This window comes from Clytia hemisphaerica, unplaced genomic scaffold, assembly GCF_902728285.1.
Source record: "Clytia hemisphaerica strain Z4C2 unplaced genomic scaffold, Clytia hemisphaerica genome assembly, whole genome shotgun sequence".
Lineage (NCBI taxonomy): Eukaryota > Metazoa > Cnidaria > Hydrozoa > Leptothecata > Clytiidae > Clytia > Clytia hemisphaerica.
The window spans coordinates 408,302-523,437 of NW_027103770.1; the positions used below are offsets into that span (position 1 = coordinate 408,302).

At 34.9% G+C, this 115,136-nt stretch overlaps 5 protein-coding genes across 5 annotated transcripts; 2 read left to right on the top strand and 3 right to left on the bottom strand.

Moving 5' to 3' along the window:
* Window positions 1-8,033: 8,033 nt before the first annotated feature.
* On the bottom strand, window positions 8,034-9,798 carry LOC136805989 (uncharacterized). The gene is made up of 2 exons (XM_067062572.1): window positions 9,328-9,798; window positions 8,034-8,621 (listed from the first exon to the last, which is right to left on the bottom strand). The coding sequence occupies exons 1-2, from the start codon at window positions 9,796-9,798 to the stop codon at window positions 8,034-8,036; spliced, it is 1,059 nt and encodes a 352-aa protein (XP_066918673.1).
* A 16,355-nt stretch (window positions 9,799-26,153) lies between these two features.
* On the top strand, window positions 26,154-29,426 carry LOC136805857 (uncharacterized). Its single transcript, XM_067062415.1, has 4 exons — window positions 26,154-26,594; window positions 27,873-28,134; window positions 28,434-28,630; window positions 28,835-29,426. Exons 1-4 carry the CDS (start codon window positions 26,316-26,318, stop codon window positions 29,183-29,185), a joined length of 1,089 nt encoding a protein of 362 aa, XP_066918516.1. The 5' UTR covers window positions 26,154-26,315; the 3' UTR covers window positions 29,186-29,426.
* Window positions 29,427-40,897: 11,471 nt separating this feature from the next.
* LOC136805862 (transmembrane protease serine 9-like) lies at window positions 40,898-60,472 on the bottom strand. The gene is made up of 17 exons (XM_067062420.1): window positions 60,132-60,472; window positions 59,170-59,411; window positions 58,919-59,017; window positions 58,271-58,448; window positions 58,010-58,090; window positions 57,288-57,554; window positions 56,239-56,480; window positions 53,101-53,199; window positions 52,167-52,344; window positions 51,710-51,808; window positions 47,620-47,886; window positions 46,707-46,948; window positions 46,142-46,240; window positions 43,868-44,045; window positions 43,483-43,698; window positions 42,459-42,689; window positions 40,898-41,366 (listed from the first exon to the last, which is right to left on the bottom strand). Exons 1-17 carry the CDS (start codon window positions 60,457-60,459, stop codon window positions 41,119-41,121), a joined length of 3,294 nt encoding a protein of 1,097 aa, XP_066918521.1. The 5' UTR covers window positions 60,460-60,472; the 3' UTR covers window positions 40,898-41,118.
* A 9,031-nt stretch (window positions 60,473-69,503) lies between these two features.
* LOC136805858 (papilin-like) lies at window positions 69,504-81,961 on the top strand. The gene is made up of 13 exons (XM_067062416.1): window positions 69,504-69,667; window positions 71,449-71,514; window positions 72,435-72,488; window positions 73,136-73,327; window positions 75,616-75,777; window positions 75,949-75,981; window positions 76,264-76,380; window positions 76,835-76,972; window positions 77,613-77,714; window positions 78,492-78,614; window positions 79,327-79,476; window positions 80,026-80,112; window positions 80,796-81,961. Exons 1-13 carry the CDS (start codon window positions 69,613-69,615, stop codon window positions 80,924-80,926), a joined length of 1,410 nt encoding a protein of 469 aa, XP_066918517.1. The 5' UTR covers window positions 69,504-69,612; the 3' UTR covers window positions 80,927-81,961.
* A 4,993-nt stretch (window positions 81,962-86,954) lies between these two features.
* Window positions 86,955-91,663, bottom strand: LOC136805859 (somatomedin-B and thrombospondin type-1 domain-containing protein-like). The gene is given in 5 exon segments (XM_067062417.1): window positions 86,955-87,169; window positions 87,172-87,262; window positions 87,602-87,731; window positions 88,169-88,354; window positions 91,352-91,663. Coding segments are annotated over 5 exon segments (849 nt in total). The 5' UTR covers window positions 91,608-91,663; the 3' UTR covers window positions 86,955-86,983.
* Window positions 91,664-115,136: the final 23,473 nt, after the last annotated feature.

The window sequence follows — 115,136 nt, forward strand, 5'->3', positions numbered from 1 at the left end:
TTTCAGAGTTCGCAAGATCATTATCTAGACGACGTTGAAGTTCCAAAATTTTTTCTGGCGTAATGCTGTATTTCGGTCTGGATGGAGCTTTCGTTCCTTTTCTTTTTCGAAACAAACGGAAGAAACATTTACATATAACAAGTTTATGGTCTGAGTAGCAATCAGCATCAAGATACGTTTTGGTGATTGAGATGTGAGGTCTTGTTTGAGGATCGGCGAGGACGTGATCAATCTGATGCCAATGTTTTGACCGTAAATGTTGCCAGGAGGTTTTAAATTTATTCGAAAGTTGGAAAACAGAACCCATAACAGTGAATGAGTTTTGGGTGCAAAAATCGAGTAGCATAAGTCCGTTTGAGTTCATTTTTCCGATACCATGCTTCCCGAGGATGTTTGGCCAAAGTTGCCAATCTGATCCCACTCTTGCGTTGAAGTCACCGAGAACAAGATAAAGGTCGTCTCTGTCAGAACGTAAAACATCCGTGAGAGATTGGTAAAAGAGTTCTTTCTCTTCCTGTGTGCGTTGCATAGTTGGGGCGTATACACTGACAAGTTTAAGATATTTTCCAGAATGGAGACGTATTCTTAACACCATCAATCTATCGCTTATCGGTACTGTGGCCATTTCGAAGGAAGATAATTTGTTAGAAATAGCAAATCCAACACCGGCTTCCTTCTTAGTGCCTCCGCTCCAGTATATTGTATAATCCCTTTCGACTAGGTTTCCTTGTCCTTCTCGTCTAACTTCGCTCAGTGCACATATATCAATGTTAGCTTTAGCGAGTTCTTGTGTTATGATTGCAGTTGCTCGTTCGGGTCTGATTGAATCAGTAGTGTCGTTTGTCGTGCGTACATTCCACGCACCAAGTGTGAGGTTGAAAGGATTTCGTGTATTCATCGGTTTTCTCGGATGCAGTAGTGGTATCTCTCTCTATACAAAGTTCTAATCATATATAAACTGTAAGGCTGTCCCAATGTATGTCGAAGCTGCTTGGGACAAGAGCAACTTTCCTTGGCAGAAAACTCCATGGACACGGCGGCAAAGCAAGCTAGGACAGCCGAATGAAGGTAGTCTGTTGCAATAGATGCCAGATATAGGACCGAGTTGATTCTGATATCCGCCAGGGTACCAACGAGGATGCCGAGTTGACAAGCCACATTGCTGTTGCCAATGAAGATGACGAGTTGTCAGAACATCATTGCCAGTTGGTGTCGTGACCCTGACAAGGGGAGCGTGGGTGGAGTATCGCTTGCTCAAGGCGAACACCCAGGCTAGTGGAGGGAAGGAGGCGCCACACTTCTCCATTCTAGAGCGAGACCCTAGGTCTGGCCCTAGCCACTGCCCCTACATCACAATCAAATATCAGAATACTTTGAGCACTACTTTGATGAACAACAATGTGGTTTCAGGAAAGGATATTCCACTCAAACCTCTCTTCTCCCAATGGAAGAGCTCTGGAAGCTAGCCAATGACAAAAAAGATGTTTTTGGGGCACTGCTCATCGACCTTTCTAAGGCCTTTGACTGCATGTGCCACAAATTACTTGTAGCAAAGATCAGTGCATACGGGTTCGATAAGTAAGTGGTAAACTAAGCTCTGTAGCAGAAAAAATCTTCACATGGCTTTCGATTAATCAAATGGTTGGTAATGCTGACAAATGTCAGCTAATAGTTAACATCATTGACGACTCGCTCTATCTAAATATTAGAGAAGAAACTGTTTTCAATACCAAAACGTCAAAGATTCTTGGAGTAACCTTCGATAATCTTTTGACGTTTGAATCGCATATAGAAAATCTTTGCAAGAAAGCTAGTTTGAAAATAACCGCCTTAGCCAGAATGAGCACATATCTCACTTTAGAAAAAAAGAAACGCTTGATGAATGCTTTCATTAAATGCCACTTCAATTACTGTCCTCTCATATGGATGTTTCATAGCAGAGCTCTAGAGGATAAAATAAACAATCTACATAAAAGATGCTTGAGAATCGTTTACTCAGACTACAACTCATCATTCGATGATCTGTTGAAACTTGACAACGGTTCCACCTTCCATCAACGAGCAATTCAATCCTTATCCACAGAGCTATTTAAATCAAAACTCAATGAATCAGAAAGTAAAATATTTCTCAAAAACCAATGTAAGATCAAAACGAGAAAAAGGAATTCCTTTCGTAGTAGAGTAGTTGAAAGTGAAATGAATGGAAAATCGTCTTTAGCTTTCCTGGGACCTAAAATCTGGGCTACCCTTCCCGATGACTTTAAAAAACTTAAAAACCTAGATGAATTTAAAAAAGAAATCAAGCAATGGAGGCCCACTACTTGTCCTTGCCGAAACTGTCGCACTTTTATCCATGGCGTTGGTTTCATTGATTGAATTTAAATTAATTTGTAAATAATAGTTGATCTTGAGTATCAACCTTCTAGATAGATTTGTAATTAATAGTTGATATTGATTAGCCTCGAGCTAAGTACACATTGTACTACTTTGCATCAACTTTAAAGAAAAGAAACATAAACATAAACATAACAACGAGAAGAGTGTTTAAATGGTTTAACAAAATTGGTTTTACAAACTCATACTCGACTGCGATCACCAAAAACAAAAAGCTAGCTGAAAATCACGATGAAGAAGTAAAAAGATGGAAGGAGAAGATAAAAAAGAACGAAGAGAATAAGCCTGAGTACCTTGTATGTTCTGTATGAATTTGTCAGATCGACCTATTTTGATGAGAATTATTTTCCAAATTTTGAATTCTTCCCTTTGATGTTGCAAAATCTATACTGTAGAAATTATTTTTATGAAAAAAGGGAGGCTATCTTTCTAAAAAAAATTTAAATTTCAGCTGATCAGTGACAATTATGATCTTGAACTCCGGACTTGACACCAAGGGATCAATAATCTTAACGAAACCCTCCACTGGATGAACAGTATTGCAGCTAAACACCCTGTTCTTCAATCTCAAGGAAAGTGTTTTATTTCGGTAGAGCTGTTTTGCAAATCTTTAACCCAAAATGACCAAAATAGATAACCAAATGTTTGGTGTAACCTACATGGGAAACAGTTATACTTGGCCATATTTTTTTATCAGGCTCAAATTTATGCTTTTTCACATGCTTAACAATCCGAAAAATTAAAAAACTGATCTATATTCTTTTCATTGTATTCTAGACAATCAACCTAAAGAATATTATGAAAACTTTTCAATCCTTTAAACCGTTCAAGACCAAGTGGACATACTAGACGATTTTAAATTTTTGGTCACTCTTTCTATCGTGAAATTCATGCCGAAGCTTTACAGTTTTCAAAAGTACATTCCTAAAAATATGCCTCATCCATTCACAGAAGAGATGTCAAAAAAATCAGAAGTGGTATGATGGCATTAAATTTGATTAATTTCTCTCATTTTGATATCATACATTTGTCACAGTTCTCTTGGTGACATTTGGAGATCAAAGCTTTTCAAAAGTTGAACTAATTAGATTCTTTAAAGTTTGAATGGATAGGATATTAATTTTCATTTCATTTTTTTAACCAGGTTCCGTTAGGGTTGATTTTTGAAAATGAAAATGAATCGTCAGGAATGAACACTATACTTGATCATCTCCAAAAGGAATATGTTCCTACTTACGTAAAAGAAGACGGAGAAACTGAGGTATATACTGTGGGAGTTACAATATTATACATACAATGACTTTGTTTGATGATATAAATATTTTTTTTGTCAGATGAAAATGCAATTACTAAAAAAAATCAGAACATAAAGTGTAAATAATAAAACAATATGCAGAATATTCATATCGTTCAGGTACTTGAAAAAATTCGTTTTGCCGGTTCACAAAAAACTGAGGTTCGAGCTGACGCAATCATCCGGACAATATCTGACGGCGATACGAAATATGATAGACTAGAAGGCCTACACCCTATGTTTGCTGACTGGCACTTGAAAAGAACATTTAGCGAGGTAAGGAAAAATCTCTTTGCGGGGGTCTATCTTAAAAGTCATGTCACTTTGGATTTTTATTGACCTCAAAAAGGGAAAACAAAAACGCACAATCGATTAACCCTATTGGCCCCAAGCTTTTTTGACTTTGGTATTCCCAGGTGGGTAGAATCTACCACCCTCGATTATTTTTTATCTAGAAGAGCTATGGTCATGAAATTTGGTACAGATGTTCTCCATCATGAAACAAATTTCCAGGAAGAAAAAAAAATTGATGACGTCATTCAAAAACCGATGACGTCATCACAAAATTTCCACCTGTTGGAAAAAAGCCCAAATATATGGTTTACTAAATTGTCTATTACAATCGAACCAATAAAGATATTTAGATTCTGTTTAAAGATTCAGAAAGGTAAAAGGTTGTTCTTTAACATAATTGCCGGTTTTTAAGTTTGTATGAAGACTTTTTCTTAAAATCTATGCTGAAGATGAGTAAAATTTTCCAAAATTTGATGATGACGTCATCATTTTCAAATTTTTTTTTCTCAATTTTTCAAATTCATATTGTCAATGCCTATCACGTGTAAAAATTTGAAAATGATTGAATTAATAGTTCAGAAGTTATCAGCACTTTAAAATTTTGAGTTTTAAGCGGTTTTAGCTGGGTTTTATGTCATGTTTCAGAATAAAGTCATAAAACCTGATCTGAACAACCTATGACCCTAAAATTTTGCACAAGTACTCTTAATAAGATTTTGTTAAAAGTCAGAAAGTTTCAAGTCGTTTGAAAAATTTTCCTCAGAGATATTCACAAAAGAACTCCAGCGTGGTAGATTCTACCCCCCCCCTGGGACTAATAGGGAGGTGATAATTTTTCAGTTTTTTCTTCATATCATCAGGTTAAAGAAAGTTTGTTCAACCACTCAAACTCAGGGAGTAAGTTTGGAACATGTCGCTGGGCAATGAATGTCTTAAGGAGTACAAATGCCAAGAACCCCATGATGCTTTCAATGCTTACTCTGAGTATAATGACAAAGAGCTTAACGGACAAATTTTGGCTATTGCAATGACATACTTTGGGATGGAAAATGTTGATGGTAAGAGAAACAGGATGTTTGCCTTGAGATATCGTAAAACATATACAATCCGCACAGGAACTAAACTTACTCATGATCTTTAAAAACTCTAATTTATGCTTTTATCTTTAATTTTTATTTCTTTTTCAGACGATCCAGTACCTACTGACCTCGAAGATACAAAAGATGCAAGGATTGAGTGGTTAAAATCTGCATTAGACTCTATTATCGCAGTAAGGATCTACTATTCTCAAAATATAAACAAGCATTATACAGTGTTGTGTCCAGAAAAAAGCAAACAAACATTTGTCTAAAATATAAAATCTTCAAGATTTGTGTTCCCATTCAAGACGTATATTGATTTATCTTATAAATACACAAAAAAAATCAAATGAAATGATTAGTTCAAAAACATAAGAGAAAAGATTTCGAGGATTTTATTTCAAATGAAATTGTGGCCACTTTTTTTCCGGACACACTGTAAATTAAGTAGATAAAAAAAGACTAAATTAAATTAAATTCTCAATAATAATACTTTATCTCTAACTCACTATGCAACTGAAATAATATTCAAAATACTTTAAATGAAATGACAAAATGAAGTCAGGCATTAACAAGCTCTTTATGCTTTATTTTTAGGTATGTTATACAATACAAGAACGAAGTCCAAAGGGTGCGACAAAGTTTCGAAAAAGTCAATCAAAAAGTCCAACCTGAGCTTTATCATTGTGTGAAAGTTGAGTTAGGAGAGTGCAATCATAAACCATTCCAGAAGAAAGGTGTTAGAAACAATCATGAAAAGAAGAAACATGTCTATGACAGGTAAAATATTTTTGAATAAAGTTTCTAAATCCTCGAGAATATACTTGATCATGCACATGTTAAATGAGATCTTTTCAAACAATAAAGTAATCAAAACTATGAAAACAAAATATAAAAATTTCTCTTCTAATTAAGTGATATTTTGACGAAAGATAACAAAAATGATAAAAATAAGTACTTTAACATGCCTCTTTAATTTCAAAATAAATAACTAGAAACTGGTAAGACAAATATAAATGTTGTCTAATTCTTAGAGAATCAGCAGAAAGCAATATTGAAGACAAAAACAAAGAGGACGAAGGAGAGGATAACGACCCAAACGATTATTTATTTGATTATCAGAAAGCTTTGTTCACGATGAATCTATACATCAGAAACATCAATGATGCTATAAGAGAAGGGGATGGGGAAAGACTCATGAGAACTTACAAGTTTGTATTGATTTATTTCAAGGCGACTAATCACCATCAATACTACTACTCGTTAATCAAACTTTTCCATCAAATCAAACTGCTACCAGACATGGCCTTCAAGCTTATCTGGTGTAGATTCATCAACACAGCAGGTTACATTGGAAGAAACATAAGTTTAGACCTACATCTTGAGCATGGTTAATGGTTTCTTGAAAGTACTCATGAAAGGCTTGAGAAGCAATGTCAATGAGAAAAACGCTAAACAAAAGGCTCATTCTCTTAATAATTTGATGAAAATTGTCAACAACACAGAAGCAGTCCATTCTATTAAGACCACCAAAGGACACAGAAGAGAACCTAAAACTGCTGCTGATGAAAAATGCTGAAGTGTTTGTGTTAAAGGAGAAAAGGCACCACGACTCCTACCCAAAATGTATTTTGAAAAAGCTTGATATTACAGGATTTGTCAATTGGATGAAAACAAAAGAAATAGAATTTAAAGATACATACTGTAAATAATTATGAGTTGCTGAAGTACAGGGTGTCCATAAAAAAATAGGACAGAATTTGATATATAGAGAAAAATTGGCAATAAAGGGGGGGGGGTTGTACTTTTACGGTGTGACGGGATTGGCCCTTTTTTAGTACGGTATTACGGGATTTGACGAAAAAAAAGACGGCAAAATTTTAAAATCAGACGGTGACGGTATTTGGCCTTATTTATTGTCATTTTACCGGTATTTGAACCTGTACAAACCGGTGTGACGGTGTTGCTTTTTTTTTCAATTTTCGGGATTCAGGGACTCAGCAAAAAATTTTGACGGGAAAACGGTATTTCGAACCCCTACAAACCAATTAAATTGCCTTTTCATGATGAAAAATTTATAACTTAGCTTGTTAGAACTGTTCCGCAAATTATGAGGATTTTTCTTTATATGAAATCCTGTGCTAATGTTTTAAATGCACCCTCTATGAGTTTATATTAAATTATTTAAAGTAAACAAAAAAATATATAATGTATAAAAATGTACAAAAAAATTTAAAAAAGTACAAAAATGTATATTATATTATTTAGTCATAGTCACTATTACTATCATCCAAACTTTCCCCTTCTGAGCTTGCAGAAAAGTCTGAATATTCATCAAACATAATTGGCCCACGACTAGAATTCAACAATTCAGTGTGCCCATCATCAAATTTCAAGTCTGAAAATACTTTCTCATCATCATCAACATCAATAAAAACTTCTTTGACAATAACAGCAATTTCTCGAGCACATTTGAAATTAATCACGTGTAAATTTTTAAGAATGTAATCTACTGAATCAATATATTCAAGATTTTCAACAACTTTAGAGATGATTTGCTCATTCAAACCAGTAACTAATTCAGGTGGAGTCAGAAGTGGTAGAAAAGAACACTGACTTTCGTGAGACTCAATAAGAAGATTTCGAATAAGCTTTTTATCATCTGGGGTCACGTTTCGAACAGGAAATTTTGGTTCAGAGGACTCGCAATCCATAACATCTGGTACTTTGAGACCTTCACAACATGGTTCTCCACATTAACAATTAGTGGCACAAAAAGTGCAACACAAATGACTTGGCTGTTTTGGGCTTACTTGTTCATTATTGTCATTAAACGGTGTGAAAAGTACTGTTCGTAGACAACTTTCATTTGCTTTTAAGGAGTACTTTCTCATTGACCTACTGATAGTTGTACCTCCTTGGGGAAAATTGTACAGGATAGCGTGTGAGATTGAAGTTTTTCCTCTCCCAGCTCAACCAATCTGTTGACAGTAGTCGACCAAATGGTAAGCCAAACCAAAGTGAACAATATATTTGACGTTTTTCATATTAATGCCACATCCCAAGCTGCTTGTAGCCACAACAACACGCATCGGACAATCCAATGTTGTCAAGGTTGTCATTACTACTTCCTTCTTTTTGGGCTTTGTGTTTGAATGGAAGATACCAATTAATTCCTTTGGGTCAATTTCGGAATTCCTTTTTGACAAGAATCTCTTCAGTTCATTGTACACCAAGCCAGCAGTATCAACTGAACGACAAAAGACAACGATTTTTGGAGTGTCGAACCCTTTCACAGATAAAAGATTGACAATCCATTGAAGACACTCAATGTTTTCTTGTTTTGGTACCTTTTTAACTCCAAGGAAAATATTGTCTCTGTTGCTGCACGTTGAAATAATCTTTACAGACTTGGACAAATTACAGCTACTCTTCACAAGGCTCTGAAGGTCTAAATCAATTGTGGCACTGAGAGCTAATACAGGAACATTTTGACGACAAGCAGATTTCTGCTGAACGTTTCTCGAAAAGGTTTTGAATTTTTGGACGACGATTGGCCCCTGTAAAATAGAAATTGTTAAGTTAATTTTATTCATTGTTACTTGAGTTTGCAAAAAAAATCCATGAAAGATTTTTGAGCTTTTTCAATTTTTTTTACATGCTCAAAAAATGAAAAAATAAATAAAGACTGATAAAAACATGTTTTTCTACCCTTTAGACTATTCAGGAAATGAAAAGAAATACAAAAAAAGAACTTATGAAAGCTTTCGTTTCATATTTCAAAATATTTTATCTCCTTCCTATTATAATACTGTGGCCTCGCAGGATGTCACATATGTAACACAGGAAGAAATATGGAAATCACATGCTTGGTAAAACTGATTTCTGTGCATGTGATTCTGAAAAAAGAATGCGTGTGAAAATGCAATTCACAAGCTATCTTTTCTCGTCTTAAATGGAGTGTCTGACTAGATCTAAAATCACAAATAGGATTGTTTGTCTTTCTTAGAGAGAGAGAGGTTTAATACACTGAAAGTAACTCACTTCTATTCTATTTAACAAGTGAGAAAAGATGGATTGTGAATTACATTTTCACACGCATGTGATTTTTTGCAGAATCCTGTGTAATATGTTGATCAACAAATAGAACTAGACTAGAGCTGGAGCTAAAAAGAATAAGAATCTCTAATCTAGTCTGAACAACTGAAGAAGGGTAGGAAAATATTTTATCAAATGATGCCAAATTTTGACCTTTGACCATGTCACTTTATGAACTTCTTCTACCACAATACAAACTAAATTGTCCAACATGAAAGTTGAGCCCAAAACTTCTCGCCATTTGTCTGAGATCCACGATTCTGGTGTTCCAAAAAGAAGATTGAATTTACCAGAGCCAGATTTTATCTCCTTCATCATTGTAATATCGAGAGTAGAAGATTTGAGTCCAAGATACTTCAATTTGTTTGCTTCCTCTACCTGATTCTGCATCAGAGCGGCAAGGGGTGAAATGACAACAACAACAGGCTGAGATTGGGAAGACTCCATCATTGAAAACAACTTGGGTAGGCATTGATAGATCATAGATTTCCCAAATGCAGTCGGTAAAATACATAACGTGTCTTTGCCAGTGTATATATTTTTGATTGCTTCAATCTGTTTTGGTTTCAGCTTTATGTTAGTTTCTGCAAAAATCTCATCCAAGCAAGATTCGACAGTACGTGTATTTGAAGCCGCCATTTTGTAAAATTAACTGATGTTTTCAACTTTCACGAAAGTTTCCGAATTTTCATCACGTGAAATAATCTAACCAATCAGAAGAGGTCAAAATCTCGCCGAGTTCTGCGTTCAAAAAATGAACGCGCGCTTTCGGGTACCTAATAGCCGTCCCCCCCCCGCTAATTAATTTTTCGAAAATTTTCCACCCAGGACATTCTTATTCCAACCCCCCCCCCCCCCGCTTATTAATTTTTGGGAAAATGTTTTTGAAAGTTCCCTTTTTTGTCTTAATTCTGCTGTATTAGCCTCCTTTTCAAACATTTTCCACCCAGGACATTTTTATTCCAACCCCCCGGCTTATTAAATTTTGAGATTTTTTCCAATCCCCCTGCTTATTCCAACCCCCCTGGCTATTAGGTACCCGAGAGTAGATCTTCAAGAGATATTTTTCTAGACATTTCTAGCCAATTTTGGACTTAGTTTTCCAGATTTTCTAGCCTTTCTAGAGACATTTTCAGGCACATTTGTTTATTTCTAGACGTTTCTTGAAATTTTCTAGTCCTCCACTTTGTCATATTTCTTTTTATTTTTCAACTTTTATGAAACTAAATTTTGCTTTCAATTTTTAGTTGAAACACACGTTATCAACACAAACTCAAATCGGCTCCATTATAAGTCCCGCCACACTTTTGGCCTAAATTCTTTCATTTTCCTAGGGGTTTTCAAGGATTTCTGCTTAGTAAAATTTGCATTTCGCTCGCAGATCTAATTTTCGCGTTAGACACCCAAAATGCGAAAATTAGTTCCGCGAAAATTAGTTCCGTTATTGTATACATTGGCTTAAACAGATTATTTAGAGCAAAGTTTTCCTTTGACAGCTGAAAGTATTTTCAAAAATTGATAAAAGGGTTAATAACAAGATCCGATGGCAGCTGAAGAAACATTGTAAACTTCGCAAGCAGGGGAGGGGCAATTTCACCTCGAAATGTTATTGAAATCTGGAAAAGTAATTTTCAGTTATTTATTGGAAAAAATCGATCTACTATCTTATTATCTTATGGATACATTTAAGAATTTTGCTACCTTCTGAAAATCCTCCATTTGAAATGTATGAACGTATTTATTATAAAAGTTTTAACACATTTCCCTTAGAATGTACTATCGCGAAAGTCAACGCGGACGATGCTGTTGTCAAGGACAAACTTCAAAAGATATTAAAAGATGCTCCAGATCGCGAGGGTGGCACACGCCGGGCGAAAAAAAAAGAGAATAAAAAATAAATCAACGAACTAAAAGCTGGAATGGCTAGAAGCGATTCTTCTATGTATGGTTTACACAGTGTAATTTCGCGAGAAATCGGTGTTTAAAACTTCACTTTGTTTTGCCTGAGAAAAACTAAAGATTCACTTTTAGCCCTTCGGGCTTTTACTTCGTCGGCATATTTTAGCCTTAGATTTTTAGTACATAACGTATTACATCGAATAAATCGTCTTTAAAGCCACCCTTGAATAAACGCCTCCCTTAAAATCCAAAAAAATCAATAAACGCCTCGGGCCTTTATTCGAAGTAATACGGTACCTAAACTTATATTTTACAAAAGTTTTAATTGTTGAAAGATTAATTTTCGCGGGAACTTATTTTCCCGGGACAATTTTTTTCGCGAAATAATTTAATTTTCGTGGGACTTATTTTCGCGAAGACGGGAATTCTAAATTTTCACGAGGATTAAATTTCGCAATTTTCGCGAGAAGTAGGCTTTTTCGAAAATTCAAAACTAAAAATCGAACAGTAGACCAATAAAAAACTTCAAACAATTATGATTTTCTCAAAAAATAGAAACTGTAGAGCTCTTTTAAAACACAAATAATGGAGAATAAAGTTTATTTAAATTAAGTCTTGTTTCAAAAGATGTCGTAGGGAAGAAAAAATTCTCAGTGAGAAAATAACGAAGCAATAATTTTGAACAACATAATGTTTATTATATTTGTAAAGAAAACAAGTCATAAATTTTATTAGTCCTCGTTATCATCTGGTTGAGAATCTTCTTTGTCCTTTTCTGTATCGTTGAATAGATCGAAACAATTCCCATCACTATCAACCCACTTCTCGTCCTCGTCCTCATCCTCACTGTCTTTATCACCAGCGTCACCAGATTCATGCATATACATATTTTGAGGGAGAAGACATAACTTGGACCCCCCAAAATAGACCCTAATATGGACCCCATTATGGACCACAATATGGACCCCCCTCAAAAATTGCGAATTGCATCACGGCACCACGCGGTCGAATTGTATCATGGTTACCACATATTTAATTTCATAGACCGGCTATTTATTTGTATTTCTTGAAATAAAATCATTTCATGATCATTTATTATAAAATAACTTTGAAATTATGTTTTAGAACATAAGGTCACACGTGTCATAGACACAGGGCACAGGTCATACAAATTACAGACCAGAAAAATTGTAACGCGCTCGCATCATATAATTTATAACATGAATATAGTATATATGCAATGGAAATGTTGCATACAAAATATGATATTTAGAAGATTTCAATGACAAAATCATCAATCCCAAATATTGACAAAAAATGACACTTAAGTTATGTAAATAAGGACATTATCAAAAAATATGAGGTGTATACACCAATTTCAACAAGTTGTTTTTTCATGCTCAATAGGATGCGGGCGGTGCAAATGGATATAGGTTGTGATGCAATGAATACATTAAATGCTCCAAGAGAGCTGTTTTAGAGATATGAAAATAGTACTTATTTCATTATTTTTATTTTTATGTTCACAGGGCATTATATAACTTCAAAAGTTTTGAAAGAACGTGTTACTTCCACGAGAAGGACGATACCTTTCATTAATCATTTTCTTGACAAAGTGACACTTTCGACAAAAATATTGACAGGGCACTTAAGTGGGATACGTGCAAGCTTTATTACACCCAATATTTTAATTGTACCGAATGAGATGCTTTTGATATAAATAGATAAATATTTTCAAGAGGCAAACACTGGGAAGCGCAGTTTTAGAGATACAATTCTTATGTTGACAAAATGACTTATTTTTACAAAATAATGATCAGATGGTCAAATATAAAGCTTCTTTAATTAACCAAAATGCTTTCCCGCCATTTTTGAGGGGGTCCATAATGGGGTCCATATTGGGGTCCACATAGAGGGTCCATATTGGGGTCCACATAGGGGGTCCAAGTTATGTCTTCTCCCATATTTTGATGTTCTTTGTCGAGTGGTGATGTTTCGTTTTCAATGACCATTGCGGAAGAGCTTAATGGATCAATATCATCGAAAGGGTCCAATGAAGGCAGACCAGTAATACCTTCCTTGACAGCTCCTGAAATTCCAGTAATTTTCCAAACTTTCATATTAACTTTTTCCTTCTGCAGATGTCATGTGATTGAAAAGCATGAAGAGGCTTCAAAGTGCTTCTTTAGATCAATATCGATTAATTCGAGAGCTTTCCCTACATCCATTTGACGCTGTACCTTATCAGTATACCAAACGGTAAATTTATCTTTCATGAAGCGTTTTGCGTAATCATTGGGACCACCTTGAACATCCAAAGGCTGGAATAAATTTTGCTTGCTGGTACCTTTTGTAAAATGGTGTGATTCTTTTTCAAAATTTCCTTTACTGGGTCTGTCATTTGACCCTTAAAGACGTCCATGTGTTTTAATGTATATATTCTTTAAAGTCGAAAAATGTGTACAAATCTGTACTAGCTTGAAAGCTAATAGAGTTCGACTGCCTATTTTACAAAATGAATCATTCATCATCATCTGTCAATGCCCAATCGCTGACGATTTCTTCTGCAGAGCATTTTGGTTTGTAATTTGAAGATATTTTTGTTTGGTTTTGTAATTTTTTAACGAGGCGTAGTTTTGTTCTTGGGCTTCCTCTTACGCGCCAGTTGAATCCTTTATTGTTATTGTTCTTGTTGAGTTTCTTTGCTTGTTCGTGCATCTCCTTGATCTTTTTCCGTTCGTTGATTGTGAAATCTTCCGTTATACTTACCTGAAAGAAACAAGTTTCTTTTAGCATGTGTAAATTCTTCATGATAAGATCTTTGTAATATTGACTTTGCAGGGTGACTTTCAGAGGACGGCCGTTCTTAGTTTTTCTGTCTCCTAATCTGTGGTGAGTAACATTGATTTCTGGAACATTGATGTCATCTAGGAGTTCTCGGAACCGAAATTTGTGGAAATTTGTCATATTTTTTCCCATTTTCTTCTTCTTCCTTATCTGGGCCTGAATATTCGAGAAACCCGTGAACGATCATATTCAGTTTTCTAGATTCTATGTCTCCCTTTTCACTTTCTTCCTTCCGTTTTTGTTCTTCGGCAGATTTTAAGTCTTCTTTTTGTTTCTTGGTAATCTCGGCGTATGTTTTCTTTGATGTTTCCGTCATTATTTCTGCGGTGTGCTTTATTTCCTCCTTTATCATGCTTCTTGTCTTTTCATCCATCTCTTGTAGTTTCCCTGCCAGAAAAGTTTTTAAGTCATTTTTGATGGAATCACGGGTTTTGGTGTTGGTGTTGACCTCATTGTTCAGTTTTTGTATGACGTCGTCTTTCTTTTTAAGTTCATTTTGCATCATATGTTGGGTGTTTTTTCCCACTTTATTTCTTAGGTTTTTCGTTATTCGTACGCAGTTTGAACATAAGTAATGATCGTTGTAGGATGTCACGAATATTTGTAGTTGATACAGGGGTAACTGTGTGCACTCATAATGAACTGATCTTTTACATTTTTTGCATGTTAAGCGATCCAGGTCTTCGTCTTCAGTACATCTTGACGGCGTGCAAGCTTGAGGTGGTGAGGCTGCTTCGAATAAGGCTGATCTTTATCCATTTTGATGTTATTTTCCTGAATTTTGATGTTTTTATTTGTTTTCAGCCATTTTTTCGAAGAGCGTTGCAAAAGCGTCTGATCTTGACGTCAAATAAAAACCAGGATGAGCAGGGCAGGATGATCAACAGGAAGATTTAATGATTTGCGATTTGGGATTCGGGAAATCACTAATAACACATTATCTGGATGTTTGTTTTAACTAACTGGTGAAATTGAAATTTCACCATCAAGAAAATGCTATTCCCGATTTTTCAAAATAAAGATCAGTTTGTGTTTCTGCTGAAAACATCATTCACGAATTAAATCCTGATTTATAGAAAGCTGGTAAAATAATTAAATGTATTCGATCATTCTGTGAGCATTGGTTCGATAGCTCTCATTCGTTCTGACATGTACTTGCGCTACTTTGAGAATCCCGGCACTTTTGTCACAATAGTGGAGCTGCACTAGAGAGCCAACTTAACCCTATTCGGCCTAGGGGGGGGCTCTTTCTGTTCGGAGGTCAAACTATTGGTAATAGTTCCTGAAATAATAGAGCTTTTACCGTGAAATTTTCTGTAAATTCCTAACTTTTATTTAGCTTCAAAATAAAAATAAATTTGACACCTAAATATTTTCACACCTTGAGCATGATGACATTTCTGACAGTAAGGTGTCACAAAAATTGACACTTTTCTAATACAAATTTATTTTTGATGTCAAATATATCATTTAAACCGTAATTTATTGAATATTTAGGATAAAATAAGCATTTTAAACTCAGACAACTTTTTTCTAAAGCTTTTGTTAGAATACAATAGCTATTTATAAGAACAAAGGAAATTTTCGGTTTTTGCTCACTTTGGGCATGATGAGTGACGTCATCAAAAAGATTTTTTGTCAGAAGTTACCTTACGTGACAAAGATCTTGTGTGCCAAATTTCATCCAAAAATACCCACTAGATCAAAAGTTAAGGGGTGGTACAGGAAAAGCCCCCCCCCCCTAGTTCTGAACCGCCCCTAAAAGCCTAGGTTGAATAGGGTTAATGACCTCAAACCCGTCTCACCGATCCACTGAGCCCTTGCGACGCAAGTCCATTGCGAACGAATGAGGCCGCCCTAGCGGGACGCCTCACCTTTAGTGTTGTGTTACACACTGATCGAATACACCCTTATAATGGTTTGCTTTACATACGACTCGAACACTTTTGAGTGAAAAATCTCTAATTTGTGATAGTTTAAAATTTTTGAAAAGTTCTGATGTAATTAATTGTTTAAAGGATACACTCAAATTAAAGAGTTCGGAAAATCGAATTTCCCAATCTGGGAAATTTTATTTCCTTAATTCGAGAAATCACATTTCCCGATCCAGAGAAAGAATAGATTAAAGCAAGCAAGGTCAGAATTCGTGATATTTCCTTTCCCTAACTAAATTACCATAAACTACTAAACTTGTGAATTTATGTTTTCGCATAGGTTTCCATTTCTGATGTAATCTATTTTTCACGATGTGATTTCTAATTTTTCCTAGTTTCTTTATGAATTAGATTACCAAACTTGTATTTTCGGATAGGTTTCTTTTTCATTTAGAAAGAATTTTAGCGGTTGGTGTTATTTTGTTTCCCTACCTTGGTCACAATTTTTACCTATTCTAAAAATTTTAAGTTTATGATTTAGGTTTTGCCATAGAGGATTTTATTGATCCCGAATATGCCAAACAGATTTGGGAAATTATTTCCAGTATGGTAAAAACAAATACCCAATGCTCCAAAGAATCCCAAGTTAACATTCCCTAATCCTAAAAGAAATGGATTGAAATTCCCAATCTGTTTTTTAATTTTCACTAGTTTGGGATTTAAAGATTTTTTCCTGTGATAATCCCCGCGAAAATTACCCCTTAAGGTACAAAGAGTAAACTTAAAGAATTGAAATATTTTTATTCCAAAAAGAATATACGACTGTATGAGTTGTGTCTTCTTACCCTAAGATATCTCTGCACCATATCATCAATTTCACCAAACATTTTTGGGCGTCCTTTCGGTTGGGATACAATTACTTGCATTTGTTGTCTAGATTCAATTTCAGCAGCTTTTGCTTCTTTGTTATACTTTGACTTGAAACTTCTGATGGTACTTTCATTGATTCCAGGATATTTTAGTTTCAAGTGACGAACTGCTCTTGTTGTCCCATTTTCTTCTGTATATTCTGCGATGAGAAAACGTTGTTGAGGAGTGTAGACTGTATAACGTCCTCTTTTATTGCTTGTTGATTTAGATACTTCATTTTCAATAGCTTCAGTATCTAAAGACCCAATAGTTTCCATGGTCTATTTGTTTACAAAATTGAATAAAGAATGTCAAAAGTTTTTTCGAAAAAAAAAGGATAAACAAACGTTCGATTTGAAAACGTACGAAAGATGTTTACTCTTCCGCATTCTTTCGAATTCAAATTTAGCCACCCAAAAGATTCGAATGTTTGATTACTTTTGCGTCCGCATTCTTTCGAATGTTTGATTCGCCTTTTGTATCAGCCAAACATCCCTTTTGCGTCTGCGAACATCGAAAGCAAAGCGAAATATGACAAACCACAGCAAAACTTTCTTTCTGTGGATATGTCTTTAGACAAGTTTGGGAGCAATATCTCGAGGAAATTTTGTTATGCTATCACGAAATTGGAAATGATTTTGATTAGCATCAAAACATGCACTGGTGATGATGTTACAGTGGGCCATCTTCCGAGGGAAATATCTCGACCAACCAAATTCTTGATCGATCGAGGAGCAGTTGTTAAATCGAAGATAACAAATTCCTACTACAGGAGGTCTCCTTTTTTGCAAGGCGGATTAGAGATTCAATGCATTGTTTCGGTTACGTTACCTGGTACTTTCAAACACCATTTATTACTTGAACAATATAGAGAACTGGTTGAAAAACTTTATTGCCAACCCAAAGACGAGGTGATTATTAAAGTCTATTCACGATAAGTGTGCACTCTTTTTTCTTTTACCTATAACTTTTGAAGGAATTCTTCAATCTTTATAAATTTAGTATCATTGGAAAGATATTAGTGAGTGGAACAATTTGAAATAAAAAAATCTTTAAGAAAATACTAAAAGTGAAGATGAAAATGAAGGAGAAAAAAAAGGAAGATCTTGTAGAAAAGTGCTATAACTTTCATTTTCACTGGAGAAATTCTTTGATCTTAGCAGATCATCACTGTGAAGAAATTTCATTAAAATATTTATTAAATATACAGTTATGATACAAAGTTAATAAGTGACTGACCCCAAGAAACAGCAAAAAACTGGCAGAAAACAGCGTTTTTAGACGTCAATCAGCTTATAACCTTGATATCTTACTGAATGATTATTTTTGAGAATTTTTTTCACAGTGATGACGTTCGATGATCAAGAATTCCCCTCAGTGAAAATGATAGTTATAGCACTTTTCTACAAGATCTTCAGTTTTTTCTTCTTCATTTTCGTCTTCATTTTTAGAATTTTCTTAAATATTTTTTTATTTCAAATTGTTTCACTCACAAATATCTTTCCAATGATACCAAATTTATAAGGATTGAAGAATTCCTTCAAAAGTTATAGGTAAAAGAAAAAAGAGTGCACACTTATCGTGAATAGACTTTAGTAATTTTTTGACTCCTCTCTCCTTGGATCCTTTGTCAGTATTTATGCAACGCGTGTCAAAGAAAACGCAACAAACAAAAAAAGAGGAAAAGTGAAAGCACTACAGAAAATTCCAGAAAGAAGAACGATATACGTAATTTTTTCAAAAAACAATCAGGAGCAGCCAGAAAATCAGCAAAGACGTCAAAAGAAACACAAATCAACAAATCAGACTGTATAATTTTGAACTGACTTTTAGATGTACCTAGACAATTGTAAATTTTCTTATTCACAAATTCTTGCTTTTGTCTAAAGATATAACAAGCATTGTTGATGAAAACTTTCTGTCGTACCGATTGATATGTCTTTAATAGGTATATTTTTTTTTGAAAACTAAGGGAAATTGTGTCTAAAAAAATTTTTTGCGAGGATAGATTTTGGTTTTCTGACGACTTCTAATAGCTTTTCTTTGGCACCTGTCGTTATTTTGGTTTAAAGTAGACGCACTTGCGCGGTTTTTAGTCTAAATTGAACTACTTTGAATTGAACCTACCGATGAAGACCTATTTGTGTGCTCGCTCTTTGATGAGTTGAAAAAGGATTCTAAAGTAAATTCACAGAAGGACTGCTTTGTATACTCTAGCAGTAGGTTAGGAAGCGCCTTTCTGAAGTAAATATGGTTCGCATAATAGATTTTGGTTTTCTAACGACTTCTAATAGTTTTCTTTTGGTACTTTCGTTTTTTGGTTTTAAAGTAGACACTTGTGCCATTTTTAGTCTAAACTTAATTACTTTGAATTGAATTTACCCTCGAAGACCTATTTGTGTGTTCGCTCTTTGATGAGTTGAAAAAGGATTCTAAAGTAATTTCACCGAAGAACTGCTTTGTACATTCCAGTAGTAGGGTAAAAAGAGCCTTTCTAAAGTAAATTTGGTTCGCTAAATAGATTTTGGTTTTCTGACGACTTCTAATAGCTTTCCTTTGGCACCTTTTGCTTTTATTTGTTTTCAAGTAGACACTTGTGCCATTTTTGGTCTTTACTGGACGACTTTGAATTAAACTTACCGTCGAAGACCTTATTTGTGTGCTCGCTCTTGACCATGAGTTGGAAAAGGATTATAAAGTAAATTCACAGTAGGACTACTTTCTATACTCCAGTAGTAGGGTAGAAAGAGCTTTTCTGAAGTAAACTTGGTTCACATAAATGTCTTTCGTCTTTCTGACGACTTGTAACAGCTTTCCTTTGGCACCTGATACGACTTAAAATACCTCTTTCCAGGCTTCTCGTAATGCCTTTTGTTTTTTGGTTTTAAAGTAGACACTTGTGCGAATTTTAGTCTTTACTTAACAATTTGAATTGAGTTTACTGCCGAACACTTTTTGTATGCTCGCTCTTTATGAGTTGAAAATGAAGGTCCAATGAAGGCAGACCAGTAATACCTTCCTTGACAGCTCCTGAAATTCCAGCAATTTCCCAACCTTTCATATTAACCTTTTTCCTTCTGCAGATGTCATGTGATTGAAAAGCATGAAGAGGCTTCAAAGTGCTTCTTTAGATCAATTTCGATTAATTCGAGAGCTTTCCCTGCATCCATTTGACGCTGTACCTTATACGTATACCAAACGGTAAATTTATCTTTCATGAAGCGTTTTGCATAATCATTGAGACCACTTTGAACATCCAAAGGCTGGAAGTAATAAGTCAGATTTGCTGGTAAAATGATGTGATTCTTTTTCAAAATTTCCTTTCCTGTCATTTGACCCTTAAAGACGTCCATGATGAGCAGGGCAGGATGATCAACAGGAAGATTTAATTATTTGCGATTTGGGATTCGGGAAATCACTAATAACACATTATCTGGATGTTTGTTTTAACTAACTGGTGAAATTGAAATTTCCCCATCAAGAAAATGCTATTCCCGAATTTTCAACATAAAGATCAGTTTGTGTTTCTGCTGAAAACATAATTCACGAATTAAATCCTGATTTATAGAAAGCTGGTAAAATAATTAAATGTATTCGATCATTCTGTGAGCATTGGTTCGATAGCTCTCATTCGTTCTGACATGTACTTGCGCTACTTTGAGAATCCCGGCACTTTTGTCACAATAGTGGAGCTGTACTAGAGAGCCAACTTAATGACCTCAAACCCGTCTCACCGATCCACTGAGCCCTTGCGACGCAAGTCCATTGCGAACGAATGAGGCCGCCCTAGCGGGACGCCTTACCTTTAGCGTTGTGTTACACACTGATCGAATACACCCTTTTAATGGTTTGCTTTACATACGACTCGAACACTTTTGAGTGAAAAATCTCTAATTTGTGACAGTTTAAAATTTTTGAAAAGTTCTGATGTAATTAATTGTTTAAAGGATACACTCAAATTAAAGAGTTCGGGAAATCGAATTTCCCAATCTGGGAAATTTTATTTCCTTAATTCGAGAAATCACATTTCCCGATCCAGAGAAAGAATAGAATAACGCAAGCAAGGTCACAATTCGTGATATTTCCTTGCCCTAATTAAATTACCATAAACTACTAAACTTGTGAATTTGTGTTTTCGCATAGGTTTCCATTTCTGATGTAATCTATTTTTCACGATGTGATTTCTAATTTTTCCTAGTTTCTTTATGAATTAGATTACCAAACTTGTATTTTCGGATAGGTTTATTTTTCATTTAGAAAGAATTTTAGCGGTTGGTGTTATTTTGTTTCCCTACCTTGGTCACAATTTTTACCTATTTTAAAATTTTTAAGTTTATGATTTAGGTTTTGCCATAGAGGATTTTATTGATCCCTAATATGCCAAACAGATTTAGGAAATTATTTCCAGTATGGTAAAAACAAATACCCAATGCTCATAAGACTCCAAAGTTATCATTCCCTAATCCTAAAAGAAATGGGTTGAAATTCCCAATCTGTTTTTCAATTTTCACCAGTTTGGGATTTAAAGATTTTTTCCTGTGATAATCCCCGCGAAAATTACCCCTTAAGGTACAGAGAGTAAACTTAAAGAATTGAAATATTTTTATTCCAAAAAGAATATGCGACTGTATGAGTTGTGTCTACTTACCCTAAGATATCTCTGCACCATCTCATCAATTTCACCAAACATTTTTGGGCGTCCTCTCGGTTGCATTTGTTGTCTAGATTCAATTTCAGCAGCTTTTGCTTCTTTGTTATACTTTGGGTTGAAACTTCTGATGGTACTTTCATTGATTCCAGGATATTTTAAAGTCTATTCACGATAATCTTTAATAATGATAATCGTTTTAAGAATTTTTTTAAAGACTTTTTTATTTCAAATTGTCCCACTCACAAATATCTCTCCAACGATACCAAATTTATAAAGACTTAAGAATTCCTTCAAAAGTTATAGGTAAAAGAAAAAAGAGTGCACACTTATCGTGAACAGACTTTAGTTTCAAGTGACGAACTGCTCTTGTTGTCCCATTTTCTTCTGTATATTCTGCGATGAGAAAACGTTGTTGAGGAGTGTAGACTGTATAACGTCCTCTTTTATTGCTTGTTGGTTTAGAGACTTCATTTTCAATAGCTTCAGTATCTAAAGACCCAATAGGTTCCATGGTCTATTTGTTTACAAAATTTAATAAAGAATGTCAAAAGTCTTTTCGAAAAAAAAGGATAAACAAATGTTCGATTTGAAAACGTACAAAAGGTGTTTACTGGCTCTTTACTCTTCCGCATTCTTTCGAATTCAAATTTAGCCAACCAAAAGATTCGAATGTTTGATTCTTTTTGTGGCCGCATTCTTTCGAATGTTTGATTCGCCTTTTGCATCAGCCAAACATCCCTTTTGCGTCTGCGAACGTCGAAAGCAAAGCGAAATATGACAAACCACAGCAAAATTTCTTTCCGTGGATATCATATCTTTAGACAAGTTTGGGGGCCATATCTCGAAGAAATTTTGTTATGCTATCACGAAATTGGAAATGATTTTGATTATTTTAATGGGATAAACTTTCCCGGGGATTTAACTTCGCGGGTTGCACTATTGGGTGGCAATATTTTCCCGATTTTGTGACTTTTACTGTCAAACATGCATGTTGGTTTGATGCATTCAAATAGTATTTATTTGACATATTTTGAGTATTGTTTAGAAATAATTCGCGGATAAGGCCCTTCCAAATTTCCATTTGGGATGACACCCAAATCCGCGAAATCCGGGAAATTTAATCCCCGCGAAAGTTTATCCCATTAAAGTACTTTAGCATCAAATATGCACTGGTGATGATGTTACAGTGGGCCATCTTCCGAGGGAAATATCTCGACCAACCAAATTCTTGATCAACCGACAATGACAAGGAGGTCTCCTCTTTTGCAAGGCGGATTAGAGATTCAATGCATTGTTTCGGTTACCTTACCTGGTACTGTCAAAAACCATTTACCTTAAGGGAAGAAATTTTCGCAGAATTTAATTTCGCGAATCACAGTTTCAAAATGGCAAATTTTGCGGAATTTAATTTTGCGAATGAGTCGATTTCAAAAGTGTCACGAAATTAAATTCCGCGAAAATTTCTTCCACAAAATTAAATTCCGCGAAAATTTCTTCTTGCGAAAATTTCTTCCCTTAAGGTATTACTTGAACAATCTAGAGAACTGGTTGAAAAACTTTATTGCCAACCCAAAGACGAGGTAATTATTTGAAATTTTTTGACTCCTCTCCCCTTGGATCCTTTGTCAGTATTAATACCTAGCGTTTGTCAAAGAAAACGCAACAAACAAAAAAAGAGGAAAAGTGAAAGCACTACAGAAAGTCGATACACATAATTTTTTCAAAAAACAATCAGGAGCAGCCAGAAAATCAGCAAAGACGTCAAAAAAAACACAAATCAACAAATCAGACTGTATAATTTTGAACTGACTTTTAGATGTACCTAGACAATTGTAAATTTTCTTATTCACAAATTCTTGCTTTTGTCTAAAGATATAACAAGCATTGTTGATGAAAACTTTCTGTCGTACCGATTGATATGTCTTTAATAGGTATAATTTTTTTGAAAACTAAGGGAAATTATGTCTAAAAAAAATTTTGCGAGGATAGATTTTGGTTTTCTGACGACTTCTAATAGCTTTTCTTTGGCACCTGTCGTTATTTTGGTTTAAAGTAGACGCACTTGCGCGGTTTTTAGTCTAAATTGAACTACTTTGAATTGAACCTACCGATGAAGACCTATTTGTGTGCTCGCTCTTTGATGAGTTGAAAAAGGATTCTAAAGTAAATTCACAGAAGGACTGCTTTGTATACTCTAGCAGTAGGTTAGGAAGCGCCTTTCTGAAGTAAATATGGTTCGCATAATAGATTTTGGTTTTCTAACGACTTCTAATAGTTTTCTTTTGGTACTTTCGTTTTTTGGTTTTAAAGTAGACACTTGTGCCATTTTTGGTCTTTACTGAACGACTTTGAATTGAACTTACCGTCAGAGACCTTATTTGTGTGCTCGCTCTTGACCATGAGTTGGAAAAGGATTATAAAGTAAATTCACAGCAGGACTACTTTCTATACTCCAGTAGTAGGGTAGAAAGAGCTTTTCTGAAGTAAATTTGGTTCACATAAATGTCTTTCGTCTTTCTGACAACTTGTAACAGCTTTCCTTTGGCACCTGATACGACTTAAAATACCTCTTTCCAGGCTTCTCGTAATGCCTTTTGTTTTTTGGTTTTAAAGTAGACACTCGTGCGAATTTTAGTCTTTACTTAACAATTTGAATTGAGTTTACTGCCGAACACGTTTTTGTATGCTCGCTCTTTATGAGTTGAAAAAGCAGATATTCTAGTACCTCTGGCGATATAACGTTAGTTCCTAGCGGGGGGAGGTAATATATTTTATGTTTAAGTAATTCTTTGGAATATATGTTCATAGTGTACAGTCTTTGTTTCAATGAAGAAAAAAATCTTTTCTTCATGAATTCTGTTCTTACTAGATCAACATCATCAAGGTTTTTTGCTTGATTTTGGGTTGTTGTTGAGGAATAACATTTGGTGTAAGTTGGATTCGTGACATTGAGCAGTTCTTTGGTATTGTAGGGAGGGACCTTGATCGTTGCCGTTGAGAGGTTATTGAAGTGGCTGATGAGAGGTCAGTAATACTTTTGATAGGTGATGGTGCAGGTGTTTGTTTTGGAAATCATGAAATTGTGGTGTAAGGTGTTATGGTTGTTTGTTCAGGTGTTTTGCTGTTGGTGTTTGATTTACCTTTGACATTATTGACGCAAATACCATACACTTGAAGCTTTGTTTCTTTAGTGTGGAAAGTGGACCGTATTTTCCTGACACAAAGGTAAATACATACCAGGTATTTGATATATCAAGTCTCTCAATACTTAAAAATTAGCAAAAATGGTTTTTCAAAAGAACGGGAAATTGTGAAGGATCCACTAACTTTCTTTACTGTACAAGTAAATATTTTGGGAAGTTTTCAACATAAAGTTTATTAAATAAAACTTATTTCGGCTACTTTTTCTGTGGTATGTGGTCTCAAACTTTTTACACTAAATTTAATGGACAATTTGTATGTTAGAAAACGAAACGAATACCACAACAACATTCTTATAGTGAAACACTTTTTTATAAGCTACTCCAAATTTTGGATCAGATTGCTTTCATCATCCCCCCAGGGGGGACTGTAGGGTTGGCAGATGAGGCGGTATGTACTGATGGGGCCTCCAAAAACCGACCCTTAGAGCGACTGATTTTTGCTGAAAAGGTGACCCTTAGAGAGACCTTGATGAAAACTTTTGTTCGATTTTTGAAAAATTCCCTAGCTTGAGAGATACGTTTTTACGATTTTTTCACTCCAAATGAAAAAATTTAAAAAGGTCGTGAGTTTTCCGACACTTAGAGAGACTAATTTTCTGATTATTGCGACTCTTAGAGAGAATTTGAAAGGTGAAAACTGGCCCTTATTGTCTGCACAAACCCAGCGACCATTTTTGCTTAAGTACCTCCCCCTGGATCATCCCTGATATTTTTCCACGTAATACTTATCTAATCAAGGACTACAGTTTGCCATCGTTTATCTTAAATATTTTCACTTTACAAGATAGTTAAAGAATTAGCAAATTCGAGCCCTCGAGCCTTAGCAATCTGGTCGCTTATAAAAAATGTGTTCTTAAAATTACAAAATTCCGTCTCAAAATTCATGACAGAGAGCATTTTCATTATGTATATAGGCCATTTGAACAACCCCGTCGGTGTCTGTCAATTAGCACTAAATTTAGAAATTTTAAAGACAAAAATAAATCATCAAAGACTTCAAAAGTTACCAGATCTTAATATAAAGTCTTGTTATGTGGTAAGGAGACTGAATTGATATTGTTACACCAATTTTCATGAAACGGTCATGGGATTTTTTATCGTAAGAATATGATGAATACACATATTTTAATTATTCATCAGTTTCTCTAGAACTGGCATTAATCAATTTTATTAGATACACAGGTTTGTTGTCAATTCTTCTCAACAATATTATGTCAAGTTTAAAACACCAAAAACAATTAGTGCTTAAAGAACCGATCAACCTTGTTTACAACTAAAACACACCGGGATGTATCTTTTCATCCTTGCGATACCAATGTAAACAAAAAGTCACGAAAAAAAGTGGAACCATTTTTAATATAACACACATCTTCATTACGTAACCAAAAAAGTCATTTAGGAACTAAAATTCTAAAAGAATAACTAATCTCTCAAAACAAATGAAAAAGACATCATCATACACCAATGAAAATTAAGTTTGCAACAACTTTTATTCCTTTTTGATAGCGTCTGTTGGTCTCAATGTGTGATACTGCATTTTGGAAAGGATGTTTTTATTGGCCAATTCGTTGTGAAAGTGTCCAATTAAACGAATTTGTCGAGTGGTATGGGTAGTCCAGGATTCATGTGTTTTAAGACTACAAAGGGAACTTCAGTACGCAACCTTGCTACATTTTCATAAAATTCTGTTATTTTCTATAAATGCAAAGGGCTTTGGGGATGTGCTAAGATAAGATATATTACAAAGATACACTGTATGGAATAACAAATAAAATGGAGTTTCTTATATGGTTTCTGACCAATATAACTTTGGTGTATTCCCAATGGTTTTCTGGCGAAGAGAAATTACAAGCCACAACAAACACTGATAAAGAGGATGTTTCAAAACCTTTTCAGGCAACTTCGCCTATTCAATGCATTTTGAAATGTCAAAGAAGGTCGAGGGAAGGTTATTTTGTCGAAAATAAAGAGCAATGTTTTTGCTTGAAAAGTGAAGATCAGAAAATATTATCGGATGAGAAAGTCAATGGAATATTTTACAAGCCCGTCACTGTGAGTAATGCAATTTTCGTTATTTTATTTATTTATATTTTATCCCATTCCAGACTTCAAGACTTCACAAAGTTATAATTTTCTATATTTTTGCAAAAAGAGTTTCCAGTTGTCGATACACTATTAGCAAAATAAAAGGTCAGGTGCCCAAGATTGATAATCCGCTTTTTACGGTCTTTGTACAAGATAATAATTTCATATCTCACTCTTGTAATCGAAGGATATACCAACGCCAAAAAATGTTCACCTACAGTAAAAGTCATAATATTTGAGAAAAAAGGGGAATTCTCACGAAATCTTATAGCCACAAACGATTTGGAAGCGGTATAACTTAGATTGGAAGGGTAGAGTTTTAATATTAGACTTAAGACTAGGCTCTCAGGATCCAAAAGTTCAAGAATAAAGAATGATCCAATAGGGCTCAGAATATACTCTGGAAGTCTATTAACCCCTCTCGAATTGAACTAATCGATTAGATTCATCAATTAGCCCAAAAGTGACTTTCTCGCCCGAACTTTAAATTGCTAAAAACGTTATCTGATATATGGCAGGTTGGCGGCCGCCCACGCTAAAGATCTAAAGGGAGTGGGTTAATTTCCCATTGGAGAGGAATAATAGTCCTTCGATGTGCCGCATCCTAAGTCGGGTTCAACATTCCTTGCCCGCAAACCTAGAAATATTTCGGTTGGACCCGCCAATCCCCGAAAACGAGGGCTGGGTTACCAGAACTCCTGCTGCAAAATTTTTGACGTGATCTCGCAAAAATTCCGTAATGTAAACCTTCCAGATGTTGAAAATTTTCCCGACCTTCAGAGCTTTAGCGTATCGGATGAAAATTTCACCATCTGGGTGCCAGATAACTAAAAACGAAGAATTAACCAAAATTTTCAATATAATTTGACCAAGATTGTATACCGCTTAAATCTTAACCCTTAGACGGCAAAAGGCGTATATATACGTCTTGAAAAGGTCATTTTACCGATACACAGTCTTTTGGTCATAACTCCTGACCACTTGAGATTCAGAGAAAAAGAATTCGCTATTTTTTGTAGCTGAGAGAAAAAGCTTTCCAGCGATACCAAAGTTGATACCTAAATCATTTGTCCTGGTCAAGAAATGGCTTTGAAAGAATAAATTTCCAGAAAAAAATGATGAACTTTTTGGCCTTTTTCAAAAAAGTTTTGAAAGGTTAAGTTAGGTTAAGTTCCAAGGTTCCAAGGTTTCGCCATTAAAAAAAAAATGTGTTGTATTGTCTAACTAACTAACTTTCATTTCTAGGTGGAAAAACCGATTGACTCGTGCAAAGCTGAAAGAAAAAGATGCCTTGATTGTCAATCTGATTTTTATGAACTTGATATCGGGGAAGATGAAAAGAAAAATGTCTTCTGCAATTTCGAAAAAGATGAGGGGAATGGAGGTGTTGGTGATGGGTCGTGCATGGCTATCAAGGAACATTGTATAGGCTGTTCATCGGGATTATATTATTTTGAAATTCTCGGTATAGCAACAGAAGTTTTTTGTGAGATGACAGAGGATGGAGGTATGTTTATTAAATTTTCAAGTTGATTTGCAAAGAGAATTTACAGTAAGATTTAAGTAATTCCAGGGTTTCACTCATTCTTTGGCTAGGACTAATAAGTATATAATCGCCCGCCTTTGCTAGCCAGGACCGATTAACTATTTGCGACGTAAAGAGGCCAGTGTGCTAAATTTGGAGCTTTCGTTGATTTCCACGTCAACGTCCTTCTATCAGAATCATCAATAGCTAAAGGGGGACAGAAAAACCTACTTAGGTTCGAAGATGGAAAATCTCAAAAACACGCTTTTTTAAACTAATAGGCGGGTGGATGGCTATTGTGAACATCACCTTCGACGACAATAGCCTGCTGGCCAACGCAATTGCAGTTCTTGAGAAACCATCATTACTCAACCAGCTCAATAACATTCAAAGCGGTCGCTTTTTATTAGCATCCGATGAATTGAAAAAGCTATTCACCAATGGAGGTTACACAGAGCTACGAGTTAAATGCTTTAAAGTATGTGTTGCTTTTCTTACTTGATTTCTTGTTTAGTCTTTCGCAATTCTATTTTTTTTACCAGTGAACAGGATCCTACTAGATAAGTTTGTAAATTGACAAGTTTTCGCACAAAACTCTGGTTACTTGTTTCTCGTGTATGTTTTGAAGTAAGCATAATATTCCATCGATATTTTGTCTAAATTTCGCTTTATCTATATCCAGCCATACCATGGTCGCACACTCCATGCAGCCATAACAGGAACTAAATCGTTGACATATCTAAGAGGAAAAGGAGTGGTTCGAGGTGACGGTGGTCATTGTCAAGGTAGTCATTGTGGTCTATGTGGTGAAGTACGATTCCTGGCTGATGACACCTCAATCATGGGTCAACGAAACTGCTCACAATTAGGCATGGGAATGGAGATAACAACAAGTCTTTATGACCACGCTTTCTTTGTATGGGGTGAGCGACATTGGTCGTTTTTGAACAAACATGAAGATGGTTTTGTGCGATTTGAATGCGACGATTTTAGCGCTGATTTTAATGGTGAATGGATGGTCTATGTCCGTTAGTTATTGCCCAAGAGGTTATACAGTCAACTTCCTCTAATTCGAACCTCTCCTATTCGCGAATCTTTCTAGAATTCAATTTGAATATTTGTACCCTCAGCTAGAGAGCAATATAAAATGCTTTCTGTAATTCAAATATTTCTCAAATTCGAAGAAAATTCTTGGACTCTTGAATCGAATTAAAGAGAGTCAACTGTACATTAATTAATCGTAATCGTGAATCGAGTCATTTACTCGATTCCATATTCATTACGCACGGAGCGAGCGTTAGCGAGCGGAGTGCGACTCTTTTGGCAAACGCATGCGCGTAAGCAAAATTTACAAAATTTCAATGATATGCGGGTGCTAAAAATGGAAATTCACCTTTTTTTTCGTCTAGCCGCCATTCCACCATGTTTAGCCTCTGGAATGTTTCAACTTTGAAAATTTCGTGAAAATTAGCGTTTTTTGAGAAGAAGTCGTTGCAGTGTCAATCTTTCGCAAATTTAAAAACCCACTTTCCCTTGGAAAAAATTGACGTTTTTTGGTTTTTTGGGACCCTTGGGGCATAAGGTACCTGTTGACCGCAAAAATTCCAAAATTTGCGAATTGACCGTTGATAACATAAGGGGTAAAGGGACCCAATGACGTCGCGGGTTTGGGAAAAACTTCAAAATGCGATATCTCGAGTTTGAAGAGGAGTTGGGAGGTCGTTGACCCCTCATTCTATCGGGAATTTTATGGGGAATGAGATGAGAGGGTTTATAAGGCTGGAGTAGGACTTTCAAATTTGGCTGAATTTTGGCCATTTTCAGTTGATGACGTCATCAAAACAGAAAACATGCGATATCTCGAGTTTGAAGAGGAGTTTGGAAATGGCTAACCCCTCTTTGGATCGGGAATCTTATGGGGAATGAGATGGGAGGGTTTATAAGGCTTGAGTATGACTTTCAAATTTGGCTGGATTTTTAGCCATTATCAGTTGATGACGTCATCAAAACAAAAGAAATGCGATAACTCGAGATTGGAAAGGAGTTTGAAAATGGCTATACCCCTCTTTGGATCGGAAAATTTATTGAGAATGCAATGAGAGAGGGGTGTTATGAGGCTTTAGGACGACTTTAAATGAAAATTGGCTAACATTTGGGTAAGCAGTTTCAGAAAATCTAAACAAAACAGCCGAAAAGAACTGAACTCTCGGAATAAATAATGGGAAGACGTAAAAAAACGAACTATTTTTTGATGAGCTCTTACTCCATTCTTTCTAAAAAGTCAGTGAAATTAAAACTGATGAAATATATAGAAATTTTTACAAAACTACTCGACACACACGTGACACGACCCAAAGCAAATAAATTCAGCTTTCGGCACTTTCGTTTGTTTCGTGAAAAACCAAACAGTTCTTTTTATCAATGCATGCATAAAAACTTGAAATTCTTGAATACTTGTCATGAATATTTTCCATAACAAAACGAGGGAAATTCAATGTCTTTGATTAAACCAGGTAATGAGGGATTTTTGTAAAAAGTGTCTTGTGTCTCTCCCAATCCTCCACAAAACTGTGTCTTTGACTTTTCAGCATCAATTCTTCAACAATCAACAGTACAACACTTCTTACTTCGAAAATTCGACACGTTTACAGCTTGACGATAGTTTGAAAGCCTTGAAAGTCGAGAAGTTCGCCCCAATTAGTTTTTGTTGCAAAAATGTTGTTTCAGACCATTCATATAGCTTAAACCAGTATGCATTTTCTCATCTACTATGCATCGAAACAAAAACATCGAAAAGTGTTATCAATCTGATAGAGAAACGCAACAATAAAGAATTTCTTCTCAATCGAAAAAATACAATACATCTTCTTTTTCTGTGTACTGTAATGTATAATAATTTCACATCTCTGAAAAAGCTGCTGCATTTATTTTGAAGCTTCTGGATCGACAAAATTTTTCTTTATTTTGGTGTGCATAATTTCAGCGGGAACTTCAGTCGAATGTTTTTGTTCGAATCTAACATTCGAATCTAACAAGATTTTCGAACAAAAACATTCGAAATTCGAAATTGTAGAGTAGAGACCCGGAAGTCATTTTTCATCTTTTAACTTTGGGATTTTTGCTTCCTTTTGCTTTCCGAGTTATTTTTGATTTTTTGATTAACTCGGGAAATCGTGATTCCATTAACTATCTGAGTTATTTTCCTTTTTTTAACTCGGGAATTTTTGCTTCCTTTAACTTTCTGTAAATAGATTAAATCTATTAAATTTTTACGTTTAATAAAAAGGCTCGCCTCGCTCGTAAAATATCTCTCGTATTGCACTCAAAGTCATGCGATAACTATTACTTATTGAGTCTTCATTGGATTGGTAATCATCGATAGAATCTATCGGATCAACTAGAAATCGATTTCATTTCAATAAAGTTAAAAATTTATGTCAATCCATTTCGGTGACGACATTTAGGGCCAAAATGACGTCCTCGTCACAAGATTCACAGTATTTTGAGTTTTGATCCGTTTTAAGATGTAATTTTTAGATTTATGGAATTTTGGATTTTCGGAATTTCTTTGGGATTTGGGATTTTCGGAAAAAGAGTACGATATTCTTTTGAGCAGCAAATTGATAGCTCTTCTTACATAACCAGTGGGCTTGGGGTGTCTCTACCTGGCGTCTATAGAATCCCTTTCGCTTTGCGAACACGAGACTCGTTCTCCGTGCGTAACCCCTTTTACGATTGATGATATACACCATTGCAATGTCTTCCACGGACACAACAGCTGGTTGGTAGAAAGTGACGCATTGACTGATTTTACGTCTCATACAACCAATCAGCTGTTGGGTATGTGATGTAATGTCAGAAGACATTGCAATGGTGCATATCATGAATAATGGTAACAAGAAGGATTTTGCATAAAAATCTTGATTGTTTTTTATTATAGAAGTAAACAAACGAAATGTATATTCGCTTTAAATGTGCACTAATCTTTTTTTTGCTTTCCATTTTTCATCAAATGCTTCAATCCTAACATATTATCATAGTCTTTAAAAAAACACTGGTCTGGAAGGCTTTTTGTCTCTTTTAATTGTTAAAAGATGGAGCTTGCGTACCAAAATCTACTTATTTTGCAAACTTTTTGATCGTGTGATTAGGAAATAGACCATAGACATATGAATAGACCAATCCCCAGAGGAGATTTTGGTAACGTTATAAAAAAACTTGTCTTTTGTTTCTAAGAAAAAGAAATTGAACAAAAAGCTAAAACAAAACATTGCCAGACTGGGGTTTTTTATAATGACTATGATATCATATACCATTGGAAATATAATTCTTAAAATTGGTTAGAAAAAAAACCCCTGGTCCTTTTTAACTATATTCTATCTATCGACTGCTTGATTTATTGAAAAACTTGTTCATGAACTTTCATGATTTTATTATTTTGTAAATATTTTAAGAAATTTTGCAGCTCAATTTTTATCTTATACCATTACGATAATCGCTAAATTCCGAATCGAATCATAACATGGGCCCCGGTGAGTCATTTTGAGTTGGGGGGGGGGCAATATTTTGGTTGGGCGACGAGGTAATTTTTTAATTTTTACACCCTCAAAACACCTTAAAACTTAAAAGAATAATAGTTTTTATGGCTTAAAATAGTAACTTTTGAAACAGTATGGCATGGTCTGCAAAAAAGTGGGATCCATGCATAAAAAAACTTTATTATTATATCTGATTGCATTATTTGAAAGCACAGTTTTTTTTTGTAAAACAATATATTCCCCTTCTCACTGGGAACCCACTGGGACTCCTTCCCTTTGGAAAATTAAACTCTTAATTTTTGTCCCCAGTGGAAATTATACTCTAATTTTGGTCTCCCACTGACAATAATCTGATAAGCAAATCATCATCGGAAAAATGTTGTGGTATTTTTCATCCCCACTGAATTTTCTGTATCTTAATCCAGGGAATTCAAATCCCCAGCCATAAAAAGAAATTTGAATATCAATCCTCGTCGAACTTTGGTCCGTTATTTTTACCTCCACTGACTGAAAAAATCCTCCCGGGTCTATGAGAAGGGGGTGTTCGAATCATATATGAATTTATACAATTATCTAAATGCATCGTTTGTTTGTAAGTTATAAAAATAAAATGCACAATTTCAAAAGTAAAATGATTTTGTAGAACCCGAATCAAATCATATAAAATTTTACAATTTGTTTGTTTGTAAGCCATAAAGATCAAAATAAAAACACAGTTTATTTGCACACCGTGAGTATACAGTTAAGCCTACTCTGCAAAATATAGCGTGATTCCTAATTTATCCTATTCCTATCCTAATTTCCTATTTCCTATATTGGGCTATTCTGTAATGCCCAGTTTGAATTCGAAATCGTCATACCTGGTCTAACTCGTAGGAATTGGATTGTGCTTTATGGTCAAGCAAGAAAAAAATTCAAAAGTGTGTCTTTCCAGCGAGATTTTAAGCCAAAAAGTCAAGAAATGCAAAGATTTGACAAAAATCCACTTTTTTGTGATTTTGACCGTTTTTTGATCCAGAAAGCTCCAAATTTGGCAGTTATACTTTATTCTTATCAATCAAGAATTATTTTCAACAGGGGGTGATTCACCTTTTTGTATTTTGAATAAAACAGGCAGAAAATTGTTGCTTTTGAATGAAACAGCGCCCCCCTATAAATAAATTTCCCGCGAGAGCTAAAATTGCTAGTTAATAAACAACAAGAAGCCGGAGCGGCGTGAAGGTCCAGATGACGTGGCAATAACCGAATGTCGTTTGTACCGGGTTCCTTAAGTGACGCAAAAAAATTTCCTTCCCATCCTCCACTCTGAGCTTCTATTCTTTGACACTTTTTTTTCTTTTTATTGCTAATTCTTGAAAGTTTTTGATGCATATCCCGAAATTTCGAAACTTTTGCCGCTGATGGGATTCGAACCCACTATATACAAAGCACCTATGATTAGAACCCCGGCGCCCTAACCACTCGGCCATCGAGTCACAACTGCATTAGGGAGTTCAAAGTTGCTTATAAACATGGTATTTACTCCAAACTCTACCCGGCAGCTAAAACCCTAACCAGGGGTTAACCCCCATCCCCAAACCTAGCCCTAACCCTACCTGACCCTACCTGAAACAACCCTTTAATCTAACCGAGAAGTTTGACTCTACTACCAATTCAATCCAAAACATAGGTCAAACATCGCGCGGGTCGGCGGGGCAAAAATTCTACATCGGCGGTTGGTTTAGCCTGGACTTGTTAATTTATTGCGCGCACAGGCCCCGATAAAGACAAAATCTTTTCGATCAGTTGCTTTTTAAAGGTCCATTCTGCTGCGCACTGGACCAAAAACGATATCCTACTCAGAGGACATGTAAAGTTATTATTATATAGATATCACGAAGCTATCAGGGGCCGAGTTTTCAAAGAAAATATCAACCTCTCTAACGACCGAATGTAGACATTTTATGGCGCATGGGACAATCTTATCACTGTAGAAAGAATGAAGATTAAAAATAACCATATACAGGGTGTCCCTAATAAAAGTATCGAGTTTGAACATGCGATTGAGTAGAAAAGTTTGTGTGTGTTATCGCTAAAATATAATAACGTTCTCCATCACATAGGCTCATTACAAAAGGTAGTTACAACGTATAACTGACAAAGAAAAAAGAGGGAGAGCTTAAAATACAATTTTGTGAATACACACTTAAAACTTTCTACTCAATCGCATGTTCAAACTCGATAGTTTTATTAGGGACACCCTGTAAATCTCTAGCACACTGTGGTCGTGTTCAGACATGAAAGTTTAAATTTAAGGCGTAAGTAGTACTAAGTTGATATGGGAATTAAGAAATGCAACGACTTAATTGCTATTTCATCTTTTAGATGGATTACATAAGAGAGGAAAAAGGAATCCCCTTTTGAATGTTTGAGTGAGGCTTCGTTTTTGATAGAGGAGATCGCACGCAGTTTTGTTGCGGAGTATGGGAATCTCCATACTTCGATCCATGATATTCTCATTAAAAGCCCATTAGCTGCCTAAATTGCTAGAGACGCTCCGAGCGTCTCTAAGTCATAAATTTCACGTTCTCCTTTCATAATTCACAAAAGGAGAATGCTTTTCACTTGCGAACTCTTATTTCGTCTATTCAGAAAACTGTCATAATATCGTAAAAACTTTTTTTTTAAACCAGAGGGTGATTCCTTTTTAAACTTTGGTTTAACTTATGAGGAGTCTGCAGCTAAATACAAAAGGATTATAAAAGAAACATGTAGACTTAATTACCTTAAACCTTGGTCTGAACACGACCTGTATCAGTATGCATGTTTACTATTGATTGACGAATTCCCCAGAAATCTCTGAGTGTAATTGAAATGAGTTTCTTCCAAAAGAAATTATGTACATGATTTTTTTAAACCTTTATGACATTTTAAGTTGTGTTTTCAACGACGCGAATAAAAATGTCAACTTAATCCAAGATCTTGGATTGTCGCCCGGGGGGGGGGCACTCAAGGTAAATGACCTACCAGACATTCGGCCCTTAAGGGTAGGTTTTTCATAGTTCAGCTAGTGCACTGTAAGGGTAGGAAATTACAAAACTGCACTGAACTGCACTGTAAGGGTAGGAAATTGTGATAAAAGGCCAATTTTTTGGTAAAATTTGCACGATATAGTCCTTATCGGAGTTTTTGATTTTTCTAAAAAAGCGATGCATTGTGGGATTGTTTCGAGTGTATTACCATTGAGTTTAAAGCCCGAAGGGCTAGAGTTCAATCTCCAACCTTTCTCAGGCAAGAAAAAGTGAAGCCTTAAAAAATGCGCTGCATTTTTGACGACAGATTGAATCTAGCAATTCCTTTGTTTACGATTGATATTTTTTTTCGAAATTTAGCGTTAAATTTTAGTTTCAATCTGTCATTTGTGTAAAAACCAGGCGAGCCGCTCAAGGCCGCGGAACTTTGGTAGGATTTGTTGGCTTCAAATCCTACCAAGGAGATTGACTTCTAGCCCTTCGGGCTTATATTTCATTGTGTATTACAATAGAATTCCCTCGAGGAATTCCTAAGAGATTTCTATTGTAATACACTCGAAACAATCCCACAATGTATCGCTTTTTTAGAAAAATAAACAGCTCCGATAAGGTCTATTGGTCAATATTGGAGGAAAAATTCCACATTTTCTTGGAAAATTGCAAAAATGTTTGCCCTTACGGGGGAGAAAATTTGAAAAAGTGCACTGTAGTATTATTTTTCATGGAAATTCACTGCACTGTAAGGGTCCGATTTTAGAAGCCAAATTTTGGGCCGAATGTATGGTCGTTTTCAGATCGAGTGCCCCCCCTGGGATTGTCGTCATGGTTACTTTTCTCTACGTTGATTGCGCGCTGAAAAGATTATTATTTCGGCATGTGATTTTCACGGTAATACGAAGCTGTACATAATCCATAATTCTAATAGAATTTTATTTAAATCTAAAAGATCCATGCCGGGACAGGCTCTGGTATATTATAGCATAGAGGTATAAAGAAAAACAGGAGTTGAATGTGTCGGTAATTGGTCGTTAAAGTCTTGATTTCTTTTATAAAATGTATCAAAAGAAATTCTAGGCTCGTCCGATGAAATAAGACTTTTTAGTAGAACTCAAGTTTGCTATGAACATTCTAATAATCAGTATTGAAGATTCTAGCCTTTTAATATACGAAAATTAGTTAAAACTTCGTCCACGAGGCAAGGTTATGATCCATTTTGCTATCCGTTCAATTTTGTTTTGAAAAGATATCTTCTCAAGCCAGAAAATGAAAAGTTCTTTATAAGCACACACGATTTCAGACTCAATGTGTAGACATAAAGTCGCTGGAGAATTTTGGAGGAAAGTATCAAGCAATAGAGTTCACCTTAAGGAAAACATTGATCGAAAGATCTTATCATTTGATGAAGGATTGCCAAGTTTACAGGCCTTTTTTTAGTCAAAATATTTTCTTACAATGATGTCAGAAACAATGAATCTCGTCTCATCTAATTTCTAAAGCTTAAATGAGCCAATAGGATTTCACCTATGGATAAAAGAGCTCATTAAAAATGCACGATATATGAGATTATGAGCATGCATACATCGTAGCTTTTTTAATCGTAGGGCGAGCGGATCTTGGTTACAATAGCATACTTCTCCTGTTTCTTTATACCTCCATGATTATAGTATATTTTATAATTTTCAATACCGACTTGTATTTAATTTCTCTAGTATATTTCGTCCCGAAAATGCTTGAACAAAAGAAAAAAATACAAGAGGAAAAAAAAATACGAAGCTGTTTGCTGATATGCAAAACCAATGCAAATTATTAACATTTTCTATGTCAGAGCGTGCAAAAATAAAAGAAACCATGGTAATCATCCAGGATGGTTGAAAACATAGTCCGTATTAAAAGCCCTGGTCTGGAAGCCTTTTGTTTCTTTCCTTTGTTTCTTTCTTGAACTTGCGTTGAGAAATTAGTTTGTTTTGCTCACTTTTTGATCATGTGATTAAATCTTAAACCAATCCCAAGGGTGTGCTTGGTAACGTGATCAAAAACTGAGCAAATCGATTTTCATCTTTTGATAATAACAAAGGAAAAAGCTAACAAAACGTTAAAACAATAAGCTTCCAGACCAGTGTTTTTTATAAGGGCTATGTTGAAATTCGTATCAAAAATGAGAAATGTAGGAAAGATTCCATGAAAGAGTAGAGAAAATATGAACGCATTTAAGTATCTTTCCAACGATACAAACCTTTTCATTATGCGACAAATGATTGAAAAGCTATGTCTAAAAATAAAAACACTAAACATCTTTTTAACACAGACTTAAATTGAGCTTAATATGATGTTATGCCCGGGGTGTACTGGGTTTAAGAGATGAAGGATATGCCCAAGCAGAAAATCGGCACGTGAAACTTAGAGAGAGAAAAAACTGAGGTTTTTAGGACCCTTAGACAGACCCTTATAGCTCACACATGCCTGAAAACCTAAGTACCCTCCTCAGGGCTATGCGATTTTCATCTTCGATCCTTTGAATAGTAATGTCTGTCTCCACAGAATAAATCTCAGAAAAAAAGTTAAAGTCGGAAGTAGGTCTTTTATGCTATTTCAAAAAGTTAGGTGAATATTGTTGTCAATGTTTCTTTTTAATTTTCGTCATTATGAAAGTAAATTCAATTCAAAATTCGAGTCAGTTCTTTGATATTTAATATTTCAAATTATAATATAACACCTATCACCAAACTTGGAAGAACTCTATTTTGCCTTTTGCGACAAAAGAGCTTTTTGTCACCGTCACTTAAACTACAATTGAAAGTTTCAAAAGTTTTCTGCGACGGTTTATGTCTAGATATAGAAACTGTTCATGAATTTTTTTTAATCATCTTTAAGGCTTAAGTTTTCACGTTGGTGCAATGCAACATGCTGCATCCCACCAATCTGAAACGCTTTCACGTGTCTCCACCCCATTTTTCTTTCTACCAATTGTTGCATTGCACCAGCATCCCCAAACCTTTAGTTTCAAACCGATTTGTATATGTTTCTTTCCGTCATGAGATGGGGCTACTAGCAACTTTCTTTCAAATTCTAACACATTTCCTGTTTCAGTTTTCAAATGGTTCTATTTATTTAAAAATGTTTCAAATGGCCCTACACTTTATAATGTGTTGTTTGAATTGATTTGTGTTTCATTATTACATTATTGTGATTTGTAATATAATTAAGGAGTTTTTTAAATTCAGTGTTTTTAATTTGCAATTGTGTGTAAATCCGATCAATCGCGATAGTCGGGTTCGATTTCCTGATCTTTCCAGTTTGATTTCCCGATTTGGTTTGCATTTGAGCACGCACTTACTAGGATGTGCTCTTTTAAATTTATGTTAGATATATTAAGAAAGGCTGACCCATAACAATTACCGGAGTCTGCGGTAGAAGAAGAAGTCTGTTGTATCAAATTTTATCATCTCTGGAAAGGTGAAATATTTAATTAACATGGTTTAAATAGACGTCTATTCTTTCAGTATCTGCAGAAAGTTATTCCCGATTCCGTAATTCCGCCAATTTTTCCTCCAATTTCTGTCAAACCGTTTAAAAATAAACCGAAATTCCGCCACTGAAAATTTCTTTGAGATTCAAGATTTTTGCCAAAGATTCCACGAATTTTGAATAATTTTTGCCAATTCCGAAATTTCGAAAAACTTGTAGCTAAATTCCGTTCATCCGTACTAAAGTTGTATAATTTTCCGTCTCCATCGGAGAACCCAATCTCCGTAATTATGTCTAAATTTTCGCCAAATTCCGCCACTCCGTCCGAAAAAGGGCCGATTCCCCTCCTCCACCAACCATGAAACCCCCCTTAATTAATTACAATATTAAAAGAAAGGTATTAGCTTTCACCGTTTGTTTCAAATCATTTCGAAATGAGCTGTGGGATTTGAACTCCTACGAATTTCTTGTTGAAATGATTACGACGTGTGAGATGCAGAACGCTATTCGGTGTTGACGATATCGACCAAAGTTTACTGGATTTAGCTCTTATATAACCGCGTTGTAATAGACCTTTTTATAAATTACGTCACGAACATCACTTGCCTCGTATTCAAACAAATACCATGATAAATATGTCCCTTGAGATATTAAATGCTGTTTTTATATAAATAGAAAGTAGTTTTAACAAAATCAACTAGGAGTTAATCACCATGAAGATAATTTCAAAACGAAGCAAGTGATGTTCGCGGCGTAATTTATGAAAAGGTCTATTAAAACTCCGTTGAAAAAATTGTGCTCTGAACCCTTAGTGGAAAAGGCAGGTACAAAATGCATAAAACATAATGCATATTGCTTAATGCATAATAGTATTGTGTAATTTACAGAACAATTTCATATTTTCTAAAACCCTCTTTAGAAGAGTTTCTTGTAAACATTCCAATCAGAGGGATTCCCCCAGACATAATACTTACTTTTCGAATCCGAACGAAAGAGAAAATATTCGAATCATAACATCAAAGGGTTTCCCGTCAGCATTAATAAGAAGATGCAACAGATCAGAAAGGTTTCCCCCTTCTTCTTTCTCAAAAAAGCTTAAACATTCGAATGTAAAAAGATTCGAAGTCTATTTTCTTTGATCTAGCTTCCGGATGAAGCTTCTTAATTTATATTGGCTGGATATTGGCTTATCTAACAAAAAGCATTCACATTGTTAATGCTTTGTAAGAGGGTAAACCCGTTGAAATTTATTAGCAATTGTTTGAAAAATATCTGAAAAACCAAAAAAAAGATCTTGCTTTAAAATTTACGTTTTCGAGCTAGAAAAGTAGTATACGGAGGAGATATTTTCGTGTTTTTTCTACATTTTCCACCCTTTATTTTCTGGTAGAAAATGGTATATTTGTTTTGTTGAAAATATTATTTTTCAAATTCTCCTTATTATAGCCTCTAAAATTGACATTTTTCAAATATTATGCATTATGCATTATGCAATATGCATTATGTCTTATGCATTTTGGACCTGCCGGTGTAGAATCGTCATTTTGAAGCTTTGTGCTTTCTCAACCATGTAGTGAATTGAAAACCGACCCAAGGCCTGCATATTCATTATATGCACCACTGGGAGAGTCTTTTTAGCAAATTTTCCACCCTTTCCACCCTCACTTAAACAATAGAAAAACTTACGTATTGGGTGGAACAAAAACAGAAAAGATGCATAATTTTGTGAAGTCGTTGCAGTTGTGCATATCACAAATACCCAGCATTTATTCTCACCTTTAATTCCTCATCCCTGGTAATTAATGATAGCTTTACTTTGCATTTTCTCATATTCATATTATGCCAAAATATAGTTTACAAAATATATATCACTAGTAATATATATCAAAGTAAAAACTACTTAAAAAGGGTGTAAAAAGTGTGCAACGCAACAAAACTCATTCAAATATAATTTAAGACTTATACTCCCTTAAGGGGTAGGACCCAGGGTAAACATAACACGTAATTCCTTGCATCAGGTAATTCCATTGTCCAAATTCCCCTGGAGTCGTCGTTTTCATTTCTTTTCCATCTGTTGTGTAGAAGTGATTTACAATTTTCGCCTTGTAGTATCGGTATAATGGGATAGTACCATCTTTTGGTTCGGGGTAGCAATAACCAACAATTTTTTGAAACTTATATCCATTTTTACCTTCGGCACCTGTAAGTTTGAATAAAATTTATTCAGTACCATTAGAAACTCCAAACTCGATTGTGCTTACAATAGATGACGTCATATTTTTTAACGGAAGCACCCAAAAAAGCCGGTTTTTTACCTCTGTGTTTCTATTTTTAGTAACAGAGAGAGGTCAAATACCGGCTTTTTTAGGGTGTTTCCGCTAGAAAAATGACTTACGCATATCAAGAATTTATAAAAAAATCATTTAATGTCTCAAGAGACATAGTCACCGTGGTAATTATTTGAATACGCGAGGCAAGTGATGTTTGTGACGTTATTCATGAAAAGGTCTATTGAAACAAAATAATATAGTTCGTTAAATCATTCTAACTACCATAATTATATATTTGTATGGTTGATTACATTTAGTTTAGATTTGTAAAGGACGAGCGGGGCGATAAATCCGTAATAGCCCCGCTTTTTGTAATCGCCCTGATGTGTAAACAAAAATTTCTATTGGTTGAAAGAAAAATATCGTACGATATTTTGATTGGTTAACAAAATATCGTACGAAATTTTAAAGCCAATCAAAATAAGAGTGTCAGTCGAATGTTTTTTTATAGTTTCGAATGTTTTTATAAGTTTCGAAAAGAATAGCGATTGAGTGTTCTTCAATTCTTTTTTTGACCATATAATTAACGCGGAATAACATTGTATTCTCAGGTGATTTTGGATTAATAACCCCTCGTTTCATTGTTATTAATCCCAAATCACCCTCTAAACCATGTTATTACTAGTACTAATAACCCTAAATATTTTTTTCCAAAAACTAAAAATTGAGGTGCGAAAACTGATTAAACGAAAGAAAAACAGCGAGTAGCATCCATTTTTAACTTTCTAATACGTGAGCTTTATTTTTCTTCGGAAAATTATTTTGAAAGTATCGCATATTCTTTTGGCTTGTTTTAGGCTAAAGATTTTCTTATTTTCAGTATTTTGTGAGCATTTTTGTCTAATTTCCAGCAAAGAACTTGCATGTTTTAAAATGCGCAAAATCTTGAAATGTTCTTAGAATTTCTGGCTTCGAAACCATAAAGTCTTGTTTACGTTCTTTCTATAAAAAGAAAAATTTACCTGGAGTAGTAACACCAATTTCTTTAGGATCTATAGTGTACATATGGTCCTTGTCAGGTTTATTGTACTGGTAGAGCGGAACACTATCTGCCACTTGATTCTTGGCCAGTTTACATTGAACTCCTTCAAACCTGTAACTTTTTCTCATGAATCCAAGATCCCTGAAGTTTGTTGTGTAGAAGTGATCACGGAATTTACGACTCCAGTATCGAATCAGTTGAACCTCTTCAACTACAAAAGGGAAAATGAAGAATTCAAATTTTTGATTTGAAGTGAAGAATGTAGATCTTAAAAAATCGATGCATTGTGGTAGTGTTTTGGGGGTATTACAATAGAATTCCCTTGAGGAATTCCCAAGAGATTTCTATTGTAATAGCCCACGAAACAATCCCACAATGCATCGCTTTTTTAGAAAAATCAAAAACTCTGATAAGGTCTATTGTCTAAACTCCGGGGGGGGGGGCACTGGGTTTGCGGACTGACGGTATGTGCGGGCCAAAAATTGGCTTTTAAAATTGCACCCTTACAGTGCAGCAAAAATCAGTGAAAATCATACCCTTAGAGTGCATTTTCCCCCAAATTTTCGATCCCTTTCGTGCAAAAAATGGTCAATATTCTAGCATTTTTGGTCAAAATATCTAGATTTTTCAAGAATTTTCTGAAATTTCTACCCTTACAGTGCATCTCTAGTTTTTCCGACCCTTACAGTGCATTTTAAACATATTGGAAAAGGTACCCTTAGGACCCGCACATACCCGTCGGTCCTTTTGCCCAGCTGCCCCCCCCCCCCCGGGTCTAAACTCAATGTATGGAAGAGCACCGACGTTCTATTTTCGTTAACACATTGCCAATAAAATGTAGAATTTTACACAGAAACAGAATACGTACGCCATCTATCAGTTTTGAGTTTTGGGTACCTGATATTTTCCTTGCAAATTACACGGAATCTAACCAAAGAAAAAATAATTTAAAATCTGTGTATTAATTGTATGCATTACTACAATTTCTATATTCTCCTTTTTACCTGCAACTTCTGGTTCTTCAGGTGTAGTGGTAGATTCTGGCGGTTCAGTGGTCACAACTTCTGTTGTTGTGACAACTGGCTTTTTGGTGGTTGTGACAACTGGCTTCTTGGTAGTTGTGACAACCGGCTTTTTGGTGGTTGTGGTGCTTTTTGTAGTGGTGGTGGTGGTGGTGGTGGTGGTGGTGGAGGGCTCTGGGTTGTTTGTTGCTGGATAAACTGTTGGATTGATAAATAGAATAATTTAGTATGTGTTCGAGCTTTGGCTCCAATAGCAACAAAGAAATGGCTCTGAACACATTCATCTCCAACGGTTTTCGCACTTTGACGTGAAAGCTAGTAAAAGATATTTGCCTGTACTGAACAAAGAAATTCTATTTCCACTTACCACCGGCGCTGGCTAAATTAGTTTGAATCCAGTTTCTAAGAGAAGCGACATTTGAATAAACTCCTGGGTAGCTAGGGTTCGCACAACCAATTCCAAAACTGACGACGCCAGCCAAGTAAAATTGATCTCCACCATTCGAATCCTTCAAATCAACCACAAGCGGACCACCGCTATCTCCCTAAAATAAAAATATTTATCTCTGTACATCTTTCTGGCCCGTAAACCCCAGGGATTTAATATTATACATTAGAATTACCAAAACACAACTAGAGTAGCACGATTGTATATCATCACCTTGTCTATCTTGATTTGAAAATAATATCTTCCTTAAATTTTACAGCATTTACAGCAATGATTGACGATAACAGCATTGTATTCTTAAATTATTCTCTATAGAGGGTGTATATCTTCTCCTCGTAGAGTGCTAAATAAAATTTCAGCTTGATATCTTTGAACCACCTGATGACGTTCAAATGTGACGTCATAAATATTTTTTGAAGACAACATATTGTATTTTATTTTCTAACGTTATCTCATTTCACTGAAGATTGGTGCCTGTGCACCATGAAACTCTGAGTTTGAAACAAAGATATTGTGTCAACTCTTTATTATAAATTATTCTCTATATTTTATTATGATTTTGAAGTCAATTCGAACACTGCTTTTTCACATTTTCTGAGGTTTTCTCATTTAACGTTCTCAATAATACTTTGGCTGTAAAGAGGGCTTTACTTTAAAGAACCCGCTTTACAGAGACATCGAGGACACCATTTTTAGATACCTTATCGGGGAAAAAAATGTCGGGGGAAAGTGACGAAAATTTTGAGGGGATGATAGTCTAGCAAGCTAGACGACTAATTCAGACATATTAGAAATAAAGCAAAAAAGTAAATTTTAGTCGTCTAGAAACCTTTGTGCACAAACTCCAAACAAAAAAAAGTGTCAATATCGCAATTAAAATTTTTTCCCGCTCAAAAAAAATTCTTGAAAATAAAATGTGTGTGGATTTGTGTGTTAAAAATGTTTTTTATTTGAGTTGATTTTATTTTGAGAGTTTGTTGTTGCTTAATAAATTGTTTTCTCGCTACGCAAGTTTCTGCGTAGCGAGCACCTCACTAAAAACCGGGATTTTTCATCTCGTTTCTTAGTGAGTTCCACTTTGACGATTTTCGAAAAATAGAAGCCTTTCAAGTGCTTTGACGCAAATTCGATTATTTTGATACTGCAGGAGCTTCGAAAGTTAAAAGTGAGGTCAAAAAATCGAATGTTTAGAGCCCGAAAACCTGGGCTCAAAACATTCGAAAAAGTCGCAAAGTGGAATAGACGTTAATTGCGTAAAAAAACGCGGATGACGTCTAGTATAGGCTAGTTTCTGCGTAGCTAGGCCCGGTATCTATAAGGCTGGAACACCGGATTCTTCCTAGACTGGAGTCGTTTATAATGCGTGTAATACTAATAATATCAATACTAATAATAATAATAATAATAACAGTACGGGATATAGTTTGTATAAACGACTGGAAGAATCCGGTGTTCAAGCCTTACAGATACAGGGGCTAGCTACGCAGAAACTTGCGTAGCAAGAAAACAGTTTATCAAGCAATAACAAACTCTCAAAACAAAATCAACTCAAATGAAAAACTTTCAATACACAAATCCACATACATGTTTTTCTCAATAATTATTTTGAGCGGGAAAAAGATTATAATTGCAAATATTGACACTTTTCTTTTGTTTGGTGTTAGTGCACAAAGGTTCCTAGACGACTAAAATTGTTCCATTCATTACTTTTTGCTTTATTTCTACTATGTATGAATTAGTCGTCTAGCTTGCTAGACTAGATTCTTCCAGTCGTTTATACAAACTAAATCCCGTATCATTATTTGTGTTTATTATTAGTATTACATGCATTATAAACGACTCCAGTCTAAGGGGATGACGAAATATTTCCCCAACATTTTATCACCCGACCAAAACTTGTACCCGATTTTTTTATCCCCAACCAAAATATTTACCCGGAATTTTATACCGCAACCAAAACTGAAATTTAACTTTTTTACAACTTTATTTACTGAAATTAATGCTTTAAACGTCGCGAATTACAAAATCCATTTTCGAGATAGTAAAGGAAACAATTTCTTTTGGAAATTTTTGTCGGGGAAAAGTGTCGAAAATTCTTCTAGGAGACGAATTTTTTCCCCGACGAAAAAGAAACCCGACTAAATAAAACTCCGACATTTTTTTCTCCGATTTATTTCACGAATTATGACTTACTTGACAAGAATCTTTTCCACGAGCAGCAGCACACAACATGGTCCGGTCAATTCCATTGCCATATCTTGAATTACAAACTTGTCTGCTGACAACTTTTACCTGAGAAATTATACAGAAGATATTTTTAGTATTTGAGAACACATTCACACGCTACGATTCCGTTTTGCTCCGGAACGAAATGAAGCCATTTAATTGGTTGCATTGAAGTTTTACGTCACTTCTAACCAATAGAATGGCTTCATTTCGTTCCGGAGCGAAACGGAATTGTTATGCGTGAACGTGGTCTGAGACCTGAAGACATTGTTTGAAGAGTAGATTCGGGATTATCCGATCCCAATCAATAACCGCAAGCTTAGCAAAACTGGGCAAAACTTTAATTTTTTGGGCCCCTAAGTTACATGATGTATTTGACCAAAATTCAAAATTACAAATGCAACTCTGGGATTGAAGAGTGTTTTTCCACTCAAACCTACCCAAATTGAATATATGTAATTATATTGTTTATTTTTTACCACTTATTACTTTCAAAGCAGAAAAATTATCATCAAAAGTTTCCTCTTTTTACCTCAGCTTCTTGAAGGATGTTTGGTTGACTTCCTCCTGAAGCTGTCGTTCCCCAACCAGAAATGACGACTGGTGTTTCTGCAGCTAATTGTTTTGAACTATCCAACACGCAAGCAGGTTTGACAAATTCGTCGAATTCTACTTCTTGGCTTAACTCAACTAAAGCGATATCGTTTGTCATTGTTCTATCATTGTATCCTTGATGATTTATTGCTCTTCTCACCGTTCGAATTTGCCTTGAAGCTGTTCGAAAGATATTTAGAGTTTAACACTTAGATATCTTAAACACTCACTGATGTCCTTTTTGAAACCTTTCAATTTGAATATTTCAATTTTAATTTCTTTATTCTCAGGCATGTACGCACCATTAATACTTAGAAAAAAAGAACCTTGTGCGCGCTTGCGCGGTTTATTTGAATAAGTTGAAATTTTGAATTTCTAAATTTATTTTTTGAATCTCAAAACTTTAGAGTGTCATAAAAGCTTGTAGCTTTTGATTTAGAAGATGGTTTTGGTACCATTTGAAAGCTATTTATATACTCTTTCTCAAAGCATTCGGTTTATGCTTATTTAGTGGTCAGTTATGGCCTCAAGTCTGAGACTCAGTATTTTGGCTTGTTTTGGGCGCATATACGCGTCCCTCGTGGTCTAAGGGTTAAAAATTATACACGTATAATTTTTGAAAAACAATATCATTTTTCTAAGCTTTTTCTCTGACATCATAGATAAAACATGGCTTCCAGACGAAATTGTCAGCGTCCTTTGAAAACTTGTCTAAGTATACAACAAAGATAACTTGTCTTAGAGTATGGTGGTACTGAGGCATAACCCATTGACAAAGAGCTTGAAAGTTATGAGCGCATGTATTTGTAGAGGCGTCCTCGGATTTAAAGTTATACTTTTAGGTCACTTACCTTCAGTAGCCTGACGGAAATTATGTGCTCCAAGTACAATTTGCTGACCAGCTCGAATTTGACAATGTGCAGCAGAGACGGCCCATTTTTTACTGATCAAAGTTGCTCCGCAAAATGGTTTTCCAGAGTTTCTACTACGCATTGCTGCTTGCCATGGAAGATCTCCTTCGTTTGCATCAACTCCACCAACGATACGTTGAATCATATCAAGAAATTTAGTACTTTTAGATTTTCCACACACTTTCAAATCGTTGAACACGTCAGCACCTTACAAAAAAAATATCCATATATTGATGTTAGTCTATCCCCAGCTGACACACAAAGTTGTTTCAACGTTTATTTAACGTTCACAACGTCCATATAACGCTAGATGAACGTTGAAACAACGTTGTGTGCCAGCTGGGATCATTTAATAGTCTCTACCATATATGCTTCATCGAGTTAATTAGCTATAAGCCTTTACTCGTGGTTAACAAGCAAAGAAGTCAATATGTTCAATGCGCCACAACCAGGGCTTCTGGGTTCGAATCCACGCTTTGTATGACGCCAAGCTCCCTCAAGTGTTTTTTTTAGTTCAATTATAACCAAATAGGCTGCTATTGGCCCCATGAAAATAATCGAAAGACTACTTAAAAGGCCTAGCAGTGGCGTAGCCAGGATTTTCAAGGGGTGTCGCAAATTTCAATTTTCAAATGGGCGGTTAGAGGGCGGTTGTTAATTTCGCTAGGGCGGTGTTTAAATATAACGCCCAAATACTTCCAAACAACCGGGGGACGTTATGGGCTGCAGATCCCAATACCTGTGAACCCCAAACACAGGCCACGATGAACGTGGTTAACCGGCAACTCACCATTAGACGAGTTTACCATTTGTTGAATGGGTGGCAGAGCCACGCATTTGATCGAAAATATTCAAAGAGTGAGTGTCTCGTTCGTAATAATAGCTTGTGGTTTCTAAAAGAATGATATTGCCCTTTGGGAAATTCCTTTTGTCCTAGGGAAATTCCCGGACGAAACTAAAATGGTACCGCTATATATTACTCTTTCTCATATGTACTATTAGCCTAGAAATCTAAGCTAGTTTGATTCAGATAAATCTGATGGTTAAGTTGTGACTGAATAACTAGCTTAGGGACAGTAAATTGGTAGCTTATCAACTGACAAAAATTTGAAATCACACCACACCACACACAGAACATAATATCAAAACATTAAACTTTTTTATTTTGTCTTTTTTTCTATCTTCTGATTGGCTCTTATTGTAAGATTAGATAAACAAACTCTCCGTCTTACAGTTTATGCGCTCCTTTTGTAAAATATAAAATGAAATTCTATTGTAAAGTGTGCCGATGGAGAGTGAATGAAAAATTTGTTCATTTTTTTCAAAAAGTTATGTTCGTGTTATATGGAAAAGTCAACAAGAGACAAATTCGTTTCTTGAGTGATAATTTTGTGATTTGACATAAAAGTATTTTGTATGATTTTTACAAAGCTCATCATGAAAATAACCTTCAACAAAATAAATAAAAATAACTTTAGACTAGCAGGCTAAAATACCGTATACAAAACAATGTAATCAATCCCCCCCAAAAAAAACAGTCTTGAAAATTGAGTCTTGATCTCGTATAGCTGTCACTGAAAATAAGCACCGACAATTTTATGCTCTTCGAAAACGAAAGATGTCATTGTCTGTAAAATCGAGCATAAAGTCTCAAATTCATAAAACAACAAGAAACCACAACCAGTCAAAAACCAAGAACTGTCTATCATCTATCCATTACAGTATAATACAATATCATGTCATGCAATCCAATCAGAATACAGAACTACAGCATAGGATCTGTACAAGTACCCTCTCTTATATATTGCCACATACGATAGTCAATGTTCAATCACAAATCTTTACTTTATTATTTGCCATTCTGGAAACAAGCAACTTTTGCTGTCTTTACGACGAATAATAGCATTCTTTTTTCTTCATCAGTTCAATTCTTCCCAAAAACAAGAGAAGCACTATCAGGTCAGGATCAGGTCTTGAAAAGTTTTTCTGATACAGTATTCCAAATATATCTCTCGGCTCTCTCATGGTAATAGTCTCACATCATAATATAATCGAAGAAAGATCTTGCATTCAATGAGTCCCATCCTCTTCTACTCGTTTTCTGATAAAATAATTGTAATTTACGGTCACCGACGAGACCTCTTTTATTTTGCTAACAATTTAACAAAGAGGATAACAATAAATATTAAAGTCGGTAGCCGTGTCATTGTTTTTGTGCAGACGATGAAGGCCAAAGTGAAGAAAAATTTCTTATTTTACGGTCCCGGAGCTGTCTTCATTTCTACCGAGCTCTACTAAGCTAAGGAATCGCAATACTGAATTTTGATTCGGTGCCGTAAATTTATTAAAATCTAAATATCTCCGCCAATTTAAAACATCGCCGCCAATTGAAAACCGCCCATTGAAGGCGACGTGATTTTCTAAAAAAGCTGCACGTCGCGCGTGTCCGTACGAGCGCTAGTTGCCGCGCGTCGTCCTCTTACCAGCACTTTTTATTTCTTGTCTTTCAAAAACTTTTGTTTGTCAAAAAAGGGTGTCGCTGAGTCTTCAGGAGCGACACCCTAGTGACGCCACTGTAGATTGCTGGTAATATAGAAATATATCAACTATGTAAGCGTTTTCATCGCAACCCCATATTAGGCGAAGATTACAATGCAATGGTAAAAACATGGTCACATTCAAAGAAGTCCTTATTTCACTCGTAGTTTTAATACTCGCAAAATGATACAACAGACTATCAACAAAGCTAAAGGTCTACTTAACCGACACAATACATTGATGAACAATATTTGACAATATCGTTTTCGGCCCGCAATGTACGAATTAAATAACAGGTGCTCTATCATAAAAAGGAATTTTCTTTCTGTAAACATTCCTTATATTGTTAAAATTGCAAATCAAACTGACAATATCTTGCGGACATCTTTTCAATATATTGCCGGTGTAACAGAAAATAAGTACCCCTTCTAGGAAATTTGTACTCCTCCAATCTGCGTCAAAATATATTGAGAATTTTAATTATTTCTTTGTTTTTCGAAATTTGAAGTTTGGGCGAGAAAGCCGCTATTTAATGGGCTATTTACTAAATGTAATTGAACATTTCAATTTGAGAGGCGTTTATAGACTTCTGGGATATGTTCTGAGCTTTATTGGACTAACATTTTGGTTCTTAAGTTTAGCGTTAAAAACTCTAAATTAGAGCTTCCAAATAGTTTGTAACTATAAAACTTCGGTGGAATTTCCTTTTTTTCTCGTAACTTGATTGTAAAAAAATACCTTAATTCAAAGCTTTAGGTACTTAGGAAAAAGCACTCATTTTGTTTGAAAGAAATTTTAACCATGTGAAAACATTCGCGAAACACTGTCTAAAAGTCCTACAGTTGGACTATTCACGTAAAATATCGATTCATCTGTTGGATTTTTCTTCAGTATAATTACAGCTTTTTTAGAAAACAAAAATAATTGAAACACAAAATTAGAAGCTTGTTTTAGAGCTAAAGAAATTAATCAAAACTCGGGGTAAAGGGTCTCCGAGGAGCCAAATTTTATTCTCCAAATAGATTTTTACATGACTTAATAAGTTTCTTGAAGAATAAAAAAGGTTTGAGTAATTAAGATTTAAGGTATAACTTGCATACTGAGATTAAATTTCTCAGAAAACTTTTGTATTCAATTTTTTCTCGACCATAGTTCTGAAACTTCGTTAAAATTTAGCTGGTCGACAGTTCAAAATACTAACTTTTATGGAAAATCAACTTCCCCGCATAGTATTTACGGGGAGTACTTTTTTCCTGGAGGGGTGACAATTTCTTAGGAAAAATGTACTCCCGGGAGTACTGTTTTCCGAGAAAATATGTACCTAGAAGTTCTTATTTCCCGGAAATAAGTACTGGGGAGTACTTTTTTCGGGGAGTACTTTTTTCCTGTGACACCTGGACTCAGTATGTTGCCTGAGAATATATTGTGTAGTGTATGTAGCCTTTTAGTTTTTCGCATTTTTCCGACATATGAAATATAATCCATATCTTACCTGGGCCTGGGGCTGGACCTTCAGTTGGACGAGCAGTCGTGATTGGACCTGGGCTTGGTCCAGGACCGACTGTTCCAGGGCCAACTGGTGATGGGTTTACTGTAATAAACATAAAAGAATTAAGGTAGATTTCGTTGTTAAGTTCATTTCAATTTTTAGGTAAAACAAGAAGCCTATGTAGCACAAGACTGAGCGACATAGCAATACCAATAGTTGAATATTTTTCACAATTCCTTCCCACCGTTGCTTTCAAAATGAACTTGAATTAGCAAAGCGTTGTTTCTTTAAAAACGAACGTACAACACTATGGACATTGACATGCTAAGGAAAAGCCCGATGCTTGGTTTATAAAGTTAACTATTCTTGTCAAATAGTTGTCTATTTGACTTCTATCTCGAAAAAATAGTTTGTTATTGTCAAAAAATTGTTCTATTATTTTTCGTTCCTTCTAACTTACCACCAGCGCTGGCTAAATTTGTTTGAATCCAGTTTCTCAAAGAAGCGACATTTGAATAAACTCCTGGGTAGTTAGGGTTCGCACAACCAATTCCAAAACTGACGACACCAGCCAAGTAAAATCGGTCTCCACCGTTCGAATCTTTCAAATCAACCACAAGTGGACCACCACTGTCTCCCTATACAATTTAAGCGTTATCAAAGTAAGTACCATTGTCTTTCTATAAATGACGAATTTCAGTCTTGTATCCTAAAATACTTAACCCTATTCGGACTAGGGGGGGGGGGCTCTTTCTGTTCGGAGGTCAAACTATTGCTAATAGCTCCTGAAATAATAGAGCTTTTGCCGTGAAATTTTCTGTAAATTCCTAACTTTTATTTAGCTTCAAAAAAAAAAAATTGACACCTAAATATTTTCACACCTTGAGCATGATGACATTTCTGACAGTAAGGTGTCACAAAATTGACACTTTGCCTATACAAATTTATTTTCATTGTCAAATATATCGTTTAAACCGTAATTTATTGAATATTTAGGATAAAATAAGCATTTTAAACTCAGGCAACTTTTTTCTAAAGCCTTTGTTAGAATACAATAGCTATTTATAAGAACAAAGGACATTTTCGGTTTTTGCTCACTTTGGGCATGATGAGTGACGTCATCAAAAAATTTTTTTGTCAAAAGTTACCTTACGTCACAAGAATCTTGTGTGCCAAATTTCATCCAAAAAGACCCACTATATCAAAAGTTAAGGGGTGGTACAGGAAAAGCACCCCCCCCCCTAGTTCTGAACCGCCCCTAAAAGCCTAGGTTGAATAGGGTTAATGGGTTCCTTTACACCATGGTCTAATTGATATATATCTTAAAAGTTTCAAGCAAATGAGTAGATCTTAACCCTAATTCTTTGAGAAAGTAAATCGTTATTATGACTTACTTGACAAGAATCTTTTCCACGGGCAGCAGCACACAACATTGTCTGGTCAATTCCATTGCCATATCTCGAATTGCAATCTTGTCTGCTGACAACTTTTACCTGAGAGTAAAGAGAGTAGTAGTGTAAGTAATCAGCCACGGTGCGCAAGGTTGTGGTTTCAATACCTGGCCACGAGTCAGTGGCCGGACATACCAAAGATAGTATAATGGTATTTGATGCTAATCTGCTTAGTGCTCAGCAATTAAAGAGAAGGACCAAGGAAGTATAGCAATCCAAGAAAATAAGTCACAGTCTTTCTTTTCTTTTTGATAGGAACTATAAAGGAGAAGCCTTTGGGCATACTTCGGGCTACCTCCAACTACGGTCGTAAGACTAACTTACCTACTAGAATTAAATTATTCATTTGAATTTTAAGAAATTTCAAAAATTTTATTCATTTAAACATGAGGGCATCCTGCTTTTACATCTTATTCTTTTGTTTAGAAAAAAATAGTGGGAAAGAAATTATGAACTAATTCAAATATCAAAAACGATATCAGTATAGGTTGAATAAAAAAGTGAATTTAAAACTAGAATATCTTGTATGTCGTGTACATCACTTGAGAATTGAATCGAAAAAACACACTGTGTCATATTCCCGGTGGGATTTCCTATCCAACAGAAAGTAAACGACCATAAAGTAGTCACGAGGGAATGATTCGTACACAAGCTTTCATCCCCATTCAGGTGATACCCTAATATTTTGAGATTTCCTACTTAATCTTTTAATATTAAGGTGGTCGTTAACACTTCTGAGATAGGATCATCTTTTTCGGGTCGATTTTTCAATTCTTGGTTTAAATTAAAGTTCGAACCTTGCTAAACAATATCCCGAAGTTTTATTTCATATAAAGAAGAGGAAAGTCGAAAACTTTAGGTCTTTAGACACGTACCTGAGCAGATTTTGTGGTCCGCCCCAAACGCCCACCCCGCCGCCCGTCACGAAAATCGTAATATTAGCCCTTCTGGTTCTTGGAGCGACTCCAAATTTTTACTGTCGCCACAAAGAACATTCCCGGAAAATTTTACACCGGTACTGTTAATAGTTCCGGATTTATGACAATCAAAACAAACCCGCCATCTTGAATCTTGTCAAATTTCAAGTGTGGATTTTTGGTGAAGGGAATGGCTGTTTCATGGCTTATTTTCTTGTAGTAAGTGATGGTTTGATGCTTCCTTTTTATATAAAGAGCTTCTCAAAACTCCAAGGAACATTTTTACTTGATAAACTTTCTAATTTCCTTCCCATTGAGATCAAACTTCAGCGCCACAAAATGTGTGACAGAGGTACGTGTAATGTTTCTTCTGTTTTCTCTCTCTCTTTTTAGTTATTTAATTGATAATTTATTGTTTAAAACGTCCATAACTTCTTCTTGAAGCTATCCATACACATTTAGTTGGATTTTGATAGTGATATACAATCAAGGTCATAATATATTGAGAATTTTGGCTATTTTAACGTTTTTCAAGATTTAAAGTTCTGGCGAGAAAGTCGATTTTTGGCTATCTTTTTAATTTAATCGAATATTTTAATTTGGGAGGGGTTGGCAGACTTCCAGGCTATATTCTGAGTCTTATTGGACTATTTTTGAACTTTTGGATCCTCAGATCCTAAGGTCCTAAGTCTTAAGTCTCATGTTAAAACTCAGAGTTAAAACTCTACCCTTCCAACCTACTTTAGAGCACTTACAAATCGATTGTGGTTCAAAAACTTCCCGGTGGATTTCCCTTTTTTCTCAAATATTATGACCTTGATTGTAGTTGATTTTGGTGTATTTCGGGGTTTTCGCAAAAGTGAAAGTGAAAGTGCTCTTTATTTAGACTTGAGCGCAGCTTGTATTTCAAGTAATAGGGATAAAAATTTGCTTTGTTACAGTGAAATGTGTTCCTTTAAACAATGAAAGGGTTAGGGAATACTTTTCAATCACTTTTCATCAAATTTAAGCTTTTTCGCAAGCAAAAGTAAGGTTTACGCAACTTTTTTGTATGTTTGCGGTAATCTCAGGGTTCTGCGCGACACCATAAATTTGCTGAGACATGCAAAAGAAAATGGCTTTACTTTCTTTCTTAAGGTGAAAATTGGATCAGTGCATCAAGTTCAACTGAAATCTGTCAAAAATCCCATATTGAAAGCTTTTTTTCCTCTTTCTACAGCAAAAAATAGTTTTAAGGCCAGTTTACGCAAAACAGCAAAACCGGGGGTTTTCAATCTTGTGGCGGAAGAATCTCAAGATTGGTTGGTCCGATTTACTTGGAATTTTGTACACAGCTTTCTCTTAGTGCAAGGGGTGTTTTGAGTGAAACAGATTTTTCAAAAAATGTTTTGTTGATTTCAAAATTAAAAAAAATAGTTTTTTGAGTTTTTACCCCCGGTTTTTGATTTCTTTTAAAAAAATTTTCACTCAAAACACAGTAGGTCAATATTGTAACATAACTGCCAAATATCAAAATCTAACTCCATCTGGTTGTTGAGATTCTTCTGCCACAAGATTTTGATATCTATTTTTAGAAATGACGTCATGACCCCCGTCTTTGAAGTTTCTAACATTTTTTTCTATTTTTAGATCAAGATAATAATGAAGTATCATCATACAAAATTTCAACAATATATCATTTATACATTTTGAGATATTTCAATTTGAAACTGATTTTGACATTTTCAAAAAGTTTGTTAACGACCACCTTAAAATCAAATGAAAAACAATAACGAACCCAAATAGCAAATATCCAAATAGACATTTGACTCTTCAATCGTACTACTCCAAGGTCCCGAATAAAAGTCTACCCCCAGTTATCCCTTTTGGAGAAATTTTTGGACCAATCCACCCCCTTCTCGTTCTTTTAAGAACAGCCTTAGTTTATTCATTTTTGAGAATATTATTGGCTATTGAAAGCTGAACTGCTCTAAATATCCTTGAGGTTTAAATCCATAGTTATCTTATTTTGGCAATTATTTTCCCCCTTTTATTCGGTCCGCCGACTATTGGAGACCTTAAAGTATCCACATCAACTAAATTCCTTGTATGTTTACTGAGACAAAACGCTAAAATGAAAATTAATCCTATTTAGCTAAATTTTATCTCCTTAACATCTGTTTACCTCAGCTTCTTGAAGGATGTTTGGTTGACTTCCTCCTGAACGTGTTGTTCCCCAACCAGAAATGACGACTGGTGTCTCTGCAGCTAATTGTTTTGAACTATCCAACACGCAAGCAGGTTTGACAAATTCGTCGAATTCTACTTCTTGACTTAACTCAACTAAAGCGATATCGTTTGTCATTGTTCTATCATTGTATCCTTGATGATTTATTGCTCTTCTCACCGTTCGAATTTGTCTAGAAGCTGGCAAAAAACGAAAAAATTTACAAAACAACGTCCCAGTAAAGTTCATAATCCATCCAAATTTTAGATGCACGCTGAACTGTTAGTTGGAAAGATTTAACATAGCATTCCTGTCTCCCTATTTCAAGGAACGTATACAGGTCCGTAGCACCCGGGGGGAGAGAGGCATTCGACCCCACTCCCCCAAAGATTTTTCCAAAAGTTGGCAGCTTTGAAAATTCTTGTATTAATGGCTTCATTTGAACATAATCCTTTAATTAGTTGCGTTTTCCAGCTACCTTATCAGCCAAAACTTAGTCGGCCTTAATTTTCGTCGGCCTTAATTATTAGTCGGCCCTAATTTTAGTCACCTTGTCAATGAGTCACTAAGGGCCGACTAATAATTAAGTTTTGGCCATTTCTAAATTTTTAGTCAGCCCTAATTTTAGTCACCAAGCCAAAATTTAGTCACTTTAGGGCCGACTAAGTTTTGGCCGATAAGGTATCTAGACAACTTATATTGCGAAATCTTTTCCCTCGGGCCAAACCATGGCTGCCCCCCCTCGGTTTATATTTCTCACTTTGCCCCCTCAAAATGAAAATGTTTCCTACGGGCCTGGTATATACAGTAATCGAGTGAAAAATAAAAATGTTTACCCACCAAATCGGCTAACAGCCGTTTTCTCGGAGACAAGCAATTAAGGTTTTGTGCATAACTTTGCAGAGAAGAACGTTTGGATGATATTACCTTGTTATCCTTTATGCCACAAGGAGATCTGTTTAATTAAACCTGTCTCTTTTTTGTTAAATATAAACAAACCAATATACCTTCAGCACCAAGACGGAAATTATGTGCTCCAAGTACAATTTGCTGACCAGCTCGAATTTGACAATGTGCAGCAGAGATGGCCCATTTTTTACTGATCAAAGTTGCTCCACAAAATGGTTTTCCAGAGTCTGTACGACGCATTGCTGCTTGCCATGGAAGATCTCCTGGGGCAGCATTTACTCCACCAACGATACGACTGATCGAGTCGAGGAATCGAGTGTTTTTAGTTTTTCCACAAACAGAGAAATCGTTGAACGCGTCAGAACCTTAAAGAATTTTAATTAGTTAGCAATTGAAACAGTCTGACACGGAAGCAAAAAAAGTGTTTAAAAAACACTAAAACACTAAGTAAGGATTCGTGATATCTGAAAGTGTAAATTTTAGTGAATTATAGATAAGTTTGACGTTTTAATATGATCTAAATCTACTATGGACTTTATATATTGGACGGAGGATCGAGACAAAAATACCATTACATGCTAAAAAAATATCCAACATCTTTCGTCCATGACTGTTTTCAAGGTATAACTAACTTTGAATTTTAGATCAACGTGGAAATAATGCGTCTTGGTACACGGTAATCTCCAAAAAAATATTATGGCTGAAGACGGAGGTCAGATCATCACATTCCTTACATCCTTTAGAGCAGAGGAGAGTGTGTGCAGAATAGAAGATCTGTTATGAGATTAGGTATGCGGGTGTCCAGCAGTTTAGATTTTACCTGTTGTAGGAGGGACCACGGTTGTTGCAAGGGGAGCAACTGTTCCTGGGTTGGGTCCTGGATTAGTAGTTGCAGGTTGAACTAATATAAGAAATATTTTAACATCTTTAACGATTGTTGATATTCATGACGCCGTAAGTTTTGATGTTATAAAAAATAAAGCTTGTTGAAAATTCTAAATTACTATTTCGAAATCTTTTTGCTTTTGCATTAATATGATGATATGATGTAGATATATTCTCGATTGCATTGTTTACTTACCACCAGCGCTGGCTAAATTGGTTTGAATCCAGTTTCTAAGAGAAGCGACATTTGAATAAACTCCTGGGTAGTTAGGGTTCGCACAACCAATTCCAAAACTGACGACACCAGCCAAAAAAAATCGATCTCCACCGTTCGAATCTTTCAAATCAACTACAAGTGGGCCACCACTGTCTCCCTACAAGAAATCAAGTCATTGTGATTCTCAGTACTCTGGTTGTACTGACTCTTTTACCTAACTTTATATTGGTATTATAATTTGGGTCAAACAAATAACATCAGTAGCTAACATGGTGCTACGAGAAGTATCTAAATTCAGTGTGACCATCGATGTTGGCTAATTGGTGAGAGTATTTTAAGTTTTGACCATATCATGCAATAGAGACAAACTATCCACTTATTGGAGTGTACCCTTTTTCACATATTTTTTTCAGGGATTTTGCTAGAAAACCGCCGGAGAAGAAGATTTTTTCCGCTGACTGAAGGTTACATGGTTTATTCCAATCACAAATAACAGTGTTTATCTAACGTTTTATAATGGACATTAAATGGACGTTTGAATAACGTTGTGTATCAACTGGGTTTTTGCCTCTTAATCACAAATGGTTAAAAAAAATTCTTTATATAGAACTACTTAAAAAACCTTACTTGACAAGAATCTTTTCCACGAGCAGCAGCACATAACATTGTCTGGTCAATTCCATTTCCATATCTCGAATTACAAACTTGATTGCTGACAACTTTAACCTGAACATGTAAAGAGAATAAGACATTAAATTTAGCCTGAAAATTGAATAGATTTCGCAAATTCGGCTATTAAGACAAAGATTATAGGTATAGAGCAAAACATTAAATAGCTAAAGTTCTAAAGTTAGCTAAACACTTTACTAAATTTTCACCTCAGCTTCTTGAAGGATGTTTGGTTGACTTCCTCCTGAAGCTGTCGTTCCCCAACCAGAAATGACAACTGGTGTCTCTGCAGCTAATTGTTTTGAACTATCCAACACGCAAGCAGGTTTGACAAATTCGTTGAATTCTACTTCTTGGCTCAACTCAACTAAAGCGATATCGTTTGTCATAGTTCTGTCATTGTATCCTTGATGATTTATTGCTCTTCTCACCGTTCGAATTTGTCTAGAACCTGCGAAAAAACGAAACAAAGATTTTCAAACAACGTACCAAAAACGTTAATAATCCATCCAAATTTTAGATGCAAACGCTATGTGTTAGTGGGAAAAACTTAATATAGCATCCCTGTCTCCCTAATTCAAGGATAATTCAAGGAACGTATACAGGCCCGTAGTAACCGGGGGGGGCATTCCCCCCACCCACTCCCCTAAAGATTTTTCCAAAAGTTGGTAGCTTTGAAAAATCTTGTAATAATGGCTTCATTTTGAACATAATCCTTTAATAAGATACATTTTCCAGCTATCTAGACACCTTAAATTGAGAAATTTTTTCCCTTGGGCCAAACAATGGCTTGTTCTCGGTTTAAGATTCCCTCTTTGCCCCCTCAAAATGAAAATTCTTCCTACGGGCCTGGTATATAAAAAGGTTGGTGGTGAAAAATAAAAAGGTTTACACATCAAATCGGCTAACAGCCGTTTTCTAGGTACCGTTGAGACAAGCAATTAAGATTTTGTGCATAATTTTTCAGAGAAGAATACGTTTGGATGATATTACCTTGTTAACCTTTATGTCACAAGGAGATCTGTTTAATTAGATACTGGAAAACCCGAATCCGTACCCCAAGCCGGAATCTTTTTCCAGCGAAAGGGCTAGAAGACGATTTTTTTGTATCTTGTTGTTTAAAGACCGCAAACCTGTCTCTTTTTTGTTAAATATAAACAAACCAATATACCTTCAGAACCAAGACGGAAATTATGTGCTCCAAGTACAATTTGCTGACCAGCTCGAATCTGACAATGTGCAGCAGAGATGGCCCATTTTTTACTGATCAGAGTTGCTCCACAAAATGGTTTTCCAGAGTTTCTACTACGCATTGCTGCTTGCCATGGAAGATCTCCTGGAGCAGCATTTACTCCACCAACGATGCGACTGATTTGGTCAAGGAATCGACTGTCCTTTGTTTTTCCACATACACTGAAGTCATTGAAGACATCTTGTGATGACACCAATTGTACCAGTGTGGTTATTACCAGAGGCGCAATAGCTAAATAAAGTCTCATAATCACTTTTACTCTAAAATTATAAATTACACATTAAATTTTCCTTTTCTACCAAATCAAGATCTATCTACAGTAGGTCTTTAAAATAGGGAAACGTGCCGTTATGTGTTGTTTCATGGTCAAAGATTGCATATCCCTACTACACCTTCTTGATTTAAAATATCCTAGATCACGCATCCCATTTCATAAATCAAACCTTATCCTCTTATCACGCTATCACGGTATTTAGAGATCACGTACTCACGGTGAAACCACTAATCAAGGTAACTCGTTTAACATCTCTAAGAAACAACCTACTTAAAATTTGCATTTTCGGTGATAAATTCTGTTTCATGCTTTTAACCTTTTAGGACACTGTCTTCTACTTCTTCCTACCAGTAAGCTGAAATAGTTCCCATCCTACTGATAGATGAATATCATTTTCTTTTGATTTATACTTCTGCCTTTTAGTGTAACACGAATAGAGATTAAAAAAAACTGATAAAGACTATAAGGTGTGTCTTAACCTCACCAAATCTAAAACTCATTCCAGATATATTTTACAGTGATGTATCTTTTAAAGTCTTTAAAAGTCTGTAATAATTTTAAGTAGTTTTGACATAATTGTACCCCTAGAATTGCTTTTAATACAAATGCATGTCAAATCATGACGATGCAAATTTCATTCTATTGTCTTCAATTCAAAAGAAGAAATTATTCTATTGTTTTAAGGATTGTTCTGAATGTATCATTTAAGCTAACTTTTGCATGTTTAAGCGAGTTGCATTAATCCTACGCAATTAACAAATAAAACTCTAAACAATAGAGTATCATGCTGTTGTTAAACTTTAATCAAAATTTTACGATCTACCTACGGTTTTGTCTGTAACAATACGGACAGCAATATTATTACGATATGTCTTTTTAAAAAAGATTTCTAGATTGCACAGCATTCCATTCAGAGCGAGGCGTTTGAATGATAAAAAGGAGTTTGTTATTAAGCTGTTACTACCAGCCTTTACGACAGGGATGTTTATAATCTTTGTCCCTTACTCTACTGTTTTCTCACAATCAAAATGTGATCATGAGAATGTTAATTAACTTTTGCATCATTATCTTATAACCTTTCTACCGACCTAATCCTGTTCACACTCTCCTGATTAAACGATTTTATATCAAAACTTAAAATATATTGTAATATTTGACATCTTTTGTAAAAAAGGCTGACTAGACACGCATTATTTTCTCTAGCTGTTTAAGCATATTCTTAACGTCACATTTAACGGGACATTGTGAACATTACATGGATGTCCCCACTCACATGCATACATACATACCCACTCTTTTAAACAGTTTTATATCTAAACTTGATATCGTTATGAGGATTTTGACTTGACTGAAACCTACGCCTTCCATTTCTTATGACCTACATGTTTCGCATGAAACATTAAATCTATGAATGTGTAATATTTGACATTTTTTGTACAAAGGAATGACCATTATCTTCTCCAGCTGGTAACGTGTATTTTACACCCCCTTCTCATTTTTCAGCCAATATTCCAATATTTTTTATGGCCGGGGATTCAAATTCTTTCTTTTCCAAGTCACAAAGTTCAGTGGGATGGGAAAAATAGTAAATATTTTGCAATGAGGATTGGTTAATTTGATAATCTTCAATGGGGACAAAACTAAGGGGATATTTCCCACCGGGGACGATATTTTAGCCAATTTTTCAAGTGGGAAGGGGTCCCAGTGGATCTGTGAGAAGGGGGTGTTATCTTTAATGTCATATTTAACAACATGACGTTATGAACGTTACATGAACGTTTTCTCTCGCATACCTCATGTTATGTATTACTTTCAATCCAAGAACGATTAAAACAAAGTATGTGTACATTCAAAATCTTTTTCATTTTATTTCATTTTTTCAAATTTTGAGATATTTCTTGAGGCATTACATAACCTCTCAAAATCATTTGTTCCCTTAAGAACAATGTTTAAAAATTTTGAGATTACAATTTTCTTTGAAAATGACTTTAGTAGAATATTTGATGTCATCATGGATTTATAATAGATGACAGTCGCACTGTTGGTCGAGACGTAAAAACAATGTTTATTCAACGTTCATAATATTCATACAGTGGACTATCCCTATTCAATCTTCAATGAGTCAAAGGAGAGAAATTCGGATTATGGGGAAAATTTCAAACGAAGTTACAGTTGCAGTAACAAATGTTTTTAATTCGAATTAAAGAAAGATTCGAAAAAAAGAGGTTTGAATTTGGTAGAGCTGACTGTATTTAACGTTAAACGAAGTATGAAAAGCCTGGAGAGAAGCTTGTCTGTCATGTTTCAACTAGAGAAACTGTTTCTCTAGTTGAAAGATTTAAAGATAACTTAATCCTCACCACTCAAATGCACTTGGTCGAAAGTAATATTGGCTCTGTCTTTCTTAATATCTCACAGTTAAGAAAATCATATACAGTGTGCAAAATATTTTTGTAAGAAACACTAAATCTTGAGATTTTTGTGAAGATACCGGCTGTTTTTGTTTTCAGCACTTTGAGCCAAAAATCTCGCCTCAAATTGCTATTATCTCGTTCTTATTTTTAAAGTCAAAACAACTTTGAATTTTAGGTATCTTAAAATTCAGTCATCCCAAGTCCAGGATTGTTTTTATATTGATTTTATTCTTTGCCAATTTTATGACCAATCTAATAAATAACGACTGTAAATCAATCATAACAATTAAATGCTGCAGTCTATACGAAACGTGCCCCCCTGCTGATATACTTGCTCACAACACACCACGCAATTGTGAATTAGATAATGACATCGCTTTTGACAACTAAAAACACCAGAGTGAAAAAAAAGCCATCGAATCCTTCTCTAAACTAAGGTTTATCATAATTTCTATAGTAAGATTTCTCCAACTACCAAACCTCAATAAAATTTTCTTAAAAACACCCTTTTCTCACAGACCCTATGCGACCCCTTACCTTTGGAAAAATTGGCCAAAATAACGTCCCCAGTGGAAAATTGTACTCTAATTTTTGCCATCGCTAAAAATAATCAAAAAAGCTAATCCTCACTGGAAAATATTGTGCTATATAAACATATTATTTAATGAGCTCAGAAGAAGCGTATTCATCATCTGATCATGAACATTAGACGTCCAAAAGACGTTTGTGCCAATTGGGTCTAGCTGTCAACTTCAAATTTTCACAAAAGATGAAACGAAAAAAAAGGGGATGAAAAATCAAAAATAATTTTGCACAATTGCTTATGTCAGAAAAAGATTTATATAGAAGCATTATTGCTAAAAAGATACTGACGTTATTAACAATATTCAAAATTGTTGGTTGAAAACATTTGACTCATTTGTTTATATTATTGGTCCGAATTTCATTCGAAAATGTTGTGATCCAACTTTCAGCTAGTGAAGTTTTTCTTTCAATGACGTCATGAAAACGGCTGATCTTTTAGGTTTTTCATAACTTTTTTAGTTTAAAGGCATTTTGTACTATCTGCTTATGAAATTGTTCAACTTTTTCTACCTGTAATAGGTAGAATTTCAAAATTGCGGATGTTTAAGGTTTTTCATAATTTTTTCGAGTTTAAGGCATTTTGTACTATCTGCCTAGACATGATCGCAATATGAATACTCTTCATCTGAGTGAGCCTGAGAAATTATGTTTATATGAAAAAAGTTATCGCAGTTTTGAAGAAAAAAACTCAAAGAGGGTCCCTTGCGGTCCTTGAGATCCCAATTATGCTGTATAAAAAAGTTTTCTAAAACGTTGAAAAGATATTTCTGAGAAAAGTTATCTACATAGAAGATTGAGAAAAAAATGAAGAACGAAGATCTTTTATAATATTCGAACGTCGTTGATTTTTGGAATTTTTTTGGAGTCTTCATTTCCTAAGGGAGTGATCATAAAGTGTCTACTTGGGGGAGTGAAAAAATTCGCACCCCCAAACCTTTAAAGGGTTAAATAAAATTTCGCACCTCCCCCCCCTTGCTAAAATATTTTTCCCCTACCTCTAACTCGCTGAATAATAAGGTGAGGATTATAACGGACTCGGGTTTAACTACAGTAAATTTCCAGATTCTAAAGGTGATCTATAAGGCTCAAAATCAAAATGTTGTGCATTCATGTGGGGAGGACTACATATATAGGCAGCAAGTGGCTTGATTTCAAACGTTTAGAATTTAGTGACCGGATAAAATTTAGATTCTTGGATTTCGGAAATCTTGATTTTTTATTTCCTTCAAACATAGAACATAGCTCTTTTATAAAAAATTTTATTTGTATATACAATATCTTAATACTACAGGAGTACTATTCTGAGTTGCGTTTAAAGCTAATAATGTTAACAAACTAAAGATTATGGTTTGCGCCGATAGGAGAAAATTTTGATTCTGGATATGCCTCAAACATTGGCTATTTTTCGGACTGATTCTGCTCAGAAATGAGGCTTTTAATGTCTGAATTACATGGAACTTAAAAGTAAAGACTTTTTTTGCATACCGTATTACTTCGAATAAACGCCCCTTCTTTTAAACGCCCCCTCAAATAAACGCCCCCTTCGAATGAACACCCCTCTAGGGGAGGGGTGTTTACACGTTTTTTTATAAGAATACACTTTATAAGAATGTCCATGATAAAAAGGGCCAAAAAATTAAGAATAATGCTAAGAATATCACCATCATGAAATTTTGCTACTCAAGTTAAGAATGCCATTTTTAGAGCATTTCCAATTATAAATTACCAATTACCCCCCATTACTTTCACAAAAATGACAGTCTATGCTTGAAACGTATGTACTAAATGTTAAATCTAGTCTGAATTAAGATCCTAACCTAGAATGCTGTAAGAATATTTTAGGATGATTTTCCCAAAAAAGCAAAGAATATCCATGATGAAACGGATTTACACCATTCTTATAAAAAAAAGCGTGTATTAGAAACTTGTGACTTTAATACTTCAATACCAGTGTTGACTGGGTTTGAAAAGGAAGATTTTAGTCATTTCTTGTAACCAGACCAGTTTTCGATGCAATTTTCGTCGTTGAACCAAAGAAATTTTGCACTAAAATCCTGATAAAGAACTAAAACAAAGGGTATATTTGCTCTAAATATTCGACTTTAGACTAAAATAATTCAATAAACACCCCCTTCTTTTAAACGCCCCCCTCGAATAAACGTCCCTCCTAAAATCGAAAAAAATCAATAAACGCTCTGGGCGTTTATTCGGTATACAATATCTTAATACAACAGGACAGAAATATTTTGAGTTGGGTTTAAAGGTAATAAATGTTACCAGTGATTATGGTTTGCGACAACAGGAGAAAAATTTCAATTTTTAACTACTTTATTGGCTAAAAGCACTGTTCTTTAAAAAGGCTAGCAAAAAATAAATTCAAATCTTCAAATGTGAAACTATGAAATTTGATCTCCTGAGTTATTTCTTGAGTTGTCCAAAAATATTTCGCACCCTCCCCCCTTTTTCCATTTAAAATATTTGGAACACTCCTCCCCCCCTAAACCCTCAAAAAAAAATTCGAATCCCCCTGAAGGCAAGGCAAGGCAAGTTCGCAATGTATGTAGACCTGAAATCGTCGGGTTTTCACTACCATCAAATTCGAAATTGACGGACTTTCACGTCCAACATTTCCGAAGCGTCTGACGTGCATATGCTTTATTTCTACGCGCTCTCATTACACTTGTAATCTAACAATTCAAAATAGGTCTCCTTGGTCGTGCAAGATAACACAAGTCTCCAAGCAAAGTCACTTAATAAAACAAGGCCTGTATAGGTAGACACTCTCAGAGACGGTGAAATATCGGTCTCCTGGGTCGCGCAAGGTAACCCACGTCTCCAAGCAAAGTCACTTACTAAGTTAAGGCCTGTATGGATAGACACTCTCATGGATAGTGAAATATCGGTCTCCTGGGTCGCGTAGAAACGATTTCAGGTCTACATACATTGCGAACTTGCCCTTTCTGACCACTCCTTTATTTGAAGTATGGCTCAAAAGAAGCACTCTCCGAAATAAATTTTGAATCTATTTAGATCTGCCTCTGTTACAGCCCTAAAAAAAGGTAAGCTTTGGATATCTTTGATTATTTTTGATCGTTTGTAACTATCTAATAAAGATACCTCGATAAGATGCCTCGTTTGAATATCCAGACAGTTCAAAGAAAATTGATGAAAAATCCTGCTGACAATAAACCAACATTCATATTAAAATAAAACACAACATCATACAAACACACGTGTGTACATCATGAGCTTATCTTGCGGTGGTTGAGTAACATCATACAAATCAAATCACTCTCAAATGAAATTTCTGTAATTTGGCAATAACTCACAAGGGAATTTTATTTTGATATTCTTATTAGGATTATAATGCATAGGCGACGCAAGATACACTGCAAATTTATAAGGGAGTGCATATCTTTATGACATATTCATATTCATATCTTTTGATAAAACAAAGACAATAATTACAGTGTCGTAAAAACCTCTCTCATCCATAAATTTTGCAGGGTACCTCGCTACGCCTATTTAATGGGCGTGTTTACACTGAAAGGTTTCCTTGATCATCCATCAAAGTCAAACAAAGAGATTTATAATGGATGAATACACATGAATGAATACACATGAATGAATACACATGAATGATGAATATACATGAATACACTGGTTTATTACAGTTCTTTGTCTGTAGGTTCACGAGATCTATTATAAAATGTCAATTGATTTTGCTTAAGGCTTTTCATTGGTTGATTTTTTATTGATATTCCCAAACAAGCCTGTGATTGAATGATATTGATATCCATCCATCACTCGAAATCCGTAAACATATTTATGGTAATGGTTGTACTTAAAAACTGTATTCGTCTTATACAGGGTGTCCCTAATTAAAGTATCGAGTTTGAACATGCGATTGAGTAAAAAAGTTTGTCTGTGTTATCGCTAAAATATAAGAACGTTCTCCATCACATAGGCTCATTACAATAGGTAGTTACAACGTATAAATTAATCAATAGCCCTTTTTACTATTCCCCTGTTGCATAAATGTATCTTTAAAAATCAAAATTAATAAAAAATTTTTATTGTTCCATACATTCCATTTTTATTATTTTCATAGTTTTACATACGATTCTTTACAAACATGTTTTAATTGTTGCGTTTTTCTCATGATCGTAATTTCGTTGCATTTGTAAACAGGCAGAGTATGTTTTTTGTGTACGTAATGACAAAGAAAAAAGAGGGAGAGCTTAAAATACAATTTTGTGAATACACACTTAAAACTTTCTACTCTAATCGCATGTTCAAACTCGATACTTTTATTAGGGACACCCTGTACAGGGTGTCCGGAAAAAAAGTATCAAGTCGTACCACTTCTATAGAAAGAAAGTTCTTGTGCGTGTTTCATTTAATTCACAAATGATTTTATAATGCAAGTGTATTATCAAGGGCATACCATTAATGTCTAAAACGCGCTGAGAACAAACTAATAAAATTTACCATTTAAGATGCTACATTACTGATTTCTTGATCAAGAAATAGTCATCAAATACGACAGAGAAATCAGATGTTATCATTCCAGCCGCGGCTTTCTTTATGTTAAAAATAACGAGCAATTTCTTTACCAATGTATAGCAAAAGAATTTCTTAACGCAATGATATTAAATTGATTCTTGTAAAACTGTCAGAAATTGAGTAAAATTTGAAAGTAAAAAATGAAGTTATAATTTTCTCAAGCTCTAGCTTTTCATATAGTCATGATGCAGTTATATCAGTAGAATCGCTAGGAAAATCTGAGCAAGAAAATATAGGTATCTTTTCGTATAGGTGAGGTGTACCCAAAATTATAAAACCTAAAAGTTTGCGCATAATTAGGCCTGGAACAAAAGAATTTATCACAACACGCTAATTATGCAGATTTTTTATAGCGACAACAAAAGAAACCAATTAACTCGACATAAACTCCCTTAAGGGCAAGAGACCTGGTATATGGTGAGCCGTTTTTCCATTGTTTCCGAGAAACTGTTTTTCCGTCTCTTTACATTCCTCTGCGCCAGCACATCCCGGTCTGAAGTCACTTATGGAAATAAAGGACGTGTTACTGGGCAGACTTCCTCTCCTAGAAATTGATAAAACTTGTATCCAGTCCCTTAACTCTTTTTTTGGTAATTGTGATAGCGCTCACGAATATATCACGTCCGTCAGTAAAATCAAGAAAGTGGTATAAGCTGCTCTGGGTACGAGATTGTGATCTAGTGACTTTCGGATAATTGTCACAACTTTTCAGGGAAGATTGGATATAATTAAACCTTTCTCACTTGGCAGGTTAAAAAATTTTTATTTTGGTCTGAGTTCGGCTCCAATTATTTTATGGCATTTTGCTATTTTTGCTACTGCAGTATTTGCTCCTTATCGGTCGTCTTAGTCAGTATTCCCCTCCCCGAATTGATACCGATTCATAACCCGACTTTAGAATATGTACGAGCACGTTTCTCATTTCAACACCATCTACAAGAAATTATAGGAAGAATCTGTCAAGATAACGCAAAAAAGATTTTTTCTCCATATATGGACAATGTCGTACAGTTCGGATTTCATTCATACGTAAAATATCATGACATCATGTTCATCAACTTTACTTCAAGTCGAAAACAAGATTCAAAATCATCAACGGAGGCGCCATATTGATTATTGATCGTATGGGAGTTTTTGATTTTTCTAAAAAAGCAATGCATTGTGGGATTGTTTCGGGAGTATTATCATAGAATTCCCTCGAGGAATTCCTAAGAGATTTCTATTGTAATACTCTCGAAACAATCCCACAATGCATCGCTTTTTAAAAAATCAAAAACTCCGATAATATCTATTGTTAGGTTCTTCTGGAACTTATTGACGCTCCTTCGTGGATCTTAAAAAAGACATTTTTTCGCGATGGAAGGCGTGTAAAGAGTGTTAACCACGAAAAATAATTAAAACCAGACGTATAAAATTTCTATAAAAAATGACGAAAGATAAGATGAAAAAAGATAACGATATATAAAGTTAGGTGAAGTAAGTTTTAAAGATAAAAGTTTGAGATAAACTGACCTTGAAATAAGTGGGTACAGAAAATTAGAGAAATAAGAACATTTCGAAAATGAATTGTTTGGTTTACCTAATTTGCTGGCTATTAGTTGGCAGTATATTTTGTAGTAAGTATATTCAAAACTATTGTAACCTTATTCCTGAAGTCCATCCGCTTTAAATCTTCTGTACTAAAATAATTTCATATTTTGTGTCTGTCACACTAAAATGGTAGGCCAGTTGCGATTTCGTATGGTTTGTCAGAGGGTTGATTTCCCGGGGGGGTACTAGGGTTGCGACCTGACGGGGGGTTCCGCCCGACTTTCGAACTTTGGACACTTACCGGGACTAAAAAGGAGAAAAAGAAGGGAAATTTTGGGAATTTTACGACCCTTAGCGGGACAAATCTGACCAATTTTGACCAAATTTCGATCTTTCAGGGGGTAAAAAGTTGAAATTTTCCTATTTTTCCGACCCTAAGTGGGACTGAAATTTGATTTTCTGATTTTTCCGACCCTTAGCGGGACGTTTGGAAGTCCAAAAAGGAACCCTTAAGGGCGACACATACCGTACCCTCCATTTTCCTAAGTACCCCCCCACCCCCCCCGGGTTAATTTGAATAGGAAAGAAGGATTTTGTGCAGCGACAATTTAAACCGTCTAATTTGCACTCAATCTCAATTTTACTTCTGATTGCTCAACCAAAGTTTCGATTCTAATAAACTATAAAATAAAACCCATATTTACTACTTGTAAGGGTTGATGCAAAAAGGCCCTTTTCGCCGCCGGACTAATTCGTTTTAAGTGTACAATAAATCAGCTTTCGAAATCAATGTTCAAAAAGTACTTGTAAACCGAAAATAACTTGTTTTTTTCAATTTTCATCTTCATTATTTAAGATTTACGAGTTTTTTTTATTTGAACATTGTAATGCTCGGAAATATCTTTTCAACAATAGAAATTTTGCTGACTCAGCAGAAAAGGGCAAAAAACGTTGAAAAACGCTTAGTCAGCAAAATTTCAAACTCAAATATCTCATGATCTAGCCTAGGAAACCCTATAAATGACCCCTCTAATCGATAGTACTCTTCGAGGCGCATCTCGCATCTGTTAAAACTGGTATCTTTCGCTGAAAATTTTCTCAAAAATGCTGACGTCAGCACAAAATATTGCATTTTTGAAGACGTATCGACCAATTCCGGGTGACTAAGTCCACTAAATGAGACAAATGGCCCCATTTTGGAGATCTACTCTTCAAGCTCTATCTGATGGCACAATCAGTTTTAGCTAAATGAGAACTTCAAAAATCGACTTTCTAAGGACCCCCAGGCTAAAATGACCCTACCCCCTTCAAGCCCCCATAAAAAATTTTCCCCAGCTTTGTCAGCTTGGCAAAAACTGGATTCGGGGTCCCAAGGGACCATATGATGGGAAAATAAAATAAAAACCCATATTTACTAATTGTAAGGGTGATCCTGGATCGCCGCCGGACTAAATGGCGTTCGATAAAATCTTCGACAATTACTCAAAATCATACTGGCCGTTTTGAAATACTGTTAGGATTCTGTTTCAATGTTTTTGTTAAAAGGATATCTTAATTTATAAGAACATCCAAAATTTTGAATCCTTCGGATGATCTTAACTTTCTGAGTTTTAATTAGCCTAAAAATGTTCTTATTTTCCCCAATCTTGAGTATTTTTTCCTAAGAATTCGGGTGTTTCCAAGTCCCCAAAGTCATAAAATGTTCTTAATTTGTTCTTAACATTTTATCCATTTAAGCTTTATGTTCTTATATAGTTTGTTCTTATAAAAAGAAAACGTGTACCTCTTGGACCTAAAATGAAGAATGGCAGTAATGATTGACCATAATGATGTTTAATTATTATACATCCATGATCCTTATTTACAGAATCGGATAAACAAGCACGAGACATTCTAAAAGAAATTGACGATTACATTGCTGCTGAAGTGAAAGGTTTTTTTGAATACACCTTTTCGTCCGTAGCCGCCAATTACTGCGCGGGCATTTTTTTGTCCATTTTAACACCCTAAACTCGATCCAATCCTTTTTTACACCTATTGTCTATAGGTGCAAAACAAAGACTGGGACGGTTTTAGGTTGGTAAAACGGACAAAAAAATGCCAACTCGGCAATTGGCGGCTACGGTCGAAAAGGTGTATTGCATTCTTACAATTTTGATATTTATTATGAGGAAACCTGTTACGCTGAATTTTGAATGTTTTATTTCAATAGTGAATTTTATATTCTGCATCTGCAAATACGTTTCACTGCTTAACACAAGAAATTAAGCCTTAGAAACCCGGTTTTTTACATCAAGTACACATGAAATTTATTCTCAAATGTACCAATGCTCTTCAATAACCCCGGTGTGAGGTTCTCAACCTCTTAAAGACTAGCAAACCTCGCCGTTGTATTTTACTACAAGCTCACTACATTCGCTGAATACAGCCAAAGACTTTATCTGATATTCCGATGGCGGATTGGCGGCCACCCATGCTAAAGCTCTAAAGAAGTGGACCGATTTCCCATCGGAGAGTGATATTCGGAAGGAAACGTCGCGAAGCATACTGATGCGTATTCCTTTGGTCCTTAATCATGTTCAGACGCTACGGTTTCTGTTACGGATCGAGAGTGTTCATATTGGTTTTGGAACTTTCTTCGGAGCAAGAAAACGAAGCAGTTTCGTTCCGATGAAAATAGTGGAGCGAAGCCGCTTCGATCTGTTTTACTTTGGAACGTCTTCTTTTTTGACCTTTCGAATTTTGACGTTCACACTGTTTCGGAACGATACGGAACAGTAACATTTAAACATGGTCTTTAACCTAGCGTTATTCTATCTTAATCTACGTTATTGTGCTTGTATATTTATTTAGCCGAAAGCGCTGATATAGCCTCGAAGCCAAAGAAAGATTTCCACACAGAGAAAGGTAGTTTTGAAATCGTCTACATAGAGGCCGGTCCAGCTGGTGGCATACATCGTTGTTTTATTTAAACGTTAATTTAGAAGTTTGCGTTACGTAACGGACGTTAGATATATATTGCTTGAACTTGTATGGCAGCTGAATCATGCCTTCATTTACCTAGCATATTTTCTCAATGTTCTGATGAATTTCAATATACACTCATCTTCTCTAAAATACCTCAAGTCTGTCAGTCAGATTTTAGATGTCATTAGGGTCGAGATTAGGGTAATTTATATGTAGACGGGTTGGCCCAGCTAGGTAAGGTGGCATGGATTTTCGAACGTTACGTCACAGTTTTCGAAAAATCAATAGACGATATCGGCTTAACGTGAAATTTCAGATTTGACCTCCGAGAATTCCCCACAATGCTTTGTGCAGAAAAAAATTCACCTTGAACTTTTTTCCGCGCAAAGCATTGTGGGCAATTCTCGGAGGTCAAATCTGAGTTTTCACGCTAAGCCGATATCGTCTATTGGCTAAAAATAGAGCAAGTGAGGTTCGAAAATCCATGCCACCTTACCTAGACGGGCCAGCCCGCCTCCATATGAACAGCCCCTTAGAGTTAAAATCATTAAATGAAAACGGCTAAAAAACTTCTATCTTTATCTTAGGCATTGAGCTAACAATCGAAGAACTAGAAAAGATGTTGACAGAGGAAACTAAAAAGGAAACGCAAAAGAATTTTGACGAAGAAAAAAGTAAAGATGATCTAATGAAAAAAGAAGATGAAGAAGAGAAAAGAGATTTTAACGATGCTATCGATATCGAAAAAGAAATTGAAGCCTTGGAAAATAAGGAATTCGGTTAGTAGCAAATTGTTTTGGGTCGATAAACATAACCTGGTTTATGCTGCTTGTTGTGATAACTTTAGCAAACCTCTATGAACTCCTAAAAAACTCTGGGTTTTCAAGTTTGATACTCAAACCAAAGATTTATTATACACTGGATAAACGACTCATAAAACGATGGAGAGCGATCATTGTATTTTCATTGTTTCAGAAAACAATTGATGTTCAAGCTGTGTCCGCAAAGGACAACTGTCATGGCGGCTCGAAGATGTCTGATTTAAAAAAATGTTTATCAGTCTTATTCTAAAAAAGTTCTCTAGCTCTTTCTTTTTGTACATTTGCAAAAAAGGTTTGAAAGTAAGGCTAGCATACCAAGCTGGATACATTTGTGAAATCTGGTGTGAGAAAATCATCATTAGACAAAAAATTCAGACAAAATGCTTATAGTGACACGAAATTTTCAATTAGAAATATCTTTCCAAGACTGTCCCCAGAAGAGCTGAAATTAGCATACATTAGACTTGAGTGTCTTGGCTCCACTGTGGTATGAAAATCCTTTGGAGGCACGTGGTGGCAAGGCGGTTTTTTTGAGGTTGAAGTTTGAAAATTTCCGGTGTCAACATTCAATTTCTTATACACAACACGTCTTTTGCATCTTTCTCGCAGCTTGAAACGTCATAACGACTTATAATTATCAATTAAGTGGAAGAATCTGACTCTCACAGGAAAGTTTCAAGTCTCTTTTGGGAATTGGATGAGTGGTTTTCGATAAGAAATGCAATAAAAATGCTTCGAAAAAACATTTAATGAGGGAAGGAGAGTGAACAATAATATCATTACTGCGGACATAGCTAGTTCACGAGAAATCGGAAAAAATCTGTTACAGTATATGGCCCCCAAAACGGAGACGGACCCCAAAACGGAGGTTTTCATTAAAATGAAGATTCTGACTTGTAGATTTATCAGAATTAAACGATTTTTGTTTATTTTGAAAGAATGATGGTTATACGTAAAAATGAGCATGTTTTTGCTGGTTTGAGACAGATTCAAAATAACATATTTGCGTCTAAAGGAAATATTTTAACACCAAAATTAGATAAAAATTGCATATAACTCACTCTAGCTCCTTGGAAATTGAAAATAAGTTATGAAAACGGGGTATAGGAAACTTTCTAAACCTAATGCCGTTCAGAAAATGCAAATACATCTGTGATTTTAGAGGCTGGGTAAAAGATATAGCATCTTGAAGGTCAACCAATATTTTGGAGCCCTAGAATATCAGCATTGACAAAACCGAAAATTCTAAATATGAGAAAAAGAAAAAATCTTGGAATTCTATTCCTATCACCTTGAGTTAATAGTTTATAACAAAAAATAACATATATATAAAAATTTTCGCTGAATCAGCAAAAACGCCCAAATTCTGTCATTTTTTTTTTGCAAAATATAGGAAAAAATATCTTTAAAGCTTAATATTTCAGTTTCAGTTAAGATTTTTTTCCTAAAATTTTCACAGCTTATTCCATACATGAATGGAACTATTTTCAAAAGAGATTTGTTTTCAAAACTTGATTAAGACGTTGTTAAATCAAAATTGTCATTTTGAAATTTTTCTAAATTTTCAGTTTGGACTTTGCAATATCGAAAATCTTGAAATATTTCATAAAAATCATAAATTTTAAAAATCCGCGGGTCGTAATTTAAGGGAAACACAATATGTTCATAGTTTTTCCCCCTATTACCACTGGGTTTAATAATTTGATTTTAAACAAACACGACCTCGTTTTAGGGGCCCCCAAACCTGCATTTTGACAACCAGGGGTATACTGTAAAAAAATTTTATCAAATAAATTTATGCCCAAAACCCTCTAAATCATATTTCAAAACTATGGTCAAAATGTTGTATTCATATCTTAAAGATATCTCGAGAAATCGCTAAAATTTCAAACCTCCGTTTTGGGGACCATTAGAAAAAAGCTACCTGTCTTTAAGCGATTGAAAAATATTGTTGAAATTGAAAATTTTGAAAAAGAACTTCCAGGAAATAAAGTAGAGATGTTAAAGTTTTTCATGCAGCAAAAATTTTTGTAAAACCTCTTTTCCTCTAGATTTGAGAGAAATTTCAAATTTGATCGCCGTTTTGGGGGCCACATACTGTAGACATTAATGAGGTAATATTTGCTCTTCATCTTTGATTTTTTCTACAGTAATTAGATTGACACATGCGCGATAAAATTTCTATTATTGGTCTTCAGCCTCTGATACTCAGGGTAGTTGAATACACCTTTTCTTTTTCATGATAGAAGAAGCAATGGATAATTATGATTTCTTTCACGATTCTGGAAACATCACCAAAGCTGAAGAATCAACTATTGATGCTCTGTGGAAGAAATTTACAAGTCAAAAGCAAGACGAATTTTTTGATATCGATGGAGACCAAAAAGACAAAGAAAGTTTGAAAAGAGGTTTGAAAATTTCATTTCAAGATGGTTTCTTTTTTTTTTTGAATATTTTCTAAACAGTTTTGAATCGCATTTCTCATAGTTTTTATTCTTTAGATAAAAGCCTGGTTCAGTGACAAGAAAAGAGATTTCGAAAAATTCAGCTATCTAATCTTCTTATAATCTCCATTTCAGAATTAACCTCAAATGAGAGCAGTGACGTCCCAGGTAATTCCGTTTACTTAGAATTTAGTTGAAAGCTCATCAACATTCCAAAAGCGGAAAAAACAATCCAGTACCTTCTTTTCCAATCTTTGTACCCAGAGCAACTTGCACCACATTTTAGTTTTACTGATGGACGTGACTATGAGCTCATTTAATTATTCTAGATTTCAAAAGTATACCAGGGTAAAAAAAAAGAAAGTGCTAGACTCCGTGCCAGAAAAAGTTGAAGGTTTGCTTTTCGCTTTTGGCCATACTGTGTGTTTACCACTGTACAATTTATTCCAGGATCATGTCGTGACCTCGTGTCAACAAAACGTTGTGAGCAGATGAAGAAACGTCGCTTCTGTGAAATCTATCCCAAAGAAATGAAGAAACGGTGTCGAAGAACTTGCCAATTTTGTTGTAAGTCTACCTAACGTCTATCTAACGTCCATTTAAAATCCATCTAAAGTTGGTACTCTTTCTTACCATCACATGTGGAAACCATTCTTGAGGTCGAGCTTATGAGTGAGTTAGTCTTATTACGTATGTTTTCCACGTAGTAAAAAAAGTGTGCACTTAAAGCTAAGACTTTTGGAGCATTGTGTTTTAGAGTCTGAATATTCTTTCGAAAAACATCTAAATAATAAAGAGAGAATCTCTACAAATAATTAACCAGAGAGCGTTGTGATGATTGGGGAATGGGTTTTACTCCTTACGAAGTAGGAATTCTTTCTTCTTCAAGTCTGAACGCTTAGTGCTGTCCAGACACCACTGGTTCTGTGCACGCGAGACACAGATACCATGGTGCATAGTGATAAAACTCGAAACCAGAGAGAATCTTTACAAATAATTAACCATATTTTCTTCTTCGTAGGTGCTGACTCATCGAGTGCTTCAGTTTGTAAAACGTTATCCAAGTTTAGCCAACGTGTTCGGGAACGGACGTGTCACAGTGAAAAGTTTTATTCAATCCTCAAAAAGAGCTGTCCGAAAACGTGCGAATACTGTGGAAGTAAGTTACTACGGAGTCTTTAAAGAGGCCTCCCAAGCGGTTTGCGTGATGACGTGATTGGGACCTTTTTGTAGCGTCAGCACGTGATTTGGAAATTATTATTCCTGATTGTGTGATCAGAGGTCAAAATGTGATCGTGATTTGAAAATTTTTGAGCCGGGATGAAAGGGATGCATGATTTTCCATTTCTTTTGCTAGAGGGGGAGGGGCTCTTTAAAACTCGATCTCTACATATTACTTGAGTGTCTCTTAATTCAAATGCAAGTTTGATGATCCCTTCAGTTAACAATGCCTTGTAAACCAATCTCCATAAATCGAAATTTCCATAATTCATACGAATTTAAGTTCATCATGCGTATTCTAGATACTACACAATATTAGCTATCTAAATGGCATATAACGGCATATTTTATGCTCTAATTTAATATAACAATATTTGTCCATGCATTGCTGGCAAAAAAGGTTGCTCACGTATTATATTTCTTTATTTTGTCTGTAGCAATGGGTTTATGCTTTTAATAAAACCAGGGATTACAATAATTGTAATCCCTGGTTTTATTAAAAAAGAATACAAAATCCACTATTGTGTTGTGTGAATGACTTCATATTTTTTAAATCAAATCTTTTTCCCTCTTAACAGAGGCACCATCAGAGCCACCTTGTGTGCGTTCAAAGTATGGCTGTTGCTGGGAAGGAACGATCGCAAAAGATCACGTGGGAACAAGTCGAGATGGATGTCCAGGTAAGTCTTCCACGCATGTGCATTCAATCGCCAGACACACATTATATTTCCTGTTCATTAGCATTTTTTCAACCTGCAATGATGTTAGAAGATTATGAAAGCATAATTTTTACGTAAGAGGCCTCTAAATATTGACTTTCAGAAGCAACATTCAACCTCCTAGAATATTTCCTTCTGTTATTAGGACTCGACCTGAATGATATAGACCCTCAACCCTTCTGAACTTTGTGATGCTTGATAATATCTTCATGTTTGAAAGCTCCAGGTTATAGGACACTCCTTTCTCACAGACGGAAAAAATTGGCCAAAATATCGTCCCAGTGGAAATTATACTCTAATTTTTGTCCCCACTGAAAATAATCACATAAGCAAATCCTCACTGAAAAATATTATGCTATTTTTTCCATTCCTACTGAATTTTCTTTCTCGAAAACAATGAAACTCAAATTCTCATCCATGAAAAAACATGGGAATATAAATCCAATCGGGTTTTGGTTCGTTACTTATACCCCCACTAGCTCAAAAAATCCCACCGGGTCTGTGAGAAGGGGGTGTTATAGAGAACTCACTAACTGTTATAGAGAATTGTGACATAAACCAATTAGTCAGGGGCTGAAGTTAAGATATTAGAGCAACATTCTATTGCTGGAATTGATAGTTTGAACCCTTAAGATAATTTTAAGCCAGAGTGCCATTTTTCTAAATCAGACACTAAATTAATCTCAATGTAACTTTCATTTCGATTGTTAAAAATAAACTCTTTCTAATATATTTCAGAATGTAAAGATCGCTCTGGAAAGGAATTCTGTTCTCAATTTCGTGTTCACTGTAATGACAAATTCTCAAAATCTGGAAGACAAATAAGACAACTTTGCCCTAGAACATGCAGACGCTGTGGACGTAAGATCAGTTGATTCATACTGTGATTTACTATTGTCTAGGAAAAATCACTTTCTCACAAATAGGCTCCAAGTCCTTGGTGGAGAAATTCGCAACTAGGTTATATTTAGTTTCTCAGAAATCGACCGTGTGTGAAGATTGACTGTCAAGAATTTTATCAAACGTCTCCTACTGTCGGGTACATAATAGCCCCCCACTAATTAATTTTTCGAAAATTTTCCACCCAAGACATTCTTATACTAACCCCCGCTTATTAGTTTTTGGAAAAATGTTTTTGAAAATTCTCTCTTTTGTCCTAATTCTGCTGTATCAGCCTCCTTTTCAAAAATTTTCCACCCAGGACATTTTTATTCTAGCCCCCCCCCCCCGCTTATTCCAAACCCCCCGGCTATTAGGTACCCGAGAGTAATCACTACTTTTTTTAAAATCAAAGACATAAAACAATATACTGTGATACACATGTTAGGTTTTGCTGACAATGATAATTGATGTTGCTAAGAGGAAGGCGTTTCTTCCTAACTTTACAAAGAACGTTTTACTGAATATATTGGCTGTAAACTTTAAAATTTCTTTCCCGCTTTCTGATCATCTTGCTCCACACCCGTGTCAGCCCAATGTGAAAAATCTTGTAAATCAAAATTGATGAGTAAGCAAACACTATCACTTTTATTTATAAAAACAAAACATTTAAACTTTCATTTTTCGTTCACAGCTCACCAAATATGCAGAGACGAACCAACACTTTTAGATTCTTGTTTACAAATGAAGCATGATACAGACTCATTTGGTAGCAAACCGTGTCTTGATAATTTCCACGTCATGAAGTTCAATTGCCCTAAAACATGCAAAATCTGCAAAGTTTGTAAGTCATAAAGCTTTTGAAGTCCGAAGGGCTAGACTTGAGACTCCTGGATGGGCAACGAAGCCACATATTCCCCATCCAGAACGCCCGCACGTTGTTTTTACACAAACGCCGTATTGAAAATAAAATTTATCACTAGATTTCAAAGAATGCAGTCCTCAAAAACAAAAAAAACCCTAGATAAAATCCGTCGTCATGATTGCGGTACGCTTTAGGTGCGTTCTGGATGGGAAATAATTGGCTGCACTTTTTCTTGCCTGGAAAAGGTTAAGGATTCCACTCTAGCCTTCCGGGCTTTAAACTCAATGATTCAGGTCCCTGACCACTGTTGTGGATATTTATATGCGTCGAACTATTTGGATAGCAAAACTTACATCTTAGACTTACCCATCTTATCTTACGTGAATATTCCATTTCTGGACAAATATTCGTTTTTGACAGAAAATAAATCGGCTGCCATGAAGAGTATATCCATACCAGGCTAATGAGGAATTGTATTGAAAGACACGTTCTGGAGTTCTAGGCTATAATATTTACTTTACTTTTAAGCAACAATCGAATGTCGTCAGACAGAGTTTGGATGCTGCCCTGATGGTACAACTATCGCGAAAGATTTTTTCATGAACTCTTGCAAAGGTGGGTCGTTTATTTTAGTTTCAAAAAATACTCCCTCTGTATTCATGATATGCACCATTAAGGCCAGTCTCTACTTTCGCGCGAAATGGGCGACAGTTTTTTTTCTTAACCTTTTTTGCCTGAAGAAAAAATTACGAAATTCGCGCGAACAAAAAAAAGTTAAAGGAAAACTTCTTTCATCCGTTACGTCAATTTTGGCCAATGGAATTGCTTCATTTTTCAACCAACCAATGCACTTACAAAAACATCAAAGAGTTTTCGTTCATGTCACGCGAAAGTGGAGAACGGCCTTTACAATATCTTCCACGGACCCAACAGCTGATTGGTTGCAAGTGACGTATTCACTGATCTTACGTCACTTACAACCAATCAGCTGTTGGGTCCATGATGTAATGTCAGAAGACATTGCAATGGTGCATATCATGAACTAGAGAAGCACCTGAATGAAATTTCTTCCCTAAAAATAATAGTCTTGTCCCTTTTTGTCTACCCTGAAAACAACAAGGGTTCATAGAAGGTGATTTGCCTCAAACAGGGGATTCAGTCATTTCATAGTATAAGAAAGCCGAAAAAAATAGTATACTGTATGCCATAATCAACATTTGACAGGCTTTGTTTTCTAAATACAAGTGGCTCATTGACAGTCAAAAGCAGTATGTCTCATTCAAATATTATACTTTCAGAATGCAACGATTCTCCAGATAAGAAGACTTACAGATGCGGATTTTGGGCACAACACAAGGTTTGCAAAACACATGAAGATTTTATGAGGAAACACTGCGGAGGAACATGCAAGTTTTGTGCGAAAAAATAGAAAGATAGTTTGGTCGATCAATTGTTCCATTGGAAAATTTGACTACACTATTATTTATGTAAAAAGTACAAAGTATTGACCTAGATTAAAAGCTGTCCGGTGTGGACATGTGTCTTGTAAATAGCTCATATTTTAAAACACACAGAACCTTAAACCTAAAAAAGCAGGTCTTTCCTCTACGGAATCTTATTCTAATTGTAAATTTACTTAAACAAACTGGGCCATCGGCATGAAATTGAAAGTGGAGTGGCCAAGGAATATAGAGTCTAAGGAGGAGCAACCCAAAAACTTTTACTCTTTGCAAAAAAGTAGAAAGCCATGGCCCCTTCCAAAGTCTTCTCCGTTTAAACATATTTCTTATTCCAAATCTTGTTATATTAGAACCCCCCCCCCCGAAAAAAGTATTTTTAAAAGCATTTTTTTCTGTGCAGCGAGGTGTTTAAAACATGGTTTTTTCATTATAGAAGTTCTTCAGACCTTTCTTAAAATTCATTCTAAAGTAAAAACACCCCCTGTGTCACGGACCCACGCTGGGACCCCAGCCCCACTGAAAAATCATACCCTGAAATTTCAGCCCCACTGGAAAATTAACTTTGATTTCATCACCATTCGAAATCCAGTGTTAGAAATTGTACTCTTAAACAAACCCCGCTGATTATTTAACCTTTGGGCAATAGAATTACTATCCCCATTGGAATTTCAATAGGAATTTTTATCCCCACTGAGGCACCCTCGCGAGCCAGGGCCGATAAACGATTCTGCGACTTAAAGAGGCCAGTACCGTATAATTGGAGGAATCGTTTAGGGCCCTGGTACTTTAGAAGAGAAAATATCAAGAATCTTGATATTTTTCGACCTTTGGACTCTGGCAGCTTGAGTGTGGGCAATATGTTGCGAAGACAAGTACAGCCGAGCTGCGAGCACACTTACTAAAATAATTTATATCAAAATGCTGTAAATAGTTCTTCTCCGTATGACCATTTGGCATGGGAAAAGAAAATAATGTTGATTTGGACATTTGGAAGGGAAATGCAAGTAGAAAATGACTGTGTTTGTTGTTTGGAATAGAGAATGACTTTCCTCTGTCTTTTAATGGTTTTTTACTGGCTCAAAATAAATTAGTAGCCTTGCAATAAGTCTCAACTTCCAATTACTGTTTTTTAAATTTGGCTCTCTGATATGGATATTTTTTGTGGTGAAGTTTTAGGGTTGGTGCAGAAAACATGCTGTGAACTGGTCTTAAACAGTTAAAACTATAAATTAACTGGCTTTAAACACACTCAGCAAATCTAAAGAAATTTCAACCTTGAAATTATTGCTTTCTTTCTCACTTTTAGATTATGTGAAAAATAAATAAAATATTTTCAACAGCTCTAATGCTTTGCTGCTGACTCTGCTGATGCTGCTCATCCAAAAAGTAGCCGATAGAATTTTTATATCCAGCCTCAAGAACGTAAACTCCAATTGTCCACCCATATCATGTCACCACAGCTGGGAACAATGAACGACAGTGACAGTAGCAGTAGGATGAATTCAATCAGATTTTTGTACAACAACCAACAACATAATGTTTTTGTGTGTAAAAACATGAAAAGTATCATGTCCTCAACATCATCATTGCATCTTGCTTTTGTGACTAATTGGCTGATTGGAATAAGCATGAGCTATAAAAACTTTGAGAGATTGCACTATTTGTTAGCCCTGGTTTTCCAGGATGCTAAATAACTAAATGCATTGCTCAGTCATCAGTGTCAGTTGAAGTTAATTTTAAACATTTGGCCACTGTATGATGTTTACTGGTTTAAATAATAAGAAAGAAAAGATTGATGGACACTTTATGGACTGTGTAACAATTAAGAGTGAAAATGCTTGATCTTTGTTACTTTCACTTCACTGAAAAACAATTATTTAACGAAAAGGGACAATTGGGGAGATAAAATGGTGAAATCAGCAAGAGGCAAAAATTGCGAAAAAATACAATTACTTTGGAGAGAACTTATTTTGGCAAGGAGCTAAATAAAATAGAATTTTTTTATAAATGTGGTTTTGAAGAGAAATCCAATTTTTAATTTTGGCAAAAACTAATTTGGGCAAATAGCACGTAGTGTATAAAGTGGTTCTTTTATGCTAAAATATTAGTGTTTCAAATAGAACTTTGTTGTTACTAGGGGCCGTCCATATAGTACGTACCCACTAAAATGTCAAAAATTGAGTATATATACCCCTCCCCCTATAGGCAAGCAGATGCAAATAGCTATACCCCCTGGTGAGTACGTACTTTTTTCATTCACACCCCCCCCCTGGCTGAAAAAAAAAATCAAATTCAAAAGGCTTGGGTTTTCCCCTTTTTCTATGAGAGAGAAACAGCTGATATTTTGTAAGGAACAAGCGAATAATAATTCTCTTTTTATTCTCTTTCAACCAATTTTACAAGCAAAAAAAGGGCTGTAAATTTTTTTTTTCTGCGTACTTACTTTTTCTTTCGACCCCTTCCCCTCTGTACGCAAGCATATGCTTTTGAGAAGACACCCTCTCTCCCCCTTAGTGTGTACGTACTATGTGGACGGCCCCTTAGGAAAATCACTGGAAATTTTAATTCTGGCAAGAACTTATTAAGGGCCCTTATTATGGTGAGGCAGGGTGAGGAAGCAATTCTTTCAATTTTGGCGATAACTAATTTTGGTGAATTTTGTTCTGTTACTATATCATCATTCATTAAGAATTTATTTATTTAGAGAACACATTGAATTATGTAAAATACCCATTTGAAATTTTATGAAAATTTTAATGCTAGCTATGAATCATTGTATAGAGTTTGAAGTTAAATTCTAATTACAGTAATATGAGTTTTCTGACTAGTAAAATGAATTTGATATTCTTGTGTGAATCTTTATACGTGCCATTTTTAAGATTTTTCTTGTGAATCTTTAAACGATTTTCAACTCAGGGTTTTGATAATAAAAACATGGCGTAATAAGTTTTTTAGAGATTTGGCAGATGATCAAAAGAAATCTGCAGGAATACATTTTACATGAAACTTTAATAAACTTGGAACATTTCGTTTTATTCAATTAACAAAAAAAGGTTAGAAATATTTACTGGTCCTATGAAAAATGTTCATGGGAAAGGCTTGAAAATAATATTAGATTTTAAATTATGACGGAAATAAAATTTGGCGGATTTACCAGGAATTCCGCCATATGTCAAATTAAATTCCCGCCAAATTTAATTTATCTCGTGTATTCTCCAAATTTGTGCTATTTCAGGCCTTTAAAAACAGGTTTTTGCTTATTTGGTAACAATTTTTGGCCAAAAATTTCCTTCAACCGCCAAATCAAATTCTCGCCTAATTTCTTTTTTCTAGCAATCCGTCAAATTAAATTCCTCTGAAAAAACTTTTTCAACCACCCGCCAAATTGAATTCCTGCCAAAATTTCTCACTTCAAGGTATTTTTATCAATTTTGTCAAGTCTCGAGAACAGTGAAGGTAAAGTACAATAATTCCAAATTTTATTTTTGCCTTTAATGGTTCCTAATTTTTGATTGAAAAAAGTTCCAAAAATTAATCTTGTTTTATCAGTCCTTTCAGCTTCAAAGTATCAGATGCTTTAAAATGAAACAACTTTGCTCCAAAGAAAATGTGACATTTACAAAAAAAAACCAGATATATATATATTCAATTTTTGGTAGTAAATTTCTCAATCATTTTGTATCAAAATAACAGAACTTGAACTGAAAAGACATATATAATCTTAAAGTTCTATTCTGGAATTTTGACCAAAATGTAGTTGATTGCTATCTTTTGAAACAATGTCCAGAAATATTCATCTATAAAATAATAAAATTTGACACAGCTTATAAAAAAAAATCTGTCAATGTTACTTTAGACTGTATTCCTATTTGATTTTATCCTCAAAATAGGTTAAAAACTGAAGAGTCTATGGAAAACTTTCCAAAAATTTTGTTATGTAGCAAATCAGCACATGATGACGACAGTGAAACATAATCTTTAGGTCAGAATAAATTCAACTGAAATCTGCTGAAATCCAAAAAAGTCTAACATGTCATAATTGATATTGATAATCTAGATGACAGATTTGTTATTTATATGTTTGCATAAATTTTATCCCGATAAAAAAACTACTTCCAGCTTCAACATTTTTTGTCAAATTCAGTCCAATATACACACTGTACCACACTAGTTTGTATACTTTTTGACATTTACGGTCAATATAAATAAATTTTCAGTCTGGTAATAGGATATGTTTAAAGAATTGTTTCATGGTAAACATTAAAGAAACAGATTTATTTCTTTTTCAATACTTGAAGTTTCTTGCTTTTACACATTCATCAATTGATTAGAATTGTTCACATAATTGTATAAACCATAACCAGAACATTTTTGCAGTGAGTTTGTATTGTACGTAGTCTCAAGTTTTTCTGAAAAAGCTTCTTCACCGATCAGTTTATTTTGACTACCAGTCAAGCAATCACTGGAGATGTATGCTTTTTTCTTTTTCATACTCCTGATGCCCATGGTGTCATGGACAAGATAGATGCCAAAATGTATAAACATCAGTCATTCATCACGAGTGATCAGATTTATAAAGAAACATGCAAGATTGCTGTTGGAAATCAGTTCAAGCAAAACAATTATATGTGGACAGCAGAGGGTCTTCTCGAGTGAATCTTTAAACTATTTTCCATAGTCATTTTGTCTTTCTGTAAAAAATCGTTTTACAAGCAGTTCCAGTTCACTCAGTGCAGGGATAGACCAGGATAGACTGCTTATCAAGGTCTCGTAGTATCTTTCTCTGCCAATCAAGTTTCATTTAAATGACATTTTGCAATTTTGTCAATTGATTGGTTTGCCAAGAGTTCTTCATACTTCAACTTCTTCATGTTGAGAATCTGTCTTTGACTTTTAAATTTACTATTTACATCAGCCATTGATTACATATTTAGCTTGTTTTGATTTTTTCAAATTCTCGGAATTTGTAAAATGGCGGGATTATGCTAATCGACATACGTTTCGCGTACATGCCTAAAAGTACTTTCGTTTTTAAAGTGCACCAGGGCTTATATCCCCCGTCAACGCGTCCATCAGAATCATCAATAGCGTAAGGGGGTTAGATAAGCCATGGAGTCGAGGGTGCCCACTGAGGAAACAAGTCCCACCGGGGCTGTGAGACAGGGGTGTGTAAAGCTAAGAAGAACTATCAAAGTCGACTGAAAATTTCTAAAAACATATGAAAAGTATATTTTTCAAACACAATATGGGTTATAAAACATTCTCTAAGATACAAGTGGAGTTTGAAACTATATTACAAAATAATTTTTTTTTGGTCTATACACAAAAATATGAATTTTTTTATAAAAAAATGCTATTTAGAAAGTTATAATTTGATCTCAAGGCTGCATCTTTTTAATTCAAGACTAATCTTAGTCTAGTGGAAGACTTTGGTGTAACAAATATTAAAGCTGAATTGGAGCAAAACGCTCCAGGGTTGAAAAATTTAAGGTATGTCAGTGAGAAAAGATTTAGTTCAAAGAATAAATTTGTTAACTTTTTTAATTTCAATATAGTAAATGTTATTTTGTAAAAATAAAACTTTTTCAGAGAAAATTCTTGCTGAGATATAGCAAAATGTCTTTAGCAAGCATTCAAAACATCTATCTGAATATTCACTTTGTGATACTATTCAATCATTTTCTTCTCTCGATGTTGTTTCAACGTTCATAAAACTCTTTTTGGATGTCATGGACGTTAAATGGACATTGTTTCGGCCAGGATTAGAAAACCTGATACTTGGTGTGTCTGCCTCTCTCGGTAGCTGGATTCAATCTGTCATCTGAAGCTCCGTTTCAGCTCATTAATCTCCAGTCTAGATTATTCTTTATTCCTGGAACACATTAACCAGCCATTATCATCCATACAATATTTACTGTTCCTGTGTTAAAAATTCACCAAGCAACAATTTCATTTGGTCAAAGTCATATTCTAAAAAACTAAACCAAATCTAGAAACTATTGTTGATGTTGTTCAAAATCTTTTCCTTACACAAAAACAAAATTGGCGAATTTCTTTTCTTTACACGTGCAATTTGGAATGATATCACCGAGACGGATCCAATCACCATGACAACGGGCAACACCCAAAGCCTTCCACCGGGTGCGAACGCCAATAGCACCCTCACCTCGACAATGCCCTCCGTTCATGACACGTGATTGACACTCAACGCAGACTGGAACCGAAGTTTGAAACGAGGCTGCCCACGTGTTTTGACAGGCATCTCTCTTTTGTATGAGTGACGGTAGTGTACACAATATGAATATCTGAAAAGAAGCGGTAGAAATTCAGTACAAGCTTTTCAACGATGCTAAAGTTTTCGTTCAAAACTGATTTAACAGGATATTTTCCCGCGTTATAACATTCGAATGTTTACATCTTTCGATGTAACTTGATTTTCAATTTCTTTTGTCTCCTTCCCTCGTTTCCCTTCCCTGGACACTTCAAAAAACTTAATGTCAAGACCTTTCAAATAAGCTTTGAACTTTTAAATTTACATTATCCTTGGTTAAAAAAATCAATGCTTCGCCAAACGATCCTTGTTTGTCTAATTCACTGAGCTAGATTTTTATTAAAGCAATCTCAATGACATCATAGTTACTCACGTGGGTCTATTGATGTAATCTGATTGGACGTTATTATCATTTTCATTGATAGCTGGTAAAATATTTTCGTATCCGTAATCACCGAATTTTTCACGACGAAAGTTGATTGGTAAAACGATAGCTGCCTTATCTAGAAAATATAAAAAACTAAATAAATAGTTTGTCATAATAACTTAAGTCACTGCTAAATATCCCAAATTGGTTACAATATGAAGTACAATGGCAGAAAGAGTTTTATATACCAGTTTCCCTTTTTCATCTACAGTAACTATCGGTATAACTCACAACCCTGAAATATGACATCAAATAATGCACGTTCTAAGGTATTCCTTATTCACATAAGCGGGGAATTATTTGCACTCAAGATCAGCCAAAATCATCGAAGGGCGTTCAAGGAGTTCGGGAGATACAAGCTGACCACTAGAGTATTTCAAATTCATTAATCAGTGGAGAAATTAGTCTACCGACACTTTTACTCGACGTTTTTTCGTGATTTTTTACATGAATCAGCTAATAGCAAATTTGTGTATTATATTAGTGGAGATATCTATCCTAAGGACTACTTACATTTATTTTTGGTGTTATCACATCTGTTGACATTACATCCGCGTGTTTGCCGGAGGACTGGACATGACTCTCCCCCATTCTCCGGTGTTTGTAAAATTCTTCGTGTTCTCTTCATGAAACCGATGCCACATTTTGCACTGCATTTACCCCACGCTTGCCAGGATGATACTTCGCAGTTTTTAGCCTCTGTAGAAAACAAAGAAGTATTATTCGTTTGATTCACATGGTCGGAATTTTTTAGGCAGATGATATACCCTGAGTATCAGAGGTTAGGTTTTCAAAGAAAGTAGTAACCTCTGAAGACAAATATTAGAAATTTTATCGCGCATGTGTCAATCTAATCACTGTAGAAAAAATCAAAGATGAAGAGCAAATATTACCATATTAATGTCTAGCAGACTGTATCAGTATGCAGTTTACTATTTACGAATTCCCCAGAAACCTCCAAGTGTTGTTGAAATGAGTTTATTTCGAAAGAAATCTTTTACATGATCCCCAAATGTATAACAGTAATTGCCCCCGCAAGGAGCGTAGCGACTGAGGAGGCACTCATAGCTTCACGCAATATATTGGACTGGAATCTCGATTTTTTGCGAATTGTTTTTGTTTTTGTGTTTGCGTCGTAATCGGCTTTCCGGCCAATTAAGTGTTCCGCAAAAATATGGCGGTAAATTATACAGCGGTAAATGTTATACATATTTTCATATTACGTTATATGCTATTACCATTATTGCGTATTATATTACATTTTATTAGTTTCGATTTAGCATTGAAAAGCTGAAGCGAGTGTTATAAATGCAAATTATAGAAAAAGTATAGTGATTACACCATAACACGAATTACAATATTACTTGTGCAAATCAAAACAAACAAAATGGCAGACTGGTTATGATGATGAGCTGATTCGTTGACTGGAAAAAGTGTTTTGTATGTCAAATTTTGTTTCTTGTCTTTCAAACTGAATACTAAATACTGTAATTTAGTCAGAAGTTTATTTCAGCAACGATTTCAATTCTTTTTCTGGAATCTTTAAAGAAGTTTGCTCAAGTTTTCAAATGTACATTTGATATTTTTGTTCAAACTGTAATTTATCTTTGTCTGTTATTATATTAATAACTAGCTTTATTGTTTATAGAGCTTCTTGAGCTTTAAAGACCATCATATGGTCGTAACTCGAGAAAGTCCTTCTTAACTTGGTAAAACAAGATACCGGCAAAGTACAAAAAAGTTGAATGTGCACGTGAGTAAAGTTGAATCCAAAAGTGGTTGAATGTCAATCAATATTTTTTTTTGGTCTTCAAAATAGATTTACCTCACTTAGAGTGTTTTCACTGTTTGTGTGGTAAATCTATTTCAAAAGCCTGAAAAAAGTTCGTTTACATTCGTTTAACTTTGCATGCGCACGTTCCACTTTTTCATGCAGTTGTGATAGAGGCCGTCCATATAGTCCATATATAACAGGAACACCATAAAGTGAGAGTATATAGCTAAAAACTCAAAAAGTCTAGCTTCCTGAAGGCCCGTCTCTTCATTGTCTGCGCTGCAATCATATCTTAATGGCTTCAATCCTTTCAGCTTGGAGAAAAGATTGCATCATGAAAAAGTACTATGCACTTGAAAAAAAATTAGGCACATTTCAACTTTTCGACTGTACGCCTGAATGGACCACAATGACATTCCTTTATTTTTCTTTTGACTGCAATCACAGCGTACGCAAGTGGAACCCGGGCCTTAACTAGGATTGGTCTATTTCAGATGGCGCAGAACTTTTTGATAAATTTTATACGCAGTATCATCTTATCATCTTACTATTGTTTATTAGACAAAGTAGCAATAGAGAGTTGTTGAAATATATAGCAGCCAATGAAAAATAAACAAGCTATTTCTGATTGGTTACCTTGTTGATTTATTCACCGCACCGCTATATATTTTGCCTACAATCTAAGATGTCTGCAGCATTATCGGAAAAGGTCTATTTAGTGAATGATCATGACATATATTGTTGTAAGAAAAAACAAACAAACAAGGAGATGTGAAAGTCAGTAAGATAATGATACCATGATTTTCGAAATATGTTTTTGAGAAGCTTTTCCAGCTTTTCCTTGAATTTCATTAAATTAAGCTGCATGAATTCTTCAAGTATTTTGTTAATGGAATGATTTTTTTTCAATCAATTAATAAATAATTAAATCAATCAATTATTCCTGATTATTTTTATTAAAAGCTTTATAACTGCATGACATGACCTTTCTGTGGGGGCATTTAGTGAAAGCTATGACTAGTTACTAAACTTTTAATTATGGAAATGTCACTTTAATTGAATCGATTTAATTAAATCGAAATAATAGACAGACTTTATGTTATGATTCTCTATCACTGACTCTTTTTACAAAGCATTGATGACTTTTTGTAAGTTGTGTTTTCAACGACGGGAATAAAAATATCGACTATGACGCTCATCCAAGATCTTGGATGGTCGTCATGGTTACTTTTGTCTTCGCTGATTGCGCGATGAATAGAATCTCGATTCGTCGGCACAGCGTAAATATATGATTTTGAGCTGTGCTTTTCACGGTACAGATGATAAGGTAAAAGAGCTCAGTTTAAATAGAGATGAAAATTTGCTAATTGCCAAGCAGATTCTTCTACTCTGCGTAAGGCATGTATTAACTCTAAAGGTCATTGCTTCGTAAGAGAATATACGTCACATTCACCGCGTCCCTTTTAGAGCACGGTGTGAGATTCTAGGAAAATGCCCGGGAAATTTGATTCTATATTATTTGAAGATTTGAACCTCAAGAGTTCAATGTCTTTCCAAGTGGATGAGAGTACATTAAATAGTTCTCAAATGCAATTGGAATTGCAAAACAAATGTTAACTCAAAACTCCAAAAAATTTGATTCACTCTGTGGTTTAAGGCAAACCATATACATATTTTTTTATAAGAACATCCAAAATTTTTGAAGCCTTTGGATGTTCTCAACTTTTTAAATTTTAAGCCTAAAAATGTTTTTAACATGTTTAATTTCACCATTTTGTCAGTATTTTGTTCCACTTTCCTAAGAAATTGGGTGTTTTTAGAGTCCACAAAGCCTTAAAATGTTTTTAACTTGTTCTTAAGATTTTGGTCATCGAAGCCTTATGTTCTTGTATAGTTTGTCCTCATAAAAAAGGGGTACTTACGTCTTCTGCATAGTGATTTGACTTTCGAAACATCTGAGCAACAATCATTTGTGAATTTACAATAATCATCACAATAGCAAATCGTGTTTTGGTTTCCACGTCTTCTTGAATTATTCACTTTCACAAAACAATTCGAATCTTTCTTTGTGCAACATTTTAATTTCCCGCCAAAAGGTCTCTGGTCACACATTCCATGACACATTTCAATAACAATTTGTAGTAAAGCCACTGTGAATAGTAATTTTAGTGAAACCATCTTGCATTCAATTTTCTTGGTTATTATGGGTATTTACTTTAATAGATGTTTTCTTATGTTCTGCAATGAAAATAGAAAATAGGTATAAGAATTAAGATTCAATTAAAGGCAGGCACAAAGCAACAGGTACAGATTTTGACAAAAATCCCCGAAATTTTCCTCTTCGTCGGGAAAATCGCTGCGAAATCGCTTGAGTTTCCTCATTCACCATATCAGATATCCGCATCCACCGTTTCTGGCGGATCAATTTAGGCGTCTGTCAGGCTTCTCTGATCACTAATTTTGGCACCTTTCTTATTTTGCGTTTCGAAATAGGAGTTAAAAAGAGAAAGAAGAAAATACACCCCTGTGTCGGCCCGGTGAGATCCCCGCCCCACCTTAAAGACTTGGCCTAGTTTTCGTCCCCGATGGGAAAATGCCTTACAATCTCAGACCCACTGGAAAGTTGACTTTGATCTCCACTTGAATTTTAACGGAAAAAATTGCACTCCAAAACCATCTCCTGTGGGAAAAAGTTCCATCGAAGCTGCGAGATAGGGATGTGGAAAATTATACAGGTATTTCTCCGCTCGCGTATTTTTTTTACTACAATTTGCATTATAAAGTTAAGGGGTTACGAAATACTTGTTTGCGATATGTTTTACATGCCACCACACTGACTGGTCAAACACAAACAAGAATCGAGAACAATTTTCAGAAACCGTAAAGTATTTTGATCTAAAGTCTCGTAACCACAAAAAAATATATAAGTTTTCAAAAACAGTAATTTCTCTTTCGAGTGACCGTTACTCCCGCCGTTACTGAAGGTGTCTCTGAATGAAATATTTGTACAAAAAAACTTGATTGATACACCCCAGATCTTGTGTTTGAAGAGGGTGTTTTGATAAGTCAATTTCTTATATTGACACAAAATAATAAAACGAACGAACGGACAAAAAAGAACGGAGAAAGAAGAGCGAGAAAAAATAAAGACAAAAATGCACAAAGTCCGATATGGTTTTAGCTGTTTGACAAAACACCCTAGATGCTTTTTTTATAAGAAAAAACTATACTAGGTCACAGTGCCCATGTAAACCACACTGAAACGACCGCCTTCCATCACGCATCACGCTCGCGAAAGAGCGGGCGCACATTATTGACGCCTACATGTCATCTCCAGTACATTTTAGATTATTCATTGAAAACAGATTACAATATAGTCATTTTTCATGTCTCTATTATTCAATTCCGAATAAAAGACATTCAGCGAAAAAAAGAGAAACACCTGGGTAATCTAGTTAAAAAAACCGAAAGTATATGGTAGACAAAGTACCACTATGAAAGAAACCGCCTCCGGCGGTCGATAAGAACATAAGGCTTCGATGGTTAAGAACAAGTTAAGAACATTTTTAGGCTTAAAACTCAAAAAGTTAAGAACATCCGTCGGCGGCTTCAAAAGTTTTGGATGTTCTTATATAAAAAAACGTGTATGTCATAAAAACAAAAAGGAAAAAGTACATCGAGATATAAAATATTTTGAAGTTCAAGGGTACATGTTTTTTTCTCCCTTAGTCTTTTTTTTTGCTGTTTTTTTTCGCGATTGTTTGCTCTCGATGAAAAAAACCTAACGGAAAGTCTGTCTCGTCATTATGTTGACAAAACAAAACAAAAAGACATCCCATTCTTAAACTGACTGGGTGATCATTTTTTTGATGGGTTTATAGTTGATTACAAGACAGATTCAAGATCTTTTATGCATGCGATGGTTTACGTCTTGAAAAACTCATAAAACAGGCCTGACCGAAGCAGGGAGGCTCAAAATAGACTTTTTTCTTAGATTCCTGGCGAATTCTCATTTTAAGCCTTTAGCCCCTCCACTTCTCCTCCACCCGTAACACTGCCGATCGATAATGGTGTAACGGTTCCGACTTATGTTCCCTTACCCTGCGTCATATACGGCAGTGAAAAGTAAAGATTATTGGGTCTCCAAATAAACAAACTATATAACACAATCTTAATTTACATAAATGAAAAGTAAAGTTGTCTGAAAAAACAAAAAACCAGGTCTTTAATTCTTTAACATTTTTTGTTAAAAGCCAGCATGCTGATTTTAGTCCCACGGTCGATCCTCTTCGCAAGTAAAAACACTAAGTCAACTTTCACTCAAGGAATACGTATTTACTTGTCTATAGCAGCGCGGGATTGTTTTTCAATACAAAGGTCTTTAACAACTAGATGTTGACATTTTGTCTGACAGGCGCTGATTATTTGTCATGTTATAGAATGAAAATATTAGTTGGACATGAAGTTTCTAATATCTTTTTTTGACAAAGTCGAAAAACCCTTTTTCAACCCGTTTGAAGTAGATTTAAGCTAATTTGATGATGTCGATACAGTCGATAATCTTGAGCTCCGACAACCGACCCTTACAGGGACAAAATAGTTGAAGAATATCTAAACTTCACGCTTTTCTTTGGAGTAAACCACTTTGAAAAAATCCGCCATTTTTAAAACTCTGCTGCATTTAAAAACGCTCAAACTTGGTTTAAATTTGTGCATACTTGATGGAGGAAAAATTCACTCACTGACTAAAATTCATCAAATAAATAAACATTTTGATGGACGATAAGTCTTCAAACACAGAAGCAAAAATCTAGGTTGAGCTTCCTGACAGCCTTTTGTTAGTTTTTGCTGTAGCTTAGCTAAGATTTAATTGTGTTTACTTTGGTTGGGAAGATCTTAACCGATAGAGGATAGAATGGGAACTTAAAGGGTTCAGTTATCCTAGACTTCCTTCATAAAGATTTGAGTTTTATACTGAACTGTGTTTCTTTTTCTTAGTAAAGAAAAAAAATTTCCATCCTAGATTTTTCGTCCCTCACAACAGTTAACTTTATTGGGGAAAAAATGTTTTTTTACACCTTTATTAACCCAAATTTGATTCAAAACGTTGAATAACGAGAATTATTTTCGAGCCAGTGAAGGAGATCATTTCTTTTGGACAATTTAGTCGGGGAAAGATGATGAATTTGAAATATTGATCGGGAAAAAGTGACGGAATTATCTCTAGGCGACGAAATTTTTCCACGTTGCCGTTTTTACCCGAGAAATTAAAACCCCGACTTATTTGTCCCCCCGATTAGGTATAAAAGTTCTTTTTGTCTAATTTCGTGCCCAGCTACAAATTAGTGAGCGCTACAGAATCATAAAAGGCAAATTCGCTACAAAATCATAAAAAAGCAAACTTAGGGACTGGAATCAAGTTTTCTTTTTGTTAGAAGCACTTCAAAGACCCTGACAAACAACATTATTTATACTTCCATCAATCATTATATGCACATACCTGTATTGACACGGTTTTGACGCATTGTAGTAGCTGACAACCCAAAAAAAACGTTAACCATATTGAAACATCAAGCTGGCCTGCAGTCTGGAAATTGCGGCTTGTGCACCGGATATCTCCGGCGTAGATTTGAGATTTGATCTGCTGACTTCAATTTTTTCCAGTTAAGTTGGCGCAGCTCCGGCGTAAAATTTCCCTTCTTTCCAGACTGCTGGCACCGTCATATAAGCCAGGTATCTTCAAGCAACCTTAAACCACGCCCTTGATAGAAAACACTCTTATTTCAAGCACGTAACTTTCCAAGCAAAATACAAAAAAATCATAAGAGTTTCACTAAAGGTCAAGTAACTAACAGTCAAGTCAATGAAAATAAGCAGACTAAAACACCATAGAGGAGGGGTTTTTTTCTACATGAGATTTTTTTAAGTAATATGATATAGGGTTTTAGAAAAGAAAACCCAGATTCTTAACACAGTCGTGAAGAAGATTAAATGTTCTGGTAAACCGCAACTAGGTCTGTAACTGAGGCTCAAGATTATTATAATGAAATGTCATATGTAAAGATAGAAAGAAAGAAAATTTTACACAAATAAATGTATGGATTGAAATTTATTGATAGTTGGATTTTTTTTGCCCAGGTCAGCTAATTATCTAAACAGTGTTAGAAGACTAACACAATCCTAATTTTTTTAACACAACTTTATGAGCTTAATCTCGCCTATAACGCAATTAAAACAACCTTGTCTCTCCACTCCTGGTGGAAATCCTTCTCACAGTTGGGATAAAAATTTCTTTCGAAATGCCAATAGGGATAGTAAATCTACTGTTCTCAGTTAAAAAAGCAAGTGGATAATTTATCTATTTTTCCCGTCGGGAACGAAATTTTTGCCAAATTCAAAAGCGGGGCGGGAGTCCCAACGGGTCTGTGGCACAAGGGATATTAAAGAATTAATTAGAAGCATTCTGTGCCTATTAAATTAAAGCTGGGTGATAAAGAGCTGATTTTGAAGTGCAAAAACCCTATTCTTGATTCTCAACACTACCAAATCAGCTGCGAGAAAAAGCATCTGAAAATCTTTAAACAGTATTATCGTCGCTGATCCAAAACCTGAACTTATCCTCTTCTATAAAGAAAATTTGAAGGAAATGCTGATTCAAATTTTCTAAAGTTAAAACAAGATCTCACAAAAAATACCAAAATCGTAGGAGATTGTTAACCTTAATCAGTGAGACAGAGGTGTTAAAATGAGCAAATTGAGCCATTTTTGATACAACAAACAGTCTAAAACGGACTAAACTCAAATCTATTCCATCACTGTTACTCCTTTAAACAACACATCTCCTACTAATATTCGTCGAACAAAAATAACAATTTTTCTTGTTCGTATCTTTATATAGAGCTAGTCATCCTCTCAAGTTGGTCAAATTTCCATTCAAAAAAAAATAAAGTCTTAAATTGTCAATCAAAATACAGTTTCCAAAACAAAAATATTATAGAATCATTTTCTGAGATATCAACACAGGAGAAAAAATCAATCAACCAAAAAGGTCATTTATAAGATTGATTGAAGCTTAGAACGCCTTTGACCATTTTTGACAATAGACCGGCAGCACTTATTAACACTGCTCCTAGGTAGAAGTTTTTTTACTGATATCTTATTCCTATGATCCAATATTTTGAGTAATGAAAAGTTATTATTCTTTCTCCAAAGTTTTGATCATATGAGAAGTTTGTAAAGTCAAAGTTTTGACACATCAACTCTCTTTAAAAACATAAATTTTACTATTTGGAAAATAAATCAAATAAGTCTATTAATAATGACATAGATCAGCTGAGTACGCGTGACCAACATGTCAAAGAATTAAGAATCTGTAATGTAAGCTATAAGAAAGAAAAAGAAATCTCCTACCATTGCTGACAAAGCATTTTTAAACAAAAAAAAAGAACTACTTTTTTCGCTTTCGGCTCAGCCTGAGCTAAAGGCAGAAGGGTGAGCAAATTCTGCTTTGTCAGCATAGAGGCGCACCTCGCCTCATTTCCATATCATAAAAAGAATATCTTAAATCTGCATGAAAATGTAGTCAAGTTTTTATACATCAAATTTATCTCCAAGCAAAGCAAAGATCCAGCTTCCTTTATAATTATAGGGTTCCTTGAAAGAAATAATCTTTGAGTCACAGATCCGACAAGACCCTCTAGACGCTCGAATCTTAGAAAGATTGGCCAAAACACTCACCGGTGAGAATATACCATGAAATCCTGCTCCCCTTTGCAAAATTCACTAAACTCTCATCCCCACTCATAAGTAAAGTAATTGTAATTTCAAGATTATTCAAACATTAGAGTGCTTTAAATTTATAATCCCTGTCCATAAACATGAGATCATTTTACCCATCGGTGTTCAATTTGTTCGTTATATCCCCACTACTTGCTAGAAACTCTCTTGCACCTTGGGTCACTAAGACAATGTTGGCTCAGTATACCGTTCTTTCCACTAGGAACCATGGAAATAAAGTCAAAATGGCGTGTTTGAAGGTTAGCTCTCTGTCTTAACGTAAAACCAACACGTTCAATTCTACAAAATATACAGTATCACCAATTCATAACTTTTACAAAATGTAACGTACACTAATCTCATTTGTAGAAGAATGGTTAACTTGTCTACTGTAATTATGTGTTAACAAACACTTATGAAATGAACACATCACAAGTCAATCTTGTAATCACCAAAAGACATCATTGTTGGTTACAATTCACGTTATATATACTCTGTCTAAACAATGTTATTCATCTAAAGTTTTCATGTGTAAACTAACTAAACTTCCGTTTTTAAGATAGAGAGTTGCTCCTGTCTCTCCTTTATATACTAACAGGATTTCCTCCCTTCGGGTAACTCATCTCCGTTTGATATTTGATTATATGAATAGGACTCTTAATGTGAATTTAGTAGCATGCAGTTCTTTTCATGAATACATACAAGACTATTCATTCTCGTATTATGATTTTTCTCAAAGAACCTGGAAATTGGTGTAATACCTATTATCAAGTAATTAATTATGGGATAACAGAGAGAAAAAAAAAATGATAGAAAAAAATAGTAGTCCAGCTACGTAACACATCAAACTTACAGTAGTCTAAAACCTTAAATCTCTTAGTCAAACTGAGATACCAGAATAGCACGCAATAACTTAAGTTTTTCCTGGCAAAAAAGCACAACTTTTATATAGATCACATTGTAATATAATACACGGTGCCATTGATTCCTTGTTTAGACGAGTCATACTATGACATTGGTGTTTAGCGTCTAAATGTAGTATGCCTGAAACTAAAAAGCTTTAATTCTTAAGAACTCTGAAAAAAATTCACGCAATAACAAATTCATCACATAGTCACTTAATAACACATATTGCTTTTGGATCATAGGATATACCCAATTCAATGGGCTAAAAACTGGCACATTCAATAAACCATTGTACCATAAGAATCACAAACTTTGAGGGTATAACTTTTTTCACTGTTCTTATAACTAGAGGCTTGTATGTTAGATGAAAGAGCTTCCGGGTCTACCACCTAGAGGGTATTAATTGATGCTAAGCAATGATAAGACTTTACTAATCAGTAATCAAAAGAGGTATTATGACCGAAGAGTCATTTGAATGTATAGGTGTAAAGGCAGTGATTAATTGTTTTTAAATTTTCATTCAAACTTTCGATTGATTGATAACAGAGTATAGAATGAATTAGAGCCCTTCGTTTTAAAGTGAGCTTCATCCTTAATTAATTAATCACTTCTAAGTCTATTTAGATTAGCTCTTACTTGTAATTATTAAGTGGGAGAAAATATAAGGAAGGGTTGATCCGGAATTAGGATTTACTGATGATTTTCCTCTTTGCTAAAGTCTTGTGATTTTGAAAAAGGGGTCAGCGCTGGCGTTACCAGGGACCTAGCTGCGTTGTTTTAACGCCCATTTAGCGACGTTATACGCACCAGCTAGGGAGGGAAAATTGCTAAATTTAACTAAAATTAAACAACTCTGAAAATTCTCTTAATTGAGTGAGGTCAAGTAGCCGCCCTGGTTCCCAGAATTCTTTTCAATAAATTCCCAATGGTTTTTGTTACCTAAAGTAGTCAGCAAAAGTTAACCATGCAAAATGTCATTCCAATCCATCACTACAACACTATACAAAAGTTATACGGAAAATAAAATGATAGATCAACGTGATCAAAGACCAAAGTGATCTGAAAATTTATACAAAACCCATTGCGATTTTATACCAATGTCACACATTGTCAAATGAACAACAAACTATTGTTTCTGTTCCAATCCAAACATTTAACGTGAAGGAGATTTTGAACCAAGAAAAATCTCTGAGATGAAGAGCTTCAAAATTCTCTTCTTGAAATAGTCTCTCGGACTCATCAATACATTATTGAGCATTGCTGCATTTATGTAGATTCTCTACCAGAGTATCTTGTACATACAATTACCATAAAAGACAGTAAGATACTTTAAGGCTGTGAGAACTTGAAATATCATATCAACTTAAGATTTCTTCATAAATTGAAATCGACTTAAAGTGTTCATTAGAGTTTCATTTGAGATCTTGTATCCTGCTGTCTAATGTTCTGTGATTTATAAGAACAGGTAACAATAAAACAACGAGGCTTAGAATTCTTAAAAGTGGAGCTTATTGATGGCTAAAAAATGGTTGAAAATATGAAATTTTTGTCAAAGAAGAACAAAAATTAACAAGGAATTTTCTTGTAATGTTTCAAGCAAATGAGGCAATTTCAAAAAAGAAAAAACTCAGAGGAAAAAATAAGAATAGACTTGAAGAATAAACCCAAATCTTGTGATTCTTATAGAAACAGATCTCTCCAGCCAACTATATCCTGTTCAGTGGTTTTGGTCAAGCATCAATAACATTGACATGAAATGAACAATTGTGTTTTGGTTGTTGATAGAAGGATGACAGCTCATCCTGCCCACCTGACACATAACATTGTTTCAATGTCCACCTATGGTTCAAATAACGTTCGATGAATGTTAGATTGAACTTGCTGACTCATTTAAAACGAAATAAATCTAGCAGCAGAAGTGTTACATTGACCATTACAAATTGTCTGGTGTGTCGTATATAATGCAACCTTAATACAACATCAACACCCCTGTCTCAGTAAGTCGATTAAGTTTTAAAACCCACCGGGGTGACTATGAAAAGGCATTTTACCAGATCTTGTTCGATTTTGACCGGGTTGACCAAGAATTGATCGGGATATAGAGGATTTTTACGACATTTAAAACACGGCAAACTCGGATTCAATCCTTGTGTAGCGTTAGGGTTAATACATAGGTTAATTAGAAACTATTTAACTTTTTTTAATTGTCAGAATTTTATATCATAAAAAAATCTATTTAATGTAAAAACACACCCTGTGTCAAAGACCCGTTGGGACACCAGCCCTACTGGAAAATTTTGGCAAACATTTCGTCCCCGGTGGGGAAATACCCTAGAATTTCAGCCCCACTGGGAATTTGACTTTGATTTTATCCCCATTCGAGATCCAATGTTTAAAAATTGCATTCCAAAATCATCCCCACTGAATTTTTTAACCTTGGAACAATGAAATCTCTATCCCATTAAGATTTCAATAGAAATTTTTTATCTCCACTGAGGAAAAGGTTTCACCGGGGCTTTGAGACAGGGGTGTAGAACTGTTCCATTTGAAGCAGAAGCCATCATTACTTAACTATTGACTTAAAACGTTAAACTACATTCATCCTACGCCAACAACTTCCCATGAATCATTACATCGGCTATACAGCAACGTTGTCTACTAGGCTTATAATTACAGCTAAAATGTCTCTAAAGAAGCATTGATTTACGTTTTAAATGTATCCGCACTGAAAAAATACTCCTAACTGATTCGAATCAGGATAATTACTTCTATAACATTCATCATGTAGGAGATGGCACTTGGCCCCTTTATAGGTCGGCAACATCTAAAGATAGGTAAATATATGTAGCTGCTAAATGGACAATACTCCATTAACGATATCAGAGGAGCCAGAGGGTCAAAAATAAAACATAGTGATCTTTTATCAATATTTCCTTACAGGGAATGAAACACTCTCCCTCATGAATCTCGATGAGCCCATACAAGATCTGCTATTACTTGATGTTCGTTAGTAATATCCTCTACACAAATTTACATAAACACCATTCAGGATATACCATCATAAAGGAGCAGTGAATAAGTGTCAAGTATTGTTAGTTTATGATTGAAACCTCCAAACAAAATCAAGATCCATAAAAAATGACCCTCTTGCTTTTGAAGTAAACACTTAATCATCATCAGTTGTTGAACTGTATCCCCTTTGTTTTGATTAAAGCAACCCACTCGAAAGATCTCACAGACCGCCCTTCTTTGTTTCATTTCTTTGGACAATACAGCTCTTTGATCTATTTCTTGATTGCTTGTTCAAACAGTAGATAGACTTTTCATTTTGACCAGATAAGGGGTGGCGCAATATTAACGGAATAATGCTAGGATTTGAATTCAAACTTCACACGAGGTTTGCCTTAGGGAAGAGTAGCTTGATCTAAATACGGGCTATTGAAGGCAAGAAGCAAATAACGTACCTGGTCGAGATACTTGATTCTAGGGTACACTTATTTGCTATGATAAACATGAGGATACAGCCCCACTTCAAATATTTTTTCATCGTCCACCCCTAACACGTCATGACATGGAGATTCTGCTGTTTTTAGCCAGTGTGAATTAACCCACGCAGATATAACTGCTATGTCTGGGTTTCTTAAAAACAGGGTGAAAAATTCATTTTGAAAGAAACGTTTAATTAGAATCAACGTTGTTTTCACGAACAAGTGGGAATCCGACTTGTACTTCAGTTAACATAACGGTCAAAGGTTTTTGTCACACAAGCCCTCTTATTATCCATTCATCGGATGTAGACATGGGGTGATTCACCTTATTTGTAAAAACCCATCGAATTCACATACTCGTGAAAATTGGGGCAGATTTACATAACGGATTTTGATAGACTTCAAGATCTGTACTGAAAAAGTTTTAACATTTAAACACTGTGGGAGAGGGGGTGGTAGGAGAGTACATTTAGCTCAAAAAAGATTTGCAATGAAAGAAAAAGTGCCAACATAGATAGAATTGGACAGATATAAATTCTAAAATAACTCTTGGTTTAAAAGAAATTTAGAATAAATATCTAACCCTTATCTATAACAATATTTCAAATGTTACCCAAAATTAGATAATTGGTGCAGTGCAGTATCAAAAGTTATTTATCTTAGGATAAAAAACATGCCTTTAATATCTAGTTCCCTTGTCAAGGTGTGATTATAGTGGGGGCGTGCGGTATTTCAGGAATTGCGAAAATCAACCCTTTTTTCTTCGGAATTTCGAAAATCGGGAAAAATCTCTTCAATCTCTTTTCATCCCCTTTTTTCGGAATTCATACATGAAAAATCAAATTTGATGAAAAATTAGTCAAAATGAGGAAAAATACCCCCAGAAAATCGGTATTGGAATCGTAAGTAATTATTTACGGATTTTCATAAAATTTGAGCAAAATTATTTGGTATTTCGGAAATCGCAAACCCCGTATGCCCCCTATTATGAATAACATACATACAAATCCTGTACCAGATATCGAAAAAAGGTCTATCTAAAGTCCAAAGCATCTAAAAACATAAAATGGACCTTGAAACAACTTTACGCCGCTAAGAGATGAAATCCATTCCGGGCATCTATTTTACAATAAGACTCAATTAATCCTACTACAAGAGCTAAACGAGGTAGATTTGAAATCTAAATGAAGGGCAATTCACTATCAAAGTTATTTTCAATTATGATTTGCAATGGCTTTCGGTGTTGTGTGCCAGCTTTTAGTATTCTAGAAAACAAACACGGACACACATTGGACCGGAAAGAAATGACCTTACATAAAGAAAAGCCCTTGACCCTGTCTCTAAAAGATTTGTCAAGTAAGTGTTAATAAGGCGTGAAAAAACGAATAAATGTTCCATCAAAAAGGAATTTTTGAAACTTTCTCTCAGTGACGACGCTAGTAAATATCTTCCCAGTGGATAAATACACCTCCTTCTCACAGACCTTGCAGGATTTTTTCAGCCAGTGGGTATAAAAATAACGAACTGAAACTTGATGGGGATTGGTATTCTCATATTTTTGGCTGGGGATTGAAATTCCGTTGTCTCAAGTTAGGAAATTATGTTGGGATGAGCAAAAAAAACATAATATTTAGCAGTGAGAGTTGGTTTTGATTATTTTCAGTGGGGACAAGAATCGGAACATAATCTTACATCTTACACTGGGGACGATATTTTGGCCATTTTTTCATATGGAAGGGGTTCCAGTGGGTAAGAGAGAAAGGGATGTATAAATGACCCCCCCCCCACATGTACTAGATTAGTGAGCAATAAGTGTAATACGTCAGAAGCATAAAAACCTAAGGGGATTGGGTTTTAAGTAACTTTATGATGTTTTTGCACGCGTGCAAAGGAGTGGGCCAATTTCAGTGCAAAGAAAATTGAAGTACATTTCAGTAAATTTTGGACAAACAATCGTCCCTCACGGAAATGTTTGTCCATGATTTTGTTAAGGCAGAAAAATGGTTATCCTCTCCGCGCGACTACTGTATCACCAGTATTATCCACGCACTATGAAAACAAGTCTGCCAATAATTGACTAAATTCACATACGTTTATTTTGTCAATGAAATATATCATATTTTGGAGGACACGTTAGCCTGAAATAACATATCTAAGAGGTTAACAAAAGGTCTTGATATATCTTCAATAATCTAACGGAAATCTAGAAATAGATACTGTTTTTAAGAGATGGTTACGTTAAAAATATGTTAGTTATTTTAAGTAGCATCAAATCCGTGTGCCAAAAACATGACATGTTAAAGTTGCTTTTAAAACAAAAAGTTTTTGTTTTGAATGTAAACAGACCCTTAACAATACGTTTGAAAAAGGCTTCATTTACATCAAATTATAAAATGGGCCAGTACTATTTTGCCAAATTTGTTTTGTGGTAACGCAAATTTCTGTCTCTGCATGTTTAAAGTTTATTGGCATCAGAACTCAAAACACTTTGTTTAAAATTCAAAATTATTTGATTCTTAAACTTCCTGTACATCAGCAACTATTTTTGCCAAACCATAAATTCAACCACATCATTTTTTAATCGCAATAGACTCACAATGTTCCATGTAACATACATAGAAGGTTCTATAGGCGTTAAAACAACGTTACGTATGTCAACAGGTCCAAAATTCAACTACTACTTCTTAATATAATTTTCCAGAATTACATTCTTAATAGAAAAGAAGGCAGTCCCTTCTCTATTTCAACAATTTAGTTTCAAAAATAGCATACATATTTCCTGGGGGTTTTAAGCTAAGATTATCTGTACTTTAAAGCAGTTCAGAGGGTTCACATGTCAAAAACATTAGCCTAAAATTAGTCTTGATATATTGCTTTACTTATAAAAGTGGGCGTAAAAGAGGGGGTGGTTCGTTATCAAACAAGACGTTTCGAGGTGTTGTGTCGATAAACTTATTTCGAATTTCAAAATTTGCGGGGAGAGATATAGGCAGCCGACCCAACGAGTTCAACTCCAGAAGTAGTCATTGAATCATGATTATATATCTTATGCGTCTCAAGAACTTTTCTTCATTCTCTAGCTAATTATCTCCTTCCAGAATACGTTCCCTAAAACAATTTCATAACCAAACATCTAAGTAACCTACGCTTTTGAAAACAGATTTCAAACCTCTGTTTTTGCAACTCTCATCTTTTTTGAACAGACTAGAAGAAATCGTGATGAAAATAAAAGCAATCTTTCTGTAAAAAGCGCACACAAGAAACAGAGCACTTGAAAATACCAAGTATGGGTTCTTGAACAAGGTATGTTTAGTGTCAATCAATACTTGCGAATTTACGTTCATATCATTTATGGTGTTTTATTAGAAAGTTGTTCAACAAACAATTGTTGAATTGAATTTTCCTTCAAAAATACATAAACGATTTTCTTTCAAAAACAAAACGAATGATTTTCCAATTAGAAAGTTGTTCAACAAATCAATTGTTGAATTAGATTTTCCTTCAAAAACACACAAATGATTTTCTTTCAAAAATAATAAAACGAATGATTTCCCGAGAATTCCCTTTAAAAATACAACGAACGATTTTCCTTAGGAAATACAAAGAACGTTTTCCCTCAAAACTAAGTAAACAATTTCCTACACAAACGGAGAATCAAGTTGAGAACATCATTATAACAAGATATGATGAGAAAACAGATAAAATTGCTGGACGTGAGTAAATCCTTCGGTCCGGATGATATACACCCGAAAATGTTAGTTGAACTGATTGATCATCAAGCCGAACCCCTGACTATCATCATGAACAAGACCTTGTCTAAGGGAACTATATCAAAAGATAGGAAGATGGCACATGTGACTTTAATTTATAAAAACAAGGGTGCCCAAAACCTTGCAATAAAATATAGACCTGTTAGTTTGACTTCAGTAGTCTGCAAGTTAATGGAATCATTTATAAGAAAGCACATTATGAAGCATCTAACCATGGATTTATCATAGAACTCTGGATAAACATCAAATAAAACGGTGGAGAGCGAACTATTGTCTTTCCATTGTTTTAGAAAACAATCGATGTTCTAGCTTTGTCCGCAAAGGACAACTGTCATGGCGGCTCGAAGGTCCCTGATTTTGAAAAATGATTAATAATCCCATTTCTAAAAAGTCCAGTAACTTCTTGTTTTTGTATATTTACTGGATGCAACTTTGAAAATGAAAATACATTTATGAAATTAAATGTGAAAAAAACTTCATCAAACAACAAAAATTGAGTAAAAAGCCTAGAATGACGCTGAAAATAAGGTTGGCAATATCTTTCCAATTTTTTCCTGGGAAGAGCTAGGATTGACATATGTTAGACTGGAGTATCTTGGCTTCATAGTGATATGAAAATCTTTTGGAGGCACGTGGTGGCACGGTGGCTTCGGCGAGGTGGAAGTTTGAAATTTTCTGGTGTCAACATTCAATTTCTTATACATAGCATGTTTGTCGCATCTTTCTCACAGCTTGAAATGTCATAACGACATATCATTAGCAATCAATTTGATGCATTTGACTCTCTTGAGAGATCTTTAAGTCTCATTTGGCAATTGTATAGCTGTGTTTTGATGAAAAATGCAATAAAAAGATTTACGAAAAATTATTAGTGAATGGAGGAGGGTGAACAATAATGTCATTACTGCGGACAAGGCTAGAACATGAGAAATCGATGAAAAACCAGCTCGTTGTGTATCCAGAGTTCTATGATAAATCCATGATCTAACTAACGAAAAGCTTCTAACCAACAAGCAATACGGTTTCATTAGTCGCCGCTCCACCGTCACACAACTCCTAAATTATTTGGACGAGTGCTGTGAAAGTATAGCTAACGGAAGTGTTGTTGACACTATATATTTCAATTTTGCAAAAGCTTTTGATACTGTTCGCCGTCTACTTAAAAAGCTGAAAGGGTATGGAATATCAAGAAACATATTGAGACGGGTAGAGTCTTTTCTGACTGAAAGAAAACAATTGGTTAAGGTTAACAAAGCTCGATCTAAGACAGATGATGTTATCAGTGGTATTCCCCAAGGAAGTGTTTTTGGACCACTTCTCTTCGTTATCTACATCAACGACCTCCCTGACAATGTGCTGTCTTCGATTCTCCTATTTGCTGACGACACGAAGATTTTCAGAGAAGTCAACTCGATTGAGGACTCATTGGCTATCCAACAAGACATACACAAACTTGAAAAGTGGTCAAATGACTGGTTATTAAGATTTCACCCAGATAAGTGCCACGTTCTCACTCTCGGTAAATATTGGAATATTGTCTACGCGCAGGATTCACTTAGAGGTGAAACTTGAACATGTTTTTGTTGAAAAAGATCTCGGTGTTCTGATAGACTCTGACTTATATCCTTTGAAGTACATATATCAAAACAAGTGAAAAAAGAAAATTCCATTCTAGGAGTCATCAGAAAAGATTTCGAAGACCTAAGTCTTAAAACTTTTTTCACTCTGTACACAACTTTTGTCCGGCCTCATCTCGATTATGCCCAATCTGTATGGTCACCAAAACTACGTATTAATCGAGGGCGTTCAACGACGTGCCACTAGGATGGTCAGAAGTTTAAATAATCTACCATACGAGCAGTGCCTACGAAAACTTGACTTGCCTTGTCTCGAATTTAGAAGACAGAGACATGGTTCAGATCTACAAACACCTGCACTTCTACGATAAGGGCACCACAGTTGGAAAGTTTATTCGCAGGGTGCGTCCATCTCGAATTCACGATTACGAACTGATTACAAACTTTGCAGACGATGGATTCAGAGGTGTCCAGACCAAGTCGTTTAATTATCGATGTGTGACAGCATGGAGCCAGGTACCAAAAGAGACTGTTAACGCTACTAGAATCAAAGCGTTCAAGGAAGAACTAACCAAGACATAGATCTTTGTAACTGCAGATGATAGATCGGTTTAGAGGCCCTTGAGTCTAGACTGTAAAACTTCATAAAAAATAAAAATTCCTAGCTTCAAAATTCAAAGATAGATTTAAAAAAAATAAAAGATATATTTTAGAAAATACTAATAATAAAATCAAAGTGTGCTTAAATTTCCTTGGTTAGTTAGTTGCATCTCTTCGGATATTGCTTACAAAAAGTAGACTTGACAAAGAAAGCAAACAGGCGGGATCATGTTTTCAAGGAGATACTTAAGTTGATCAGAAAAAAATATTTCCATTCCCAGCTCGTGCCAGAAATTTAATATTTTTTCTTTCTCTGTGATGATCTCAAATTTATTTACATAACTGGAGAAAACACAGTAGGGGAAAAATGCTAGTAAATCAGTAAAACGTCAATTTGTTGTGGAAATGATACTTTTATAGGCTTCTTATAAGACATCCCCTTCTCACAGACCCGGTAGAATTTTTTCAGCCGGTGCAGATAAAAATAACGGACTGAAACTTGATGTGGATTGATATTCCCATATTTTATAGATTGGTTTATTTGATTATGTTCAGTGGGGACAAAAACTGGAGGATAATTTGCCACCGTGGACAGTATTTTGGGCAATTTTTCCAGTGGGAAGGGGTCCCAGTGGATCTGTGAGAAGAGGGTGTTATAAGTAAGACTGCGGCTGCAGTCGGAGGTGACCCGAAGGCTTTCTCGATATAGCTATCCACCCGAAGGTAGGGGAGGGCGCCAATTTTTCTCAATGAATTATCCCACTTACCCATTATCCTTCCCTTAATTACTAAAAACCAAGCAGATAGGTACCAAGTACCATTTTTTACTAAGTGCGAAGTACTTGATATGACCAAGCCGAAGATTGACCTTCGTAGTCAAACGCTCGACCTTTGCACTACGGCCGCTTCTAGACATACCTGCAGTGTATTTTTATTTTCGGATGGAAGAAGCATCCAGTCTTCTAAAAAGGTCTTTTAAGGACATATCATGGGAAAACCTTTTAAAGGAAAGTATAATCTTAAGCTCGAAATTCTTTACAACTTATGCACATTATCCTGTCATTTTGCTCGGAAATCTTTTTGACTCTTTAGTACGACTCAAGCTCTCCATAGGTCAGACAAATTTACGTTCCAAATGAGCCTTCGTAAGTGTTATAGAGAGGGGGTTGTGTAATCGACAGGGGTTTGTCCAAGTGAAACAGCCGAAAAGATTTTTTACACAGTTAAAGATGACAGAATTGGTGCCAAGGCCAAACTGCAGATGTCAGCCGCCAGGTCCAATAAAGGAAATGAACAAACAAACAAGCAAGCAGGACATGTTTGTTCCTTAATGAAGGTTTAAGTTACATAAAACTAATATTTAGGTAAATGTTGAGTGGAGTGTAAATAACACGTTCCGTTATATCCTTTAGGGCCCTATAAAAACTGGGTACCTCAGCAACTTTTTATGTGGTGACTGGTATACACACTTGCCCTGAAAAGCTCCTTGAGCAACCCCATACACGTTTTTTTATAACAACATTCAAAATTTTTGAAGCCTTCGAATGTTCTTAACTTTTTGAGTTTTAAGCCTAAAATTGTTCTTAATTTTCTTATTTTGACCATAAGAAATTATCCCTAAGAAATATGGTGTCTTTGAATCCACAAAGCCTTAAAACGTTCTTAACTTGTTCTTAACATTTTGGCTGTCGAAGCATTATGTTCTTATATAGTTTGTTCTTATAAAAATACATGCATTTCAGTTATATGTGAAGATAAAATATTGATATCTTAGCATATAGATACATACATACCACGCTTGCTTGAACCGTTGTAACGTGAACTTCACTTGCTGTGCTGCAGAGAGAAGGAGCTCTCACAAATCACACTGTGCATTCGCAAAATTTGTTATGATACATACTACATGCTCACATTACAAAGTATATAATATCATTTCATATTTTATTTTGCTTGTCCTGCTTTTCAAGTGTTTTGTTATGTATAACCTTTACACTCTAAAATCGGTTTAAAATTGTTATTACGGAAAGACCTTCTTAACGTCTTTAAAGACATAACTTTTTATACGTTATCTTTTATTACCTTTTTACACCTTTTTAAATGTCATAATTTTTGAATATGGGTCTTTGAAAAAAATAAAAATTTATTAAGCCTTTTGAAGTTAAAAACACACTCAGTAGTACCTAGCTAAGCTTATTTTGGAGAGAATGTAAAATACCCGAAAATACCTTCAGAGCTTGGATTGATTTTAACTTTAACCCTAAAACTAAAGCAAAATAAAAGACATGGCATTATTTGCCCGTGCATTTTTCTCTTATTTGACCCTAAAGGGCCTAAAGAAGACAATTTGGTCAAATGATAAACAAAAAACTCTAGAGGCTACCTATGCCACGTTGTCTGCAATTTTGACTGAGTGCCCCGAGTTTTATGTGGTATCAAAAATAAATTGACGGCTTTGTTAAGATCTCTTTGGAAAAAAATGTTATTGGAAAATCTATAGCATATCATCATGCCCTTAGCTCGAAATCCCTATTGATAAACGTGTATCCTGAATCAGAATCACAACAATTACATAAACTTGTCAATCAATACAGTTTTTTTTATGAGAACAAACTATATGAGAACATAAGGCTTCGATAGCCAAAATGTTAAGAATAAGTTAAGAACATTTTAAGGCTTTGTAGACTCAAAAAAACTCTATTTCTTAGGAAAATGGTCAAATATATTCACAAAGTAGTCAAAATAAGAACATGTTAAGAACATTTTTCGGCTTAAAACTCAAAAGTTAAGAACATCCGAAGGTTTCAAAAATTTTGGATGTTTTTAAAACGTGTACGCTAAACCTCAGCCAGGTGGAAGAGTTGGATTTTAACTCATTACAATTGACAGGGTGTCTACGGATTATTTTTCGGGATTTTCAAGGTTTTCAAGGCTTTTTTGGTCCTTTTTAAGTGGTTTTTCAAGGTTTTTTGGCAAAGGATTGGCACTTTTTTTATACTCAGTTGACATATCTCTCTACAGGGTTTCTTTTCAGAGTGGTACTAGGCGAAAGAAAAATAGAAGACAGCAAATAAAATTTATTGGCTTTTAGCAACCGGCGAATTATTTCCACAGTTAAATTCCTATCTCCCTCTCGAGAACGATATATACCACATTTTTACTCCAGCTACCTAGTCTTTCAACTGTTGAAATAAAGGATTAGAAGTAAAAAGCAAATGTTTACAGTGACCTAGGAGGTGCAACCATGGTTTGCGCTAACAAGAGAAAATTTTGATTTTGACTCTTTCAAATGGCTAAAAAACGTCCTGTTTTTGATTGCTTTTGCCAAAAGTGTTGTTTTAAGGAAATTATTTTCGATGCTTGAAATTTTAAGGATAAACGGCCATTATTCCAAGACGTTAACCAGAATACTTTGGGTATCCAGTTCTTAAATAGCGTAACGTGATATAATATGAATGAAATAATGGCCCTGAAGAAAATTGGGAAACTCAAAAACTCAGCTAATGATAAAATAATATGTTGCATTCCTTGAGACAGAATCGCAACAGAAACATGTAAATATAGAATTCTCTAAATGTTATAAAAATTTAGCACTGCAGACGATTTTTGGAAATTTCCCCATGACAAACAGTTTAGGAAAGTATTTATTCTTACTTTTTGAATGAATGGATAGAAATAAGTTAGCAGCTAAATTTCATCGACCGGCGAATAGATTTTCAAGACCAGGGAATTTAATTTGTTTAGAGTCTTTAGAGTGAGTCTTTAGGCTGCCGAAATTTGCCATTCACCGGGCTAAAATAAGATCCCTGCTTTCAGATAAGTTTTGTAAGATCCTACTAGCAGACGATTTGATAGAAAAGATGAAAAACCCTAGTTCATTGTAAAGGCTAGTAGAGGGATTGGGATACCGCAATTCGCAATTCTAGAGAAAAACCTAGACTCAGCCACTGCCCTATTAAAAAGCTTGTATGATAAAAAGAATGAATATGAAGAACTACTTTTCAAGGTTTCTAACGATTTCTCAAGGTTTTCAAGGTTTTTCCCAGAAAATTGATAGATTTCAAGGTTTTCAAGGTTGGGTGGTTCATTTTCAAGGTTTTCAAGGTTTCCAAGGTCCCGTAGACACCCTGATAGAGCTCTAATTTTCACCGTGACAAAGGGGAGTATCACTGAGAAACTTTCTCCGTTAATTTTCAAACTATGATACTTCTCTTACCAATAATACGAAAGCCATATTGAATTGATGGTCAACTAAAGTCTATTCACGATAAGTGTGCACTCTTTTTTCATTTACCTATAACTTTTGAAGGAATTCCTCAATCTTTATAAATTTGGCATCTGGAAAGATATTAGTGAGTGGAACAATTTGGAATGAAAAAATCTATAAAAAAATTCTAAAAATGAAGATGAAAATGAAGAAGAAAAGAATGAAGATCTTGTAGAAAGGTGCTATAACTATCATTTTCACTGAAGTGACTCCTTAATTATCGAACGTCATCAATGTGAAAAAAATTTCTCAAAAATAATCATTCAGTCAAAAGATATCAAACAAAGTTATAAGCTAATTGACGTCTAAAAACGCTGTTTTCTGCTTTTTTCTGCTGTTTTTTGGAGTCAATCACTTATTAACTTTGTATCATAACTTTATATTAAATAAATATTTTAGTGAAATTTCTTCACAGTGATGACCTCCTAAGATCAAAGAATCTCTTCAGTGAAAATAAAAGTTATAGCACTTCTCTACAAGATCTTCATTTTTTTCTTCTTCATTATCATCTTCGTTTTTAGAATTTTTTTAAAGACTTTTTTACTTCAAATTGTTCCACTCACAAATATCTTTCCAACGATGCCAAATTTATAAAGATTGAGGAATTCCTTCAAAAGTTATTGGTTTAAATGAAAAAAGAGTGCACACTTATCGTGAATAGACTTTAGTGACAGACATTACTATAAATTAATTCATCTGTGAAGTGAGAAGCCCGTGAAGAGGAGCCTTGGAAAGGTCAACTGATCGTGAAAACATAAAATAAAATTTAATAGAACAGGAAATATCATCATATCCATAAGTCTCCACTACAAACGAGGTGAAAATCTCCTAGTAATACTTTGGTATCAACTGAATCATATATTTATTGAAATGAAATCTTATATAACCCTATTATATAATGTAAATCTTGATATCCTTATGCATCCGGTGTGAAATATTTTAGTCCAAAGTGTGAATAAGTCACTGAGCTCAAATTCCCTTTACGAGTTTTACGAAAAACTTATTAACTTACAAGAGATTAGGAACTTAAAATGTTGAGGTTTTAACTTTTTTTAAATCGTAACTGTTTATAAAATACAGTTTAGTTATTTAATTCCCAAGTTCTAAGACTTAAATAATCTAGCTTGTCAAACGCCAGATTATTTTATCAATATTATCGATGGCTTGGAAATGGTCTACAACCGATAATAGATAGCTAAAATAGACATAATATTGTGAATATTGATAATGTATCGATTGTGTGCTACTCGCGAGTTCTATTGATTATTCATAGATTGTCATCGATTTTAAAAATCTGTTAAAAACCTATACCCACAATAAGCAATCGATAAAGGTTTTTATAGTAAATGATAACAGCTAATCGACAACCGCAAAAATGATAGATGATGTGATTTTTTAAGCTTTTTCCAAGCAAAAAAAGTGTAAGTACTGTTTTTTAAAAACCTGCGAAGCTTCTGATTAGTCAAGCCATTAAGCTTTATTGTAATGTCACGTGACCTATATTAAATTTCCTACCTAACCACAGTACATTTTTCAGCCAAAGCACTCTATATAGCGCTTCGGGCTTTATAGATTTGTGGATGATCGATGATCGTTTATGTCTCGCAAAAAGAACAAAAAATATAAACAAAGACATTGAATTATACGAAAAATACCTGATCAAAATCCAGCCTTCAGCAAGTCGTTATTCAATAACATTCCACGCATCCAGACATGGCTGGGGTAAAAAAGAACCAACACAATTCTTTGTGTCCAACCTTTTCTAATCGACAAGTTTTTATTCGTAAAAGCCGTATATTTCTCGTATTCAGCGGTTATTGTCATTTTTATAGATCTTATTGCTAAAAAGAAGAAATAGAACACACTTTGATTAAAACGTCATTTTTGATAGTCATACATCACCTGACTGAAGGATAAAGACCACTTGTTTTGAATTTGGTAAATAGAAACCAGGCACTCATAATATATTTGATAATGGTAACCGCATACCGCCGTCGTTTAGGCGTAAGATTCCACTTCCTGGACTAGAAAAAAGCGAAAATATCTCGGAAAAGATAGGGGAATTTTAATCCAGGAAGTGGAATTTTACCCCAAACGACGGTGCAAGTGATTAAATTATATCTATATTAAAGCAGAACTTGATAAAGACAACCGGCGAAACGTCGTACACTACTGTGTTTTTTATGTTCATATATAAGTTTTAGCACAAATATACATTGACTTTTACGTTCACTTATATTAAAGGCATTAAAGCAGAGATACTAAAAATCATTAAATAAAACTTATGTATTTTGGAAAAACAATATTTTGAAATAAAATGGTTTCTATATACTTGAAATACCATGATAGGCCACATTAAAGCCTGAAATGTGTTTTGAAATGATACAAAAATGAAAAAACATGGTTAGGTCGCACTGGTCACACTGGTCTTTTTGTCCAACAACAAATGTGGTTTAACAAAATAGTTTTTTAACAACTTGTTGTCATGCCTATGATGATGTCATCATTAATGACGTCATAATACAATGTCGTTGTTGATTGTTTTTCAAATGTTTGTGCCTGGCAAAAAAATATTTTGTATTATGACTAAACAAATTTAAATGGATTTTAAGTATGTTGATTAAAAGAAGTATATAATAAGATATATTTCATAAGCACAAAAGTATTAAAGATAAGAACAATTTAAGAACAATTCTTAGTCAGAAGTTGATTTAATGTTCTGAAATTAAGCTGCAATAACGTGTGAAAATACTCAATATAAGCGCTAAATAGAGTAAGAGCAATAGAAGGCTTAGATGCGCCGAAAATTAAAGCAAGTGATGTCAAATTTCATTGTTCTTATAAAAAAAGGTGTACGCAGCAGTGCAGCAGTGAGAGAGCTAAAATTCATTGTGACACACAGACGAAAAATACTTAAATTTTGAAAATACTTAACTCCTACATTCTTTTATTATTATGATAATGGTCTCACAGGATGCAAAATACTTTAAATAAAAATAGTAAGCTCATGATGCAATTGTCTAAAATATCGTCGATTAAAATCAATAATTGTTTATAAATGTGTAAAATCCAAAATAACAAGTAAAATACGTAAATTTCAATTCAAAATACTTCTTAAATACTATCTTCTATGTAAAATGATGTAACTAAAGTTTGTCTCAAAATAATTTGCAGCTGAGACAATTTATTGGTGTTTGATCGAAAAAAGGCTGTTTTTTTGTCGTTTTTTACTACTTTATACAGTCAACCATACCAATAAACTTTGTTTGATATCTTTTGATTGAATGAATATTTTTGATTTTTTTTTCACAGTAATCATGGTCTAA

Coding starts and splice junctions, on each gene's coding strand:
- LOC136805858 (XM_067062416.1), top strand. CDS start 69,613: ATGAATTGTTTGGTTTACCTAATTTGCTGGCTATTAGTTGGCAGTATA. Junction 73,328..75,615: donor CTTGGAAAATAAGGAATTCG/GTTAGTAGCAAA, acceptor TTTTCATGATAG/AAGAAGCAATGGATAATTAT. Junction 79,477..80,025: donor ATGCAAAATCTGCAAAGTTT/GTAAGTCATAAA, acceptor TTTACTTTTAAG/CAACAATCGAATGTCGTCAG.
- LOC136805989 (XM_067062572.1), bottom strand. CDS start 9,798: ATGGCGGCTTCAAATACACGTACTGTCGAATCTTGCTTGGATGAGATT. Junction 8,622..9,327: donor TGGTAGAAGAAGTTCATAAA/GTGACATGGTCA, acceptor TCTATTTTACAG/GGGCCAATCGTCGTCCAAAA.
- LOC136805862 (XM_067062420.1), bottom strand. CDS start 60,459: ATGAGACTTTATTTAGCTATTGCGCCTCTGGTAATAACCACACTGGTA. Junction 46,241..46,706: donor ACATCCTTCAAGAAGCTGAG/GTAAAAAGAGGA, acceptor ATAATTTCTCAG/GTAAAAGTTGTCAGCAGACA. Junction 44,046..46,141: donor GTGGAAAAGATTCTTGTCAA/GTAAGTCATAAT, acceptor TTTTTATTTTAG/GGAGATAGCGGTGGTCCGCT.
- LOC136805857 (XM_067062415.1), top strand. CDS start 26,316: ATGGAGTTTCTTATATGGTTTCTGACCAATATAACTTTGGTGTATTCC. Junction 28,135..28,433: donor TGAGATGACAGAGGATGGAG/GTATGTTTATTA, acceptor TTAAACTAATAG/GCGGGTGGATGGCTATTGTG. Junction 28,631..28,834: donor TACGAGTTAAATGCTTTAAA/GTATGTGTTGCT, acceptor ATCTATATCCAG/CCATACCATGGTCGCACACT.